Source organism: Callorhinus ursinus, unplaced genomic scaffold (genome assembly GCF_003265705.2).
Source record: "Callorhinus ursinus isolate GAN/ISIS: 27379988/994484 unplaced genomic scaffold, GSC_fseal_2.0 scaffold78, whole genome shotgun sequence".
Classification (NCBI taxonomy): Eukaryota; Metazoa; Chordata; class Mammalia; order Carnivora; family Otariidae; genus Callorhinus; species Callorhinus ursinus.
Window position 1 is genome coordinate 4,427,795 of NW_027397140.1, and position 122,416 is coordinate 4,550,210.

At 35.7% G+C, this 122,416-nt stretch overlaps 1 protein-coding gene across 5 annotated transcripts; it reads left to right on the plus strand.

The window, feature by feature from the left end:
- Positions 1 to 22,751: 22,751 nt before the first annotated feature.
- On the plus strand, positions 22,752 to 121,395 carry UBE3A (ubiquitin protein ligase E3A). 5 transcript variants are annotated; one of them, XM_073887400.1, is made up of 14 exons: positions 22,752 to 23,351; positions 47,893 to 47,956; positions 50,143 to 50,262; positions 51,742 to 51,941; positions 53,503 to 53,547; positions 81,115 to 81,422; positions 88,073 to 89,319; positions 98,370 to 98,514; positions 101,298 to 101,503; positions 102,161 to 102,325; positions 103,887 to 104,042; positions 104,137 to 104,210; positions 118,287 to 118,430; positions 119,429 to 121,395. In XM_073887400.1, coding segments are annotated over exons 5-14 (2,568 nt in total). In that variant the 5' UTR covers positions 22,752 to 23,351; positions 47,893 to 47,956; positions 50,143 to 50,262; positions 51,742 to 51,941; positions 53,503 to 53,545; the 3' UTR covers positions 119,550 to 121,395. The 5 variants fall into 5 exon arrangements, with proteins under 5 accessions (XP_073743501.1, XP_025707872.1, XP_025707873.1 ...); XM_025852087.2 differs by lacking the exon at positions 51,742 to 51,941; XM_025852088.2 differs by lacking the exons at positions 50,143 to 50,262; positions 51,742 to 51,941.
- The last annotated feature ends 1,021 nt before the right edge of the window (positions 121,396 to 122,416 follow it).

The window sequence follows — 122,416 nt, forward strand, 5'->3', positions numbered from 1 at the left end:
AACATTCAAATAAGAAATAATACCTATTCTCCTGAAGCTGTTTCAAAGAATAGAAACAGAATGAATTCTTCCAGACTTATTCTATGAGGCCATCATTACCTTAATCCCCAAACCAGGCAAAGACTCCAGTAAAAAGGAGAATGTCAGACAGATATCCCTCTTGAATATGGATTCCAAAATCCTCAACAAAATCTAGCTGATAGGATCCAACAATACATTAAAAAGATCCACCATAACCAAGTGGGATTTATCCCCAGGATGCAAGGGTGGTTCAACATTCACAAATCAGTGTGATAGAATACATTAATAAGAGGAGAAAGAACCATATGGTCTTCTCAATTGATGCAGAAAAAGCATTTGACAAAATACATCTCTTCTTAATTAAAACTCTTCAGAATATAGGGATAGAGGGAACATTCCTCAAGTTCATAAAATCCATCTATGAAAAACTCACAGCGGATATCATCCTCAATGGGAAAAAGCTGAGAGCCTTTCCCTTAAGATCAGGAACACGTCTAGGATGCCCACTTTCACCACTATTGTTCAACATAGTACTACAAGTCCTAGCAACAGCAATCAGACAACAACAAAAAATAAAATGTATTCAAACTGGCAATGAAGAGATCAAACTCTCTCTTTTTGCAGATGCCTTGATACTTTATGTGGAAAACTCAAAAGACTCTACCCCTAAATTACTAGAACTCATACAGCAAGTCAGTAATGTGGCAAGATACAAAATCAATGAACAGCAAACAGTTGTTTTCTTATACACTAACAATGCAACAGTAGAAAAGAGAAATTAGAAAAATAATTCCATTTACAATAGCACCAAAAACCATAAGATTCCTCAGAATAAAGTTAATCAAAGAGGTAATGGATCTATTCTCTAGGAACTACAGAACACTCATGAAGGAAACTGAAGAAGACACACAACAAAAAATGGAACAACATTCCGTGCTCATGGATCAGAAGAATAAACATTGTTAAAATACCTATGCTACCCAGAGCAATCTATACCTTCAATGCCATCTTGATCAAAACTCCAATGCCATTTTTCAACGTGTTGGAACAAACAATCCTAAAATTTGTATGGAATCAGAAAAGGCGCTGAATCTCCAAGGAAATGTTGAAAAAGAAAAACAGGAGGGAGGAGCAAGATGGAGGAGTAGGAAACCTAAATTTTGTCTGGTCCCAGGAATTCAACTAGATAGGGATAAAAGCATTCTGAACATCTACGAACTCAACAGGAGATCAAAGAAAAGAATAGCGGAACAGAAAAATGACCACTTTATGGATAATAGGACATGCACAGAAGTGAATCCAAGGGGTTATTCAGGATGACAGACGGCAGGGGACAGGGTCTCTATCAGCCGCTACTGGCAAGTGATAGAGCAGCAGACCACAAAATCAGAACTTTTAGAAGTCCACTCTGCTGAGGGACTTCCATCCAGTGGCTAAACAGGGGAGGTGGAACCCTCATGGGTCAGTGTGGTCTCAGGACCCTTGGGGTCACAGAAAGACCGAAGGTGCCTGAGTGCAACAGGACTCCCAGGTATTGGAGCGGGGAAGCCAGCTGCAGAGACAGAGCTGAGGAATGGGCTCTCAACTCAGGATTGCCATAAACGGTGATCCACGACACAGTCGGGCCACTGCTCCTCCAGCAGGGACCCAAGAAGCAGCCGGGGAGATTCCCCTTCCTCCCTCAGGAGGAGTGGCATGGGAGTTCACCCCAGGAATCTGCTGGGTTTGGAGGCTCCACATGGATCATGTGCCAGAGATAGAAATGCTCGAGAACAGGCTGGATGAGCACAGAGTGCAGCCGGAGACCAGGGAGACAGGAGTGATTGACTGCTTTTCTCTGGGGGCTCACTGAGGAGTGGGGCCCTGAGTTCTCGGATCCTCCAGGGCTGAAATTGGGAGGCCACCATTTTCACTCTCATCTTCCAAAGCTGTACGGAAAGCTTGCAGGGAACAAAAGCTCCCAAGAGCAAACCTGAGCAGATTACTTAGCCTGGACAAGCAAGGGTGGGGCAATTCCGCAAAGACATTTGGGAACCACGGCAACAGGCCCCTCCCCCAGAAGATCAGCAAGAACAGCCAGCCAAGACCAAGTTTACCGATCAATGAGAACAGCAGAATTCCAGTGCTAGGGGAATACTGCACATACAATTCATGGCTTTTTTTACCATGATTCTTTAGTCTTTCAAAGTTAATTTTTTTTTAATTTTTCTTTTTCCCTTTTTCAACCAACATCTTATCGATCCCTTTTTTAAAAAACATTTTTATTTTTCATTTTTAGAGTCATATTCTATCCCTTCATAGTGGTTACCCTTATTTTTGGCATATATATATAAGTTGTTCTCTCTTTAAAATTTTGAGATACAGTTTCTTCTAACAGATCAAAATATACCCTAAATCTCTAGTGTATGGCTTTGTTCTAGTCTCCTGCCTGATCACATTCTCTCCCTTTTTTTTTCTTTTTTAAATCCCTTTCTTTATTTTTTCAAACAACTTCTTATCTTATCAATTCCTTTTATAAAATTTTTTATAATTTTCATCTTTACAGTCATATTCCATCCCTTCATCATATTTACCCTTATATTTGGGGTAAACACATATATGTTTTTCTTTCCTTAAAATTTTGGGAGGGACTTTCTTCTAACAGACCAAAATACACTCAAAATCTAGTGTGTGGCACTGATCTATGTACCAGCCTGATCATATTTGATCCCATGATTCTTTAGTCTTTCAAAGTTAATTTTTTAAATTTTTCTTTCCTTTTTTTTGGATTTTTCTTTTCCCCCTTTTCAACCAACATCTTATCAATCCCTTTTTTATTTTTTTATTTTTTATTTATTTATTTGACAGAGAGGAACACAGCGAGAGAGGGAACACAAGCAGGAGGAGTGGGAGAGGGAAAACCAGGCTTCCCGCTGAGCAGGGAGCCCAATGCAGGGCTCGATCCTAGGACTCCGGGATCATGACCTGAGCCGAAGGCAGACACCCAATGACTGAGCCACCCAGGCGCCCTCAATCCCTTTTTTAAAAATTCTTTTTTATTTTTCATTTTTAGAGTCATATTTTATCCCTTCATAGTAGTTAACCTTATTTTTGGTATATATATAAGTTGTTCTCTCTTTAAAATTTTGGGATACAGATTCTCCTAACAGACCCAAATATACCCTAAATCTGTTGTGTACATCTTTGTTCTAGTCTCCTGCCTGATCACGTTCTCTCTCTTTTTCTTTTTAAATCCTCTTCTATCTTTTTTCAACCAACTTCTTATCTTACCAATTCCTCTTATGAAATATTTTACAATTTTATTCTAACAGACATATTCCATCCCTTCATCGTATTTACCCTTATTTTTGTACATATATAAGTTTTTCTTTCTTTAAAATTTTGGGTGGCACTTTCTTCTAACAGACACAATGCTCCCATACTCTAGTAAGTGGCAGTGATCTATGCACCAGCCTGAACATATTTGACCATATTCTGTTTTTATTTTTGTTTGCTTGTTTGTTTCTTTTTATCCTTTCTTTTTCTTTTTTTTTTTTCTTTATTCTTTCTTTCCCTTTCTTTCCCCCCGGTTTCAGATCTCTTCTGATTTGTTTAGTGTATTCTTTTGTGGGGTCATTTTTACCCTGTTAGCATTTTGTTCTCTCATTCAACTATTCTCCTCTGGACAAAATGACAAGATGAACAAAATCTCCTAAAAAAAAAGAACAAGGGGCAGTACCGACTGCCAGGGACCTAATCAATATGCACATTAGTAAGATGTCGGAACTAGAGTTCAGAATGATGATATTAAAGATACTAGCTGGGCTTGAAAAGACATTTGGGAAGATATTAGAGAAACCCTTTCTGGAGAAATAAAAGAACTAAAATCTATCCATGTCAAAATCAAAAACCCTATTAACAAGGTGCAATCAAAAATGGAGGCTCTAACTGCTAGGATAAATGAGGCAGAAGAGAGAATTAGTGATATAGAAGACCAAAAGATGGAAAATAAAGAACCTGAGAAGAAGAGAGAGAAAAACTACTGGATCATGAGGGCAGAATTCAAGAGATAACTGATACCCTAAGACAAAACAGTATTAGAATAATTGTGATCCCAGAAGAAAAAGAAAGAGAGAGAGGGGCAGAAGATATATTGGAGCAAAATATAGCAGGGAACTTCCCTAATTTGGGGAAGGAAACAAGCATCAAAGTGTTAGAAGATATTAGAGAAGATATTAGATATTAAAGAAACCCTTTCTGGAGAAATAAAAGAACTAAAGTCTATCCACGTCAAAATCAAAAAAGCTATTAACAAGGTGCAATCAAAAACGGAGGTTCTAACTGCTAAGATAAATGAGGCAGAAGAGAGAATTAGTGATATAGAAGACCAAATAATGGAAAATAAAGAAGCTGAGAAAAAGGGAGATAAACAACTACTGGATCATGAGGGCAGAATTCGAGAGATAAGTGATATTAAAAGACGAAACAATATTAGAATAATTGGGATCCCAGAAGAAAAAGAAAGAGAGAGAGGGGCAGAAGATATATTGGAGCAAAATATAGCAGGGAACTTCCCTAATTTGGGGAAGGAAACAAGCATCAAAGTGTTAGAAGATATTAGAGAAGATATTAGATATTAAAGAAACCCTTTCTGGAGAAATAAAAGAACTAAAGTCTATCCACGTCAAAATCAAAAAAGCTATTAACAAGGTGCAATCAAAAACGGAGGTTCTAACTGCTAAGATAAATGAGGCAGAAGAGAGAATTAGTGATATAGAAGACCAAATAATGGAAAATAAAGAAGCTGAGAAAAAGGGAGATAAACAACTACTGGATCATGAGGGCAGAATTCGAGAGATAAGTGATATTAAAAGACGAAACAATATTAGAATAATTGGGATCCCAGAAGAAAAAGAAAGAGAGAGAGGGGCAGAAGATATATTGGAGCAAAATATAGCAGGCAACTTCTCTAATTCGGGGAAGGTAATGGCCATCAAAATCCGGGAGGTACAGAAAAACCATCTCAAAATCAATAAAAATAGGTCAACAGCCGGACATCTAATAGTAAAATTTACGAGTCTCATAGACTCTGAAAGCAGCTCGGAATAAGAGATCTGACACCTACAATGGTAGAAATATTATATTGGCAACAGACCTATCCACAGAGACTGGCAGGCCAGAAAGGACTGGCATGATATCTTCAGAGTACTAAATGAGAAAAATATTCATCCAAAAATGCTGTATCCAGCAAGGGTGTCATTCAGAATAGAAAGAGAGATAAAGAAGTTCTAAGACAAACAAATACTAAAGGAATTTATAAACACTAAACCACACTGCAAGAAATATTCAAGGGGATCCTTTGAGCAGAGAGAGAGCCTAAAATAACATAGACCAGAAAGGAACACAGACAATATACAGTAACAGTCACCTTACAAGCAATACAATGGCACTAAATTCATATCTTTCAATAGTTACCTTGAATGTAAATGGGCTAAATGCCCCAATATAAAGACACACGCTATCAGATTGGATTAAAAAACAAGACCCATCGATATGCTGTCTGCAAGAGACTCATTTTAGACTCAAAGACACACCCACATTGAAAGTGAAGGGGTGGAAAACCATTTACCATGCTAATGGACACCAAAAGAAAGCTGGGGTGGCAATCCTCATATCAGATAAATTAGATTTCAAAACAAAGACTATAGTAAGAAATGAGGAAGGACACTATATCCTACTTAAAGGGTCTATCCAACAAGAAGATCTAACAATTGTAAATATCTATGCCCTTACATGGGAGCAGGCAATTATATAAGCCAATGAATAAAAAAAGCAAAGAAACACATTGACAACAATACAATAATAGTGGGGGACTTTAACATCCCCCTCACTGAAATGGACAGATCATTTAAGCAAAAGATCAACAGGGAAATAAAAACTTTAAATGACACACTGGACTAAATGGACTTCACAGATACATTCAGAACATTCCAACCCAAAGCAACAGAATGGACATTCTACTCTAGTGCCATGGAACATTCTCCAGAATGGATCACATGTTAGGTCATAAATCAGGTGTCAACTGGTACCAAAAGATTTGGATCATTCCCTGCATATTTTCAGACCACATGCTTTGAAACTAGAACTCAATCACAAGAAGAAAGTTGGAAAGAACACAAATGCATGGAGGCTAAAGAGTATCCTACTAAAGAATGAATGGGTCAACCATGAAATGAAAGAAGAATTAAAAAAAATTCATGGAAATTAATGAAAATGAAAACACAACTGTTCAAAACCTTTGGGATGCAGCAAAGGCAGTCCTAAGAGGAAAGTATATAGCAATACAAGCCTTTCTCAAGAAACAAGAAAGGTTTCAAATATACAACATAACCCTACACCTAAAGGAGCTGGAGAAAGAACAGTAAATAAAGCCTAAACCCAGTAGGAGAAGAGAAATAATAAAGATCAGAGCAGAAATCAATGAAATTGAAACCAAAAGAACAGTAGAACGGATCAACGAAACTAGGAGCTTGTTCTTTGAAAGAACTAAAAAGATTGATAAACCCCTGGCCAGACTTATCAAAAATAAAAGAGAAATGACCCAAATAAATAAAATCATGAATGAAAGATGAGAGATCACACCAACACCAAAGAAATATAAACAATTATAAGAACATATTATGAGCAACAATATGGCAACAAATTAGATAATCTGGAAGAAATTGATGCATTTGTAGAGATGTATAATCTATCAAACTGAACCAGGAAGAAATAGAAAACATGAACAGACCTATAACCACTAAGGAAATTGAAGCAGTCATCAAAAATCTCCCAACAAATAAAAGTCCAGGGCCAGATGGCTTCCCAGGGGAATTTTACCAAACATTTCAAGAAGAATTAATACCTATTCTTCTGAAACTGTTCCAAAAAATAGAAATGGAGAAAAACTTCCAAACTCTTTTTATAAGGCCACCATTACCTTGATCCCCAAACCAGACAAAGACCCCATCCAAAAGGAGAATTACAGACTAATATCCCTGATGAACATGGATGCAAAAATTCTCACCAAAATACTAGCCAATAGGATCCAACAGTATATTAAAAGTATTATTTACCTCGAACAAGTGGGATTTATCCCTGGGCTAAAAGGTTGGTTCAACTTTCCCAGTCAAACAATGTGATACGATACATTAATAAAAGAAAGAACAAGAACCATATGATCCTCTCAATAGATGCAGAAAAAGCATTTGACAAAGTACTGCATCGTTTCTTGATTAAAACTCTTCAGAGTATAGGGATAGAGGGTACATACCTCAAACATAAAAGCCATCTATGAAAAACCCACAGCGAATATCATTCTCAATGGGGGAAAATTTAGAGCTTTCCCCCTAAGGTCACGAATGCAGCAGGGATGTCCACTCTCACCACTGCTATTCAACATAGTATTAGAAGTCCTAGCCACAGCAATCAGACAAGAAAAAAAAATAAAAGGCATACGAATCGGCAAACAAGACGTCAAACTCTCTCTCTTAGCAGATGATATGATACTTTATGTGGATAACCCAAATGACTCCACCCCAAAACTGCTAGAACTCATACAGGAATTCAGTAAAGTGGCAGGATATATAATCAATACACAGAAATCAGTGGCATCCTTATACACCAACAATAAGAGAGAAGAAAGAGAAATTAAGGAGTCGATCCATTTACAATTGCACCCAAAACCATAAGATAACTAGGAATAAATCTAACCAAAGAGGCAAAGATTCTGTACTCAGAAAACTATAAAATACTCCTGAAAGAAATTGAGGAAGATAGAAAGAAATGGAAAAACGTTCCATGCTCATGGATTGGAAGAACAAATATTGTGAAGATGTCAATGCTACCTAGAGCAATCTACACATTTAATGCAATCACTATCAAAATAGCACAAACTTTTTTCAAAGAAATGGAACAAATAATCCTAAACTTTGTATGGAACCAGAAAAGACCCTGAACAGCCAGACGAATGTTGAAAAAGAAAAGCAAAGCTTGTGGCATCACAATTCTGAACCTCAAACTCTATTACAAAGCTGGCATCATCAAGACAGTCTGGAACTGGCACAAAAACAGACACATTGATCAATGGAACAGAATAGAGAGCCCAGAAATGGACCCTCAACTCTACAGTCAACTAATCTTCGACAAAGCAAGGAAGAACGTCCAATGGAAAAAAGACAGTCTCTTCAACAAATGGTGTTGGGAAAATTGGACAGCCACAAGCAGAAGAATGAAACTGGACTATTTCCTTGCATCACACACAAGAATAGACTCCTAATGGTTGAAAGACCTCAGTGTGAGACAGGAGTCCATCAAAATCCTAAAGGATAACACAGGCAGCAACCTCTTCATTCTCAGCAACTTCTTCCTAGAAACATCGCCAAAGGCAAGGGAAGCAAGGGCAAAAATGAACTATTGGGACTTCATCAAGATAAAAACTTTTGCACAACCAAAGAAATAGTCAACTAAACCAAAAGACAACTGACAGACTGGGAGAAGATATTTGCAAATGACATATCAGATAAAGGGCTAGTATCCAAAATCTATAAAGTACTCATCAAACTCAACACCCAAGGAACAAATGATCCAATCAAGAAATGGGCAGAAGACATGAATAGACGTTTTTCCAAGAAGACATCCAAATGGCCAACAGACACATGAAAAAGTGCTCAACATTGCCCCGCATCAGGGAAATCCAAATCAAAACTCCAATGAGATAGCACCTCACACCAGTCAGAATGGCTAAAATTAACAAGTCAGGTAATGACAGATGTTGGCGGGGATGCGGAGAAAGGGGAGCCCTCCTACCCTGTTGGTGGGAATGCAAGCTGGTGCAGCCACTCTGGAAAACAGTATGGAGGTTCCTCAAACAGTTGAAAGTAGAGCTACCCTATGACCCAGCAATTGCACCACTGGGTATTTACCTCAAAGATACAAATGTAGGAATCCAAAAGGGTATGTGCACCCCAATGTTTATAGCAGCAATGTCCACAATAGACAAACTATGGAAAGACCCAAGATATCCATCAAGAGATGAATGGATAAAGAATAAGTGGTATATATATATATATATATATATATATATATATATATATACAATGGAATATTATGCAGCCATCAAAAGGTATGAAATCTTTCCATTTGCAATGTCCTGGATGGAACCGGAGGGTGTTATGCTGAGCGAAATAAATCAATCAGAGAAAGACATGTATCATATGACCTCACTAATATGAGGAATTCTTAATCTCAGGAAACAAAGTGAGATTTGCTGGAGTGGTGAGGGTCGGGAGGGATGGGGCGGCTGGGTGATAGATATTGGGGAGTGTATGTGCTATGGTGAGCATTGTGAATTGTGTAAGACTGCTGAATCATAAACCTCTACCTCTGAAACAAATAATACATTACATGTTTAAAAAAAAAGAAGAAGAAGTAGATAGCAGGAAGGGAAAAATGAGGGGGAGGGTAATCGGAGGGGGAGATGAACCACGAAAGACTATGGACTCTGAGAAAGAAACTGAGGGTTCTAAAGGGGAGGGAGGTGAGGGGATGGGTTAGCCTGGTAATGGGTATTAAAGAGGGTATGTGCTGAATGTTATATACATACAATGAATCATGGAACACTACATCAGAAACTAATGATGTAATGTATGGTGATTAACATAGCAATAAAAAAAAGAGAAGCAAAGCTGGAGGCATCACATTGCCCGATGTCAAGTTATATTGTGAAGCTGTGATTACCAAGACAGTATGGTACAGGCACCAAAACAGACATATAGACCAATGGAACAGAATAGAGAGCCCAGATATGGACCCTCAACTCTGTGGTCAAATAATCTTTGACAAAGCAGATAAAAATATGGAATGGAAAAAAGACAGTCTCTTCAATAAATGGTCCTGGGTATTTGGACAGCCACATGCAGAAGAATGAAACTCGACCATTCTCTAACACCATACACAAAGATAACTTCAAAGTGGATGAAAGACCTCAATGTGAGATAGGAATCCATCAAAATCCTAGAGGAGAACATAGGTAGTAACCTCTTTGACATCAGCCACAGCAACTTCTTTCAAGATATATATCCAGAAGCTAGTGAAACAAAAGCAAAAATGAACTTTTGGGACTTCATCAGGATAAAAACTCTGCACAGCAAAGGAAATAGTCAACAAAACAAAGAGGCAACCCACAGAATTTGAGAAGATATTTGCAAATGACACTACAGGTAAAGGGCTGGTATCCAAGATCTATAAAGAGCTTCTCAAACTCAACACTCAAAAAACAAATAATCAAGTCAAAAAATGGGCAGTGGACATGAACAAACACTTCTTTGAAGAAGACACAAATCGCTAACAGACACATGAAAACATGTTCATCATCATTAGCCATCCAGTAAATTCAAATCAAAACCACATTGAGATACCACCTTACACCAATTAGAATAGCAAAAATTGACAAGGCAAGAAACAACAAATGTTGGAGAGGTTGTGGAGAAAGGGGAACCTTCTTACACTGTTGGTGGGAATGTAAGTTGGTACAGCCACTTTGGAAAACAGTGTGGAGGTGCCTCAAAAAATTAAAAATAGAGCTACCCTATGACCCAAATATTGCACTACTGGGTATTTACCCCCAAGATATAGATGTAGTGAAAGGAAGGGCCATTTGCACCCCAATGTTCATAGCATCAACGTCTGCAATAGCCAAACTGTGGAAAGAGCTGAGATGCCCTTCGACAGACGAATAGGTAAAGAAGATGTGGTGAATATACACAATGGAATATTACTCAGCCATCAGAAAGGATGAATACTCAACTTTTACATCCACATGGATGGGACTGGAGGAGATTATGGTAAGTGAATTAAGTCAAGCAGAGAAAGTCAATTATCATATGGTTTCACTTATTTGTGGAACATAAGGAATAGCATGGAGGACATTAGGAGAAGGAAGGGAAAAATGGGGGGGGGAATTGGAGGGAGAGATGAGCCATGAGAGGCTATGGACTCTGAGAAACAAACAGGGTTTTAGAGGGGAGGGGGGAGGGGGAACGGTTAGCCCGGTGATGGGTATTAAGGAGGGCATGTACTGCATGGAGCACTGGGTGTTATAGGAAAACAATAGATCGTGGATCACCACATCAAAAACTAATGATGTATTGTATGGTGACTAACATAACATAATACAAAAAAAAAAAAAGTCAGGAAAGGCATGACTGGGTGGCTCAGTCAGTTAATCAGCTGCCTTAAGCTCGGGTCATGAACCCAGTGTCCTGGGATTGCGTCCCGTATCAGGATCCTTGCTCAGATGGGAGCCTGCTTCTTCCTCTCTCTCTTCTTCCCCCTGCTTGTGCTCTCTCTCCCTCTAACAAATATATAAATAAAATCTTTTTAAAAACTTCAGGAAAGATAATCTAAAAAATGAAAATGGCTTCTTATAGGGATTGAGTTGGAATGGGGCTGAAAGGATGGGTATTATTTATTTATCTATTTATTTGTTGTTAAAGATTTTATTTATTTATTTATTTATTTATTTATTTATTTATTTGAGAGAGAGCATGAGTGGTGGGGGAGGGACTAGTGCCATGTTTACTAAACCAAACCTAAACAAAACAAGCAAACAAAACCCCACAAATTTTCTGAGAAATGGCTGAGTTTAGATCCGGAGTAGAATAAGCCTGAACATCTTATTGTGCTAAAAACCAAAGAAATATTCAGATTGACAAGGACAAGTCAAAAGAACACAAAATTGGCTTGTGGGACCCCAGTTGGCCAAATTTGGGACAACTTGAGCACTAAAAAGAATAATGATGTAATGTATTTTGTTATATTGAATAAAAAGGAAATCCATGAATCCATATTAATACTAAAGAAAAATAGTGGAAGGAGGAAAAGCTCTTCTTAACTAATAAATACAGCTAGTATATGTAAAAGGAATGGAGGGAGAATTATTGTACAACCACCAGTGTAAAGCTGATTCAGACAATAATCACACATAGATAGAAAAACTAGTAGGTAAAATGTGAAATATTTATTCAATTCTCAAAGTACCACTACTCAAATTACTTATCAATTACAACAAACATTTATAATGGAGAAATCTAGCAGACACCACATTAACTAAGTAACAAAACTTAGCATCACCAATAATATAACAAACCTACCACATCTGCCTGCTTTGGTGATGCAAAGAGTTTGTATCATCCACCTATATATCAGTTCCAAAATATATAATGTGAATCGAATCATGAGGAAACAATCAGATGAATCAGATTGCGACAATTCCTATAAAACTACTGCCCTGATATCTTTAAAGAATCAAGGTCATAAAAGAAAAAAATGTTATGACATGGTTTCTAGATAAATAAAGACTAAAGAAATATGAACTCTAAAGTTGTCTTATTTAATTGGGTCTTACTCAGAAAGACAAATGCCATATGGTTTCATTCATATGTGGAATTTAAGAAACAAAACAAATCAATAAAGGAAAAAAGAGGCAAACAAAAAAACAGACTTAACTATAGAGAACAAACTGATGTTACCAGATGGGTGGTGGGTGGGGGGATGGGTGAAATACGTGAAGGGGATTAGGAGTACACTTGTCATGATGAGCACTGAGTTAATTGTGGAATCAGTATGTTGTACACCTAAAACTAATATAACACTGTATGTTAACTATACTTGAAAAAAATAAAGAAAAACTATAAGCAATATTATTGGAACAATTGGAGAAACCTGAATATGGATTATGTATTAGGTAATATTATTGAGTCAGTGTTAAATATTATATGGTGTTGTGATAAAATATAAGAATGGTCGAGGCACCTGGGTTGCTCAGTGGGTTAAGCGTCTGCTTTCAGCTCTGGTCATGGTCCCAGGGTGTTGGGATCAAGCCCCACATCAGGCTCCCTGCTCAGTGGGGAGCCTGCTTCTCCCTTTCCCTCTGGCTTGTGCTCCCCCTGCTTGTGCTCTCTCACTCACTGTCAAATAAATAAATAAAATGCTAAAAAAAAAAAAGAACGCTCCTGTTTTTAGGAAAAATATGCTGAGATATGTAAAAGTAGTGTCATGAAGTCTGTAATTTGTGTCAAATGGTTCCAGAGAGATAATAAATAATTGAGCAAATATAGCAAAATATAAGCTATTGTAAAATCTAGGTAAAGAAAATATGAGTTGACTGCACTATTTTTTAAACGTTTCTTTAGTGTTAAATAATGACTAGGAAATCGGGAAGTAAGAACAAGTATGGTATGTTTAATATGAGAAACATTTGACGTGAAAGAGAAATAGGAAAGTTACTGGGAGCTAGTTAGTAGGTTTCATAATTTTTAGAGGTCTGAAGAAGTTCGGACTCTACATAGTAGAAAAAAACTTCTGGTTGAGAGGAGATTACAAACATTTAGGTAATAAAGTATAATATTGTTGGTACTCAGTGCTAACTGTGAGAAGTGCCACAAAAACATGAAAATGAAGGAATATGATTTCCCTTTGAGTGTTACACTTTTGGATTAGCCACATAATGGACCAGGGCAGAGGTTGGGATAAGTAACTTTTTAAAAAAGGGAATTGGCTCCCAGGCCTGCAAGACATAACTGAAATGTGACATTTCTAAAGAAGGGGGCCTGTCATTGGTAGAAACACTGAATAGAGTCAGACTAGGAAATGCTGGTTATAACCTTCTTCAGGGACATTGGCCAATGAACTCAAATATTCTCATTGTTCTGTCAAGATGATTCTTTTGTTGGGGGGCAAAGGAGCAGAGGGAGAGGGTGAGAGAAATCTGAAGCAGGCTCCATGCCCAGCACAGAGTCCTGTGCTCTCACGTGATCTCACGACCCTGGGATCATGACCTGACCTAAAATCAAGAGTTGGATGCTTAACCAACTGAGCCACCCAGGGACCCCATGTCAAGATGATTCTTAATGGAATTTGAATGTATCAGGTATTTTAGCTTACTGTCATCAAAATTCAGTTCCTCCAACTCCCTTTGTTTAGATCTCAAGCTTCATAATCAAGTTGCTGTTATTGAGAGCCCTGCATGTCTTCTTTTTTTTTTTTTTTTTAAACTTTTTATTTATTTATTCATCAGAGACAGACAGAGACAGAGAGAGAGGCAGAGGGAGAAGCAGGCTCCCAAGGAGCAGGGAGCCTGATGCGGGACTCGACCCCAGGACCCTGGGATCATGACCTGAGCTGAAGGCAGACGCTTAACCATCTGAGCCACCCAGGCACCCGCCCTGCATGTCTTCTTATAGGGAAAGAGTGCTCTATTCATAGGCACTGCCAGTATTCCAGTCCCTGTAATAGTTATTTCTCAATTTAAATCAATAAACTGGCATTCTGATTTTAGAATTCCATCTCTTCAGCTTAGTTAATGTTAATGTGGTTGGTGGACTGCTCTAATAGGCTTCTAAACCTGCAACCATGAGGGCCATCTGAATGTGGTAAATTCATCAAATTTGGCTTATTTGTCCCTTTGTTTATTTGTGCATTTATTCATGTAGCAGATGCTGTTGGCAACCTGGGTCTTATCAGTGTAGTACATGTCAGTTCTAGTTCCAATTGCCAGCATTTTTTTTCCCCCTGGGGCACTCTCTGACCAGCTGGAACTGCCATGCCCCTACCACAGCAAGTTGGCAGTGTGAGTAGTCCCTGGGATAGTCAGTGTACAATAACAGCTCCCTCTCTACTGGCAGGATAACTGAAGTGAATATTCTATACTTTCTCCCAAAGTTCCTCAGCAGAATTAAGCACTAGTTGCCCACAGTGGATATCTGATTGATAATGAACACTTTATTGGTTGGTCCTCCTTCCCTAACTCACTTCCTTGCTTCCCTACCAAAGTTTTTGGGATCACCTCCCAAAGAAAATTCTTGTACTCCAATTATAGTGTCAAATCTGCTTCTGGGGAATCCCAAATTAAGACAATTTCATCTACTCACCCATTCATGCATTAATATTTACTGAGTATTTATCATGTGCCAGGCACAGAGTCAAGTCCTTAGCAATACATGGTCTCTTTAAGCATTATTCATATCATCCTCATTACAAATGAAGAAATTGATGCTTAAAGAAGGTAAGCAGCTGGCCCAATATCACAAAATAGGACTGAGTGCTGGAAGGGAATGGTGGAAGATCAGGTTGCCTGAGGCTCTCAGAATCTGAGTTTTGAATTGAACAGTATGGAAAAGGAGGTTTTTGTTGTGGTAACAAGTTGAGGATATTTTTCTCTATACAGGTATCCCCCACTTTTGAAAGCTCATGTTACACCACTTTGCTTTTATGAAAGATACGTATTAGCACATACCTATTTTTACTGACTGAAATAAATCTGAAGATTTTTGCTTCTACAAAAAAAGGTGAAAAGTGAAAATAGTGTTCAGTATTTGTTTTGCCGCTAGCCATTATAGAAGCAGCACACGCCCAGAGCAGTGACAATGTCACCACCTAGCTTCTTCTTCAGGAACTACACTCAGCATCTCAGCATCACACTGCCATAGCTTTGAACTGTGCCTATGAGTACGTGTTCTATCGCCATTCATTGTGTGCGTCCATTAGCAAGCTGTGTCCTAAGGTATCAGAAAAGGTTCTTTTTTGGGGTCTGGGAATGCTAAAAATATTTTCCATGTAAATTAATGGTATTTGCCCTTTTGCTTTATGTCATTTCAGCTTATGAAAGATTTCACAGGAACATTCTACTTTTGAAAAGTAGGGGAAACCTGTAATACTGTTAGGGAAGACTGATTAAAAAAGCACTTCAACGAAACATATTTGAAATTCAAAAAAATTATCTTTATTTTCTGGGAAAGCAGCAACAATACATACACACAAACACACACACCTGGATTTAAATCCTACCTCTACTAGGTTTCAGCTGTAAGACATATACAAGTTACTTATTCTAAGCTTAATTTCCTAATCCATAAAATGCATAATACTCAAAGTTGTATGAATTAATGAGATTTATTCAGGTAGCTAGCAGTTAATGGGTGCACCAATGTAATCTGTGGAAATAATCTGTCATTTCAGAAAGTCTGTGTTAAGTACTAAAATCCAGATGCAATTGGTATCATGTTCAACCAAACTAAAAAAAAAAATAAGTCATGAATAATATCTACATTGTTATCTTTAAAAACCTTCCTCTTTCTATATTATAATGATGCTTTACTGTCACAAAGCAAAACTAAAAATAAACAAACAAAAAAAGCATGTGTTAGGTATAAAATTGTTTGAAGCGATCTCAAAGAATCCAAAAGTAAATTTTATTATTTTGATAATTTTGTATTATTTGTTACTGTCAAGCAAGAATAAAAAAATGAAATATTATCAGTTGAAAACTCTACTCATGATTCTTCCCTAGCCAGGTGTTTTCTTTTGTCTAGATATTCTGAAGAAAGAAGTGTAGTCTGCACCATTTTAAATTAATTAATTTTCTATTTTTTAAAGATTTTATTTATTTATGTCAGAGAGAGAGAGAGCACAATCAGTGGGAGCAGCAGGCAGAGCAGGCAGAGGGAGAAGCAGGCTCCCCGCTGAGCAGGGAGCCCAATGCGGGACTTGATCCCAGGACCCTGGGATCATGACCTGAGCCAAAGGCAGAAGCTTAACCGACTGAGCCACCCAGGCGCCCCTGAACTGTTTTTAATAATTGATTTTATTTAACCAATGCACTTCCTTAGATTTAAAAAAGTATTTTGTTAGAATTCCTGTGAGAATGGGTTAAGTATTATAAATAGTATTAGACACATGAATGCAACGTGAATGATTTCAAAGAACTAGAAGTTGCACCTGTCAGAAGGCAAAATTTCTAAGGATGGCTTCACTGATTTCAGTCCAACTGTTTTATCCAGAACAGCTCAGATTAGCAGCAGCAGCAGCAGGCAGTCAATGAAACTCTTTTCCCCCTACTCTCCCGCTGGGTTTAAGGCACAAAGAGACTGAAATGACCAAGGTCAAAACCTGATAGCACTTCCGGGTTTTTTGCTTGAATGATTTTTTTTTTTTTTAATTCCAGTATAGTTAACATACAGTGTTATATATGTTTCAGGTGTACAATATGGTGATTCAACAATTCCATACATCACCCTGTGCTCATTGCAAGTGCCCTCCTTAATACCCATCATTTATTTCACCCATCTGCCCACCAACCTACCCTCTGGTAACCATCAGTTTGTTCTCTATAGTTGAGTCTGTTTCTTGGTTTGTCCCCTTTGTCCCACTTGTTTTGTTTCTTAAATTCCACATATACGTGAAATAGTATGGTATTTGACTTTCTCTGACTTATTTTGCTTAGCATTATACTCTCTCGCTCCATCCATTTCATTGCAAGTGGCATGATTTCATTCTTTTTTTATGGCTGGCTAATATTCCTAATGATATATAGTCACCTCTTCTTTATCTATTCATTTATCCATGGACACTTGTGCTGCTTCCATAATTTGGGTATTGTAAATAATTCTGCAGTGAACATAGGGGTGCATGTATCCCTTTGAATTAGTGTAATTTTTTTTTTTTTTGGTAAAGAGTAAAGCAATTACTGGACCATAGGGTAATTCTATTTCTAACTTTCTGAGGAAACTCCATACTGTTTCCCACAGTAGCTGCACAGTTTGCATTCCCACCGGCAGCACAGGAGCATTTCTTTTTCTCCACATTCTTGCCAACACTTGTTTCTTATGTTAATTTTAGCCATTCTGACAGATGTGAGGTCATAGCTCAGTGTGGTTTTGATTTGCAGTTCCCTGATGAGTGAAGTTGAGCATCTTTTCAGTGTCTTTTGGCCATCTGTAAGTCTTCTTTGGAGAAATGTCTGTCATGTCTTCTGCCCATTTGTTTATTAGATTATTTGTTTTTTGGTGTTGAGTTGTATAACTTCTTTTTATATTTTGGATACCAACCCTTTATCAGATATGTCATTTGTAAATATCTTCTTCCATACATTAGGTTGTCTTTGGTTTTGGTGTTGAAGGAGATTAAGAGTGCATCTGTCTTGATGAGCACTGAGTAATTACATTGTAATTGTACTGTATTGTACACCTGAAACTGATATAACACTCTGTGTTAACTACACTGCAATTAGAATATTTTTTAAAAAATTGAAATTGCATGTGAAAGAGTTCCAAATGACTTTTTAGTGTTTAAAGTACTTCTCCAGCAATGGATTCATGTGGGGAGAGGAAGGAGTTGGGGCTGGAAGGGAAGTAGGGCCCACATCCAATGGGGCTTGGTCTTGGAGTCTGGACATTATCCAGAAAGCTGTAAAGAACCAGTGACAGATTTAAGCAAGGATACAATGAAATCATATTTGTTTCTTTTAAAAACATTCCACAGTGATATTCAGTAGCAAAGTACTGTAATATGGACCAGCATTGTGTTGGGTTTGGGGGATATAATAATAAATAAGGTAGTATGACCCTGCCTTTCTGGAGCTTACATTGAGTTCAAGTTCAACACTAAGGATCTAAATTAAGATAGCATCAGTGGGATCATATAGAAGGAAATGGATGTTATCATAATAGCTAATAATAATAGTATTACCATTTATTGAACATTTCCCATATGTCAGACATTAAACACTTCACATGTCCTGTCCATTCTCCACAATAGCCAGAATGATTCCCATTGGTTGAATTTGTCATAACTCTCTCAAACACGTCTAGGGACTTTCCACCTCATTCAGTGCAAATACCCATTTCTCAGGATGAGGTACCAAGCCCTGGCTGTGGCCCACTTTGACTTCCTGAGCTCATCTCAACTCCTTCTCTTATTGTGTTCCAGCCACCATGGGGGGTCCAGATTTCCTAGGGGGTCCTAGACTGCTGTAGGAATATTTCTGCTTCATGGTGACTTCTCTGTCTGGAATGCTCTCTCTCTTATATCCCACATTTCATTCTGTCACTTCTGTCAAGCCTCTGCTTAAATATCATCTTTTCAATGACACCTCTCTGGCCATCCTGCATGATTCTCTATCCTCTTCACTTTGTTTTATATTTCTCTGGAACATTTATCACATTCTGACACACCAGATTTGTTGTTTTTTTCTCTCCACTAGATCATAAATCCCATGAGGGCAGTCTTTGTTCACTGCTGTATTCTTGACACCTAGAACAGTGCTGGTACATCATATCTATCTAATAAATATGCATTGAATGGATGAATGAAGGCTTACAGTGGCCCTATGAAGTAGTGAATAGTACTGACTTATTTTTCCCGCTTTATTGATGAGGAAACAGAGACATTAATTGAAGGTTTATTTAATTGAAGGATCTTTATCTGGTGTCAGAACTGGGATTTGCATGGGATAAAAAAAGCTCACTTTATTATGTGCCCAGTAGTACTCTAAGAGCTTTACATTTACTTTACATTAACACTTAATCCTCACAATAACCTCATTTACAGATGAGAAAAACAAATCCAAGAGGGATTTATGATTTTGCCTGGCATTTTTGCACTTGCTAATTAATTTGGAGCCTGTGCTCTTAACCATTTTGCTATACTACCTAATTTTAAAACTGGTGCCTTAAGGAATATGTGACTTTGCCTCCTAATTGCCAGGAGAGTGAGACAGAGGAAGAAATCTGGGATTACTAACATTATTATGATTGAGGACTGCGACAGATAGAAGAATCATCAAGTCAGGGAATGTAGGATGAGCTGGTTTCATTCTCCCTGAACTCCAGACACCCACATCCACATGCCTCCTTGATTTCTTCACTTGGATATTAGGATACAAGGTCAGCTTCAGTAAAAGGTATCTAGAATAACCATGCAGATTATAATAGTTAGCTGTCTCACACCAAAGCTCAAGCTGGTACACAGGCTCCGACTCATGAAGACTTCAGGGACCCACCTTGTTGTACCTCCAAAATAGCTCACAACCCCTCTCACATTCTGATCATCAGAAAGGAACAATGGGAAAGAGGCATCCCATTTATTTTAGAGTATCATCTGGAAATTGCTTACATCATTTTTGCTCACATTCCACTGGCCAGAACCTTATTGACATGGCCATATTTAGAGTTTATTATAGGCAACCATGTGTCTGGCTAGATAACTCCATTATCATGGATGAAGAGGAGAATGCATATTAGGGGTCAACTAGCAGTCAATCTCTATGACCGATATCCACTACAGGGTTATAGGCATCTCTTATTTAATATTTGCAAAAACCAATTCCTGTTTGTTCTTCCAAAACTTGCTCTTCTCCAAAATTATTCCCATCTCAGTTAATGGTGGGAAATGGAACAAATGTGTTCAATTTTAAACATGCTGAGTTTTAAGGTGCTGTAGAACATCCAGTACAAATTTCCAATAAGGGGTTGAAGATATGTCTGGTTCTGAATGAGATCAGTGTTCAAGATTCAGGCTTGATCCCTGACTGAAAAAAGTGATAGAGGAAGAGTATATATATATGGTACTGTCAGAGACTGTATAACACAGTAGGCAGAAAGAACCAAGGATGGAGAGGAAGAACATTCTGCAAAGAAGACTTGAAGAAGACAGCCCAAGAACAGGGAGCAGTTTCCAGGAGGCAGTAGGTTAGCAGTGTGGAAACCTGCAAAAAGGTCAGATACCATGAAAACTGAGAGGCAACTTTTAGATTTGGCCATTGTGCTATTACAGACATTAATACAAGCAGTGTATACAGTAAAATGGGGGCAAATGCTAAATTTCAGTAGTTGAAGAGGGGCTTAGAAATGACAATCCAAGTACAGATAGCTCTTCTAAATAGAAGGGACAGAGTTAGTAGAAGGAGAATTTATGAACAAGAGAGGAAACAACCAAGGGACTTGAAAGTCCCACCCCCCACCTGCCAGCTCCCCTCCCCTCCACTAGGAAAAAAAAAAAAAAGCTGTAGAAAGAAGGATGCTCATACTTTAAGACAGGAGATGAGGGTGAGTGCAAATTTAGGTAGATCTGTAGGAATTAAGGGTGGAGGTGTGAAGGAGTGCATGGAGTGTGTAATGCTAAACAATGGTATTGATAATACTAATACTACTGTTACTAAGCCCTAACATTCACTGAACTCTTATCTTATGCCAGTCAATGTGCTAGTAATTTTTATCAGCAAACATCACAAAATTTGAAAATGGATAAGACAAAGAGCACAGTGGGGTCTTGAATCAGGTCTGACACTAATGTCACACAGAATACCTACTAATGAACTAAATAAAAAAGCCTATGTGTAATTTCTCCATATTCGAAGGAGGAACTGGGATCCTTCTTGATTTTAGTAAAGATCTGGACATTCTGACATTTAAGAGATTTATATCTCATCAGTCTTTAATTTTTTTTGTACTCAGGAATTTGCTCCATTTTGATGCACCAGGTTATATAAAATTACATTTCATTTATTCAGGCAATTTCTGAGGAGAGTAAGTTAAACTATCTTCACAGGCTAGATACTGAAGTAACATTTTGCTTTGATTATTAACAAAAATCTTTAAAGATTTTCATTCTCATTTGCCCATTTTGATAATATGCAAAGAAAATCCTAAAAAGATTACGATTTTAACTAGCCTCTTTTATAAAACTACAAATTGTTTCCAAATGAGGATCTGTAATAGGAGAAATGAAAAAAACAATGAGGAACTAAATTAAAATCAGACATGATTTAATACTGTCATTTATCATTAATTGTCCTGGGATAATTTAAATTCCACTAGCTTATTTTTTATAGTTTAAGTTTTTTACAGTTGGTTATAACTGGGAAGCAGTATACATAAACATATCCCTGACCTATAATGTTCTAAGAATGGCAGCTGAATACACTGCTATGTAAGATTGTTGATTTAAAAAAAAATTCTTTGAATACCAGATGAATGGGATCTCATACAGTATTTTAGGGCTTAGCAAAGTTGCAAGCCGTTAAGACTATGAATTGTTAGTAATTCCACTATATTTGCTAGTTCTGTCGCAGAGCCATAAAAAAAAAAAAAACCCTTTTAAATAAAACGATGACCTTGATAGTAAATATGAAGACGCACGGCTTTTAAATGGGTTGTCATATGGATCAAAATTAGCATCCATCCAGCTGATGTTAACCAAGAGGCCACAGTCTCTTTAACAACCTACCGAATGTCAAAACTGCGAGACAGGCTTTCATCTTCTAGTAAACTAATGACATCGTGTTGGAGAGGCCTAAGCAAATGACCTTGGTCCCCTGAAAGATGGCTCATACTCTCGGGGTACCTCTGCAGTATTTACAAAGGCAGCTCTGGACGGAAAGAGATTGGGGTCGGAGGCCCTGGTATCCGGAGGCTGCAGCCTCGCCGCGGGGCTGGAAGCTATCAAAGCCACCCCCCTTCCCTCGGCGGATTTTCAGAGCCGATTCGTCCCCCTAAAATCGGGAGCGTTTAAGTCCTAGCACGTTCCTCGACTTGGGTATACCAGGGGCCTCTCCAACACTCCTGGGGGCTCCAGAGGGTTTCCGGCGTGTACGCCCTTCTTTCGGTGGGGCCATAGACAGCGGTGACTCGATAAAACACTGACCCTCTGCCCGATCCCAAGATGGCGACCAACACTGGCAGGACTCCAAAGAGCCCCGAGCAACTTCCCCTTCCCAACAGCCCCTGCGGTGGCGACGACGGCAAGCAGGAAGGGGGAGGAGCCGGCAGGAGAGGGCGGGGCAAAACGCTGCGCCCTCCCGCGCGCACCCCGGCCCCGCCCCACGTCCCTGCGTCCCGGCCCGGAGCTCTGGCCCGACCGGGCGGCACGCGCTGCCTGCTGGGATACTCGGCCCGCCCAGCCAGTCCTCCCGGCTTGCGCTGCGGCCGCGAGATCCGCGTTTTTCCCAAGATGGTGGCGCTGGGTTCGGGGTGACTGCAGGAGACGACATAGCCTGACTCCCCTTCGCCAGAATCTCGACACACCGCCTTCCTCCCGCTCGCGCACCCCGCTGCCACTTAGCCATCCGCTGGCCTGGGCGCTCGCCTTCCGCTGCCGCCTCCGACTTGAGCTTCATCTCTGCGGACCCAACGATTACGGCCGCGGGCAGCGGCGCCTCCCTCGGCTCCTCCTTGGGGTCGCGCTCGGAGCAGCTCGCAGCCTAGCCCCGGCTCGGCGGGCCCCGCATTTCCCCAGTGGGGACAGGCAGCGGCGGAGCGGCGGCTGGCGACGAGCGCGGGGTTTTCTGCGGCCCCGGCGCCCCCTTTCCCGGCCTTAGTCTCCGGAGAAGGAAGCGCGGGTCCCGCATGAGCCCCGGCGGTGGAGGCAGCGAAAGGGAACGAGGCGGTGGCGGGCGGAGGCGGCGAGCGAGGGCGACTGCGACCAGTGAGGCAGCCGCTGCTGCGAGGGCCACAGCCCAGGCGCGGGGGCGACAACAGGTCAGTGTGGCCGAGGACCGGGCCTGGGCCGGGGAGGCTGGTCGGCATTTCTCTTCGTTCTTTCTGTCGCTGAGACCACCCTTCGGGGCTGGCTCTGGCGAAGGTAGGGACGCTCCCAAACCGCGCCACGGCGAGTGTTTGGGGGCGCGTGGTTTGGAGGGTCAGTGCCAGAAGTAGGGCTTTGGTACCAGCGGCTGCTGCTACCGTAACTGTCAGTCCTGGCTGAGGGCCGGAGGGAGGGTTTTGTCGCCTAAGGGGACGCGAGCGGGCCCGGGGCGGGGCGTGCAGGGCGTCGAGAGTTGGCCCTCCTTGGAGCGGAGCTCGCGGAGCAGGCCTGGGCCCCAGGCAGGGTAGGGCTGGCCTTTTCCTTTCAAGGGGAGCTCTTTTTTCGAGGTTTTGGCCCTGTTGGTGAAAAATGCTTAGACGTGTGGTTTGGTGGGTTGGGGTTTTGGGGGTGGACTGGTGGGGAGGGAGGGCGGATGAAGTGGGAATCAAGCCCAAGGATTGTGTTCACAGATTATCGGGATTTTCAAATTAAACGTGAGCTACCGGGTTTGCCAGAGATTCTGTTAAATGCAAACCTGCAAACAGTTGGCATTATTTTATTTTCCCTTTTCAGTTGAGAAAATGAAAAGGACTCTTTCTTCGTCATGGCGTGTAGGTTTTGTTGGTAAAGTCAGAATTGAATGTGGCAAATACTTTAGTCCATAAAATTGTTAGAAATAATTTTAATGTAGGCACTGTTTGAGCTTGGACTCCAAAGATAATTTAGTCTCTGAATTTTAAAAACGTCCAATTGGCATACTAAAATAGAAACATTACTAAATCTGTCTGGGATTATATTTATTAAATGGCTAGGGTACTTTTGAAAATGTAAACGAATAGCAGTATGGGATTTACAATCCAGAGTTACTCTCCATAAATCATGAGGGGATATAGCTATGACCCTTAATTTTGGAGAATTCCCCTGCCTGCAGTATTGAAAGAAGCAGGAAATTATTCCAGAATATTCTGGGGGGAGGGAAGGAGGCTTGAAATGGAAATGACCTAAAGTTTGGAAGAAAAACTGTTAAAAAGTTACCTGTCAGAGTCACAGTAGATAACCAATAAATCTTGAGTGAATTAGACAAGAGGGATGAGAAGTGTTTGCTTCATAAGCTCTGACTAATGAGTACTCTTACTGTTTAAACCAGGTAAAAAAGTTCAGAGTTTAGGAAGATAAAAATAAAATTTTTGTCCTGGCATGTATAGTGGAAATAATTTTAGAATTAGATCTTGCTTATAAATCTGAGTTATTTATCACATTTGTAATAAAATGAATACAGTATTAATGATGGTGCTGATAAGCTCAGGGAATGACCCAGAAGCCCTTTAAAGAAACTAATAATCACAACAAAAGCCGGAAATAGATTCAAGAAATAATGACCCTCTCTTTACAAAATTAGAATTGGAAACTAAGAAAGTCTTGCTGTATCAATATTTATTAACTATCAGTATGCTAAGTATTATGTACACTATTGTCTGGACATTGCCTAGTTCCTGAGGAGTTTAACTTTACACAGAGATACAAATTACAGTGTTTTGATTTCTTTTCAGAGATGTGGTAATCTGTTTTATTTCACCTCTCTTAAATTGTACATTTTTTTTCTTGGCTTAAAAAAGTACCTTCTTAAGTATACTTACTAGAAGTGTGAGGAAGACACATTCTCATCCCACTTGTTCAATTCATTTAATAAGATTTATTGGGTACTTACAGTATCTTGGACATTTAACCTTTAATCAGTTGTATTTCTTAAACTTTAGGTCATTTTTAAAATGATCCTTCTACTGTCCCCTCCAACCCCCCCCAAATCTGAAATAATTTACTATTTCAAATAAGCAGTCAGTGGGATAATCCAAAACTATGGATCATATCTAAATTTTTCAACCCAAGCACTTGAAAAATTTATGAATGTTTATTTTCTTAAATGATTACTGGTTATCTTCTTGTCATGTTGCACATTTTTGTTTAGACCCAAACTTGTATTGGTCAAAACATAGAGACATTACATTAAATGCACATGGAGCTGTTAAAAAGTTAGTTTTTTGATTTTTTTTAAAGTAAAATTTATTTATTTGAGAGACAGAGTATGGGAGGGAGGAGGGTCAGAGGGAGAAGCAGACTCCCCGCTGAGAAGGGAGCCTGTTGCTGGACTCTATCCCAGGACTTGAGCTTAACCAACTGAACCACCCAGGCACGCCTAGTTTTTTGACTTTTATGAGTGAAGACAAATTTTCTCTTATCCAGGATAATTCAGGATAACAGAGTTTTGGCTGATTTTGACTCTCCCCCCACTGCAAATGTAAAGATAAATTCAAAAACATTACAGTATGTGCAGTGAGAATAGCTTTGGAATTAGATCCCATTTTTAATTCTGGGCTCACCTTAGTTGTCTGATCTTGGCAAGTTACTTAGTCTTAGTGAGCTGCAGTTTTGTCATCTATAAAATGGGATGGTGAAACTAACTCAGAGTTGTTTTGAGGATTAGAATTTGTAAATGTCCAACACATAGAGTATTATCATTTGAAGTCTTCCTACCTTGTTTTTTTGTTGTTGTTGTTCTCAAAAGCACCTTCTGTACGGTGGACTCTAGCATGTTAACCCTTTACATTGTTTTCATTCTCGCTAGCTATGAACTCACTCTTTAAGGGGAGGGACTCCTAGTGTTTATCAGAAAGTGTGTTGCCAGCATATGGATGAATTATCAGTAGTCAACTAACATTCATTGGGTACCTACTGTGTCTGCTATGAGCTGGGTTAGATGTAGGAGCTACAAAGACAATCATGTCTGTCTTTTGGAAGCTTCTAGTCTAGTGACTTTCTCCACATAACACCATTTTTTTGTGAAATCCTTTCATATAATGGAGCCTCATTCTTCTGTGCTCTTCCAGTCTTAGGGCAGTTCTGTGGACTAAACGCTTCCACCTGCAGCTGCTATTCTAAAGAATACTGTTTTTACCCCTTTATACAACTATTTGGCATATGTGAGATACTTTATATCTTTACCTTGGTACAAAATCTGGTACATAGTGTGTGTGCGTCTGTGTGTGAATGGGTATGTATATAAAAAAAAGAAATTTACTTTGGCAGTTGCCTGTAAATATTTTGATATTTTTCTGGGGTGATAATCATTCTGTCTTCTGGTTCTAGCTTCATAGAAGTTTCAAACCTCAGTAGGACTATTCTTGAGGCCAGACACTCCATTCATTTTATACATGAAGAAATTGAAGTGCAGAGCTTTAAAATGATTTTCTTAAAGTCACCCAGGTGGCAGAGCTAGAAGCACAGTCTGAGTTTCTGGACTAGAGTTCAGGACTCTGTATATAGTGGCTTATGTTCTGTCCTACCTGTTGAGAGGAGTAGTTTGCCTCTATTTGAATGTTTTTACACTATTATTAGAAGGCAGACTTTACAAGATGCCATCACTGGGCCTTTTCTGAGCGTAAGAGGTAGTGCAGGAAATGGGGCTTTTTCTTCTAATAAAGGAAGTCAAGTAAAACTACAGTAACTAGAAATGGTGTTAATCTACAAACATATCCTATGTCCGGAACAGATGTTTAAAATACTTAAAGATGCTATATAATTTCTTAAATGAAATAACTTATTAATAAATAGATAATAAATTTCTTTGCCAACTTTACTTTGATCAAAGTTATCATTAAGTAAACACCATGATGGATAATGAGTCAAAATGAAGTTTTTAAGTTTAAGGCCAGTCTGAGGATGAAATAAAGCTAATACCTTTTTTGGAATATTGCTGTTTGCAAATGAGATTTAGCTGACAGTTGTTTCTGTTTGATTCTAAGCTTCGTGACTGTGAACTCCCTAAAATTATATATAAATTTTAAGTTTCAGAGTCTCAACAGGTTCAGTGAACAAAAGCGACCAAGAACCACTGATGTGGAGGAAGAAGCACTAACTTTGGTGTCAGAAGATCCTGGGTTCATCCTTCCAATCTAGCTTCCTAGCTGGTCATGAGCAGGTCATTTATCTTTCAGAGCCTTTGTTCTGTTAACTTCTGTTAAGTGAAGGTGATACTTGCTTTGTCTGTTTCAAAGGATTGTTTTTCAGATGTGATCATTCTCAAAAAAAATTAGAATAATACTGTATAAAGTGACCTTATACGTGACTTAGTGACTTGCCCAAGAAAACAAGTTGGTTAGTGGTAAACAAGTGATTGGAATATTTTCGTGCTTTTTCTCTATAAACATTTTTAACCTTTTCATACTTTCAGAAGTATTGTTTTGGGAAATATTTAGTGTGTGAGTTTAAATTAAATTTGTTAACTACATTTGAAATAAACAATAGATCTTAATAATTAGTGATGCACTATTCAGTATTATTAATCCTTAGTCAAACCCCTTCTTTAATTTGCTTTACTTTTTTTTTTTTTTTAAAGATTTTATTTACTTGAGAGAGAGTGCGAGAGAGAAAGCACTAGAGGGAGTAGGGCCAGAGGGAGAAGTAGACTCCCCGCTGAGCAGAGAGCCCAGTGCAGGAATGGATTCCAGGACTTCAGGATCATAACCTGAGCTGAAGGCAGAGGCTTAACCCACTGAGCCACCCAGGCACTCTAATTTGCTTTACTTTTGATCTCTCCTGTTAATTTGATAAATGGCAGGTAAATCATAAGGTTGACCTGAAAGGAAAAGAGATTTTGGAGACATAGATTCTTATTGGATAAGATTATTCCAGAACTTTGGGGCGCCTGGGTCGCTCAGTTGTTAAGCGTCTGCCTTCGGCTCAGGTCATGATCCCAGGGTCCTGGGATTGAGCCCCGCATTGAGCTCCCCACTCTACGGGAAGCCTGCTTCTCCTTCTCCCACTCCCCCGCTTGTGTTCCCTCTCTAGCTGTGTCTCTCTCTGTCAAGTAAATAAATAAAATCCTTAAAAGAAAGAAAAAAAGATTATTCCAGAAGCTCCATTCTAGGAAGTCTCCTGCAATCTATAAGATAGCACATGTGGATCATAGAAGAGAATCCTATATAATACTTTATTAAAGTCAGCATCTGTGCCACAAATAAAAAGCATGGAAGTTACATTTGAGCCCTGAACACTTACTAAAAAAAGTAGGATAAAATGTACCTTAAATGAAACTCTTGGCTGGCCAATATGGAGCTTAATATGATGGCTCTTAACAGTTAAATGTGTTATAGAAGTTGACCTTCTGTACCCTTTGGGGTTAGTTGAGGTTAGTCAAGCACAAATCCTTTTATATTACAGAAATAAAACATGAAAAAAATTTTTGACCTCTTTGTGGTGTGCAGGCTTGTAACTCTTTGTTCTTAATGTGATGACTTCTTTCTCCTTGTATCAAAAGGGATACCTTACTCATTTCAAGCTGCTAATATAATAGACTTCTATTACTGGATGTGAGAAGGTAGTCTTAGAATTGCTTTTGTGGCCTGTAACCACTATCCTAACCTCTTTACTTTTATATTTTTTGTGATACAGAATAAATTCTGAATTTTCTCTAAATTAAATATGCAGACAGTACAGAGAATAACATAACAATCATGTATCTACCATTCAGCATAGACAAATGTCACAATTTGTCACTTCCTTGTACTCTAGCTCCATCTTTAAAACTGGTGTTATTTTCTTCTGAGATGATAATTCTAGCATTGCAGCTACCACTATGGGAATTTCTTCATACTGCCAACAAGTACTTCCTTTCTCTTATCAGATGTAAAGCATAATCCTGTTCTTCAGAAGGGAAAAGATGAAATGCCCACCAATGTTTTCTATATAAAGCTCATGGGTCCTAGGGAGAAGTATGGGTATTTCCAGCTTATTACTTATTTTAGTATTTTTTCTTATGGATTCTATTTATTGTGCCTCTGTGTGTGTGTATGTGCCAATATTGATAACCTTATAGTGTGCCACAAATAAGAATGTTAAGTATTTACCTTTGTTAAATAAAGTTTTTGTTTGGGGGAAAAATACATGTCTTTTGAGCACCTATTGTAATGACATATATACTGATCGATAAATCCCATTTCACACAAAAATAATTGGGTAACATTTTTCTTTTCTAGTTTTCTGAAGTGGGCTGACAATGCATCATATTGCATGTTGGTGATAGAAACTGTGCTGTTTAAGATATTCTAAATTTAGAGCTTCTAAGAAATGAAAAGTTCCCCTAATTACTTAAGCTGCTTCATTCATATTCAATTTCTTACACATTTTGCTATGTCTGTGGCATATTGCTATAGACTGAATGATTATGTCCTCTCAAAATTCTTATGTTTGAATTGTAACACCCATTGTAATGGTTTTAGGAAGTGGGGCCTTCTTGAGGTGATTTGATCATGAGAGTAGAGTCCGCATGAATTGGATTAGTGCCTTATTAAAGATTTCAGAGTTCCCTTGACTCTTCTACCATATGAGGACCCAGCCAGAAGACACCTGTCTGTGAACCAGAAGGCTGGTTCTTGCCAGACACCGAATCTGCCAGCACTTTGATACTGGGCTTCTTAGGCTCCAGGAATTGGAAAAATAAGTTTCTGTTCATAAGCCACCCGGTCTGTGGTATTTTGTTTTAGCACCCCGAAATGGACTACAATACATTAAACATGTTTAAAGAACAGGGAAAATAGAAAATTAAAAGGATAAAGTTTGGTAGCTGAGGTAGGGATGCACTGTGCTTGACAGAATGGAAGTGCTTAAAAGTTGACTATAGTGTTGAAACAAGAACACTTAAGGAGAATGTATTAGAAAAACCGAGCTAACTTTTGTCTTTTAAACATATAAAACTAGATTTCTGCATTTCAGGTATTATTGTATATTTCTTTAATTATTGCCCAATGGACTGTATTTCAAATTACCTTCAAAATGAAAAAGTAAAGTGTTATGGTCTCATTGAACTCAATCAGTTCATCCCCTCTAATTCCTCTCCCATATTTTGGGCTAAATGAAAGGCAAGGAGGGGTGAACTTAAAAATAGTTGGATCTCAACTGGAAAATAGGTAAGTCACTTACCTCAACTGAAATTAAATTCTTTCTTTCCTCCTGGATTGAAGATTCTATGAGAACAATTGCTGCGTATCTCATTTTTTTTTTCTTTTCAGGTGCAGTTTTATGTATTTGTAAGTGCTTGATGAATGAACTGCTTTCCAGTTCAGGCCTACTTTTAGATACCTGCTGTGGCCTGATGAATAAGAATCATCAGGAACAAAATCCTCTAGGCTTCAGAACTTTAAACTAATTTTAAGTAGATACAGGACTAGGGGTCAGCCTGGATAGTGGGCCAAAGACATATCTGTGCTACAGCCCCACTTTAATGCCTCTGCCTGTGCGGAATTTGACTAGGCTTTCCTAGGAGGGGTGTGTTTGTGTTCTCCATATTTTTAGCTGATGTCAGATTTTGAAAAATTAAGGCTGATCACTGTGGCCTACAAGTTTCTCTTAAGTATCAAGATTTAATTCCCCTAAGTAGTGTATGTTTAAAACTGCCATGACTACAATAGTATTTTATATTCTTATTCTAATATCTTTTCTTTAATAAAGTAAGGAGGTTGGGTTAGATGATCTCCAAGGTAATTTTCAGTTTAGATATTATATATTCATTATTTCTTTTTGAATATATGTATCTTAATTATAAAATATTTAAAACATACAGTAAATAATATAGCAAATACATACCATCCAGAACTGTAAATTCTGCCACTTTTGGTTCTTTGGGAAGTAAATGCAGTCTCAGGTGTTCACTTATAGCAACGTACTCCCAATCTTTCCCAGTCCTGTTACCCTCTTTAATAACTCTCCTGAGGTTCTTGAGTATACATCATATTTTTGTTTATACTTTACTGTATCCCTGTACAAGTATCCATAAGTAATAAGTGTTTTGTGTTGTAAATTTTTACAAAATGGTACTGTATTGTACGTAATCTTTCATCAGATTTTTTTTTTTATTTTTTTTTTTAAAGATTTTATTTATTTATTTGAGAGAGAGAGAGAGAATGAGAGACAGCACGAGAGGGAAGAGGGTCAGAGGAAGAAGCAGACTCCCTGCTGAGCAGGGAGCCCGATGCGGGACTCGATCCCGGGACTCCAGGATCATGACCTGAGCCGAAGGCAGTCGCTTAACCAACTGAGCCACCCAGGCGCCCCTTTCATCAGATTTTTTAAAAATACTTAGCATTTTTGAGTTATATGATATATGTCTTGTTTATTCAATTTGCTGTATGGTACTCCATTGTATGGATATATAAAATGTATTTCATTATTGATGGATATTTTAAGTTACTTTTTTATCATAAATAATGCTGCAGTGATTGCTTTTACACATTTTTTGGTGTAGGTGTTTAAGAAGATTCATTAAAGTGAATTGCCTGGGAATAGGTTGTGAATAACTGACTTTACTAGATATTTCTAAATTCTTCTTTAAAATCATTATGCTAGTATATACTTTATATGTGTACTTTGTTTTCTAGCATCCTAGCCCTCACTTGGTTTGTCCTATTTTAAAATTTTTTCAAACTTAATGGATGTGAAATGATACCTTTTTTTTTATACACCTCATTTTTTTTTTTTTAAGATTTTATTTATTTATTTGGCAGAGAGACAGAAAGAGAGGGAATACAAGCAGGGGGAGTGGGAGAGGGAGAAGCGGGCTTCCCGCGGAGCAGGGAGCCCAATGCAGGGTTGGATCTCAGCACCCTGGGATCATGACTCGAGCCGAAGGCAGATGCCTAACGACTGAGCCACCCAGGCGCCTCTAGTATACCTCATTTTAATTTACATTAAATGGTGTAAATGGTGGGTAAATGCATACGAATTTTATTATTTTTGGTATTTTTTAAATGTTTTATAAATTAAAGAATGGTGTTAAAAAGAGTAAGCCATTAGCATACAGTGTTTATGTTGTAAAGGACCTTGACCATCATCTTATCCATCTTTCTTATTTTACAGTGCAGCCATGAAAGTTATCAGAATAAGAATAAAATACTTTGCTGGTTGCCTATTAATGGTATTCTCTTTCGGGATATAGAATCTCAAATTTCAGTGTTGAAATCAAGAGCCTTTTCCTTTATGATTTGTAATTTTTGGTCAAGAAATTTATATTGTCTGCTAATAGTTGAGAGGTTTATGTTACTTGTTTTTTTGTTTGTTTTTTGCATTTAGGTCCATGTGGGAGGGAGTTGAGAATCAGATTTTTTTTTCATGATAAGTGAGTTGTCCCAACATTACCCATTATTTCATTTTTTTTTAAATTGTCATTTGTATCATCTGCCTTGTGCTTGGGTTTGATTTTAGTTTGTTTGTTTCTTTTCTTTTTTGTCTTTCTTTTTAAACACCAGTACTACATTGTTTTATTTCAAATAGTTTATATTAAGCTTTGAAATCTGGGAGGACAGGCCTCCCCTTTATTAATTTTCAGAACTATCTTGGCTCTTAGGCTTTTATTTTTTCATAATAATTTAAAACCAGTTTATCAGATTCCTTTGGGGCTATTATTTGGAATTGCATTATATAAGTTGAGAATTGATATGGCTTCTCTTGCTATTTATTTGATTCTTTAATATTTTTGCTGTTTTCTTCATAAATGCCTTTTACACATACTTTATTAAATTTATTCTTAGATATTTCATTAATTTTTTTGCATTATAAATAGCATACTTTTTATTATATTTGATTATTGCTGGTATTTATTTTGTATCCATGAATTTGGGTGAACAACATCATTTCTAATAGTTTGTAATTCTTTTGGATTATTGTGAACAAATAACAATTCTGTCTTTTCAAATGATCTTTTAAAAGTAGAATTCTAACCTTGTAACTTTCTATTTAAAATTCTTTGGGGGGGCACCTGGCTGGCTCAGTCAGTTGGGCGTCTGTCTTCAGCTCAGGTCATGGTCCTGGAGTCTCGCAGTCGAGCCCCACATCGGGCTCCCTGCTTGGTGGGGAGTCTGCTTCTCTGTCTGTCCCTCACCCCACTTGTGCACGCTCTCTTACTCTATCAAATAAGTAAAATATTTTTCTAAAAATTCTTCTTTGGCTTTCCATTGCTTTTAGAGTGAAATTCAGAATCCTTTAGTAGTTTACAAAGTCCCACACAATCTAGATTCTGTACTTCCTCAGCCTTAGCTTTCTCCACACTCCTTACTGAACAGAACCATCTAACAGTACTAGCCTATTCAGTTTTTTAGCTGTCTAACCTCTTTCTGTGTCAGACCCTTTGCCAGTGCATTTCAGTTTGTTTGGAACACAGGCAACAAATTTCATCCATCCTTCAGATCTCAGGGAATACTGCTAAATATTCCCAAATATTACTTAGGGAAGCCCTTCCCTGAGAGTCTCCTTACACTCATTGGTTTTAGTGCTTCCTTGTATTATGCTGTTAATGAATCTTGCTTTTCCTGAGTAAGTACGTAATTTCAACTCAATTAAGTAATTTCTTTACTCCTGAGTTGAAGATTCTGAGAAAAGTAAATGGTTGTCTCCTTCTATTTTGTTTATTTATTTAAATTTTTTTTTAAAGTAATCTGTGCACCGAACGTTGGGGCTCACACAACCCCAAGATCAGGAGTCTCATGTTCCACCTTACTGAGCCTGCCAGGTACCCTCTCTTTTTTAATGTGCAATTTCAAGCATTTGTGAGTGCTGGGTGAATGAATGAATGTTCATGTACTGATTGATCTAGAAATACTATTCCAGCTGGTAACTGCTTAAAAGAATATAATTAGGCTACTTTGAGGTATTTTACTAGACATTCGTAGAAAATTAAATGCCCTCAATTTTTATGATTTAAGTACTTCAAGTATGGCTGGTATTTAGAACAACAGTTTTCTGTCTTTTAACAGAGGCAGTCTAGTTGACTTAAAAGTATATGTGGTAAGTTTTCTTCAAAGCATTTTAAAGTTAAAAGCCAGTCTTTTGTTATCCTTAAATCAGATTTTATGAGTTTAGATACTACATTTGATACACAGATGAAATAGAATAAACCTGAGAATATGTGTTCATGATTATTTCAAGGAAAACCCACTTACCTTTAGTTATTTTAGTATCTTCTACTATACATCTTTTTTGTGTGTGTAACACAGGCTGAAAGCTAGCATAATTCTGGGTTTAATTTTAGGTTAGGCACTATATAAGATTGAACTCAAATGAACTATAATGCAAAAAGAACCCAAGGGAAAATTTCACAATAGTAAGTCCTTGGGACTATGTGGCACATTTGCTTCTGTTTTCAGATCATAGAATTGTTGACCAGAATGAGTGGTTTATCATTAAAGCCAGGAAATTGAAATAATTCTGGTAGTTTTGAATTTCTAAAGGATCTCTGTAGATGACACTTGATCTACATTTAGATAAGATATTGTCAGTGCTACTAAGCCATGTAATAAAACACTTAAGATACCTTATTGGGGGAAAATAGCATTTTAATATTGGCTAATCATGAGTGTACTTTCTGTAGTTATTCAGGTAGATAAATAAGCGTAATTTATTTAATTTCTGAACTGTTCACAGAACCCAGAGGGAGGGTCGGGCCACTTGTCATTTTAGAGAGTTCAGTTCTTTTCCAATGCACAGTGATTGCGATCCCAGAATTCTTTTCCTGTATATAACTGATTGTACAACCTAGATTTGCAGCACAGTCTCAATTTTAAATATTATTCCCATAAATCATAAAACCAAGAATTCTAACATTTTCATATTTCCAGAGAGCTCCTTGTATTTCCTGGTTGGTCCCCCCCACCTTAAATAATGGTATGTAGAATTATTTTTGAGTGAGGAAATATACAGGTAGATAGCTGTATATTAAGTACAAAAATAAATGAAAGTTCCTCTTCCTTTCTTAGCTAATTCTAAAACATAACAATTGTTAAATGTAAGTGTAGAAAAAACATAAAATTGCCTGGCAAATAGCAAGTAAGTATATCTGTGTAACTACAGATACATGCAGCTTTTTTCCTTTTTTGAGAGTTTTTTTTTTTTTTTTAAAGTACAGCATATACTTTTTACAGTTTCTGACTTTATTGAGATATAATTCACATACCATAAAATTCACCCTTTTAAAGCATACAGTTCATTTTTAGTATATTTGTATTTAGTATATTTGGGTTTTCATATATTCACTGCCACTAATTTTAGAACATTTCCATCATCCCATAAAGAAACCCTGTACTTGTTAGTAGTCATTCCCTATTTTTCTGTCCTCCAAGCCTCTGACAACCACTAATCTGCTTGCTTTCTATATGGATTTGCCTATTCTAGACATTTCATATACATGGAATCATAAAATATGTGCCCTTTTGTGTATGGCTTCTTTTACATAGTATTCTGTTTTCAGGGTTCACTCGTAGCATGTAACAGCATTTTGTTTTTTTATGGCTGAATAATATTACACTATGCATATATGCACTGTTTATTCAGTCATCAGTTGATAACTATTTGGATTGTTTCCGTTTTTTTGGTTATGTATCACGTTGCTGTGAACATTCGTATACAAGCTTTTGTGTGAACATACATATTCAACTCTCGCGTGTATCTAGGAATGAAACTGCTGGGTCATAGGTACCTATGTTTAACATTTTGTGGAGCTGCCAGAATCCTCCAAAGTGCCTGCACCATTTTACAGTTGCATCAGCAATGTATGAAGGTTTTTTTTTTAATTTTTTTTATTATGTTAATCCCCATACATTACATCATTAGTTTTTGATGTAGTGTTCCATGATTCATTGTTTGCATATAACACCCAGTGCTCCATGCAGAACGTGCCCTCTTTAATACTCATCACCAGGCTAACCCATCCCCCCTCCCCTCTAGAACCCTCAGTTTGTTTTTCAGAGTCCATAGTCTCTCATGGTTTGTCTCCCCTTCTGATTTTCCCTCTGAAGGTTATTTCTTATAGCTCTACTTCTATGCCAGAGTTGATTGTCTATTTTAGTAATTTTTATGGGTGTGAAGGTATCTCTTTGTGGTTTTGATTTGCATTTGCTTAATGGTTAATGATGATTACAACATTTCACGTGTTGATTGGCCCTCTTTGGAGAAGATCTACTCAAATCCTTTGCTGTATTTTAATTGGGTCTTTTTTTTTTCCTCGTTGGGTTTTAAGCATTCTTTATATGTTCTGGTTATAAGTCCCTTATCAGATAGATGATTTCCACATATTTCTCCCCATTCTATAGGATTGTCTTTTCACTTTCATGATTGTTTCCTTGAAGCACCCAAGTTTTAATTTTTGGTGAAGTCCAACCTATGTATTTTTCTTTTGTTGCCTTTGGTGGTGGTATTTAAGAAACCATTGCCTAATCTAAAGTCATAAAGGTTTATGCTTATTCTAGGAATTTTGTAGTTTTAGCTCTATGTTTAGGTCTGTCATCTCTTTTTGAGTTAATTTTTGCATATGGTATGATTTAAGTATAGATCTGGATTGTATTTGGGATGTTTTTGGATATGGTATACAAATAGCTACCTTTTAGTTTTTTCCACTTGGGTAGCCAATTCTCTAGACCACTTGAGGGATCCTTTCCTCACCGATTTAAAATGTTACTTTTTATTTTATTCAAAGATTTATTTTAGAGAGAGAGGGAGTACATGTGTGGGTGAGCAAGGGGGAGGAGCAGAGAGAGAGGGAGAATCTCAAGCAGACTCTGCTGAGCGCCCAGCCCGACTTGGGGCTCAATCCCATGACCCTGAGATCATGACCTAAACTGAAACCAAGAGTTAGATGCTAAACCAACTGAGCCACCCAGGTGCCCCCAAATGCTACCTTTATATATTAAGTTTTCATAAAATAAAAAAATAAAGCTTTTTGAAGTATAATTTATATCCTATAAAGTATACCCTTTTTTAAGTGTGCAGTTTGATGTATTTTGATGCATGTATATATGTACTGTTAAAGCTACCACAATTAAGATCTAGAACATTTGAATTACTCCCTAAAAACGTTCCTTTGTAGTCATTCCTCCCTTTCCGCTCTAGGCAACCATTGATATGCTTATTAGTTTTGCCTCTTGTAGAATTGCATATAAATGATATCATAATTTATATACTCTTCTTCTTTTGGCTTTGTTTTTTTAGCATGTATTTGAGATACATTTTGTGTTTATCACTTTTTTTAAAGATAGAGTATGACTATGCCACAGTTTGCTTATTCATTTTTTTGGTGAGCATTTAGATTTTTTTCTGGCATTAGGCTGTTGTGAATAAAGGTACTCTTTGCATGTGTCTTTGTGTGAACATATTTTCATCTCTCCAGGGTAAACACCTTAAGTTGTAATTACTGGATCACATGACAAGTTTATGTTCATATTTACAAGGCATTATTTTCCAGATAGTTATACAATTTTGCATTCCCACCAGCAGTATATGAAAGTTCCAGTTCTTCCAAATCCTTGTCAGCATTTGATACTCTCAAATTGCAGACATTCCGATGGGTGTGTGGTGGTATCCCATTGCAGTTTCTTTAACTATAGTAAAATACACGTAACATAAAAATCTATCATTTTAACTTTTTTTAAGTGTACAGTTCAGTGGCATAAAGTATATTCATGTTGTGCAGCCATCACTCTTACTTATCTCGAACTTTTTCATCATCCCAAACTCAAATTCTGTACCTGTTAAACAGTAACAGTCCCCTGCCCCTGTTATCTTCCCCCTCCCTCCAGCCTCCAGTGACCACTGTTCCACTTTCTATCTCTAAGAATTTGAGTATTCTAGCTACTTACATAAGTGTAATCATACAATATTTGTCCTTTTGCTTCTGGCTTGTTTCACTTACCGTGATATCTTCAAGGTTCACTCATGTTACAGCATGTTATCAGAATTTCCTTCCTTCCTTCCTTCCTTCCATCCTTCCTTCCATTTATTTTTGAGATAAAGAGTGAGCATGCAAACCCACACATGAGCAGAGGGAAGGGCAGAGGAAGGAGAGAAGCCGACTCCTCGCTGAGCAGGGAGCCCAATGCTGGGCTTGATCTCACAACCCTGAAATCATGACCTGAGTGAAATCAGGAGTCTGAAGCTCAAGTGACTGAGCCATCCAGGTGCCCCTCCTTCCTTTGTAAGGCTGAATAGTATTTCTTTGTATGTAAAAATACCACATTTGAGGGGTGCCTGGGTGGCTCAGTTGGTTAAGCGACTGCCTTCGGCTCAGGTCATGATCCTGGAGTCCCGGGATCGAGTCCCACGTCAGGCTCTCTGCTCAGCGGGGAGTCAGCTTCTCCCTCTGACCCTCTTTCCTCTCGTGCTCTCTATCTCTCATTCTCTCTCTCTCAAATAAATAAATAAATAAAAATTTTAAAAAAAAAATAAAAATACCACATTAACCATTCATTCACTGGACACTTGGGTTGCTGCTTTTGGCTATTATGAATAGGCTACTGTAAACATGGGTGTACAAATAATCTCTTCAAGTTCTTGCTTTCGGTTCTTACATGTTTAGTTCTTGGGTATATACCTAGGAATGGTATTGCAGGGCCATATGGTAATTCTGTTAATTTTGGGGGGTGAATCAGTGTACCATTTTCCACAGTGGCTGTACCCATTTTACTTCCTACCAGCAATCACAAGGTTCCTGTTTCTCCACATCCTTGCTAACACTTGTTATTTTTAAAAAATAATTTTCGTAGTAAAGGGTGTGAAGTATCATGGTTTTTACATTTCCCTGATGAAGAATGATGTTGAGAAGTTTTCATGTGTTTATAGGCCATGTGTATATCTTTTTTGAGTATCCATATACTTTGCTCATTCTTTTCAGGATACAAACTCTTTATTAGACATATCTATTTCTTCTGTGTGATTACTGATATTTTTTGTTAATTATTTTATTAATTACCAAGAGAGGAGTATTGAGACCTTCAGCTGTAATTGTGAGCTTGCCATCTTTTCTTTCAGGTCTGTCCATTTTTGCCTCATGTATTTTGAAGCTCTAGCTCTTAGGTGCATTCACATTTAGGACTGTTAGATCTCTTTGTTGAATTGATTCTTTATTGTTATGAAATACCTCTATGTGGTTCTCTGGTAATGTTCTTGTCCTAAAGTCTACTTTGTCTGGTATTAGTATAACCAGTCCTCCTTTGTTATGATTCATGTTTGAATATTATATCTTTTCCAACTTACCTGTCATTATGTATAGTGTCTTTCTTTTAGACAGTATATAGTTGCATCTTGCTTTTTGATTGATTTTTATAATTTCTTGCTGTGTTCAGTCCATTTGCATTTATTATAATTGACTATATGGTTAGGTTTAAGACTACCAGGTTACTATTCGTTTTCTGTTTGTTCCATCTATCTTTCTCCCCTTTCCTGTTTTCTTTTGGATTGAGTGTTTTTAGAGAAGTTTGTTTGTTCTTTGCTGCTAGCTTATACCTTATTCTTCCTCTGCCCCCAGTGGTTGGGCTAGTACTTACAATATCCCTTAGTTTATATCAGTCTTTCTCTCTCTATATATGTATCAGTGTATTGTGAGAATTCTAATACAGTATAAATTTGTTTACACTCTGTCATCCTTTTGGGTATTGTAGTCTTATATTTTACTTCTATATAAGTTATAAACTCCACAGTCTTACTTGTAATGATTTCTTTTAAATGGCCAGTTGTTTTGTAAAGACATTTAAAAACCAAGAAATTATCAAACCAAGTTATTAAACCAAATTATCAACATTTTTTGGTATTCTCATACTTAACCATTTTCATTTTCCTTTGTGTAGATTTGTATAGATTTCTTTATGTAGACCCAGGTTTGAAGGACTTAGAAAATTTTTTTTTTAAAGATTTTATTTATTTGTTAGAGAGAATGAGAGAGAGAGAGAGCATGAGAGGGGGGAGGGTCAGAGGGAGAAGCAGACTCCCTGCTGAGCAGGGAGCCCGATGCGGGACTCGATCCTGGGACTCCAAGATCATGACCTGAGCCGAAGGCAGTTGCTTAACCAACTGAGACACCCAGGTGCCCAGGACTTAGAAATTTTTAAAGTGCAGATCTATTGGCCAAAAACTTCTAGGTTTTATTTGCATGAAAATGCGTCTATTTCACTTTTATTGTTTTATTAGGAAAAATACTCAAATTCACACAGGTGAAATAATTGTAGAATGTAATTCCACAATTAACAGTTTGTGTCATATCTATCCATCTATTAATTTGGTTTTTTTTTTTGATGCTTTTCAAAGTAAGTTGCAGTTATTAGTATTCCTCATCCTTAACTTCAGCATGTATATTGTAACTAAAACTTAGTAATTTGTAACTTTAGTATATTGAATTTAACTGATTTTGGTATATTGTTCCAGTTATTAACAAATCACCTTAAATACCAGCATTTAGTTTGCTTATGAATTTGTGCTTTGTGCAGAGACTGGAAAGCATAGTTTGTCTTGGCTTTAAGCTTGTCAGAGTAGCTTGATAACTGATGTAATTTGATAATTGAAGGCTGGAATCATCTGAAGGATGGCTCACAAATCTGGAGATTGATGCTGGCTGTCAGGACTTCAGCTAGAGTTCAGGACTATGTTGCCTTTATATGTATGTGGTTGCTTGGCTTCCTTGCCAAGTGGCTGACTTATTCAATATGGCATTGAATGGCATTTTTATGACCTAGCATTAAGTCACAGAGTACCATACTCTCTTGACTGAAAGAATCACAGAGGCCACTCAAAGGAGAAAGGACATAGACCCCACTACCTGATGGAGAATGCCAGTGTTGACCTTGTAAGAAGAGCATGTGTGATAGATTATATTGTGGTGGCAATCTTTAGAAAATAAAATCTACCACATACATCATTCCATGAGTTTTGACAAATGTGTACACCTTTGCAGCACTTAAGTCCTATCAAGTTATAGAACCTATACCCATTCCTAGTCAGTTCCTGTCCCCACATCACTTCTCCAAATCAAACATTGTTCTGATCACTTTTCATCCTAGATTAGTTTACCTTGCACTAGAATTTATATGAAGTTTCTTTTACTCAGATAATATTTTTGAAATTCATCCGTGTTACTGCATGTATCAGTTGTTTGTAACTTCATTCTTAAACTGTTTTCAGTTCCTAGCTGTTAGGAATAAAGCTAAAATGAACAATTATTTGAAAGTCTGTGTGGATATATATGATATCTTTTCTCTTTGGTAAGTGCCTAAGATTGTGATTTTTGGGTTATAGGGTACTTATAATACCAGATCTTTTCTCCAAATTGGTTTGTTTTGTTTTACACTCCTACCAATAGTATATGAGATTTCCAGGGAGGAACAGAGGAGGAGGAAGAAGGAGGGGGAATGAATCTCAAGCAGACTGTGCTGAGCACAGAACCCAGTGCAGGGTTTGATCCCATGACCCCAAGATCATGACCTGAGCTGAAACCAAGAGTCTGATGCTTAACCAACTGAGCTACCCAGGTGCCCCATTTTAGCTTTTTGTTTCTGATGAGAAGTCGGGTTATACCCATCTTCCTTCCCCTGTACTTAAGGTCTTTTCTCTCTGGCCCCCTTTTAAGATATTCTCTTTATCACTGGTTTATGATTATCCTGCTTAGGATTTGTTCAGTTTTTCTGTTTTTGTTTTTTATCTGTTTTTTTGATCTGTGCATTTATGGTTTCATCAAATTGAAATAAGTGTCAGCCATTATTTCTTCTATGTATTTTTTAAATCACTTCCCTTCCTCTTACATAGTCTCTTTTTCCTGGGACTCCAGTTACATATGTGTTAGACCATTTGATCTTGTCTTCAGGTCATTAACATTATTTTTAGTCTTTTTGTCTGTGCTTCAGTTTGCTTTGTTTTCTGTTTCATTGTTCCTTTTTTTCTTCCTATAGTGTCAAATACTTTCAGATATCTTAGTTTGTATTTCTAAAACTTCATTTGATTTGTGTTTTCCATTTTTACATAACCTTTGAATTTTTTAGCATATTTATAATAGTATTTGAAAGCCCTTATCTACTGGTTCCATCAGTTTCTTCATTTCAGGGTCCACTGATTGGTTTTTTCTCTTGGTTCTGGGTCATATTTCCTTGTTTGCCTATTTAGTAATTTCTTACTGGATGCTGCACATAGTAATAGTCTGTTGTTGAGTGACTAGATTTTGTTTTTTTGAGTATTAAACTTCGTTTTGGCAGCCAGCTAAGTAACTTGCTGGTCACTTTGATCCCTCAAGGTTATATTAGGGTGTGTCTGCAGAAATCTTTTTTTAAGGCTAGTAGTTACTGTAAAGGCATGGCCCTTTAGTTCTCTACAAAATATCCCTAGTGTCAGTATATTCTCTCCAGTCTGGTTCGGGGGAGTTTAGGGATTACCCAGTCCTGTATGAGCACTGGGAATATTCCAACTCACTGCTCCTCTTTCTCTAGTTTCAAGGAGTCTTTTACCTTACAGTTTAGGAACAGAATCAAAGGAGTGCCAAGTGGCAGATTTCTGGAGCCTTTTCTCTGCATAACTGCCCTCTTCTCATTCTGTTTTACAAATTCTGCCATTCAGCCTCTGAAACTCTTGAGTTGTTCACTTTAGTGATACTGTTGCCCTCTGATTAGATTTCCCCTTCACTGGCTACAGATTGGAAAATGCCTCCAGACAGAAACCTGAGCATTGGGGTGCTCACTTCATTTCTGTTGGTTCTCTCATGGATCACAGTCCTGCATTGTCTGTTACCCAGATCTGAAAACAGCTGTTTCATATGTTGTCTTTTTTTTTTGGACAAGAAGCCACTGTTAACATACTTTTGGGTCTTTCTCTGGGCTTACCTTGTGTTCCACTTACTGTTCACCTAATGGTCATACCTTACCTTGAAATAAACTTTTGATTGAAGTGTAATATACATACAGAAGAGTGCACATAAAATGTACACATAGCTTGTTGAACTTTCACACACTGAGCACGTTTAGCCAGCAGTCAGATTAAGAAGTAACAGCAGCAGCAACTCTGAAGCCCCTTATACTCCGTTACTACCTCTCTTCCCTCAAGAGTAACCACTATCCTGACTTCTAATAGCATAGATTAGATTTTCCTATTTTTATGCTTTATATAACTAGAATCCATCATATTTAGTTGTGTCTGGCTTCTCTCACTTAACATATTTATGATATTCATCCACATTGTTGGTTGTAGTCGTTGATAGTTTATGGTAGTTGCTGTATAGTATTCCACTTTAGGAATATTCCACAATTTATTCATTTTACTGTTGATGGACAGATAATTTAGTTCCCTTCGGTTTGGGACTACTTAGAATATTGCTGTTCTAAACATTCCACTAAATATATACTCATTTGTTTGATGTATATTTAGAAGTGGAAGTTTCAAGTCCTAGAGTATGCATGCATTTAGTTTTAGTAAATACTGTCAGGTTTTTGAGAGTTGTACTGATTTTAATTATACTATTTAATATTCTATGGTTTAATCCCTACTAGAACAAGTTTCTTGGGAAAAAGAGACATTATTCTTCCATTAGAAGGTGAAATTTTCTTGGTTATTTTGGTATGCTTGGTCTTCAAAACTTTTGTTAAATTGGCATTGGATTAAATTTTTGTTAATTGGGAAAAAATGATACCCTTGTTTGTTTATACATGAATTCCATTTGGAACTAGCCCAAAATCCTTTGTCAGGATCCTGATTTTTTTTTTTTTTTTTTTTGTAAAGGGGAGGTGTGGTGTCAAGAGAATATAGTCTCCTCCGTTACTATGAGAATAAAAAATATGGATAAAATGAGCCGTACCATGAACCAGTTTACAACTAGAAGCACTGATAAATGTATACAGATAGCTATAATATAAGGCAGAAAATAATACAGGGTAGAAATTAATAAGTATTAATAGCATATAATAAGACCCAAAAGACAGTGGTTGTTTACAGAATAGCTTAGAGAACCCTGTGAGATACAGCCTTTAGAATGAATAGAGTTTTTAATAAGGTATGGTAGATTGTTGTTGGATGGAGTTTAGTTAGCAAAGGATAGGGAAGTATTTCTGAGTAAAGTGACCTGAGAAACAAAACATTGAAGTCCGAAATACCGATGGCCAGTATGTAATAACCAGTGTTCCAGAGATGGGACTAGATCATCAAGTACCTGGTAGTAATGTTATTAGTGGTCAGTAAGGCTTGTATGAATGGGTAGAGATCAGTGACAAGGACCACATATGATATGTAGAGTTTGAAATTTGTCTTGTAGGCATTGGGGAAGCATAGACTATTTTGAGCTTGAAAGTGATATGACAAAATCGGGAAGATAATTCTAGTAGAGGAAGTAAAGGATACAGGCAAATGGGAAACCAGGTGAAGTAATGAGGGTATGTCCTATTTTGGTATGCATGGAAAAAAATAAGGAAGCAAGAGATATTTCAAAGGTAAAATTTATAGGATTTGATTATAAATCAGAAGTATGGTACAGTGGAATGAGGATGGCCTTTAGAATCAGACAACTTGTATTTGAATCATAACCTTTATTTACTAGTTAAATGACCTAAATAAAGCAAGTCACCTAAGAGAAAACTTTCCTCTCTGTGAGTATCTTTAAGCATTAGAAGTATAAAAATGAATGATCCAGATCTGGACTGGCAGGTTTGGGCCAAGTTGTGTATAGTTTGATCTGAAATGTTTGGAAGATTTACTTTTATTCTGAAAGCAACTAAAAGTCAACGAAGGAAGAATTGGGGGTCGTGTTGGAATATGGGAGATTTCTGAGATAGAATTGGTAGCACTGGGTGAACAATTTGCTGTACTGGGAAAGAGGGGGCCTTCTCTTTAGACTATGACTAGGCGAATGGACTGATAGAGCCATTATTATCTCACAAGGTTTTTCTTAATATGTGTGCTAAATCTTGCTCATGCCTCAGAGCTTAGTTTATATGTCACTTCATGAAGAATGCCTCTCCTTCCCAGATTGTAAGAACTCTATATACACTTACCATAGCCTGCATTTCTCTCATAACACTGAATTATACATTGCAAATGCATAATTTACTGTGTTTTTTTATTATTTGTACCCATTTTGCTTATTACAGGAGGGCAAGAGATTGTCTAATTTCTTTAACTGTTTTTATCCACTTCATAGGCACTCAAAATCTATACTTTTTCTTAAATTGAGATATAATTGATGTATAACATTGTATTAGTTTCAGCTAGTAGACTTTTTTTGAATGAATGAATAAGAATTTGAAGGTTAACAAGTATCAATGTGCATAGTGGTTAGGCTAAATAAAAATGAGAGGGAGAAAATAAAGAATGGCAACAATTTTCTCAGTCTGTAACTAGAAGAACAGCTAGATGGGGCACATTTAAGTTGGAGTGAGTTTTTTGGGAAATAATTGAGTTTGATTTTAGATGCTAATGATAACGTCAGGTGTATGTGTACCATTGGTAATTGAGAGTAGCAGACTTAAAACTCAAGTTAAAGACTTAAAGATGTAGAGTTAGGGATCCTAAGTATAGAGGTGCTATAGAAGTGGATGGAATTGCACAGATAATTTAGGTTAAGAAAAGGGACTAGTGCAAGAAACTTAAGTGACCGAGAATGAGAGCTAGGAAGATGAATTAACAGAAGACCTAGTTGCTGTCACAGGTAGAATGTAGGTATGTACAGCATTATGGAAGTGAGAGGAGGTGAGGAACGATTAGTAGAGTGAAATGCTACAGAAATAAAGTAGGATTAGGGACCCCAGGATTTAGAATACACCGGAAAGATGATGACTTCTGTAAGAAAAATGTCAGTAGGTGGAAGCTTTTGTATATCAGCAGCTGAGCTAATGGTTTTCAGGTCTTTCAGCATATGAAGGATAAGGAGCCAGTACTCACGGGTTAATGGAGTTGCGGGGATTATGTGGGGAATACTATATGAAAGCAGCATTTAAACATTTTAGCCTAACTACAGTCTTTGATCAGTTGTGAAATTTACAAATGTACAAAACTTGAAAGAGTTTCAACAAGAAGCTTTACCCATAAATTTAAGACATAACCATGGTGCACAGGAGAAGGGAAGTGCTGAGGGAACACAACAAAAAAGTGATAGAAAAGGTAGTCTGTGAAATTAAGGTTTGACCTAGGTTTAGAAGGAGGTGAAGGAAATAGGTTATTGGAGAGGAGATGAAGCACGTACCAGATGTAGTAATAATATTATAGAGATGTGTGTATGTGTTGTGTATATATAGAGTGAGATTTGGAAGAGATGAAGCACATACCAGATGTAGTAATAAAAATATAGAGATATATGTATGTATGTGTTGTGTATATAGAGAGTGAGATTTGGAACATGGACCATTTTAAGAATAATGAAAATGTTAGAGGGGCAGATGAATGTAGACCAATAAAGGCATTTCTTACTAGATTTCATTTCTTATTCTTAGATTATTATTAGACTGAGCCCTCTGTTGGAGAGGGACACAGATATAAATAAAATAAAGGCACTAGATCTGGTATTAGGGTGCTAATGGTAAATTTGCAAAGAGATTACCTGACATTTCTGGTTCTTACGGTTTGTCTTGCTTATCCTATATCATTCTAGATTTGGTATATTTGCCTGTGATTATGTGTTTCTAATCTTTTAAGGCAAGGTTTCTCAAATTGGGATCTGTGCATTGCCTAAAATATATGTTAAAAATACAGATTCATGTACCCCCACTTTATGCACTGAATCACAGTCTTTGAAAGTAGAGATCAAGTATCCATTTTTTACAGATTTTCCGAACTGATTCTATTATTGAATAGATTGAGACTTGGTCCTCTAAGGTCTTAAAACTTGGTTAATTAAAAATACATATATATGCTGAGCATTCATTTTTCTACCATCAACATGAAGGGCACTGGGTGGGTTTCTTAATCTTTGGGAGTTTGTTTCTTCATATATGATGAAAGGAAATGGATTAAAAGATTGCAGTTCTATTCCACTGAGAAATGCTCTGATCATATACAAATGAGTTAAGAATTTACAGTGATTATTTGGGTGCATCTTCAAGCTCAGAATTTGGTTTTTGGTGAGTTTAGTTTCGATAGAAATGTTAAATATTTTATTTAAGAAATAGTCATTGCTACCATGTATTGAGCTCCTGTTAATGTGCCAGGAAGCATTGTCCTACGTAGTGTGAAAACATTTTCTCTAAAACTCAAAAGGACCTGACGGCTGAGACTCAGAGACGAAAGACCTGCCTGAGGCTGCTAATCTAGGAGGTAGTGGACAGGTGCCTGTAAAATGTACCTAACATAGCAGATGCTTAGCACAGAGAATTTAATTAAAAGCTAAATTGTTACAGGTACCTGAAGGAATTAGAGGCATATAGTCAAACAGTTTTCATACATTTTCAGCCCTTTTGGAAGGAGGGAAGAGTAAAGAAATGGCAAGCTCTAAGCCCCGTGGATGAATATGGGAAACGTGGCTCTGCCAGCTAAAAGCACTGAGGCAACAGGGCCTGTCTGACCACCCTTGCATGCATCCTGGCAACAGCATTAGGGACACTTGTCTGTTCATACGTTTTTGGATATTCATAAATATTAACAAAATGAATTTCCTTTTAATGAATTTTGGGGGAATTGAGTTTATCCAGCTGTTTATGTGAAAAGAATTGAGTGAGGTGTTTTATATTTTAGGTTAAAAATCTGTAAGAACCTGATTTTAGAATTCACCAGCTCCTCAGAAGTTTGGCGAAATATGGTATGTTTCTGTTTTATTTTTTGGAATTCAAAATTGCATGTATATCTTAATGTCATAGTTAGAATATAACGACAAACAGTTTCAGCAAATTTGGGTGCTTGCCATTTTTAAAGCATTGTGCAAGGTACTAAATCACTGTGCTGCCAGGTAGACTATGAGGGACATAAGTAGGATTCTGAAAGAAATCAGAAGAGATTAGTGTGTTATGAGAAGTGAAATCTTATGCATGAGAAGATTGGACGGGGCAGGTTTGGCTGTTAGACTATATGAGTTAATAATAGCTTCCATTTGTTGAGCTCTTACTATGTGCCAGGCACTATTCTGAGCAATTTATATGTTGGTTTGTTCATCCTCAGGACAGCCCTCTGAAAAAGACACTATTATAGTCTTAATTCTCCCTATGACTGAAATGAGGCTCAGAATGGTTAAGGAACTTGCCCAAGAGTTGCCATCTAGTTAAGTGACCGAACAGGGACTTGAATCCAGATTGGCTCTGGAGCTTGTTTGTGCTCTGTTGAGCACTGGCCCTTATAAAAAAGGAGACAGTAGAGAGAACTTGACTCAGTAATTTTCAAAATACATGTAGCTCTTTAATGAATTAATTTACTTCAGTTGATTAGTTAAGAGGTATTTTAACTTGTGTTGACAGATTAGAAAGTTAGACTTCTTTGGATCTTCTAAATCTATATACACATTTAGTATTATGAGAGAGAACCCAAGAGGGAACATGGTTCATTTCGGGGATGCCATTGCCTCTTCCTCATGTGGCCTCAGGAATGTCCTAGGCTTTTATTAGGAGACATGTAGCTATGATAGGGAAATTGTATTATTTCTTCCAGGGATTATAAGTCCCATTTATTGAAGTCACCTCAAGTTATTTATATATACTAAGGCCAACCCTCACCTTTATTTGAATTTGAAGCCCAAGTTTATAGGCTGCTGCAGAGGTATGGGCCTAAGCACTGATATTTCAAGTCTTCTCTTCATATTCTCAGATACCTTACTATTTTATATGGAGTTTTGGGTCCATGCTGGTAACCACCTTCTGTAGTTGTCTCTTGTCACTTCAAAGTGACTATCAAAGGGTATTTTATTTTATTTTGTTTAGTTAACTATCAAGGGTATTTTTTTCTCCCTCTTAATTTTCTCATTTTTCCTTAGTTCACTTTTCAGATTTGGCCTGGATATACAGTTTGGTAGGGAAATAATTAAGGGGAAAAGTAGCTGCACAAAATGAGTTCTCGATACTGGGATATTTCAGATGTATATCTTTGCCAGAATTACATAGGATTAGGATGTCTGATAAATTTGAACCGTGACAATCAAGAAAGTTCAGCTAAGGCCACGTAAGGGAATCAAAAGATACTAGGTTGAGGGAGGAGGACATATTTTTACATTTTGCCAGTCTCTTCATGAAATTGAGTATTAATGGATTTATGGCTGAGAAAGAATAGAAAAGATTTTCATGAAGTACCCAAGATGTTTGGGCTAATGTTAGATTACCTTACTTAAATATAGAATAAGTAGGACTAGACTGTGTGTGTGTGTGTGTGTGTGTGTGTGTGTGTGTGTGTGTGTGTGTGTGTGTGTAATTATCTGTTAAGCATTTGGCTACCTGGAAAACCCTATGACTGTTAGTCTCATTTAAACAATTGCCATATTCTAAATCTTTGCTCCATTACATATATATAACTATGAAACTCTTCTATAGTAAAACTAACACCAAAAAACTCTAACCCTGGATAGGAAATCAGTAGATTTGAGTTTTAATCTTCGCTTCTGCACTAATTCTAAAATCTTGGGCAAGTCAATTAATCACTCTAAGTCTGCTTAATTTGTTTTTTGTTTGTTTGTTTTCTTAAATTCTTGCTGTAGTATTTGCCCTGATTAGGTAGAGCCAGAGTTGTCATGAGACTCAAACAAGATATTGTTAACCAAAGTGCATTGTAAACTGTAACACTCCATAAAAGTACAAGAGATTATCACCACATTTTCTCAAGAGAAGAGATCATTTAAGGGGAAAAAATAATGCTGGAAAATAGTCCTTAAAAGCATTTCTATAATAATTACTCTTCTGATGAATGTTGCATTGACACCTAATTTGAAGCTTTGAAGATTATTTTTTGAACGATGGATTGGATTTATATATTAAAGTGTTCTAACTAAAGATTTGTTTAATTTGTTAGAGTTATTAAACCTACGCTCAGATCAAGTTAGCAGCTAGACTGGTGTGACAACCTGTTTTTAATCAGTGACTCAAAGCTGTGATCACCCTGATGTCACCGAATGGCCACAGCTTGTAAAAGGTAATTTTGAATGTTATTTTACAGCCTTTAAAAGGCTGTTATTGTAAAGTAAAATACGTGCTGTAAAAAATGAAGAAAATGTGTAGTTGGCAGGAATAATGTGAATAGTTTATCTAAGTGTTAATGCGCTTCTCCATTAAATAACCTTCCTAAAATATTTTATGCTTTCCCCCCAGATCTGTGTGTATAAATAAACAGGAAAGTATTTCTCAAAAATTTCAAGTTTTTAAATAAACATTATGAACGAAACTATGAAAAAATTCTCAATGTGCATTTTATGTGGTGAGAGTTTTAACTAAAATGCTTCTCTAGAAATTTTTACAACTTTAATAAAACTGGTGTAATTTTCTTTCCTAAAGAGTTGCAGTGGAGGTAAAAGGAGTGACTTGCAGGCTGGACAAGCTGCACCCATTATTATTGGAAATGAGCCTCCATTTGAATGTTCTGGCTCATGCTGCAGTATTTAGATTAGGAGGCATTTTGTGATCACTTTTCTGTGATCCAAATCAAGACCCTAAAATAGAGACTTCCAATAGTTATTTTTTATTTTCTAATATTACTGTTCTACAATTTTTTTTCTGGTTTGTTATTCTGACAAATTTTAGGTTAACCTGAGTCAGTACTTTTTTTTTTTCCTCTTTGGTTATATCCTGAATTTGGTAAAGTTACAAACATGTACTAGATCCTTACTTCCCAAAACTCGACAGTAATGAATAAAGAGACTCTTTAGTGGCCAAAGTAAAGCTTTGAAACAATTGGTAGATGTTAGATAATTTCATAGTTTTGGAAATGAATGCTAACTTTAGGATATTTTTTGGTAAGTTATTTACAGTATTACAGAAATACAAGCAGAATGACTAGAAATTTATTCAGACATGTACTATTACTTATAACTGCCAGAAAAGTGTTTCTGTTAGTTTTTTGTATATTCACTTTTCTTTTAAGTAAAAATTTCCATTTTGAGTAGAAAACAGCTTGGGCTAATAACCATGTTTATGAGACCCAGGATAGACCTGTTTTAGGGTAATACTCTTTCATTCCTTTCTTATTCTTTTGTCCTTCTGTTAGACTGAATTGGTTTAATTACTTGGTTTGACAAATGTTTTTTGTAGCTCACTTGAATATATGTTAATATTAAATGGTAATCCACTATATTTATAATAATTTGGTGACAGTTTGATGCTAATGTTTACATATTCTCTTGTTTAGGGAACAGAAACTGGAAAACAGTGTAGTTACTTTTTGATGATGTATTTAACTTCTCTCCCATTTCTCAAAACTTTGTAGCAGTTATATATTGTGCTTCTAAGACTCAGATTTGTTTTCCTTCTGCTTGTGTCTTACCTTTTTGCAGTAGTATTTTAATTTTCCTGTCATTGTGTCCTCATTTTTTTTCCCTCTCTCTTTCTCTCCCTGTTAATTTTGAAAGTTTTGCCGCCTGCGTGTTTGAAAGCTTCTAATCTGCCTCTCTTCCCTTAGTGCCAGCAGGTTTATTTTTTGTTTTGCAAGCCTGCTCTGCCTCCTTACAGTATGACATCTGATGCTGGAGGGTCGCACTTTCAAAAATGAGTCAGCTGGTACATGGGGTTATCATCAGTTTTTAGCTCTTCTGTCTGAGACATACAAACAAGTTTGGAAGCAATCTTGGGGTACTTACCCACAAGGCTGGTGGAGACCAGGTGTGTCACAAAGGTGATTTGCTTGCTCCCTGGGGGAGAGGGTGGAGTGAAATTTTTGCATTTGTGTCAGTGCCAAGTCACTGCCACCTCCAGCATGCCCCAATTTTTAGTTCTAATATAACTTTGTGCAAAATTGAAAATGTAAATATACTGCAAAGAGGATCTAAAATATTTGAGCTGCTGGAGTCTCTCTCTCTCTTTTTTTTTTTTTTTTTTTTTGCATTCTTGTCCTTGGACTCTAAATGAACTGCAGTGAGGGGTAATTTTGAAAGTCTAATAAAGAAGTAAGATTTTTAAAAGCTAAGAAATGTGGAGAACAGTGTTTCTTTTTTTTTTTTTTTTGCTGGTGGCTCTAATTTTAAGATTCTTTTGTTAAAGTTCACAATTAGAAGTCTCAAGTCAGTGATAAATTTACAGATCAGGTTATTGTAATGTCATTTGGAAAATGTAGTTTTTGATCTCTAAAAAAATTTTTGAGAATTTGAGTGTTAGCAATCAATATTATGTTGATTTAACTTAGTATATATTGACCAATGCTGTTTATAAAACTGAATAGGGTAAGAGGAATTTATTGTTTTAACAGTATGGTAGGAATATGCAAAATTCATTCATATCCCAAAATGAAAGTAAGACTTTTTAATGTCTTAGAATTTTGAATATTTCTATGCAAGATAGTAACAGTATATTAAAAAATAATAGAAAACAACTGGCAACTATTTATAACTGAAATCAGTTCACAATTATCCATAGTAACATTTTAATACCCCAGCTTGGTACACTTTTGATAGGTAATGCATTTTGCCAGTATATTTTCAGGGAAGGTTAATTTCGTTGTTGAACCAAGATAATCGTGATTAGAATGGTAAATCTGACTTAAAAGTGTCTCAAAATTCACTAAGGCTATAAGATTAAAATATAAATTATCTAGAGCAGAAGTTAGCAAACTTTTTCTCAACGGGCCAGATAATAAATACTTTAGGCTTTGTGGGGCATATATCTCTGTCAGTTTCTCAGCTCTGCTCTTGTAGTGTCAAAGCAGCCATGGACAATACATGTAAATGAATGAATTGTGGCTGTATTCTAATACTACAAAAATAGGTGCCTGACCCAGGCCTTAGTTTGTTGTCCCAGGAAATAGTTTGCTGACCCCTGATCTAAATAAAGTTTGGGACTGTGAATACCAGTGAATACTTTTGATATTTTGGATAACCAATAGTTGGCTGTAGAAAGTTTCATAGTTGTATGTTTTTATTACAAATATTTGACTTTGTGAATAATTATGATTTATTATACATTTTACTCCTTTGTATGTTGGTATCTAAATAGTGTTTATAGTATCCTTTCCTTAAAAAAATGCACTGACTTTTTTATTAGTCCAGCTTTTATAATAAACGTGTTGAATGGCAATCTGATCACTTTTTTCTTCTGTTAAAATCTTTAGTTAATTTTAAAACTGTTAACGATTAAATCTTGTTTTCAAATTTGTCTACTAATATAACATGTCTGCCCATTTTTGGAATATGGAATGTTTTGCTTAACTTTCCTCAATTGCATTTTACAGATCACCAGGAGAACCTCAGTCTGACGACATCGAAGCTAGCCGAATGTAAGTGTAACTTGGTTGCGGCTGTGGTGTCTTTTAAGTTACCCTAGATTGCTTTAAAGGTATTAAATTATTTGAAAATTATTTCTAGTTATAAGAGAGTAATACATTAAAAAATGGGAGAGAGGAGTGTGCCGACTATTTTTCCTACCAAATAAATACTTCTGAGCTTTGGTACCATGTCACTAGATACTTCTGGTAGATAGTTGTATACTCCTGCATTATAATGTGTTTTTGGTTACCTGGCAGTTGTGTGGAAATAGAGAGGGGAAAGAGTTCAGGTTAACAGTCATTTATTAAATACTCACTAATCAGCTGGTGATGTGTTGTGGATACAAAGATGCGTAATAATTAGTTCCTAACCCACAGAAATTTATAGTCTGCTCGGTGTGAAAGAGAAATCTTTAGTCATTGTGCTAGAAGGATACCCAGGATGCAACAGGAGCATAAAGGAGTACTGGGTTACCTGGGTATACAGTAGGAACCTAATCCATGTGGCAGGGAAGTAGGGGTGGCCAGGGTAGGCCAAATTAAATCTTGAAGTGTAACTGGGAGTTAGGTAGTGGAAAGCATCAGCAGAGTTGTTCTAGGCAGAAGTATGGGTGAAGTTATAAAGCGGCATAGTGAGCATAGGGAACGGGCAGTTGAGGATTTTTAGATCATAAACTGGCTGAAAGGCAGGAAAATGAAGGAGGTAAGACTTGAGAGAATAGGCTAGAGCCTTGCATGGTATGTGAAAGACCTAGGCCTATCTCTTCGGTATTTGGGAGTCAATAAAGAATTTGCTGAGGAAGGAGTAGTAACCTTGTTAGACATAAAATTTTAATAGTTTTGGCAGGAGAGAAACAGAATTGAAGAGAAGTGTGTGGTGGTAGGGTGACCAGGGCTTCAGCAGTTCAGTCAATAAAAGCTTTTTTGTGTATTTATTTTAAAGATTTATTTATTTGTCAGAGAGAGAGAGAGACAACACAAGCAGGGGGAGAGGCAGGCAGAGGGAGAAGCAGGCTCCCCGCTGAGCAAGGAGCCCGATGTGGGACTCAATCCCAGGACCCTGGGATCATGAGCTGAGCCAAAGGCAGCCACTTCACCGACTGAGCCACCCAGGCGTCCCTCAGTCAGTAAAAGCCTTAAAAAGGACAGTGACAGAATAGGAATTCAAGATAACACTCTCTGGATGTGTAAGAAAAATATTGGGAAAGTGAAATAGGTAAGACTTTAGTATTGATTGTAAGAAATTAAGAAGTTTAAGGTAATGGGAAGGTGGTAATTATTAAAGGAAGGTTTTTGAGGTAGTAAGGGTTGGAATGAAGAATATAGGTATAGGGATTGCTCTGGAGTAAGAGCAAAGAGCCCATCTTGTGAAACTAGAAGGAGGTAAAGATGGGTATGTGATGTTAACTGTGTTTGTAGGTGAGAATGGGGATGTCAAGGTCATTTTTACCTGAAGTATTTTCTCAGTAAATTCGTTTAGGTCTGCTACACCACTGTTTCTGTCTCCTTTGAGATGATACTAGATACTTCTTGAAAAGGAGGTTCAATTGTTAAGTTTGGAAACTGCAGAGTTAAACAGGTTTCTTTACTGAAAACGGTGGAAATACACTTTAAAGTACTGATAAACATTGTGAATCTCCAAGAAGGGACTGTAAGATGTATTTTTCAAATTTATGTGTCTTATGTAACTTTTTTTTTCTAAAAACTTTTTTGTGGTAAAATAACACGTAACAAAGTTGACCATCTTTATTATTTTTAACTGTGTAATTCAGTTATGTTAATATTGTAGTGCAGCCATTGCCACCATCATCTCTACAACTCTTCATCTTGCAGTACTGGAACTATTTCCCCTTCAGCCTATCCTCTGGCAACCATCATTTTACTTTCTAGGTCTGTGATTTTGACTGCTCTGTCCCATATAAATGGAATCATTTATATTTGTCTTTTTGTGATGGGTTATTTCACTTAGCATAATGTCCTCAAGGTTCATCCACATTGTCGCATATGTCAGAATTTTCTTCCTTTTTATGCCTAAATATTCTAGTGTGTGTGTGTATGGCATTTGGTTTATCCTTTCACCCATCGATGGACACTTGGGTTTCTTTCATGTTTTTGCTATAATGAATAATGCTGCCATGAACATGGGTGTACAAGTATCTCTTTGAGACCCTGCTTTCATTTCTTTGGGTATATACCCAGAAGTAGGATTGCTGGATCATATGGTAATTGTTTAATTTTTTGAGGAACCTCCATACTGTTTTCCACAGTGACTGTACCATTGTACATTCCAGCCAAGGGTTATAATTCTTCCACATTCTCGTCAGTACTTGTAATTATCTGTTTTTGATAGTTGCCATCGTGATGAAGTGATTTTTTAATTGTAGCTTTGTGACCATGTAACTTTTTAAGAAATATCTTTTAATAGTATTTTGTGGAACACAGAGTTTGATTATGGAACTTGAGGATAATATGGAAAACTTGGAAAGTGTCTGGGGGGAATGGGTGAAGAAGTAGACCAAATATTATTGAGTCTCATGCTACTGAGTGGCCAGTTGAAGTTAGGAGACTTACCATAGTTGGAGTTTAAAGACTTTTATCTAATAGCCAGAAAAGAGGCATGGTATTTCAAGGCTGGGTGTTAAGCAGAGCAGATAGGACAGAACTACTAATGGCATGGGCATAGGCTGTTAACCCTGAAGTGGTTGAGTTTATATGTCATTGGTGATGGCCATAATTGGGTAGGTTGTGGGGCCAGGTAGAAGTGTTGGGTTGGTTATAAAAGCCTGATAGGTCAAAGAGATAGTTCAGTGTAAATGAAATTTTTAGAAGGACATAGATGATGATGATCAAGGGTTGGGTGTTTAATATGCTTACGGTGGTGATTGACTGATGTAGAGAGGAGGTGAAGCTTTTTGAAGAAAAGTAAGTATTTTGGGTGAGAGGGGGCTAAAGTGTTGGCATAGATCATGAATACAGACATCGAAGTTGGCTTGCTGGTGATATAACTGGGGGCAAAATGGAGCCTTTAGTATAATGGGTATAATTTACCATAAGAGAGGGGAAACGTATTGAGGTAGATAACATGACTTTCAAAGTGTAAGTTGTATTTGTGTTATGTTTTATTTTGTTTAGATGGACGTTGTTTTAAATACAAGGAATTAGAAGAGTAATAGTGGACTTAAGGGTTTTAGTTGTCTGTGAAAAAGTTCACAGAAAAGGGATACAAGATAAGTAGTGTCTTTTGGGGTAATCCAGGCTTTAGTGAAAGCTAAGAGGTTGGGGAACCATTATATAAAGAATTTGAATATTAGGGACAACCTGTATTTTAAAAGTTTTTGTAGAGATCTTAGAGTTAGATTAGTGGAACAATTCAATAGTAAAGAATAGAAAAGGGTAGGTGAAGCTTGGTACTTTGTAGTAAAAATCAAGGATGGCAGTAATGTGAGGCATGATAGGATATTTGTCACAAGATTCCAGATGAAGCTCTGGTATTAAGTTCTGGTTGAGTTCAGCAAACTTACGCTGTTTAACTTGACCATGTTAAGGTAGAATAGCAGGAAATTAGACCTACCACAATGTCTCGATAATGGTGTGTAAGGTTCCAGACATAATCACTGTAATGTAGCTCTAAGTCTTCATGTCTGCCCCCATTTCTCAAATTCCTATACCTTTGGAAACCATACCAGGCAGTAGTTAGTAAGGTGAATAGGTCAACGTTTGTTCTACCATAATTTCGTGAGTCTTGATTTACAGAATAGATAATGAAGGATTCTTGGTTTTATCTAAGAATTAGCTAGGGTCTTTGATTAATGGCTGCATCTTACATTTATTGACGTATGATTTTTTTGGGCACTTGCAGGCACATTTGCATTTGGCATCTTTTAACTAGGGAACATCTTGGGTCCATTTTAAATGGTAATTATATAAAATTAAAGAATATACCCGTTTGTTTTTAGGAATTCTTAGTGTTGTCTGTTCTCTAGGGTGCAGAAAAACATAGGAAACATTTTTAACATTTGCATGCCATTCTATGGTTTAGCCTAGAAATAGAACTAACACAATAACCCAGATCTTTTTATCCAATTGTATGTATATTCTCTCTCTGTTTTGTTTAAACTTATATATTAGTCGCATCTTTTTGCACATATTAATTTAGACTTTAATTTTTTTAATGATTTCAAAGCAGTTTCTTTGATTTTCTTCAGATTTCTCATCTTTTTGTATTTACTCTCCACTCCCATCTTTAATGCTTCGGTTGTTTTCAGGTGTATAACCAAGACAGTAAATGGAACAAGAGTAAACGTATCAAGTGATTTATGGTTCCATATATATCAAGACTATTTAAATAAATACTTAGTTTTCTGTAAATGTTGGTATGACCTAAGACCCAGGTCTCAGGCCCATCATTATCTGTTTTCTCTAGGTAAAAGCTTTATCAACTCTTATATTTCTATCTCCAACTCCAACTTACCCTCTGAATTGTAGACTCATCTATCCAATAATTGAATGTCTGATTCTCAAACTTAACAAGTCCAAAATAGCTCTTGATTTCATTCTCTCAAATCTACTTGTTATCTTTTTGCCATCTCAGTTGGTAGCAACTCTTTTTTTTCTTCCAGTTTATCCAAAACTTTGGAAGCATCTTTGATTTCTGTTTGTCTCACTCAAATTATCAGCAAATCATGTTGGCTCCACCTTTAAAATATCATAATTCAACCACTTGTCTTTTTACACCGTTTCCACCTCTATCACTCTTGATTAAAGCCATCAGCTTTTCCCAAAAGAATGAAATTGTTTCCCAGTAGTCTTGCTGCTTCCATACTTGCCCCTTTCAGTGTATTTTCTATGTAGCAGCCAGAGTGATTTTTTTAAAGATTTATTGATTTATTTTAGAGAAAGAGAGCACGAGTGGGAGAAGCAGAGGGAGAGAGAATCTGAAGCTGACTCCATGCTGAGCGTGGGAGCCTGACACAGGGCTCGATCCCCCAACCCTGAGATCATGACCTGAGCTGAAACCAAGAGTTGGATGCTTAACTGACTCCATCACCTAGGCCTCCCCAGAGTGATCTTCTTAAAATCAAAGTTAAACCATGTTATTTATGCTTAAAAAATTTCAAAGGCTTCCCACCTTAGAGTAAAATCTGAGGATCTGCAAGGCCCTGTATGAGCTCTCGCACTTGTGTGGCCTTTCCATTTCTCTTGCTCATCTTTGCACTGGCTTTATGGTCTTGCCCTTATGTTTTTGTTTTGTTTTGTTTTGTTTTTAAAGATTTTATTTATTTGAGAGAGAGAGAATGGGCGAGAGAGCACATGAGAGGGGGGAGGGTCAGAGGGAGAAGCAGACTCCCTGCCAAGCAGGGAGCCCGATGCGGGACTCAATGCAGGGACTCCAGGATCATGACCTGAGCCGAAGGCAGTCGCTTAACCAACTGAGCCACCCAGGCGCCCTGCCCTTATGTTTTGATGTTCTTGAGACTGGTACCTATTGTTTGTGACCCTTCTCTGATATCCACATGGCTCCTTCTAGTTGCCTCAGAGCTCTCTGCTCAAATGATGCCTTATCAGAGAGGCCTTCATTGACCAACTTCATCAAAGAATGGTCATGTTCTGTGTTCTCTGTTACCCTTACCCTGTTAGACTTATCATCATGGGATTTAATGTCACTTGACTTGTTGCATATTGATTTCTTTGTTGCATATTGATTTCTTTGTTGTCTGGTTCATTTAATTCTAGAGTGGAAGCCTAATGAGAGTGCCTGGTCTAAAGAGGTTGTAAATACTTAATATGTGAAAGAGTGAAATTACTAAATTAATGCAAAATGTTTATTTCTGCCTTTTTAATTCCCTTACAGAAATGTAGGAAGAATTTTCTGGCGTCAGTTTATGTGTTAGTAAATGATAAATACGTACACAGCCCATAGAACTTGTGTAGTAGCGCCTAACGTCTTGAACACTTACCATATGACAAGCCACTATGCTCAGTACTCTATGTGCATTCTATCATTTGATAGGAAGGGTGAGCCTTTTTAAAAAACAAACAATAACCGAAATATTATTTTATTTATTTATTTAGGTATATAAAGTTTAATTTCTTAAATTTGTGTTTTATTTTTTATTGACATATAGTTGACACATAGTGTTACATTAGATTCAGGTACAGAGCATAGTCATTCAACAGCTTTCTGCATTATACCATGCTCACCACAAGTGTAGCTACCCATCTGTTACCATACAGTGCTATTACAGTACCACTGACTATATTCCCTGTGCTGTACCTTTCATCCCTGTGACGACTTCATTCCATAACTGAAATCCTGTACCTCCCATTCCCCATTTTGGTACTCCCACTACCCTGCCCATCCCCTCTCCCCCAGCAGCCACCACTTTCTTCACTGTATTTAGGGGTCTGTTTCTGCTTTTTGTTTGTGTCCGGTTTTTTGTTTTGTTTCGTTTTGTTTTTTGTTAGATTATACATGTTAAGTGAAATCATACTGTCTTTGTCTTTCTGTGTCTTGCTTATTTCACTTAGCATACTGCCCTCTAGGTCTGTCAGTGTTGTCTTAAGTGGCAAGGTAGTACTGCTTTTAGCTAAGCCTTTTAATCAGATTAGACTATGGAGATAGAGCTTGTATCTTCTGAGATGATAGGGAACTGGTACAGTTTTTTCCTTAAATTTTTGGTAAAATTCACCACTGAACCAATCTGGTTCCGGCACTTTCTGTTTTGGAAAGTCATTTATTCAGTTTTCATATCAGATATAGGCCTTTCAGGTTGTCTGTTTCTTCTCGTGAGTTTTGGCAGATTGTGTCTTTCAAGGAATTGGTTCATTACATCTAGGTTATCAAATTTGTGGGCATAGAGTTATTCATAGTATATCTTTTATCCTCTTAATGTTCATGGGATCTGTTGTGATGTCCCTATTTCATTTGTAATACTAGTAATTTGTGTCCTCTTTTTTTTCTTAGTTGGCCTGGCTAGAGGAGTATTGATTTTTTACTAATCTTTTCAAAGAACCAGCTTTTGATGTTGATTTTTCTCTGTTGGTTTCCATTTTTCAATTTCATGGACTTGTGTTATTATTTCTTTTGCTTATTTTGGATTTAATTTGCTCTTTTTCTGGTTAAGGTGGGTGTGTAGATGATTAATTTTTTGTCTTTGTTTCTAATACATGCATTCAAAGTATAAATTTCCCTCTAAGCACTGTTTTCACTGCATCCCAAAATTTTGATAAATTGTGTTTTCATTTTTATGTAGTTCAAAAGAGTTTTTAGTGTCTCTGGCGATTTCTTTGTTGACTTGTTTAATCTCCATGTATTTTGAGATTTTCCAGTTATCTTTCTGTTACTGATTCTGGTTTAATTCTATTGTAGTCTGAGAGTAGACATTGTATAATTTCTAGTCTTTTACGTTTGTTAAGGTATATTTTATGGCCCTGAATATGATATATCTTGATGCATGTTCCATGTGAGCTTGAGCAGAACAGTGTAATCTGCTGTTGTTGGATGAAGTAGTCCAGAGATGTCGATTATGCCTAGTTGGTTGATGGTGCTGTGGAGTTCAACTATGTCTTTACTGATTTTCTGCCTGCTGGATCTGTCCATCTCTAATAGAGGGATGTTGAAGTCTGCAACTACTATAGTGGGTTTGTCTGTTTTTTCTTGTAGTTCAGTTTTTATGTAGTTTGATGTTCTGTTGTTAGGTACCTACACAATAAGGATTGTTATGTCTTCTTAGAGAATTGACCTATTTATCGTTATGTTGTGCCACTCAACTCTGATGATTTACCTTGCTCTGAAGTTTTTCTGTCTGAAATTAGTACAGCTACTCTAGCTTTCTTTTGATTATTGTTAGCATGATACATTTTTCTCTTTATTTTTAATCTGTATCTTTATGTTTAAAGTGTCTGGGTGGCTCAGTTGGTTAAGCGACTGCCTTCGGCTCAGGTCATGATCCTGGAGTCCTGGGATCGAGTCCCGCGTCGGGCTCCCTGCTCAGCAGGGAGTCTGCTTCTCCCTCTGACCTTCTTCCCTCTCGTGCTCTCTCTCTACCATTCTCTCTCTCTCTCAGTAAATAAATAAAAATCTTAAAAAAAAAGTGTAAACAGTATATAGTTGGATCTTATTTTTTGATCCACTCTGGCAATGTCTTTCAATTGATGCATTTAGACCACTCATGTTTAAAGTGATTATTGGGGTGCCTGGGTGGTTCAGTTGGTTAAGTGTCCAACTCTTGATTTCAGCTTGGGTCATGATTTTAGGGTCCTAGGATTAAGCTCCACATCAGGCTCTGCCCTCAGTGTGAAGTCTGCTTGTCCTTCTTCCTCTTCTTCTCCCCCACTCTTTCTCTGTCTCTGTCTCTTCCAAATAAATAAATAAATAAAATCTTCTAAAAAAATAAAGTGATTATTGATACAGTTGGATTAATACCTAACATTTTTGTTACTGTTTTCTATTTGTTGCCCTTGTTCTTTTTTTGTTTTTGTCTTCTCTCTTTCTTCCTTCTCTGGTTTTACATGAGCATATTGTTCCATTTTCTCTCCTTTGTAAGTAGAGTTACCCTTCATTTTTACTTTTCTTTTTGGGGTCGTCCTAGAGTTTCTGTATCTTTTTTTTTTTTTTGGATTTATTTATTTATTTGAGAGAGAGAATGAATGAGCACACAGGTAGGGAGGGGCTGAGGGAGAGGGAGAGAATCTTAAGCAGACTCCCTGATGAGTGCAGAGCCTGACAGGGGCTTGAGATCATGACCTGAGCCAAAATCAAGAGTTGGCTGCTTAACTGATGGAGCTACCCAGGTGCCCTTAGAGTTTTTATATCTTAACCTAGTCTACTTTTAAATAACACTATATCATATAATAGGGAGTTGTGAGTACCTTATAATAACAAAATAATCTTAATTTTTTCTTTGATTATCTGTAGTTTGAAAGTGATATGCCTAGGCATAGTTTTTGGTTTGGATGTAATTTTTTTGTGGGTTTTGGTGTGGGTTTTTTTGTTTTTGTTTGTTTTTTGGGGGGGGGGTTTGTTTCATTTTGTTTCATTTTTGTTTGTTTTTTTACATTTATCCTTGGTGTTTTCTGAGTTTCCTGGATCTGTGGTTTGGTGTCTGATATTAATTAAAAGGGGGCATTCTCAGTCTTTATTGTTTCAGATATTTCTTCTGATTCTGTCTCACTTTCTTCTTCTGATATTCCCATTATGTGTATGTTCTACTTGTGTAGTTTTCTCACAGTCCTTGCATATTGTTTTTGTCAGTCATTTTTCTCTTTGCTGTTCAGTTGTTGAAGTTTCTTTTGATACATCTTCAAGTTCAGAGTTTCTTTCTTCAGTTTCCAGTTCATTATTAAGCTCATCAAAGATTTCTGTTACAGTATTTTTGAACTCTGGCTTTCTTTGTTTGGGTCTTTGATTTTTCTCTGTTTACATTGCTCAACTGTTCTTTCATGCCATCTACTTTATCCATTAGAGCCCTTACATATTAATCATAATCGTTGTAAAGTTTTGGTGTGATAATTCCAGCATCCCTGCTGTATTTAGTTCTTATGCTTGCTATCTTTTCAGTGTTTTTTTGCCTTTAGTATGCCTCATAATTTTTATTGATAGCTGGGTATGATTTCCCAAGTAAAAGGAATTGCTATAAATAGGCCTTTAGTAAGATGGTGGTGAGGTGTAAGGGGAAAAGGAAGCATTCTATAGTCCTGTGTTTTGGTCTCAGTCTTCTAGTGAGCCTCCCTGTGCCTCTGGATTGTGAACTTCATAAATATTTCTCATTTTTTTCCTCCCCTCTTAAGTGGAACAGGATGACTAGAGTGGGCTGGAGTTGGATGTTTCTCTTACACAGGTCAGTTAGGCTCTGAGAATACCTGGCAGATTAGGCTTGGGTTAACTAGTTTCTTCTGAGGCCAAGCCTTGTTAAGAATAAAGTGCTCTGGTGTATCTCTTAATGGTTCCTTTTTCGCTCCCCTGCTAGAAGCATGAGGGGATTTTTCTACATTTGCTCTGAGAACGTGGTTAAGCTTCTTGATATAAATATCACAAAATTGTGGGGGCTCTGTTGGGACTAAGTCCCCCTAGAGTTTTTAACAATTAGATTTTTCTGTACTGAACCTCCAGGAATTTGTGCATGGAATTTAGGTTTTCCTATCGCATCACAGGTCCCTCTGGCAATTTCCTGCTCTCTGCTTCAGTAAGCCGTGGCTCCCTGTATTTGCCTTTCTCTCCAGTCTTTGGAGCAGCATTTTGTTCTATTCCTCTCTCAGTAGAAGAAGAGTTACTAATTTTTTAGTCTGTTCAGCTTTTTACTTGTTATTAGATTGGAGTAGCAGCTTCCTAGCTCTTCCATATGGAACTGAGAAGTCAGAAATTGAGATATAGCTTGGATGCTTTTATTTTGTATATGGAATGGGAGAAAATATTTCTGTATGACTTCCAATTGAGGTATACTTAATGTGTATAATAGCATTTATGGATTAAACAACATCTTGAAGTACATTCTGAAGTAAAAGATACAAATCTCTTTAATCAGGTAAAGATCTTTTTTCAAGATCCTCTCCCATAGATTCTGATGTCATGTTCTTTCCTTTGCATATTCTTTTTATACTTCTGATATACCTATGAAACTGGGAGGTTTTTTAAAAAAAAAATACTTATTTTTATTTATTTTTTTTGTTCCATTTTGTTTTAAATTCCAGTATAATTAACATACAGTGTTAGGTCAGTTTCAGATGCTGTATAGTGATTTCAACAGTTCTTTGCATTACTCATTGCTCATCACAGTAAGTATATACTCATAATCTCCTTTACCTATTTCATCTCTCTCCACACTCTTGGTTACCATCCCCTCTGGTAACCATCAGTTTGGTCTCTGTAAAGAGTCTGTTTTTTGGTTTGTCTCTTTTTTTATTTGTTTTGTTTTGTTTCTTAAATTCTGCATATGAGTGATAGTATTTGTTTTTCTCTGACTGACTTATTGCACTTAGCATTATACCCTTTAGATGCATCCATGTTGTTGCAAATGCAAGATTTCATTCCTTTTTGTGGCTGAGTAATACTCCATTTGTATGTGTGTGTGTGCACATGCGTGCGTGCGCACATAGATATTAGATGTATAGATACACCACATCTTTGTCCATTTATCCATGGATGGACACTTGGATTGCTTCCATATCTTGGCTATTGTAAATAATGCTGTAGTGAACATAGGGTGTGAATATCTTCTTGAATTAATGTTTTCATAGGGTAAATACCCAGTAGTGGAATTACTGGATCATATGGTAATTCTGTTAAAAATTTTCTGAGGGAAATCCATACTGTTTTCGACAAGTGGTTGCACAGTTTGCATTCCAACCAACAGTGCACTGAGGGTTTCTTTTTCTGAAACTGGGAGGTGTTACGGTTAAGTACTAGAAAAAGGTAGGATTGTTTGACACTGTTAAGAGAAGAGAAATTGAAGGATCTTATTGAAGTTTCATAATTTGCTAGATTCTGAGAATATAATTGTAAAGAAGTTATTTGGTCATGTGTCTGAGGGAGGTTGCCATTTAAATAATAGGCACTTATAATGAGGTGTATTGAGAGTAGGTACAGGTTGCTGTGGGAGCAGAGAAGGGATATGTAATCATCTTGGAAATGATATCTAAGCTGAGTCTTTGAGGATGACTTGGTATAAGTAGGGATTATAGGATTCTAGGTAAGAAGAAAACTTCTGAGACCTGGAGCCAATGAAGACAGCAGGAACAAGTCCTTTGAACTGTAGGAAGTTCTGTATTGCTGGAATGTAGATCTAGGAGATGGGGGGAGTTGTGCTAAAAAATGTAGCTGGAAGTAGAAAGCCTTGATGAGATAGTGAAAGGCCTTGACACTGCTGAAAAGTCCTGGGTTTTCTCCTGATAGACTTAGGAGATAATGAAGTGTTAGGCATAGAAGTGGCCTGAGTCATAGTCTGTTTACTTTTCTACCAAATGAAACGTCATGTAAGCTTATATACATTCTCTTTTACTTTTTTTTTTTTTTTGAGGGTGAGAGGCAGAGGGAGAGAGAATCTTTGTTTTTTTAAAGATTTTATTTATTTATTTGACAGAGGCAGAGACAGCGAGAGCAGGAACACAAGCAGGGGGCGTGGGAGAGGGAGAAGCAGGCTTCCTGCTGAGCAGGGAGCCTGATGTGGGACTCGATCCCAGGCCTCTGGGATCATGACCTGAGCCGGAGGCAGCCGCTTAACGACTAAGCCACCCAGGTGCCCGGGAGAGAGGATCTTAAGCAGGCTCCACACCCAGTGCGGAGCCTGCAGGCTGGATCTCACAACCCTGAGATCATGACTTGAGCCGAGATCAAGAGTCAGACACTTAACTGAGTGAGCCACCCAGGCACCCCTATACATTCTCTTTTAAATAGAAGATATCACACTTCTTGTTCATGGTAGAGATGGATGAGCAGATGAACTGCCTCTGGCTGAGTCTTCTCAGAAAGTAGAATAAGCAGAACCTGGCTATTTTTGTTGAGGTACTCTAATAAAAGGGTTTTTAGAATCCATGTGAATTATGCATTTTATTCATTATATCTTAACGTGTCCTTAAAAAGGTTTTAAGAAACATTAATGGGAATGGTGTACTTTTATTACATAGAAATTGTTAGCTATAAATGGGATTCAAGGCTAAAAGAGATCAGTGAAAGGGAAAGGATGCTATTCCCCTTAAATTACTTAAAAGCAGGACTTTCTGATTTACTAGGTCCTTTATTGGCTTCTCCAGTCTCCTTCCTAGGATAATTGTTAAGTATTAAAGGACACACCATAACAAAAAACATTCACTGTAGTTTTTAATGAATGTTATTGTTTTTGTTATTTCAGTTTGTAGCACTACCTTCTACCCAGTTGCCCATGACAGAAACCTAGGCATTTAGCTCTTTCCACTTGTTTACTCCCTACAAACTACATCTTTTAAATATTTCTTGCATTAGTTTCCTTCTATTCATTCCTGTTACTACTACTTTCTTTCCCTGGTCTCTTACAGTAGTCATCACCTAAGTGGATTACCTGCTCCACTTTTGCCAGCTTTGATCCCAGTTTACAAAATGTAGTTAGTCATAAAGGCAGATTTGACTTAGTCATTGACTTGCTTAAACCGTTTTTGACTTGTATTGCAGGTGTTCTTATTTAGTGGTTTATGAATGGTATATGAATCTTCTGAAATTTTTTGCAAGGTGGAGTACATGTGCATTTTTATGGGGAGAAAGTCGCCTTTATTAGATTACTCCTCTGTTGACTAAAATCAGAATTCTTTATTAAGTCTCATAATCTGGCTCCTCCCTGCCACTTCATATTTTTTAGTTCTTTTTTGAACATTATACTGTTGAACTTAAGTTGTCACAAGATGTTCTCAGTCCTTTGTGCCTTTACTCCCTCATTTCCTTATTACCAGAAACATTCTTTCAGTTTTTTTCATCAGCTGCTAGTCATCCTTTGTGACTTATATTGGCTAAGTTGTCTTTCTTTAAATGGCCATGCCTCTGTATTTCCTATGATACTAAAATCATCTGGCTTTCACCTCCTTAAAACAGTAAGTTTCTTGAAGAAAGAGCCCATATGAAGATACAGGACCTGGAATAGTACTAGATTCTCAAGCAGAGTTTGAACTATACTGGAGACATTTGGAAGTCATCAGGTATTATTACCTTGAAAGAAGATGAAACGGCCCAAAGAAAATTTAAAAGAGAACGTGTCTAATAGCTAGTCCCGGGGGAGTATAAACATTTCCAGATTAGGAAGGGAAGTCTCTGAAGAACAACCAGAGAGAAAGGAGGAAATCAGGAAATGGTGTCCTGAAAGCCCACCGTAAATTTCCAGAAGGTCTACATTTCTCAGCAAGGTTAAACAAAATAAGGAGTGAAAAATGATGACTCGGCAAGAACAGTTTTTACATCATTAGATACAGAAGCTAGGTTATAGGTGCAGTAAGCCGTGACCTGTTTGTTTCCCACACACTGTTATTCTTGTTCTCCAATGATGCTTCTGGACTATTGTTATTCTCTCAGCATGAAAATTCCTGCTCCTTTTGAAGCTATGCATTCTGGGTATGTCATCCTCTGTCTTCATTGTTTAGTGATCGCCCAGTCACTTCTCCGTCTTTGATGAACTCATACTCTTTCACTCTACCCCAGATCCCTGAAGTCTTTGTTTATATGCTTAACTTCCAACTCCCTAGTATCAGAATTCCCCAACCATTTTATCTTTAATAATCTTCACTTCTGCTTTGCTGTGCCTTTCCATTCCCTTGGGCATGCTAATGTTTATTGTTTAATGTTAATTAAAACACCCACCTCAGGTTGTAGTCGTTGTATGCTTGCTTATTTGCTTTCTCTCATCCCATCTATTTTTCCTTGTCTTTGAGAGGTGTCCTGTGGCCCCTCTACTGTCTTCCAGTTTCAACTCTCTGGTTCTTCTACTTCCTGACATGGAGTGTTCAGACCCAGGACATTGAATAGGTCATATTCTGTATGTTCTCTTTTCACTCAGTTGGTTGTTTCCTTTACTGTACAGAAGTTAAGTTCACTGTAGTCCTATTTGTCTATTTTTGGTTTTGGTATTATATTGAAGAATGGTGATTTTGTGTGCTTTTGGTGTTATATTGAAGAATATATATATTCAAGAATGTATTGCCAAATCCAATGTCATGAAGCTATTTGTGTTTATTTTGGGAGTTTTATAATGTCAGGTTTTATGTTTAGGCCTTTAGTCCATTATGAGTTAACTTTTTTTTTTTAATGTATAAGATGTAAAGGTCCAACTTCATTCTCTTCCATATGGATATCCAGTTTTCACAGTATCACTTATGGGAGAGACTTTCCTTTCCCCATTGTGTAGCCTTGGCACCTGTGACAAAGCTCATTTGACCATATATGTAAGGGTTTATTTCTTGGTTGTCTGATGTGTTCCATTGGTCTTTGTGTCTTATCTTTATGCCAGTACCATACTGTTCTGATTTCTGTAGCTTTGTAAGATGTTTTGAAATCAGGAAGTATGAGACTGGCTTTGTTTTTCTTTCTCAAGATTGTTTTTGCTGTTTGAGTTCCATTGAAATTCCATATCCAGGAATTTTAGATTTTTTTTTATTAAAAATGCCATTGAGATTTCAATAGGAGTTGAATTGAGTGTGGAGATTGCTTTGGGTAGTATGGACATTTTGACAATATCAAGTTTTACAGCCCATGAACACAGGCTCTTTACATTTGTGTCTTTAGTTTATTTCAGCAGTATTTTGTAGTTTTCATTGTACAATAGTCTCCCCTTATCTGTGGTTTTGCTTTTAGTGGTTTCAGTTACCCATGGTCAACTGTGGTCTGGAAGCAGGTGATTCTTCTTAATATTGTCAGAGTAGTAGCCTAACACTACATTACAATGCTTATGTCATTCACCTCACTTCATTTCATCATATAGGCATTTTATCATTTCATACCATCACAGGAAGAAGGGTGAGTATAATACAGTAAGATATTTTGAGAGAGGCCACATTCATGTAACTTTTATTATATTGTTGAAATTGTTTTATTTCATTATTATTACCGTTAGTCTCTTAACCATGGCTAATTTATAAATTAAATTTTATCTTAAGTATGTATGTATAGGAAAAAAACATTATACAAAAGGTTTGGCACTATTGTGGTTTCAGGCATTCATGAGGGGCCTTGGAATGTATCCCCCATGGATAAGGGGGGACTGTTATACAAGTCTTCCACCTCCTGGGTTAAGTTTATTAGTAAAGTATTTTATTCTCTTTGATGCTGTTGTAAATGAGAATATTTTTTAAAATTTCCTTTTGTTCATTGTTGATAGAAACACAACTGGTTTTTGCATTGGCTGACTTTTGTATCCTATAACTTTACTAAATTTGGTTTTTAGTTCTAATAGTTTTTTGGGGGGTCTTTGGGGTTTTCTCCGTATAAGATCATGTCATCTGCAAACATAATTTTTTTATCTTTTTTTTTTTTAAGATTTTATTTATTTAATTGACAGAGAGAGAGACAGCGAGAAAGGGAACACAAGCAGGGGGAGTAGGAGAGGGAGAAGCAGGCTTCCCGCTGAGCAGGGAGCCCGATGTGGGGCTTGATCCCAGGACCCTGGGATCATGACCTGAGCCGAAGGCAGTCACTTAACCAACTGAGCCACCCAGGTGCCCCAAACAGAGATAATTTTGTTTCTTCCTTTCCAGTTTGGTTGCCTTTACTTATTTTTCTTGCGTGATTGCTCTGGCTAGGATTTCCAGTACTGTTTTAAAAAGAAGTGGTAAGAGCGGGCATCCTTGCATAGTTCCTATTTTAGAAGGAAAGCTTTCAGTTTTACACCATTAGGTATAATCTTTACATATATGGCCTTTATTATGTTGAGGTAATTTCCTTCTTTTTCTAGTTTTTTGAGTGTTTTTATTATGAAAGGATGTTGATTTTTGTCAGATGCTTTTTGTCAGTTGAGGTGATGTTGTTTTTGTCCTTCATTTTGGTAATTGAGTGTGTTGATTGATTTTTGTATGGTGAGGCATTCTTACATTCCAGGAATAAATCCCACTTGGTGATGATATAACTCCTTGGATGTATTGTTGACTTCTATTTGACTAGTATTTTATTGAGGATTTTTGCATCAATAATCAGGGATATTGGCCTGTATTTTTCTCCTCTTTGTCTCATTTTAGTATCAGGGTAATGCTGGCCTCATGGAATAAGTTTGGAAGTGTTTTCTTCAGTTTTTTGGAGGAATTGGAGAGGGATTCTTATTAATTATTAATTCTTTTTTAAACCATTGATAGAATTCTCCATTAAAACTCTCTGGTTCTGCGTTTTTCCTTGTTGGGAGGCTTTGGATTACTGATTCAGTCTTTTTAATAGTTATAGGTTGCTTCAGATTTTTTATTTCCTCATGATTCTGTTCTGTTAGATTATATGTTTCTAGGAATATATTCATTTCTTCTAGGTTATCCAGTTTGTTGGCATATATCGTTGACAGCAGTCTCTTATGATCCTTTTTATTCTTGTGGCATCTGTAGATATTCCCCATTATTGAAAGTGGGTATGGAAATGTCCTATTATTGTGTCACTATTTCTTTCTTTCTTTAGTTCTTTGTCATTGTTTGTTTAACATATCTGGGTGCTCTTCTGTTAAGTGCACATATATTTATAATTGTAATATATTTCTGGTGAATTAAACCTTTTATATGATGTGTTGTTTCTTACTACAATTTTTGACTTGAAAGTTTTTTTTTCTGATCGTGTGTGCATGTATGTATCTCATACATGTATTTGCTATATATGTATGAAACCATTCCTTCTCTTTTTGGTTATTATTTGCATAGGATCTCTTTTTCAGTCCTTTCATTTTCAGTCTATATATCCTTATATCTAATGTAGGGTAGCATATAGCTGTTTCTTTTCTTTTTTTAAATCCATTCAGACTCTATGTCTTTTGATTGGGGAGTTTAATCCACTTACATTTAAAGTAATTACTGATGGGGAAGACTAATTATTGCCATTTTTTTGTTTTTTGTATGTCTTGTAGTTGCTTTTTTTCTTCTTGCCTGTGAGGTCTTCCTTTGTGTTTCATTGATATTTTTTGTGGTGACATGCTTTGATTCCTGTCTCACTTTCTTTTGTGTATCTTCTATAAGCATTTTGTTCCTGTTTACCATGAGGATTACATAAGACATCTTACAGTTGTAATCTATTTAAAACTGATAGCAATTTCAGTTAAATACAAAAACTCTACTTTACATCTCTCTCCCCTTTTGTTATTGATGACACAAGTTACATCTTTTTATATTTTGTATCATTCAACATATATTTACAGTTCTAAAAAATGTTTTCATCTTTCAGATTTATTTGAATTGATGTACTCACCACAATTACAGTGTTATAGGATTCTGTATTTGTCTATATATTTACCTTTACCAAACATCTTCATACTTTCGCAAGATTTTGTATTGTTTACAGTCTTTTTTTTTTTTTAAGTTGAAGGACCTGCTTTTGCATTTTTTTGTAAGGCAGGTCTAGTAGTGATGAACTGTCAGCTTTTTGTTTATACTTGGAGGTCTTTATTTTTTCTTCATTTTTGAAGGTCAGTTTTGCCAGATACAGTATTTTTGGTTGGTAGTTATTTTTTTCAGCACCCTGCATATATTGTCCTGCTTCTTTCTGGTCTTTCTACAAGGTTTCTGCTGAGAAATCTGCTGATAGTGTAATGAGAACTGCCTTGTACCTGACTAGTTATTTTTCTTCTGCTGCTTTCAAGATCCCCTCTGTCTTTGACTTTTGCTAGAAATTATAGTGTGTTTTAGCATCTACCTTTTTGGGTTCATTATAGTTGGAGTCCTTCGAACCTCTTAAAATTAGATGTCCATTTCCTTCCTCACGTTTGGTAAGTGTTTGACCATTACTTTTTCAAATAAGCTGTCTGCCACATTCTCTCTTCTCCTAGGATTCCCCAAATGCATATATTGATCAACTTGGTGGTATCCTGTAAGTGTCTTAGGCTTTCTTCTCTTTTCTTCATTTTTTTAAATTTCCTCTGACTCAGTAATTTCAAGTGGCCTGCCTTTGAGTTCATTTTCTTCTGCTTGACTAAGTCTGCTGTTGATCCTCTCTCATGAATTTTCAATTCAGTTATTTTATTCTTTACCTCTAGAATTTTTGTTTGGTTCTTTTTTATGTTTTCTTTTTGTTGATAGTCTTATTTTGTTCATGCATGGTGATTTCATCTAGTTGTCTCCTGAGTTCTCTTGTAGCAAATTGGGTTTCCTTAAGGCAATTATGTTGCATTTTTGTCAGGTAATTCATAGATCTCTGCCTTTTTTTTTTTTTTTTTTTCTTGAGAGAGCGAGCGAGCACGAGTGGGGTGAGGGACAGAGGGAGAAGCAGACTTCCGTTGAGCAGAAAGCCCAACAGGAGCTGATCCCAGTACCCTGACCTGAGCTGAAGGCATATGCTTAACCAGTTGAGCCACCCAGGTGCCCCATATCTCTGCTTCTTTAAGGTCATTTCTAGAGCTTTATTTTGTTCCTTTGATTGGAATTGAACTGTGATTCCCTCTTTTTTTGTGGGCTTTTTTTTTTTTAATATATGCCTTTTAATTTTGTTGTTGTGTGGATTTTGCTTTTGAAAAAACAGCCACCTCTTCCAGTCTCTATGAACTGGCTTCAGAGAGGGGCAGATCTTCATTAGAGATCTTGGTATCTCTAAAACCTCTTATTAGAGTGTATCTTCTTTGGACTTAGGCTTGTAGTTTCGTAATTGAAGGGGTTTGTTGATTTATTTCTCAAGAGCTTATACTCTTTTACCCTCTTAATATCTTTCTGCAATACCTCAGGTTCTCTGGTGCTGCAACAAGCCAGTGAACTCTCTTTTGTTTTCTGTAGCCTCTAGGCATTCAGTGTATGCTGGTTCCATCAGTGCTCCAAGTCAGGCCAGACAGAAACTAGTTCCTTCAGCAGCTCTTCACCCCCCAAAAATGGGAATGTTGGACATAATTCCAGTGGGTGAAGCTGTAGGTTGGGCTTTTCATCATGATTATGAACTGTAACTCCAAGGTTTACTCAGCTCCGTAAACCCCTAAAAAAGAGTTTAAGGCTGAGCCAAATATTTATAATGCAAAATAGTTAACCAGACCTTTATCACAGAATTCATAACATATTGCTTGGTCATTGGTAGATCCTCAAGTATATAATTAACCAAGGAATTAATTTTCTGTTTTGATTATATTTGAATCAAAAAAAGTCAAAGACTGTATTTCATGATTATCACAGAGAATTGATAAATGTAGTACACTAATGCCAACAAGTATTTTGTGTTTCTCTCCTTTTAGGATCTTATTGGAGGGAAGTAGATGGATATAGTTTGGTTTTCATTATAACTTCACCGTAAAATGTGACACTTTCTAAAAAACCAAAACAGGTTAAAGTTGAATAATTTTATATAAATATTCGGTTCTACAATTTTATTTCATGTTTAATGTATAACAGGCACTCTGGGTATTGAGATTATACCTCAAAGTAATGCTTAGGTATTATTATGTTAAACGTTTTTATTATAGTAAAAATACTGATTTATAATTATAATTTTTTCCCTGAAAATTATATCTTATTCTATAGTTAATGGCTTATTGGTTGGATATGGTAGTAATGACTTACAATCATAGATTCAGTCTTGAAATAATCTAATATTTCATGCAATTCCATTGTAACAGACTCAGCTTTAAACCTACCATAACTGTGTCACAGATGTCTTAATGCCACCCATTTCTAAGAGGTGTAATATATCTAGGATATCATTGTTCACTTCCAAAATTTTTGTGTTAAATGCAACTTTGAGGGAGGGGGTGGAGTGTTTACAGAAGCAACATCCCAGAAGGAACAAAGAGATGTACTTACTTTGAGAAACCACTGAGTAAGTGGTTATTAGCTTTGTAGACATTATATAAGCCTTTTATCTCTGGCTTCTTAACTCCTCATATCTTTATTTAACTTCATATTAAATTAAAGTCACTCTCCTGACATTGACTTTTTTTGATCTTTGCCTTTTTATCTCCTTTAATTATTCTGTACTTCATCTACCATTAGTTTTTATGTTGTATGTCACAGTTACTATTCCTTTTATGTTCTATCATTGTTAATTCTAATTTGTCTTGTTTGCTCGTTGTTCACTAACACATCTTCACTTTCAGACAGCAATTTTTGTGGCTTCATCTTCTTCGTTCCTGTATTCATTACTTATTTTCCAACTACCTACTAAGTTTAAGATCTTTTTTCAACTTTCATCTTCTGCATTGTTGGCAGCCATTTCAGTGGTTCTAACCCCAGTGGCTTGCCATTGGCATAGGAGTATTAAACATACTTTCCTAGTATTTGTCTCTATGATAGGTAAATTAAGTTGCTATGCATAGTTACGGTCAGCTTATAACTTTTATTTTTATCATTATTGTAGGCTACTTTTGTTTTTGTTTTGTTGAATACTGGATTGATTCAAAAACTAGATTTAAGGGGCGCCTGGGTGGCTCAGTTGGTTAAGCGACTGCCTTCGGCTCAGGTCATGATCCTGGAGTCCCGGGATCGAGTCCCACATCGGGCTCCCTGCTCAGCAGGGAGTCTGCTTCTCCCTCTGTCCCTCTTCCCTCTCGTGCTATCTCTCATTCTCTCTCTCTCTCTCAAATAAATAAATAAAATCTTTAAAAAAAAAAAAAAACTAGATTTAAAGTCAGAAAACACAGTAATAGTGCCATTGATGACATGTTGGTTTTCCTTTTTCAGCTACTGATGGCTGAAACCATTTCTTCTGCCAGGTGACCGCTCTAAAAAGTTATAGTACGGTGACAGTATTTTCTCCCAGTGTTTTATTTTGAAAACTTAAACATGTAGCAAAGTTGAAGGATTTTTGCAATTGACTCAATATGCCTATCATCTAGATTTTACTAATAATATTTACCTTATTTTATCACATATCCTTTTGTCCATCATTCCATCTTTTCTTTTTTTTTTTCCATGCATTTCAAATTGTTGACCACAGTGCCCTACCCCCTCAGGTGAAACTATTTTTTTAAGATTTATGTCAGCTTTTCTAGAGTAAGTTTGGCCTCCCACATATAATTTATTTGTAGAACTGTCTGACAAAATGAGCCTTAGAAATAAAATAAGTAAATAGAAAGTATTGTCTGTTTTAAATGCATATTTTCAGTTGTCTACTTCAACTTTGAGAGCTTTCTCACTAGAAGATCTCACTTGCCCTCCATCATTGACTCAAGAAAAGTCGTGAAACGTGAGGAAATGATAGAAAGTAAGCCATATTTTTAACTTTTTGAGGAACCTCCATATTGTTTTCCACAGTGGCTGCGCCAGTTTGCATTCCCACCAATGGTGCAAGAGGGTTCGCCTTTCTCCATATCCTCTCCAACAGCTGTTCTTTGTGTTGTTGATTTTAGCCATTCTGACACGTGTGAGGTGCTACCTTATTGTAGTTTTGATTTGTACTGCCCTGATGATGAGTGATGTTGAGCATCTTTTCATGTGTCTGTTGGCCATCTGGATGTCTTCTTTGGAAAAATATCTATTCATGTCTTCTGCCCATTTTCAAATTGTATTATTGTTTTTTTTGGTGTTTTATAAGTTCTTTATATATTTTGCATACTAACCCTTTATCAGATGTCATTTGCAAATATCTTCTACCATTCTGTGGGTTGCCGTTTAGTTTTGTTGATGTTTCTTTGCTGTGCAGAAGTTTTTTCTATCTTGATGAAGTCCCAGTAGTTCATTTTTGCTTTTGTTTCCGTTTCCTCAGGAGACATATTTAGAAGGAAGTTGCTGTGGCTGATATCAAAGAGGTTACTGTGTGTGTTTTCCTCTAGGATTTTTGTTGTTTCAGTTGCATTGCTAGGTATTTACCCAAAGAATACAAAAATACTAATTCAGAGGGATACATGCACCTCAGTGTTTATAGCAGCATTACCTACAATAGCCAGATTATGAAAACAGCCCAAATGTCCATCAACTGATGAATGGATATAGAAGATGTGGTATATATATACAATGGAATATTACTTAGCCATAAAAACAGAATAAGGTTTTGCCGTTTGCAACACCATGAATGGAGCTAGAGAGTATTATGCTAAGTGAAATAAGTCAGAGAAATACAAATACCATATGTTTTCACTCGTGAGGAATTTAAGAAAAAAACAACGAACATGAGGGGGGAAAGGCAAAAAAACAAGAAACAGACTCTTAACTGTAGAGAACAAACTGATGGTTACCAGAGAGGAGGTGGGTGGGGGGATGGGTTAAATAGGTGATGGGCATTAAGGAATGCACTTGTGATAAGCACTGAGTGTTGTGTGGAAGTGTTGAATCACTACATTGTACACCTGAAGCTAATATACACTTTATTTAACTAACTGGAATTTAAATAACTTTTTAACTTTCTTTTTAAAAAAAGTAAGCCATAGCTCCACTTCTTGTAGTTTTGATTGTGAGTGGCAGAAAAGGTGTCCCTAAAGGGATCTGCTTAGGGAAGGAGTCTCTCTTCATTTCTTTCCTTTTTTCTATATCATTTTGTTCTTTTCTTTTTTTCTCTTATTCTCCTTATTCTTTTTCTCTCCTTTAATCATAGTTGGGGAAAAGTACACATTTTGCTGCATTGATTTGCTGAGGAGAAAGAGTGAGGAGGCCATGTGCTTAGATGGAAATGTCACGGAGAGCAAAGAACACAGACTCTAAATTAAGAGTTGGGAAATTTTTTCTGTAAAGGGCCAGGTGGTATTTATTTTAGGATTTGCAAGCCGTACAGTCTCTTAAAACCGCTCAACTCTGCTGTTGTAGTGCAAAAACAGCCATAGACAATAATTAAATTAATGACCTTGGTTATGTTGTAATAAGACTTTCAGTCCCTGAAATTTGATTTTCATATAATTTCTGCATGTCACAAAGTTTTTTTTTTCTGACTTTGTCAACCATTTAAAATTGTGAAAACCATTTTTATCTTGGGGGCTACAAAAACCAGGTGGCAGGCTAGATTTGGCCCACAAGCTAAGATTTGGTGATTCCCATTATATAGGGATTAACCTTGCACAACTTATTTATAAAAATGTCATTATTCGTGTACACATTCCCAACATAGAGTCCTTTTATATACTCTAAATTAGATGGGGATGCAGAATTGTAGAGATAATTCAGGGTATCATTGGTGTGAGTAAAGAAGAAAAATGTTTAATATGGTTGGTTCCATTGATAACATGGAGGTTCTGGCATGGCCTCCTTTCAGTCCTGTCTCATCTGTGTAGCTGCTATTTCTAGGTCTTGGGCAGAGAAGCAGACTGAATAGAGAGGGGCCTACTTTCCTCTGTCTGGTATTAAATCTCCCCTTAGTGGTATGAAAAACCCCAGTTTTGAGTCAAGCCTGGGCTCAAATCTCTTATTAGATGTGTGACTTGTTATGTAACTGCTCTGAACATCAGCAGAATGATGGTTTCTATAGCTAATTCATAGACTAGACTTATGAGGATCTTAGTAATAATCATAACAGTAATAGCAGCTAACACATGGTGTTTACTAGATGCCAGGCAGTGTTCTAACTACTTTATGTATAACTCATTTAATTCTTTCACAGCCATGATAGTCGTTATGTATACCATCACTTTAATGATGAATCTGAGACACAGAAATGTTAAGTAACTCATTCAAGGTCACATAGTTAAGTGGCAGAGCCAACATGTGAACTTGGAAGTCTGGCTTCAAAGTGCAAGCTCTTAGTAGGGTTTACAGTCTTCTAAAGTGGGAATATCTATAGCACATAGGTTCTCAGGAAATTACAGATACATTAACTTTACAGAATATTGTGGTATCTTCCTCAAAAAGCTTGGTGTACTTGTGAGATTGCAGATATGCATAAATATGAGATTCAAATTTTGATTTTTCAGTTTTTGCTTTTTTTTCAGTTACATATTATTTATGGGCTTTGTTTTTCCTTTAGGAGTTTTTAGTACTGTTATTGTTAAGAATTATTTTGAAATGAATCACTTTCTGTGAGACAATATGGTAGAAATGACTTAGACTCCAGAGCCAAAAGACCCCTGACTCCTGTTCTTGTCCTGATTCTGCATTTTCCTTCCTGTGATCTTGAGTACATGATTTTACTCTTTCAGTTCTGTCTCTTTTAGCTGTGAACTGAAGATAATCCTCCTCATGGGGATTCAAATGAGATAACCTATGCCAGAGTGCCTAGCAATAAGTCTAGTATGTTACCAGACACTCAAACACTAGTACTGTGTTTGCCTATCTATTACATAGAATAACCTAAACTTTAGAACTGAAAGATGGGAAAACTGAGGCTCAGAGAATTACTTGTTTAGGATCATACAGGTTATTAGAGGCAGAAGGAGCTGTCACCTAATGCAGGCCTGCTAATTTCTCAGTCCTGTCTTATTTTTACTGTTTACACTCCTTTATGCATTACATACAGAAGCATTATGTAATATGGGTTTTGGGGGGATTTTTCTTAGGACAAAACCTGACATTCTTACGAAGAAAATAACTAGTGTTTGGTATTTTGAATTTTGATAATTTATCATTAAAAAGTCATATGGACAATTTAGTAAGCTTTGAGGTTATTCAAATCATGTATTTGTATATATGCCAAACTAGTGTTTGGTATTTTGAATTTTGATAATCATTCAAAAGTCATATGGACAATTTGGTAAGCCTTGAGGCTATTCAAATCAAAATGTTAATACATTTTCTCCATATTTATTTTTAATATACAAGTACCATGTTTATTATAGAAAAAATAGAAGCAGAAACATTGAGGAATTTTTAAAAAACCCATTCAGTCACATCGGTTAGAGAAAATGTTAACACTTTGAAGTAAACGTGGCCTCATCTTACATATACAACTTTGTAACTGATTTTTTATCAGTTAGTGATAAATGAGGAAGACTATTCCCTGCCAAATTCAGATGTTGGTAATTTTTATTTAGTCCATTCTGTGAATGGTTATCAGTTCATTTAAGTAATCCCCTGTTGTTGGCATGACATTTTTTCCAGATTTCATAGAAACGGTGTATTTTTGCAAAATTGTCCAATTATTTTCACTTGATCTCTGATTTATATGATTCATTCTCTATTAATTTTTAAGACTTTGATATATGTTCATAATTTTTCTACAGAGTAGATATACAGTCCATTGACATTTTCTTTCTGGAAAGCCACTGTTTTTCGGGATAGGATGGTTTTATTCATCTCCTATTCTTTAGTAAAGGATAGTAACATATGGTGTAAATCTTCCAGATTCTTCTCTTTCTTTACATGTTGTCACTTTAATATTTTGCATAGTGATATATCTGGAATAATAATCTTTAATTTTCAAAAGTTGGATTGTTCATAACTACATGTAATAAAATAGCTATTAAGTGATGCCCGTGCAATTTTTAAGTGTGTTTTGTAGGGTTGTTTTTTTTCTCTCTGCATGCATGGATTTGCATGGAACATTTGAAAAATAGAAGCATCAGAATGAATTGAATGTTTCTGAATTACAGTTGACCCTTGAACAACATAAGTTTGAATTGTGTGGGTTTTTTTAAATAGATATATAAACTACGTATTGATAAATCCAGTACGGTACTGTAAATATATTTTCTTTCTTAAGATATATTTTCTTTTCTCTAGCTCACTTTAATGTAAGAATATAGTATATAATACATATAACATATGAAAGTGTTAATCACCTCTTTATGTTATTGGGAAGGCTCTGGTCAATGGTAGGCTATTTGTAGTTAAGGGGGAATCTAATATGCAGATTTTCAACTATACAAGGGGTGGCACCCTAATGCCACCATTGTTCAAGGGTTAATTGTGCTAGTCTATGTCACTTACCTTGATAGATTAGAGACAAAGTTCTACTTTTGAGACAAAATTGGACTTAATTAGTATGTCCCTTATCTACTACTCATTTGCCTTCTTGTTCAGTTTCTCATGATTAACAAGATATATCTCACAAATAACAAGATGTGAATTCCTTTGGCACCTGCCATTTAGTCTTACATGTTAGTAAGATAATTGTAGGAACATTTTGAGAATCAACTTTGTAGTTTTTATTCCTGTGCATGTGAATTTGAGACCAAAAGGAATAGCTATGAATTAATGTTTCTTTGGATCCAGTAGACTACTTTCTTTAAGTTATGGTAATCTCAAATCATCAGACAGTAGAAGCATAGATTTTAGAGTTGAATAAACCATAGAGATAGATATTGTAGCCCAGCTTTTTGCTTGATGAAATAATCTCTTCTTCAGTATCTTTAGAAGCTATGCTGGAACAGCCAATTAAGAACGTGAATCTACATATTTTAGGTTCACAACATAGTGAAACATAAGATTTTACCCTAAGGGAACTTAAAATATTCTGTGTTCCTATGACATGGGATGAATGAGCAAGTTTAGTGACATGTTTTGGGTTCAAGATTATATGCTCAGAATCATTTTCTTGCAGTATAACACATTTTGGAGATTACATTTATAAGTTTATTTTTAAATCTCCCGTATGATAGGTAATTGGAGAAAAAACTTTCTTTCCAGATAGAAGTTCTGTGTTAACTATAAATCAAGTATTTACAAACTATTAAAATAGTAATTATATAAAGGGAAGTTGGATTGATACCTTAACTTGACTCTCATTTTCTTAATGTTAGTTTTTTTAAATGATAAAATACTAAACTCTTGGCCATAAACCTTGTGATTTTCATCTGTTGTACTAAATAATTTAAGCACATATACCATCAAGTTTTTTTCTCCCTTTTTTTAAACCAAAGAAAAGCATATTTTATTTCAGCAATGATTTTGATAAGCATTGCTGTTCTTTATCATAGTATCTTAGGCAGTATTTTATCAAACATTTCACTAGTTAAAAGTTTATATAAACAGTGGATCTTCATTTTCTACACTCATCTTAATATGCAAATTTGTTACTTTAGTGCTTGACTGACTTGCCTTGCCTTAAGATCTGTTGAGCTTTTTACATGAGAGCTATACTAATCTTAATCACTGTGCTTATTGTTTGAATGTTTGCTACAGGAAGCGAGCAGCTGCAAAGCATCTAATAGAACGCTACTACCACCAGTTAACTGAGGGCTGTGGAAATGAGGCCTGCACGAATGAGTTTTGTGCTTCCTGTCCAACTTTTCTTCGTATGGATAACAATGCAGCAGCTATTAAAGCCCTCGAGCTCTATAAGATTAATGCAAAACTCTGTGATCCTCATCCCTCCAAGAAAGGAGCAAGCTCAGCTTACCTTGAAAACTCGAAAGGTGCCCCTAACAACTCCTGCTCTGACATAAAAATGAACAAGAAGGAAGGACAAGGAGCAAGAGATGATTTTAGAGGTAAGATGTTCTATTTTTAATTGAGAATTTTTGACTGAAAACCAGATTGGAGATTTAAATAAAATGCGTGAGGTTTTTGTTTGTTTTGTCTAATTGTGTGACATTAGTATATGGTAGTATAGTGGTATTTATTTACCACTCTATTTATTTGTTTATTGTGGTAAAGGACAGCACTAATAATTGAAGTTATGATTTAACAACATTTTAGTGTTCTAATAGTCCCTAGTGAGAAGCAGATTATATTCCAAAAGTTCCTTTGTTAATGGATTGATTGGAAGTTTTGAACGTTTTCCACTAGGAAAAACGTATTAAGTGGTAATCTAAACTAGACCACAAAATCTAATTAAATTATCAAATAGCTGGACTGAATATGTGGAATGAATTGTGGAACCCTAGCACTATGAGGTGAAAGAAGCAGAAAGGAGTGTTGGCAGTCTTTTCCATTTCTGAGGGCAAAGCAAAATTTTGTAGCCGTTACTTGAGAAATAATTCAGTTTTTCTTTCTAATATTCTTCCCATATTCTGCTCAGTTTCTTCTAGGCATTTGGCACACTCATGCTGCCAAGAACATCATCACCTACCAATGGCAGTCTTCACCTAAGCCCTTGTTTTCTAAATGATCCTGTATTCCAAATTGTTTAAAATATATATATATATATATAATACATATATATATATATATATTTTAATCTTCAAATCCAAGCTTTCTTTTCCTCAGTGAAGATAATCAGTGTTAGTAACAAGGTAATTGAATTTCTGAATAACTGACAGGGCTCAGCCCTACCAGAGGAATTGTATTTTAAAAGAGGAAGCTTTTTGTTTAAGACATGTATAAGTTAGAGAACACCTCTGAAGTTTTCAGTAGCATGATTTAAATGCAGATTTAATTTAATTGGTGACATGGAATTATGTTACATCTTTTACTCTAACCTCACAGTAAAGGTGTTTTCATAAACTTGATAACTTTACACAGCTTCAAAATGTGTGGTTCTGTTACATGATTTAGCTCACATACTGTGGATAAGTAGGTGAATGTTGTCAGTATCTGTAATGGGAAGTTGCATTGACTCCCTTAAACACGTTTCTCCAGCAAGTGTGCACCACAGAGTAATAGTTACTAAATGTAGAATGTGCTGGTGCAGTTGAATGCAGCCAGCTATAGGGGATTATAGTAGAGGGTAGATGGACACATCTTTTTGTCTATGTGCTTCATCATAGGTGCTTATTGAGTGGTTATTCCCAGTCTTTGTTTCCTATTTTTGGTCAAGTCTGTGTAATTTAGCAGTTCCTTATACTTTCTTCAATGTGCTACTCTGTTCTACTCCCTTTTTTCTGTAATTTTCTATTTACTGTGGTATTTTTTCTACTGGGAATTACAAATGCCTTAACTACACTAGTACTTTTATTGTTAATTATATTTTTTGGTTCTCATTACAAAAGTGTATATGTGTTGATTAGTCTGCTGCAAACTGTTTTTTGCGTAAAAATTTTGTTAAGTGTAAAATTTTGTAGACTAAGTATATTTTCGGGAACATACATACATTACAGAATATACAGATATACCATAGAGGACTGTTCCTTCATTTAACATTTTCTCAGTAGAACATCTCTTTTTATTGATAAACATTGTGAATGTTTGTGTCTCTAATTTTAATGTTCTTTAATTTATGTCTGAAAAACTCAGTTCAACATTTTAAACAAAACACTAGGGAAAGTATTTGTGCATTTTATATGGAATTAGTAGAATGTCAGAATCACTTGAAGGCATTCTGAACAGACGTCAACAAAGGGTATCTGGGTCTAGAGTGTTGCTGTCCCTTAAGATAGGTCATGTTACTCATGAAAAACAACTTTTTGTTATTAAGTTTATGACTTAATGATTTAGGAAGCAGAGTGTTTTGTGTCTTAACAAGATAGTTACTTATAATTATTTACTCTATTTTGGTTACATTCTAGGAAATAAGGGGTTTTTTATTGTCTTGTAAGAAGGTGTTATAATTTTTTCCAGTTAAAATATTGGGAAATAAGCTCCCAGTTAGCATTTTCACACTTTTCAGGAAGAGATTACTGATGTTTAGCAGAAGATGTCTATACAGTTTCCCCCACTGTCGGAAAGTAGAGCATTTCTATGAAACTTTCATGAGCCAAAATGGCATACACAGTGAAGAAGCAATTACCATTACTTTATATGGAAAACATTTTGAGGTTCCTTATCCAAAAAAAAAAAAAAAAGCCTCTCTCAGGCTTTTCTGATACCTTAGGACACATCTTGCTAATGGATGTACAAAATGAATTGAGATAAACACAGACGCCCACAGACAAAGTTCAAAACTATGGTGACTTGAGGCTGAGATGCTGAGTGTAATTGCTGGGGAAGGAGATTGTCAGTGCCTCTCTTACTCCTCAGAGTATATGTTGCCTCTGTAATGGCTTGCAGTAAAACAAACACTAAATGCTTTTTTGTTTCTTAACTTTCTTACTATAAGTGAGGTAGCCTAGTGGGAACTTTCGAAAAGCAAGGGATACCTACATATTGTAATAGAACAAATCTAAAGATTAACTCTTAAAGAGTTAAAGCCTATAAAAGGAACTATAGGTGTTGACAGTCTGGTAGCAGCGGCCAAAGATCAGATTCATGGTGTGGTAAAATTTGGTATTTTTGTGGTTGAACTTATTACAGCTGTTCATTTAATGATCATTTGCATGTTATCTTTTACTGTGAAACAAACATTAAAAGAGGTAGAAATCATATTAAGAAATTTTATATGTTGTACAGTACATGTATATAAGTCTGTTTGTCACAGTGAAGATTGAATGACCTATGTGTCTCTAAAAGTATCCTCTGCTTAATTTAAGTATTTGTTGACAGGCCTGCCACTTCCTTAATAGATTAAGACTTTTGTCAGTATTATAGTGTATTATATTTGACCAATATAATCTCCATAAAATTAATAGACAAAATATATCATTTGTTCTCTTTCCTGTAAAATAATGTATCTGAATAATTTATTCAAAATGCAAAGACTATTTGGGGTGCTCCATTTTTATTTCTTCCACAATTTGTTGGTGTTTTTATTGGCCTATATAGCGCTGTCTTAAGGAAAATGGTCTTGAAATATTAGTAAGCATTGTTTTTTATTTTTTAATTTGAAGGACAGTTTTTATCATTTGTAGAGACATGTATAGCTTTTGCCTCGATATTTGAAGACGGTATTAGCTTATTTTATATACTAATAAAAGCTAGGAGATTCTTTTGTTATACTCAAAATATGAGTTAATCATGTTTGACCCCATTTATCAGGAAAATAAACCCTCAGAAGTTCATCAGTGGACTTCCACTTAGGTAATCGGCAGACCTGTGCCACATGTCATCCCTCAGGTGCAAATGAGGATTAGAATACGAGTGTTTACTTTTTAGTTTCTGTTGTGATGGCATGTCAGAGAAGAGGGGGTGAATAAATTTGGAGTTAGCCAGCCTACAGTGTCTGTCCAGATATATTAGAGAGTTGGAGGAAGACCAGAGTTTCATAAGATCACCTTTTAGATACTAAATGATTAATAATTAATTCTAGTTTGGAGTTAGAAGTAATCTCAGTAGAAAATTTAAGTTGGCATATTCATGTGAACTAAACTAGTATTAACTGAGGACACAAAACTCTTGGGGTACTATCCAGCATTGTTTGTAGACATTTTTTTTATCCATTGAAAATTATATCCTTTAGTCAGTCATTAATGGTTTCATATCCTTTTAGTAATTGGTTAGTCTTACCTGTCTACCAACATTTGAATACTTTCAGCAATAGCAGACACGTGTGATAGTCCTTAGGGATCAAAAAAACCACACATGTACATATAAGTAACATGGAACTTTCAAGTTTTTGAATTATCTTTGCCCAGAGCATTCATTCTGCCTTTAGCTATTAGAACAGGTAATATCGTTGATTTGTAAAGTGAAATTCAATTATCTAATGTTTAAAGGATGTTTTCACTTCTTTTATTAGTGAGGTTGTTTGACTATAGGGTCAGAATATCTTTATTTCTGTATTTTTATTTGAAATACAATCATTTATGTTCTTGTTTGAATATTAAAACAGTTTATTCTCAGTTACCTGATATTCATGCAAGTTATAAGAGAAAAATAGTGTCGAGGTATATTTCTCAGCTTTGGTAAGGTGAAATTTTGTTTTTTAGCTTATCTCAGATTGTTAGTGAGAAAATGAAGGGTGGGTTGTTTTTGTTTTTCTTTTCTTGAGAATAGATCATGAGAGTTGAGTACAGGAGAGCTAAGCTAATTTTAATTATAAAATTTTTTTTTCTTCTTTTTTTAAATTGAAATTCATGCTAAGTACCAGGGAGTTTATTATTTGAGGTGTTGAATCTATGAGTTGTCAATTGTTATGATTCTCCAAGCATTGAGATTTACTACTCCTTGAGTTGGAATGTTTTACATGGTTTTCCTCTTTAATCACTGTATTCAGTGCTATGAAAAAGTTAAATGTTATGAAAGCTCAGATTAAACTGCATGAAATAAATTAACATTTGAGTAGAAGGTGACAACTTGGAGTTTTAGAAAACAGCATGTTAAAATTCTTTTTGTGTGTGTGTGAGTAAGCAAAGCATAAGAGAGGGAACACACATGGAGTTTTTCTTTATTCTAATGTGTTTTATCCAGTGGCATTCCCTTTTGGGAGTGGAATGCTTACGCATTCCATAACCTCCAAATTTACTCTTCATTCCTCTCAAGGGGATATACGTATAGATTTAAATTTTGTTGGTGAAGAGAATTAGAGCCATATGTTTATCTGGTTTTTGTCTGAAAGGGAATAATGGCAAATATAAAAAGAGCAAATATAAAAGTGTTTAAAAAGGTGATAATGGAGGTCTAAGCTACTATTTAGAGACAGATGTGAGAGGGAAGTAAAATGCATGCCAGCAAACTGCTATACTCTTTCACCCCTGAAGTAGTAATTGGCTCCAGAGATTTTTACCTCAAAAATCCTTGAAATGTTCTTTCCTTTTTTGTTTCTTCTGTGATTTCATTAGAATTTCAACTTGTTAACATTACTATAACTCTGAAAATGTGTAATAAATTGATATTTGGTTTGGCCTTTCATTGCCTCCTGTCATTTTTGCCTCTTACAGGGCTATTTCTTTATGGGGGAGAATGCATGTAATAGAAAAACATAATAAAACTCCCTTGGATTTAAATAATACAGACTGCAAAAATAATAGTAATAAGTTGCAAAAACAGTCAGCTTATCTTATAAAATTTTTATTACCAGGAAAGTACCAAGAAGGATTAGGCATAATTTAGACAGTCTACTGGTATTTTAAAGACTTTGAAGGCAAGATGGGGAAAGGTGAGAAGCTTCTTTCTGTATTAGTAAGGATCAACTATACTGCAATATTAAGTACATACCAGAAAGCACTAGCTTATTAAACAAGTAGGAATTTATTTCTAGCTCATCTAAAAGCCATGATATTCTGGGTTGGCTTCTAAGTTCTGCTTCACATAATCATTCAGAAATGGTGCTGTAGGGTGCCTGGGAGGCTCAGTTGTTAAGCGTCTGCCTTCAGCTCAGGTCATGGTCCCAGGGTCCTGGGATGGAGCCCCACATCAGGCTCCCTGCTCGGCAGGAAGCCTGCTTCTCTCTCTCTCCTACTCCCCCTGCTTGTGTTCCCTCTCTCACTGTGTCTCTCTCTGTCAAATAAATAAAATCTTAAAAAAAAAAAAAAAGAAAGAAAGGGTGCTGTAGTGACATTGTTATCTTCAACACATGGCTTCCAGAGCATCCTGGGAGCATCATCCCATTAGCAAGAAGGAAAAGCCTTGGCCTGAAAGTAGCACTTAACCTTAAAAACGGGAAAGCTGGGAGATGTGGTTCAAATCTGCCCAGAACTGGAGAGGAAAAAGATTTTGGTGACTACATAGTAATCTGTTTCACTTGTCTGCTATAAGTTGCCTTCTACTATATTTTGTATTACTCTCTCTCTATTTCCTGTTTATTCCAACCTGATTCCTGGCTACAGATGGCAGTGTTTGTCAACTTCAGATCTCATGAGAAATGGTATAGTAAAGTTTTCTCAGTCACCCACAGAATGATCACCCTGGAAAAAACTAAAAAGGAAGACTCAAAAGGAACCAGTTTGATTTTAAGATACATAAAAGGAAGACAAGGGCTTTTTCCCAGAGGATGCTGAAGGAACCTTTCTTGCCTTCCTCAGTCTTTTGAGAAGAGTAGTGAAATAAGAAAGAAACATCTCAGAAGAATAGTAGTGTTTCTGCTCTAAAGTGAGGTTGTAAGAGGTGTATTGTGATGAATCAAATCAGCACATGATTGTCTTGGTTCATATTTATAAATTAAAGCTACATGTTAATTTCCACTGTGATTGTGAAGAGTTTAAACTCATTAAAAGCTACATATTATTGAAAGAATGTAAAAGAATGGGTGAGGTTGTTGCAATTAATAGTTCATTGACAAAAATAAGTATATATATTTTGTTGACTCTAAGTATTAGGTATGTTTTAAAAAGAGTTGTAAGTCATAAATGGTATTAAGTACAAAATGGCTGTTTTACTTTACACTAGAACTTAAGACAAACTAAACATACTTACAAATGATCTCCTTTTTTCTTCTCTAATTTTCTAGATGTGACTTACCTAACAGAAGAGACGGTATATGAAATTCTTGAATTATGTAGAGAGAGAGAGGATTATTCCCCTTTAATCCGTGTTATTGGAAGAGTTTTTTCTAGTGCTGAGGCATTGGTACAGAGCTTTCGGAAAGTCAAACAACACACCAAGGAAGAACTGAAATCTCTTCAAGGAAAGGATGAAGACAAAGATGAAGATGAAAAGGAAAAAGCTGCATGTTCTGCTGCTGCTATGGAAGAAGATTCAGAAGCATCTTCTTCAAGGATAAGTGATAGTTCACAAGGAGATAACAACTTACAAAAATTAGGCCCTGATGATGTGTCTGTGGATATTGAGGCCATTAGAAGGGTCTATACCAGATTACTCTCTAATGAAAAAATAGAAACTGCTTTTCTCAATGCACTTGTGTATTTGTCACCTAATGTGGAATGTGACTTGACGTATCACAATGTATACTCTCGAGATCCTAATTATCTGAATTTATTCATTATTGTAATGGAGAATAGAAATCTCCACAGTCCTGAATATCTGGAAATGGCTTTGCCATTATTTTGCAAAGCAATGAGTAAGCTACCCCTTGCAGCCCAAGGAAAATTGGTTAGACTGTGGTCTAAATACAGTGCAGACCAGATTCGTAGAATGATGGAAACATTTCAGCAACTTATTACTTACAAAGTCATAAGCAATGAATTTAACAGTCGGAATCTAGTGAATGACGATGATGCTATTGTTGCTGCTTCAAAGTGCTTGAAAATGGTTTACTATGCAAATGTAGTGGGTGGGGAAGTGGACACAAATCATAATGAAGAGGATGATGAAGAGCCCATCCCTGAGTCCAGTGAATTGACACTTCAGGAGCTTTTGGGAGAGGAAAGAAGAAATAAGAAAGGTCCTCGAGTGGACCCACTGGAAACTGAACTTGGTGTTAAAACTCTGGATTGCCGAAAACCACTTATCCCTTTTGAAGAGTTTATTAATGAACCACTGAATGATGTTCTAGAAATGGATAAAGATTATACTTTTTTCAAAGTAGAAACAGAGAACAAATTCTCTTTCATGACATGTCCCTTTATATTGAATGCTGTCACAAAGAATTTGGGATTATATTATGACAATAGAATTCGCATGTACAGTGAACGAAGAATCACTGTTCTCTACAGCTTAGTTCAAGGACAGCAGTTGAATCCGTATTTGAGACTCAAAGTCAGACGTGACCATATCATAGATGATGCACTTGTCCGGGTAAGTTGGGCTTATGCTTAAAAACTGGTACTAGAATAAATACCTAATATTGGGGAGATTGTAATACAGTTCAGTGAATTCATTTTATAAGTAACTGTTTGAAAAAAAATATGGCATTATATGGTATAGGAATATATGGATGTTTTTGTATTATAAGTTGTAAATATTATACTTTTGTTGTTCCTGTCCAAATTTATAAATGTGTTCCACAAAGTATTGGTTGTCTTGAATAATGATCACTCTCTCTTTGAAAAATAATAGATTTTCTAAATATTGACAACTAACCCCAAAAGTTTCAAGTGGATGTTGGGAAAAGACCGGAGCACAGGAGCAAGGGCATGTGGAGGTACCCAGTAATAAGTATGAATATCAAATCTTAACTGGGAGGAGTGGTACAATAAAATCATACTATAAAATAACAAGTGGTGTCCAAAAATTGCATGATATAAAATTTAGAGTTGCATTATCATGAAGGTGAAGTGATCTGGGTAGTTTGGTGAGTGCTGCTAGTAAGAGTTCCTGCTGGATCACTCAAAATGCCCCTGTAGAACATTGCCTGATTGTGATATTTTCTTACCACTTAAATATATTGAAGTTGGTTGCAACTACTAGGAAAACAGCAGCCATTCCAGGAATCTTGAAGTTAATGGTGCTTTGTATCATCACCCCAATCCAGGGAGATTGAGCTGGGAGAATATTGGGAACACAAGGGGGGTACCCACCTTCTAACTTACTGTTTCTCCAGATTGGCTGCCTTTTGTTAATTCCTTGCCTCCACAGAAAATAAGAATTTTAGTGCCCCCATTTAAGAATGCAGGCCTGGCCAGAAAGACATAAACCAATTGCCAGTCATGTACCAAAATTTGCATTTGTCCTACGATGCTTTATCACAGGTTGTTTGTGTGTGTGTTTTTAAGGTTTTATTTTTAAGTAATCTCTACACCCAATGTAGGTTTTGAACTCAAAACACCAAGATGAAGAGTCCCATGCTGTACCAGCCAGGCGCAGCCCCTTTATCACAGTGTTTTATTGTATTCATGATACTACATAAACCCATCATTACTAGTTCTTTTTTGTTTTAACAACTTCAAGTAAAATTTGATGTCAAGTAAAATTAAGATACAGTCAACGTTCCATACTAATAAAAGATAAGAACCCACGACACAACTAGGAAATAGTGATACTTACTTTAAAGTATATTTTAGTTTTAGGATAGATTTGTCTATTCATAAAACTGTAAACCAGTGGAAAAAGTTGTTTGACATTTCAGAAATTTAAAAGTTGCAAAAATTGTGTGCCTCTTCTGTTTGTTACTGGTTTTTAAAAACACCAAATATATTTCTAGTGTTGAGGAAAGAGTACATTATTTAAGCAACTCAAACAGTTTTTCAACAGAGGCAGAATGAGGCATTAATTATTTGGAGTAATTATCATTTCTTGGTTTCTGGTGCTCTTTTTATTTTACTCTCTTAGTTTTGAGCTACATAAATAATTAATAATAACTGTTTATCAGGCAGCCAGCAACTTACTTTACATAGGTTAGCAGAATGATAGGGTATCATATAAGGATGTGAGTGATGTTTTGTGAAAAGTACATTGAGGTCTATCTATGAATTTCGATTGTTAGAGCAGAACTGCAAATCCTGAGACCATACATTTTATGTTTGGCTTCTTGGGTTGGGATCCTTTCATCTGTTTCCAGTAAAAGCTATGCCTACCTTTAAAAAAGCAATGAAATTACTCTCTATAAGATTAATCCAGAGTTAGAAATAAAAAAAATTATCCACCTTCATTATCTGCCTTCAGCTAAGAAATCTACCCAACCTTATTTTCCTTCTCCTGCCTTATTTCCCACCTTGCTTAGTAAAGCAAGGCTAAGAAGCAACGAAAGTTTAAGTACTTGTTGTGTACTTATTTTATCATCTAGAATTTTGAGGAAACGGTCATTTCGGTTTATAAGGCCTTTTTTTAAAGCAGGTTTTAGAGTAAAACTGTGAACTTCTTAATTATACTGACAGTTTTTTTTAGTGGGTTCTGCTTAATTCTGTCAAACCTGAATATTATAATTTGACCAGTTTTAAATCAGGATTCACTAGATAGTATCTGTACTTGAATATTACCAGTCCACAAAAGCAGTTTGCTTCAGAAATCTTGTGTGAGGCACTTTGTTAAGCAGTAGAGATGTAAAGGTGAATTATGACCACTGAAAAGCTTAGGGGTGCTAAATGTTCATACTAAACAAATTTTACTCTTTCCTTTTTTCTTTTTTTTTTTAAATAACAATGTGAAAAGGTTAGAAAAATTAAAACATCAAAATAGCCCTGTGAGTCAGTCAAATTGATACTCTTTTTAAAAAAAAATATTCATAGTGGTGTGATTATGATAAAGTCATACTATTTTAGTAACAAAGTAGAAGGTTTACTTACAACAAGAAGTAGTTTAAGGTCATCCTCTCAGCCAAACTCTCAAAAGTACTGATGGATTTTTAACATCTTATTCCTCAAGGATCTGCTTTGTTTTAAAGCCTTTTTATTCTATAACAGTTTGGCAAACAAAATAAACCTATTGACTGCTTTTTATGACCTGCTAATTTGAACTACAGAGTAGGGTTGGGAAGAGAAGAGGAAATGAGAATTGTGGTGAGCTCAATATTAATAATTAAATAATTAAAGTTATAGAATTGTAGACTTTAAGAGCTAAAAGGAGCCTTGGAGTTCATCTACTCATTAGTTTACAAATGAGGCCCAGAAAATAGTGACTACATATATGACACTCTTGAGTATGTTTTCTGTTAGGTCCTATTGTAAGGCTGACTGGCATGGTGGAGAAGGGAGGAGTAGTACCTTCCATTAATTACAGTTTTTTTTTTTTTTAAGAAAACTCTGTTCCTCATTTTCATGTTCCATGTAATTAGAATCAGACTAGCAAATTATTTCCTAACTGGAATTTTTAGAGGAACTGGGTTTTGTTTGTTTTAAAGATTTATTTATGAGAGAGAGAGAGAGAGAAAGAGCATGAGTGGGAGGGGCAGAGGGGAAGGGAAAGAATCTCAAGTGGATTCCACACAGAGCCCAATGCGGGGCTTGAGATCACGACTTGAGCCCAGACTAAGAGTTGGACCTTTAACCAGCTGTGCCACCCAGACGCCCCTAGAAGAACTGTCTTTGATGCCAGCTGAAGAATTAGTGTTTACAATATTTTATTGAAACTTAGATATGTTGATTGTAGGACACACTTATTTTCTTACTACTTTTAGTAATAGGAAAAAATGCTGGCCAGTTATGTTGTGAAATGCTACCAGTTTTATGATATATCCTGATTTCAGAGATGTTAAAATGTGAAAACAGAGAAATGAATTGTAGAATCAGTGAAATATGGTAAACTATAAGTTGCCTTTTCACAATTAGGTGTCTCAGAATCATTTAAGAACTACCCCACACTTGTAAATTATTGCAGTATTTCTCCCTAGGACTTATTTTCACTATTTGTTGTTGTTTCTTAGAAAATAGTACTGTGATACTCATGGGCTCACTTGAATTAAAACAATCAAACCATGATAAGGCTTTTACAGTGTTATACTAATAACATTTGTCTATTTGTGTATTCTTTTAAAAGTAGATAATTTGTCATTTTTCTTAGACATAGCATTTCCAAAGGAAAAGGGTATGAAAAATTTTTTTCATTATTTTTATTTTAGGAGATTATGTTAGGAGAGGACGAGTATTATTGAAGACAATATTGCCATCTGTGACATACCCCAAACTGCCTTCACATCTGAACGGGAAATATGTTTTTAAAAAAATTCCAAGGTTCTACCTTCTAGAGATTCAGTGTAGGAGTTCTGGTGTAGAGCCTAGGAATTATATTTGTGGTAGTGCCCCCAGATACTCTGATAAAGCCAGACTGCAAACCAGTTTCGGGAAGATGGCTATTGGTACAGTTTATATATCCACATTTATTGAGGCCATTTTTATATACAAGTCCCTGTTTAGGAAACTGGCAGTCTTTGAGAGGATGATGAAAACAGCAGGTTTAGAATAAGGATTGTTGGTGGTGGGCGACTTGGTTCAGATTAGTCAGGGAATCCTAGAATTCTAAATAGGGATCTAAAGACTGAAAGGAAAGCCTGAAATGGACAACTGTATAGGAGAGTCCAAAAATATGAGCTAGTATAGGATAAAGTCCAAAAATATGAACTGGAACAGATCAAGGTGATAGACAACAAATGAATACCCTGCTACCAATTGGTTCTGCTCAATCCCCTTTAAAAAATTAAAATCATTTTTTTCTGGGCTCTAACAGTGCTCTATATCCCAGTCCCCACCATTTTCCTTGGCAAACACCCTTAGTTATTATTGAAATAAAACTTGATTCTTTTATTTAACAATTGACCTACAGTGCTTTAAGAATAAGATTATCCTGTGCTGCCCTGAGTATGATTTAATTGTATCTTGTACATTCACTGTATTGTGCTTAATGCAATGACCATTATTGTTTTTTTAGTTTATTTAAAATGAAGAACTTCGTGCCTAATTTATGTCCTCAGAGGAGATTAAGAGAATGAGGTAGATCTACTTAGATTCTCATTATCATATAATTAAAACAATGAAATTGTCAAACTCCTTAGCTCTATATGTGAGAAAAAAGAAACTCAGAGATTCTGGCCTATAGAAATTAATGGCAGAATTGGAAGTAGAATTCAGGGTTCCTGGTCTCACAAGCAGATGTGATTATATGATATGGCTGTTACCCAAGCATCTAAACTTTATTTGTAAGATATAAAAAACTGCTTCATCTGTTTTTAGAGAAATGAAAAAAAATAAATATATCTGGATAATCTAAAGATCTTATTCTAGCCAGTAGCTTAAAGGTATAAACGAAGTGTTTATAACCGTAGATTGTAGTAAGTTGACTGAAGTTGCTTAAGCCAGCCATTCTTAGAGAGCCTAGGTATTCTTAAGTATTAGCAAGGTCTATTTTGTATGACTACTACTTCTACTTAAATATCTGTACCATTAATGAATTTTTTTTCAATTATGGATAAAGATGACTTTATCATGAGTAATAGTAGCCCAGAATACTGTAAGATTTTAAAGGATGGGTTTTCCTTTTGACTTTTGTAAATCTGGCAAGTATATTTTTATATTAAGATGTCATCCTACCTAGGTATTCTGGGAATGCTTTGATACTAGATCACTTTTTTAAAAAATGATCTCTCTAGGATTTCATCATCATGGCCAATTAAAAGTTCAGAAATTGAAAATCGTTTTGTCCAACAATTGATGAAATCAAGAGTCTTAGTAAGAAGAGGAAGTCATATAAGGAAGAGGTAGATGTCATTACATCCAGTCTATTTTTGTTTATTTTTCCCCAACAGTCTGTCTTTTGCAAGTCTCCATATTAAATTAATATACCCTCCTTTAAGAAAATCTGTATATAAAAATACAGGTCTATATACTAAATTATTTCAGTTCAAGGATGCATATAAATTCTCCTTTTCCGAATGAATGTTCACTGACATAGTCTTTTTAAGTTTCCAAATATCCTGCTGCATTCAAGACAGCTTTGATTTTCAAAATTCTGTTTTAAATGGTATATATGTATTACAGAAAGTGATAACACCTTTACCGTTCAATTCTTAAATCATTCTCTAATTGAACAATGGGTCAGAAGTAATTGTTTTAAGAAAAATAAATGCAGTCCATTACTTAATAATGGCCTTTGTCAAAATGATAACTGGTAAATTTTATGTTACAATTAAAAGTAAAAATTGTTTTTTAAAGGTAGGCTACCTATGTATACATAAATGATAAAAGTATTAACAGAACCACTTAATATATACCTGAGAATGATAATCTAAAATAGATAATAATGGAAAATTTTTACCTGCAGAGTTCAGTTGCTACCTATTTTTCAAATCATTCTTTTTACATATTTGCATTTGACCTGATTAAAATACATATTTATTGTAAAAAAAAATAATTAAAAATACAGAAAAGCATAAGTAAGAAAATAATACTCAAATAACTACAAAATATATTTAATAACATTTAATTATGTGTACATTTATTATGTACACAATTATGTGTACATAATAAAATAATATATAAAAATATAAAGAATAAATCTCAAAAAAGATTATTGCTAGTCATTGAGAGCAGGAAGGCATAGTAGTTAAGAGCTTGCTGCCTGGATTAGAACTCTGTTCTACCATTTACTAATACTGAAAGCAAGTTATTGAATCTCTCATTACTTTGGGGTCTTCATCTGTAAAATGGGGTTATTATTACCAGCCACATAAGGTTGTTGTGAAAATGAAGTGAATTGATGTATGTAAAGGGCTTAGAATAGTCCCCTGCACATAAGTGCTATATTATTATTGTTGTGTTATTGTTACTGAAATATTTTTTTCTGTAATGTCTGGGTTTGGTTTTCAGGCAAGCCTGAAAAAATTTTTAGTACAAGTTAAAGTAACAATAACAACAAAAGCTAGTACTTAGAAGGCATTATTGTACAGGGAATTCATCTAAGTGCTTCACGTGTATTTATTTCTTCTTAATACATCATTCTCATTTTATAGATGAAACTAACAAAGAAAGCTGTATGTTTACAATTGTAATTATAGAACATCGCATTGAATTATTTTGGCCCTCGGGGTGGGGAGCAGAGTGAAGATTGGTGGAGATGGACAGACAGTAATATTTAATACTAAGAATGAAGATAAATTTGTTTCAGTGTCATATAAAGTGTCTCTGGTGGAGCTAAGACTGCAACACATGGTCTCTGAATCCTGTAGAAACAACACCAAATCCTTTAAAAGATACAATCACATTGATAATGGAGTCTGCTCTCATTTATGAATGTTAAAGAGGAAGAACTATAGGAAGCATATTTAAATATCAGATAATCATTTTTTTCACCTTGGAATGCATTATACTTTTGATATAAGCAGGTTTGTCTTTGTGTTATAAGGACATATATAAACATTGACTCATATTCCTTTAACACCTAGGCAGGTGGGAACTGGAAGAAGGAAACTAGGAATGCGTTCCATGGCAATATAGGATGTTGGCGTGATGGGTAAACCACATTGGAGCTGATAATTCTAATTTAGTTCTCAGCATTCTTTATTTTCTGTGGCTTGAAACAGGTTTCCAACTGGGACTATTTTTCCCCAAGGTTATTTTCAAAACTTGGGACAAGGCTATAAAACCAAATTGTGAATCTTTTGTTCAAAGATAAAGTTGTTTTAAAAGGTTCTAACATGATGTGTTATCTTAATATTGCCCATTCTAGAACACTTTGCTATATATTTTTATTAAACCTTCACATCTTTTCAGTATGGAGAGTACTATTCCTTTTTTTTCTTTGCAGATGAGGAAACTGAGGCTTACCTGAGTCGCTTGCTAAAATTTAAAGTTTAAAAGTGAAGTGATAGTTGGAACTAGTATACAGAGTATTCTCAGTCTCCACAACACTCTGTCACAAAAATGAGTTATCCTAATACAACTTGGCGTAAAAATGATTTTGTAAATATTAGAGACCATTGTTGTACAGGACATTTTTTAAAGCTAAAGATTCTAAAGTCACAATTACAGAATCCAAAAGTTGAAGATATCTAAGAGATCATTTCAGCCTTTGTTCTTAAAACCTTTTTGACTGTAGTCCCAAGTTAAGATACTTTGCATAGCATTAGGTACACACATGCATATCTGTCTGTACATATAATTGAAATAGAAGTTTCATAAAACAGTAGATGCCATTACTATGTGGAATACATTCTTTTTCCTCCCATTGTTGGTTTTAAACCACTAAATGAATTGGGCTACCCACTAAGGAGGTTCAGTTGGCAGTTTGAAAAACATTGATCTAGGGCAACTGACTTGATTTATGAATTCATGAGATTTTATTTTATTTTTTATAGATCTGCTAGGATGTCCAAACCAGTGCTATTACCTAAAGTCATTACTTTAGGACTGTAGTACAGTTACTTTGTTGATGTTTGGATTGCTCAAAATCATTTTTAAAATTCTAGTTGGACTAGTTGGAGTAACGAACACCCTTAAATATTGTTTTGGCAGATTTAGAAAATTTTTAACAGCCAAATGGCATTTAAAGTCGATGTAACAAGGTGGGTGATCAATAGGCATGCTGTTAGTAAATATCAGATACAATTAAAAAAATGCAGTGTAATTATTTCACATTAGAATCTGGTGTGGATTTTCTGATTAATCTCTTAATGACTGAAATCAGTTACTATTTATATTATTCTATAGATAGACAAAAAAGTATCTGGTAAAGATTTATAGTTAAAAAATGCTAGATACTAGATTTTGATAACTGTTAGTAAGAAATTAAGAGTAAGGATATGAGCAAGCGTATATCTCATCTGCTTTCAAAAAAAAGTGTATATGAGATGTGTTGTGATCCATTAAGAAGTGGCAATTTATAATAAGCATTATAAGAGACCATAAATTGTTTCCCTATTTATTCAGTGTGTTTTTTCTCTTAATTGAAATTATTTTATTTATGGCTGAATGGATTAATAAGACCTAATTCCTTAGTTTCTATTCTATTAAACATAAAGAACTACTAGCGAACAAATTTGAAGTCAAACTTTTATATTCCATTGTCTTTGTTGAAATGATTTAGTTTGAGTTCACTTATGTATTTGGCTGTCTTGACTCCTTTCCATGTCCTAACCTTACAGCCCAGGTGTTATACAGAAGTAACAAAAAAATCTCATTTTAATTTCCTACTATATGTTAATTTCATCACAAATCAGTAGTTAGAAAGTAACCTTTTATAAATCTATGCTGGTTTCTTTACTGTCCTATTTTTCCATTATCTGTGAGACTGAATCTTTGCCTTTACTGGCTTTTTACCAGTTTGCTTCCTGTTTCCATTTAAAACAGACCAAAAGTCAGTATTTTTTATTTGCTCCATAGCCCTATTCCTTGTTTTTATTTTTTTGCTTCTCATTTTTATTTTGCTTTCATCCTTAAACTGGCAGTCATCTTCTTTTCACTTTATCTTTTCACTCATTGTAGCTAGAGATGATCGCTATGGAAAATCCTGCAGACTTGAAGAAACAGTTGTATGTGGAATTTGAAGGAGAACAAGGAGTTGATGAGGGAGGTGTTTCCAAAGAATTTTTTCAGCTGGTTGTGGAGGAAATCTTCAATCCAGATATTGGTAAATATTTTAGTGATATGATCATGATGTCATATCTTTTTGAATTAAGGATTTGTTTACCAGTGTTTACAAATACTCAGTTATGAAGAACAGTTAATAGGGTTTGGTATCACTTTCCTAGAATCACAGATACTGACTGAATTTGTGGGTTTGGGCGACTGATATGCATCACTTATTTATTCAAGTTCTTATTTAGATTACTTAGCCAAATATTTTACTACAGGAAATTACCTCTTAGGTAAATAAATTGAAAACACTTTAGAATGGTACATTAGAACAATTGAAAGATTTCTTTGCTCTTTTTACTCTAAACATTCATCAGACTCACAGCATTTCTGAAGTAAGAGTTTCATACAACAGTGTCTAAAGAATATTGAGAATGTCTCACAAGTGTATCATGCTCAAAGTTTGGAAACCCTCACTGGTATCAAATTAATTAGGTTTTTATTTGATACAGAATTTCATGGGGCTTAATATTACAGTACTTTCCCAAACTTTTTGAACTCCAGAACCCTTTTTCCACCCCACATCTAATAACATTTGCCTCCCAGAAATGTTTTTTAGTGAACAGTTTCGGAAAAACTGATCTACATATGTCAGTCTGAAAGTGAAGAATTTGAGTTTTACTGATAGACAAAGTAGATAAAGTAGAACTGGTAAAAGACTGCAGCTTCTTGGATTGTATTCTTAACTGGGTAGTTCTGAACTGATTTGAGTTTCTATAATATAACCACTGACTTGGTTACTTAGGTTTGCTTATTTTTAAAACTGAATGCATGACAGTTACAGGAAAAGGATTCCACTAAAGGTAACTGTCAGAATTGTGAAGAAGGTGACATAGAATAATGCATATATCCTTTCCATTAAGCTTTGAGAATTGAGCTTGTTGATTCTCAGTATATACATGAATTGACTTTTCTATTATTCTTAGTTGGTCATATATATACATTTATGTAAATGAAAGTAGACATTTTGAGTTCATGACACAAATGTAGTTAAGACTATTTTAGCTAGTGTTTATTAATCAGAAGCCTATGTGATTTGCATATAATTTGTTCAAAGTAAATCAAGACACCTAAAACCATACCTTTTTTGTGATTGAAAGTTAATTTGTGAGCTTCTTAGGTTTGGTAAACCTTAGCTCTGGGTTCCCTTGTGTCTCGACACGTTAAACATTAGCTGTAAAGCATACTTACATTATATGCAGAAATACTTTTAAGAGAAAAACATACATTTAATAATTCCACTTGATAGTAAGGTAATTGAAATGATAGCAGTTAAAACTATCAAAAATGAGTATTTTAGAAGAGCCACTCTATGGTGCATTTCTTCCAGTGACTGGCAAAACTGTGCCCAAAATGGAATCACTTTGGCCTTAAAATTATTATCGTTCATACACAGAGATCAGAGTAATGACCTTTGTAATTTATATTCTGATTAATTTGTAGTTTATTGCTCTTGAGACCAAAGACATAAATTTGTGAGATTTTATCAAATTTATTAATTGTAATTATCTTTGACTATTCTTAACTCTGTTAATAACATATTTACAACTGAATGAAGTTTTTACCACTTCAATAAATCTTGTAACTTGGGCCTGTAAAAAAAGTTCAGATCTGAACTGAGATTCAGGTAAGAATTGGATAATTTTCAAACTTTTATTTCATGAACATTAACTTTCATTAAAAAAAGGTCCTACCTTACTTTATACTCTTATGATCCAAGGAACATTTTACAGTTCCTTTTGTATTTAACTTAAACTAAATGTGAAAATAAACATTTTTAAAGCTTTCAAAAATCATATAAATTGATGTATTTATGTGTCATTGATTTCTAAAGTTTGTTCTGTTGGACATTGCCCCTTTTTTTCAAAACTAATTCTTAAAATATTTTCATTGAGTTGCACAGTTGCAACTGAAAAACATTTTAGCAAAGTAAGAAAAGTCATAAATTCGTAAAATACCATGTAACCTTTTCCTTAGATATTTAAAAGATATGTAACCTTTTCCTTAGATATTTGTCTAAAGGGAAGAAGATAATTCTGCCTTAGTAATGGTATTCAGATAGGTAAAGTCAAACATTCCTAGTTTTTAAAATGAATGATACAAGAAGGATCTCTAAGCTTGGGTTTTGAATAGTGAAGACTATGTGAAATTGAAATAAGACTACAAATGCAAACTACTTTTGTTTTATTTATTGGCTCATGATGTGTGTATTAAGTAGCTTTGGGTTTTGGCTGTAATCTGTCTTCATCAAATTTATATAAGCTTATGTACTTGGCTTCATCTGACTGTTCGAAAGGTGCTAGAAAAACTTCATGGGATCATTGTGCAGTTTTGAAAAAACAAAAACTTTTCTTTGAAATTCAAAATTGTTTTTTGAAATCAGCACAGGTAGATTAAATATGTTTTAATAAGTTTTTATAAAGCTTTTTTTTTCTTTGGTTTTGCATTTATTTTCATCCATTCAGCAAAGTATCAATACAAATTATCATTTGTATTAGTAGAAGATTAGAGAAATTTAATGAATGTTTTCCCTAACTTCTTAGAAAATGCAACCAAATTGCTTATTGCTTTGTTTCCGTGGCTTCTTAACATGACATACTACCATTTTCACGATTTATAACAATCATGTATATTTGAACTTTGGTCTCTCAAGTGTTAATGTAATAGAGAAAAAAAATTTGTACACCTATTACCTATAAATTTGTGTAGTTATATTTGTATTCATCAGTCTTTAATAAAATATAAAAGTAATATATTTTTTAAAATCATTTTTTATAGGTATGTTCACATATGATGAATCTACAAAATTGTTTTGGTTTAATCCATCCTCTTTTGAAACTGAGGGTCAGTTCACTCTGATTGGCATAGTCCTGGGTCTGGCTATTTACAATAACTGTATACTGGATGTGCATTTTCCCATGGTTGTCTACAGGAAACTAATGGGGAAAAAAGGAACTTTTCGTGACCTGGGAGATTCTCACCCTGTAAGTCTGTAATTTTTTATTTGATGTTTAGATTTTATTTAAAAGCAGAACTAAAGTTTAATTTATGTAAAAAAATTAAAGTTTTCATTTGGAATCATTTTCGTTTGTTAATATTTATACCTACTAAGATAAAGCTGTTTTAATCTGTTAAAGTACCATGAACACTTAAAAACTCAAAGGGGGTATTTAGTATAACTGTCAGCAAGCAGGTTTTGTAGGATTGATTCTGTAGAAAAGGGTTTTTAATTTAAACACGTCATTTTGGTTTTTGGGGTTTTGTTTTTTTTTTATTTTTAATGAAACTACATGAGATTGCCAGGTGAAATCAAAGCTGCTCTGGATAAGGGGTTTGGTAGCTACAGTTAATGTGTCTGTTTCTGTCTCCAACGCCTCGCCTCGGTCACTGTGAGACACCTGAGGTTCTCTCATAGAGCACAGTAATACCATTGCTACATTGACACTGTGGTTTTCTCAGCAGAGAACTGGACAGACCAGTAACTGTCAGTCTTTCTGTATTGTAAACTATTTGGGGGACAGAGAGGATACTTTCTTTGCTTTAGTTCTTACTGTCAATTTTTTTTTTCCCCAAGAAGAGGGATACAAACTGTTGTATTTTATAGTTCTATGGTAACCTAATTTTTTATTTCTGGTTGTTAGGTCCTATATCAGAGTTTAAAAGATTTATTGGAATATGAAGGGAATGTGGAAGATGACATGATGATCACTTTCCAGATATCTCAGACAGACCTCTTTGGTAATCCCATGATGTATGATTTAAAGGAAAATGGTGATAAAATTCCAATTACAAATGAAAACAGGAAGGTAATAAGTGTTTTTAATATCATCACTGTCTTTGTCTCTTTATTAACAGAGTTTTAAAGCGTATATGCTTGTAATTCTTAAAGAAGTATCTAAAATACTTCATACAAAAACTCAAGAAATCAAGTAATCAAATTCTTATAAATGAAATAGCCACAGTTTTCAGAATCTTGGATATGAGCTGGTAGGAGAGCCTATAGTTGGGCACTAAAACCCTTTTCAAGAAAGAAGACAGGAGTAGTAGATAGTGAATGACACAGTGTGACTGTAATAAAAAGCAAGAAACAGTGTATTTCTGATACTAGACTGTACAGGGGAGGGAAACGGGGACCTCATGATTAAGATCCTTCTCACCCAACAAATGACCATTGCCTTTAATGTATGCACATATATATGTGACTTAAAAACACTAGGGCAAAGTGTTCTTTAAGTCAGATACATGTTTTCTGTATGCATCTGGAAATGGGAATAACCCATAATATGGCAGGAAAATTAAGATTAATATATAGTAAGCCTTTAAAAAAACAGTCTATAATAATATAATTTTTGATAAAATATTCTCTAAGTTAGGATACAAAATGCATTTACCTTTTATGATTTGGTACAGTAGCTTATGTATCAAGTAAAACACCAAAATTTTTGATAAACTGGATACAGTAGGCAGCTTCTCAAATATTCTAGCATAGACAACATGAGGCTTCCTGGTTTGCTCAAATCCGGTACATTGCATATGCTAGCTTTTATAAATAGATGTATACATGGTTTAAATGTCTCTGTGTTTGCACACCTGGTTGAGAGACTCTCAGAATTGTATTGAGGCCCAGTTTTATATTCAGTCTTGTTTAAGATAATATCAAAATTGAAACTTACATGTATATTTAGTTTATGTACATGGCCTTTTTATAGTTCTGTTGCAGATATCTGTGAAATTGTTAAAGGTACAGACATACCTTGTTTTATTGTACTTTATTGCACTTTGCAGATGTTGCATATTTTTATAAATTAAAGGTTTATGGCAACCCTGTCTTGAGCAAGTCTGTCAGCACCATTTTCCAACAGCATTTGCTTACTCTGTGTCTCTATGTCACACTTGGGTAATTCAAACTTCAAACTTTTTCATCATTATTATATTTGTTATGGTGATCTGTGCTCAGTGATAATGACTCATTGAAAGCTCAAATGATGGTTAGCATTTTTTAGCAATAAAATATTTTTAAAATTAAGGTATGTACATTGTTTTTTTTTAAGACATACTGTATAACAAACTTAAACTACAGTATAATGTAATCATAACTTTTATATACACTGGGAAACCAAAAAATTCATTTGACTTGCTTTATTGTGATACTCACTTTATTGCAGTGTACTGAAACCAGATCCGCGGTATCTCTGAGGTATGTCTGTATTTTCCTTTGTATGTGTAAAGTTTGAATCTTTAAAAAATATTCTTGAATATTCTTCTTTCTTTGGGAAAATAAAAACAAAAAGGATACGCAGCCCTGTATCTTGTGATTTATTTGTATAGCATATTATAAGAAGTTCTTGTGGTTAATGTTTTCTGCAGGAATTTGTCAATCTCTATTCTGACTACATTCTCAATAAATCAGTAGAAAAACAGTTCAAAGCCTTTCGGAGAGGTTTTCATATGGTGACCAATGAATCTCCCTTAAAGTATTTATTCAGACCAGAGGAAATTGAATTGCTTATATGTGGAAGCCGGGTAAGAAAGCAAAATGTCTGCAAAAATATCCTATTAATTTATTGTTTGTAATGGTGTGGTATATATGTTAAGACATATTTTCTTAAATTTGCAGAATCTAGATTTCCAAGCACTAGAAGAAACTACGGAATATGACGGTGGCTATACCAGGGACTCTGTTCTGATTAGGTGAGGTGCTTAATTCTTAAAAGGAAGATTTAATTCAGGAAAGGGGTGTGTAGTTTATGCTTTAGACCTTCATCTCTAGGTATTACTTACCAAATAAGGAAACTCACAGATTCTCAATCTATTATATTAGAAGTGTATTTGTAATATAATCACCAGTTTTTACTGTTAATGATTTATTTCTTCAATGAAGTGTTTTATGTAAGTCACATGTTTAATTCTGCATTTGGGATATAAATTATCTAATATTCCTAGTGATTCTGATCAGCATGTGCCTACTGCTGGTTAGAAAATGATGAAAACAGAGCTACCATCTCTGAATATTCCTCCTTTCTTTTGAACTCTGTGTTTGTGAACTGTTATTCTCTACCCTATATGAAGCACCTTTTGTGTGAAATGTTATTTTATCTTGATGATCACATGCCAAGATACATATTAGTATTTGTTTTACCTCTGAAGAAACTGAGCCCCAGATTTTCACAGAAAAAGGCAGTGATTCCCAGTCTTTGCTGCTTCCAAACAAATGCTGTTCCTACCATACTGTCTCCTTTTCTGTACTACACTATTCAATCTTAAAAGACATAGGCTTCTTCCTCCCTCGTGGAGATTGGTAAAAGGGGACAAAGAGGCTTTTTAGGTGCCCACTGGTGGGATAAGGTGAAAGGAATGCAAACATAACTCCTGGAGTTGTCTCTGAAGGTTATTGCTCTAAGACATGAACACCAGAATGAGTATCAACTGTAACTAGAGATGAGTAATACTTTTATGTTGTTTTATATTATGTTACATTATTTTCTTCTGTTATCTATTTTGTTCTTCATCCTGGTGTGTAGGAGGTTACTGGCATTTCCTCTTTTTAAAAAGTACACCCTAACTCATTTCTAGTAGCAATCTTGAACTTACTTATTCTAAGCAACCATTATTATGCTACTTACCTGAAGTTCCAAAATTGACACATGAAAGTGTTGAGAACATGATAAAACCCCACTTGTGAGTCACAAGGAATTCACAGATTGGATTTTGTAGCCTCTTAAGTTTCCCTGAGAATAGTTGGAAGTATTTTGTGTGTTCTTTATGGAGACATTTTTTTTTTAATTAAAGTTTTAATTTTATTTCTAGCTTATAATTCTTACTTGATATATATCTTAAGATCATATGTTAATGTGTAATTTGAAAGGCAAGTGAAAAGGCAGAGTTATAGTAGCTTCCAAATCATTCTCATTGTTAGTGGTATTCTAAAAATCTTTTTAAACAAAATTCAAACTATAGAATCTACAACTTGTAGAAAGTTGGAGACTTGGAGTAGTTATTGTAATACCAGGGAAAAATTGGCAATATTGGTATCTTGTTTGGTATTTATTTCATTTAAAGTATTCAGAATTCATTGAAGTGAAATGAATTAAAAACTTTGAAACTGTATGATACATTTCAACTAAAAATTAATAACATAACATTTGGTGTAATATAAAATACCAATAGAAATATTTGTTTTAAATATTAAAAAAATTCTAATACAACTTTTACTACTAATAAAGTTAATGAAAATAAATTACTCAGAAAATAACTATATGTAAAACGTGAACATTTAAAGTCTAGCATTAATAAAAATAAAGTGAGAAAACATTGACTGTCAAGCAAGTTTTTGTGTATGTTTTCCAGTTGCCGATAAAGCTGTCCCTGATTTCCTTTGACTACTAAGAGACTTAGAAGTTTCTTTTTATTTTTTTATTGTATTTTTTTTCTAAAGAATTTATTTATTTGAGAGAGAGAGAGAGCACAAGCAGGGGGAGGGGCAGAGGAAGAGAGAGAAGCATGCTACCTGCTGAGTAGGGAGCCTGATGTGGGACTCGATAACAGGACCCCAGGATCATGACCTGAGCCGAAGGCAGACACCTAACTGACTGAGCCACCCAGGCACCTCAGAAGTATCTTTTTTTTTTTTTAAGATTTTATTTATTTGACAGAGAGAGACAGTGAGAGAGGGAACACGAGCAGGGCGGGTGGGAGAGGGAGAAGCAAGCTTCCCACGGAGCAGGGAACCCTGGGATCATGACCTGAGCCGAAGGCAGACGCTTAACAGACTGAGCCACCCAGGCGTGCCCGCGCCCCCACCCCGAAGTATCTTTTTAAATGGTCCTCAGTAGTGTTTTTGGGTGAGAGGCAGGGACTGCAGTTTCTTTTTAGTTGCTAGTGAATTTCTGTTTAAAGACTTGGTCAAATTCAGATTTGATTATCCTCTCCTCACAGTTAATGTGATTCATTTCATTTAATTTTTCAATACTATGTCAGCCTTTTATTTCTAGATAAGCCTCACTTTGCTGTGGCCTGTTAGTTTATAAATACGTTGCTCTGTTAACATTTTGTTAAGATTTTTTTTTTGATCTCTATTCATGAGGAATATTGACCTGTAATTTCCTTTTTTTATACACATCAGGTTTTTGCTGTCCTTATATAGTGAGTTGAAAAGAGTATTTTTCCTCATTTTCCAAAAATACTTGAGTAAGATTGGTAATTTTTTCTCTTAAATATTTGCTCAAATTCACCAATGAGATTATCTGGGCCTGGACATTTCTTTGTTGGAGGGTATTTTGTTTCGGGGTTTTTTTTAAATTTTATTTTGAAATAACTATAGATTTATTGGAATTTTCTTTTACAATACAGGTTGGAGGGGCGCCTGGGTGGCTGTCAGTTGAGCATCTGCCTTCGGCTCGGGTCATGATCTCAGGTTCCTAGGATCGAGTTCCACGTTGGGCTCTCTGCTCAGCGGGGAACTTCTTCTCCCTCTCCGCCTGCCTGCCCCCCCCCCAATAACTAAAATCTTAAAAAAATATATACTAGGGGTTGGTCCAGTGTACCCTCCATCCATGTTCCCACAGTGGTAACATTTTTCATTACTGTAGCACAGTATCAAATTCAGGAAACTGATATTGATTCAATCTATAGACTGTATTCAGATTTCATCAGTTTTTCATGCACTTATTTCTGTGTATGTGTAGTTCTGTGTATTTTCATCACATTATATAGATTTGCATAACCAGTATTATAATCATTGTATACAGCTTTTTCATCACCAGAAGGGTCCCTGTTGCTATCCCTTTGTAGGCATACTCATACTCCTCCAGCATGATTCTCTGGAGATCCATCAAAGTTGTTATATGTATCAATAGCTCACTCCTTTTTATTGCTGCCTTTCATGATATAGATGTACTATATTTGGTTTAACCATTCAGCTGTTAAAGGACACTTGGGATGTTGTCAGTATTTGGCTATTAGAAATAAAGCTACTAAACATTTAAGCAAAGATTTTTGCAAGAACATATATTTTCATTTCTCTGGTATAAATGCTCAGTAGTGCAATCCTGGGTCATATGACAAGTGCATGTTTAGTTTTTTAAGAAACTGCCAAACTGTTTTCCAGAGTTGCTGTACCATTTTATATTTCCCTGGGGAATAGATGAGTGATCCAATTTCTCCATATCATTGCCAGCATTTGGTGGTGTCAAAATTGTTAGCTTTATCTGTTCTGCTAGGTATGTTGTAATATCTCATTGTGCTGTAATTTGAATTACCCTTGATGGCAGTGATGTGGAATATCTTTTCATGTACTTATTTGTCATCTGTATATTGTTTTTGGTGAAATGTCTCTTTTTGTTGTTGAATTTTGAGTTCTTCATATCTTCTAGTCTTTTTTGTGGTGGATGGTTTGCAAATACGTTCTCCTACTCTTGTGGCTAATGTTTTCATCTTAACAGAATATTTTGCATGGCAGAAGTTTTCAATTTTGATGAGCTTTGATTTTTCCTTTTATGGATCATGTTTTTGGTAAAGTAAGATACAAAAGATATATACACCTAAGGCCAGCCTTAGGTCCTGAAGATTCATATTCTTTCTCACTCTCTCTCTCCCCCTCTTTGTCTCTCTTTTCCTAAAATTTTTGTAGTTTTATATTGAAGTCTTGTTCCATTTTGAGTTGATTTTTATATAATAATGAGATTTAAGTCAAGATTCACTTTTTTGCCTATGGATGTCCATTTGTTCCCATATAATTTATTGAAAAGGCTATCCTTTACTGAATTGCTTTTGCATTGCATCTTTCTCAAAAATCAGTTCATAATGTTTGTGTGAATCTTTCCTGAATTCCCTATGGTCTTCCCTTGATCTGTGCCTCTCCAACTCTCTGCAAATACTGCACTGTCTTTATTAGTGCAGTTAATTGGTAAGCATTAACATCAGATAGAGTGCTTACTCCCTTTTTAAATGGAAGATTTCTTGCCTTTTCCATATTTTAGCTACTCTTTGCTTTAACATACAAATTTTGTATTCACTTTGTCTGTGCCTACAAAAAACCTTGATGAAATTTTGATAGGAATTACACTAAGATCAAATTGGGGAGAATTGGCCTTTTTATTATGTTAACTCTTCCAACCTATGAATACAGTATAGCTCCCCATTTATTTAGGTCTCTTTTTTTTTTTTTTATTCCTTTCATCAGCATTGTAATTCTCAGCATATAATGATTCTATATGTGTTTTGTTTGATTTATACATAAGTATGTGATTTCCTTTGCCGTGATTGTAAATGGTATTGTGTTTTTATTTTTTTAATGGCGTATTTTTATTTTGGTTTCCACGTTTTGTTAGTATATAGAAATGTGATTGATTTTTTTTTTTTATATGTTGACTTATATCTTGTGACCTGGCTGAACTCACTTATTTTAGAAAGGTTTTTGTTTGTTTTTTTGTTGTTTTTTGTTGTTTTTTGAGACATCTTGGGGTTTTATGTATAGACAATCATGTATTTTGTAAATAGGGATAGTTATGCTTTTTAAATTTGTATGCCTTCTTTTCTTTCTGCCATATTATGCTGGCTAGAACTTTTAGCACTGTGCTGAATAAGAGTAGTAAAAGCAAAAGCCTTGACTTGTTTCCGTATAGTGTTCTCTCTACAAATTCAAGGAGGTTCTGCTCTATACCTTGTTTGTTGAGTTTTATTGTGAATAGGCTTTTGGTTTTTGTCAGATGCTTTTCCCACATCTATTGATATAAGCATGATTTTTCTTTATCCTCTATTTGATATGGCACATTGCATTAATGGATTTTCCATTATTGAACCAGCATTGCATATCTGAGTCATTTCTATTTAGTTCATTGTCAAATTTGACTTGGTAATTTGTTGATGATTTTTGTGTCTCAGTTCATGAAAGATACTGGTCTATAGTTTTTGTCTTTTTTTTATGTTGTCTTGGTCTGGTTTTATCAAGGTTAATTCTGGCCATAAAGAGTTGGGAAGTGTTCCGATTTCTAGGAGAGATTGTGTTAAAGTGGTACTGATTATTTCTTAAATGTTTGGTGAAGTTCTCCAAAGAAACCATCTGGGCCTAGAAATTTCCTTTTTGGGGAGGATTTTAATTTCAAACTCAACTTCTTCAGTGTTTATAAGATTATTAAAATTATCTTTCATAGTCCATGAGTAATGGTAATTTGTGTTATTCAAGGAGTTGATCCACTTTATTAAAGTAGTCAGATTTATGTGTGCAGAGTTCATAATACTTCATTTTTATCCATTTGATGTCTGCAGATCTGAACTGATCATACCCTTTTTTATTCCGCATAGTGGTAATTTGTTTTTTTTTTTTTTTCTTTTTAAAACTTGTTTTGCTTGAGAGGTTGAAATTATTGATTATATTGAAAAGGCAGCTTTTTATTTCTCAGTTCTTTTCCTGTTTTTAATTTCATTGATTTCTGCTCTTTATTAGTTCCTTCCTTCTTTTGGTTTATTTTGCTCTTCTCATTCTAGGTTACTGAGGATAGAAACCTTGATTTGAGACCTTTCCTCTTTCCTGATGTAAGCATTTAGTGCTTTAGCTATATCTCATATTTTTTGATAACATTGTATTATCATTTTTTTATATGTATGTATTTTTTAAGATTTATTTTGAGACATCCTCTTTGTAATTTAAACAAAATTATGTTGTTTATGGGGCGCCTGGGTGGCTCAGCTGTTAAGTGTCTGCCTTCGGCTCAGGTCATGATCCTCAGGGTCCTGGGATCTAGCCCGGCATCAGGCTCCCTGCTTTGCAGGGAGCCTGCTTCTCCCTCTCCCACTCCCTCTGCTTGTATTCTATCAAATAAATAAAATCTTTAAAAAAACACACACACACACACAACAAAATTATGTTGTTTAATTTCCAGGGTTTTGGGATATTTTCCTCTTCTCTGTTATTGATTTCTAGTTTGATTCTTTTATAGTCAGAGAACTTACTCTTCATGACTCCTAATAATACTTTTGAATTTGTGTATTCTGTGTTGGTGGGTGGAATGTTCTATAAATGTTGATGTAGATTCTGTTCGTTGATGATTTTGCAGATTTTCTTATTTGTAGTTCTGTCAGTTGCTCAGAGAGAGGGATGTTGAATGCTCCATAATGGTGGATGTGTCCATTGCTCCTTTCAGCTCTATCAGTTTTTACTATATGTATTTTGAAGATTACTTTTGATTGGTACATACACTTTAAGCCTCAGTATGTCTTTTTGGTGGATTGATCCTTTATAATTATCTGATGTTGCCTCTCTGTCTCTGCTGATTTTCTTTCCTCCAAAATCTACTCATCTGATCTGTTAATTTTTTTTAATTAAACTTTTTATTGTGAAATAATTATAGATGGCATACGGTTGTAAGAAATCACACAGAGAGACCCTGTGTACACTTTACCATTTTCCCCTCAGTGGCAAATTTTTATAAAACATTACTACAATATCACAGGATATTGTAGGTTGCAGTCAAGATACAGAAAAATTCTATCGCTACAAGGATTCCTCCTGTTGCTCTTTTATAGTCAGTCACACCTATATACCCATACCTTTACCCTATCCCTATCCCCACTCTAGTCCCTAACCCTGACAACCACCCATCTGGTCTCAATTTCTTTAATTTTGTCATTTCAAGAATGTTATATTAAGTGAATCACATATAATATGTCAGATTGGCTTTTTTGACTCAGCCTTGAGAGTTACCCACATTTTTTCCACATATCAATAGTTTGTTTCTTTTTATTGCTGAGTAGTATTTATTCCTTGACGTGGATTCACCAGTCTTTTTAACCATTTACCTGTTGAAAGACTTCATGGTTGTTCCTAATTTGGAGCTGTTCTGAATAAAATTGCTATGAATAATCAGGCAGTTTTTTAGGTAAACACAAATTTTCATTTCTCTGGTAAATGCCAAGAGTGCACTTGATTGTTTTTTATTGTTGAGTTTGAGAGTTCTTTGCATAGTCTAGATATAGTACTTTATCTTTTCTCCAGTGAATTATTTTTTCACATATGTCAAAAATCAGCTGAGCATATTTCTGTAGGTCTCTTCTGATACTTATCTCCTTCACCTTTTATCTCTGTTGGGTTTTGCTTCATGTATTTTGAGGCTCCAACATTTGGTACATACCTTTTTTTGTACATACCCATTTGGAGTCATTATGTCTTTTTATCATTACATAAGGTCCCTCTTTATGATTTGTAATTTTCTTTGCTGTAAATCTAATATGAATATAACCTTCTTGGTTTTTTTTTAAATGTTTGCATGATACCTTTCTCTGTTGTTTTACTTTAAACCTATCTTGCTGAATTTGAAATGAATTTCTTAGAAACAGCTTATGGTTGAGTTTTTTTTTTTCGTCCTCTCTCAGTCTGCCTTATAATTGGTATATTTAGGCAGTTCATATTTAAAGGAATTATTGATATGTTAGGGTTTATGGCTACCATTATATATTTCCTGTTTCTCTCTTTTTTATGATTGCTTATTTCTATCTTTTTGCCTTCCATGGATTATTTAGTTATTCAAACATTTTTTTAAGGATACCCTCGATTTATTTTTAGTGTTTTTGGGGTTGTATTGTTCAGTATAGTGTTCTTCCTGGTTGCTGTGAACATATGTGAAAGTGGATAAACACCTCATCCATTGAAGTGTGGAAACCTTGCTTCCATTTAGGTTTCATTCCCCACTTTTAAATATTGTCTTGAATAATAATGCTATTATAATTTTGTATCAGTCATCACATAGGATTTACAAAATTCATGAGGGATGGTAGTCTGTTGTATATACCTATATTTCTACTATTTCTGTTCTTTCCATTTGCTTTAAGAGTCCCATCTTTTATTACTCCTTTTAGTCATTCTTCAAAGACAGGTTTGCTAAAGGACAAATTCTTTTAGTTTTCCTTTGTCTGGTGATATCTTTATTTCCCCTTTATTGCAGAAGAGTAGTTTTGTTTTTGCCATTTGGGGTTTGTTCAGCTTCTTGAATTTGTGGTTTTGTTTTTTGCCCAACATGGAAAGTTTTCGGCCATTGTTTCTTTTCTTTTTTTTTTTTTTTTTTTAAGGATTTTATTTATTTCAGAGAGAGAGAGAATGAGAGATAGAAAGCACGAGTGGGAAGAGGGTCAGAGGGAGAAGCAGACTCCCTGCTGAGCAGGAAGCCCGATGTGGGACTCGATCCCGGGACTCCAGGATCCCATGACCTGAGCCAAAGGAAGTCGCTTAACCAGCTGAGCCACCCAGGCGCCCTCGGCCATTGTTTCTTTAAATACTTTTTCAGCCCCACTCTCTCTACTTTCTTTCTGGGCCTCTTCAGTCATTTGTCATTGTTCCACAAGTATCTGAGACTCTGGGGTTTTTTTGTTTTTGTTTTGTTTTCCAGCTTTCTCTCTTGTTCAGTTTTTTATCCTCTGTCATCTTCACTGTTGAGCCCATCCAGTATATTTCTCTTACTGTGTTTTTCAGTTCTATAATTTATATTTGGCTCTTTTTTTAATTTGTAACTTCTGTTTCTTTCCTGAGATTTTCTATTGTTTCATTTGTGAAAGAATAGAACTTACAATTGTAGAATCATTTTTATGATGACTGCATTAAAATCCTTGTCAGATGATTCCAACATCTTTTTTTTAAGATTTTATTTATTTGAGAGAGAGAGAGAGAGCACAGAGGGAGAGGGAGAAGCAGACTCCCCTCTGAGAAGAGAGCCCAATGTGGGGCTCAATCCCAGGACCCTGAGATCATGACCTGAGCTGAAGGCAGGTGCTTAACTGACTGAGCCACCCAGGCGCCCCAGTTCCAACATCTATTCATCCCAGTGTTGACACCACTTGATTTTCTTTCCATCGTGTGTTGTAGTTTTGGATTATGTCCTGGGTGTTGTGTCCATTAGGACATTCTGGGTCCTATTTACACTTTTTTACTTTAGCAGGCAGTCATCCTATTCAAGTGTAGCATGCAGGTCCTTGCATACTTTTTGTGGGTTGTAGTTCCATTAACAGAGTTAGCTTTCAGAGCCTTTGGCACTATTCTGCTCTTCTTTATCTCATTCCATGGGGGCTCCCTGTGGTCCATGATGGTGTTGCTTGAGGGAGGTGAAATGAACAGTTTCTCCAGGCGGAGTTGCATGGTGTTCAAGCCCATGGGGCTGGAGAGCTCTTCCTGGGCTCTGTGCCTATTGTGGCAGGATCCCCTTGCTGGTGCTGATGACCAATCAGTGTCTCTGGGCTAGGAGGGACTCTTAGGCTCCACAAGAAGGGTAGCACTTATCAGGCCAGCACCAGTTGTGGCAGAAATGCCCTGCCAACTGTGTCTCTGGGTTGAGAAGGAGACTCTCAGGCATGGCTTCTTTTCTTCTTGATTCAATTTAAGTTTTTTATCTTCTGTTTCTGTGATATTATCATTGTTCTTAATTTGTCCTATGGTTCCTCTAGATTAGTTTTGGCTCCCTCAATTTGACGTGATTTATTTTCTTTTTATTTCCAGTTATTCCTTAGTTCTGTCATATCTTCCAAAATCTTTCCTTTTAATTACCCTTGTCCTGAAATTTTGTTTTTGACTTAGTTGTCCTTTCATAGCTTCTACTATTATTTAAAAATTTGTAGCTTCATTTGAAATTTGTTACAATTTTCATGTTTTGTTGGCAGATCTCTCGGTGTAATTTTGTTCTCTATAGAGACATCATTCTTAATGTGCACACACACATATTATTCCTCTCTAGTAACTCTTTTAGTGTTTGTGATCTTTTTCTGTTGTGTCCTTTTTTTTTTTTTAAGTGAGATGAGTTTTCTCACGTTTGGAAGAGGGAGAGATAGGCCAGGGCAGCTTTTTCATGCTTCAGGAAAGCTCTGTGCATTTTGGTTTTGCAAACTGATTTTAAAAAAAAATGTACATGTATATAGCCTTGTGTTTTCTGAAACTGCCTATTCTACTGTCCTTTCCCACATTTATTTGAGTTTTTCTTGGCCTTTTTATTCTTGATTCAGTGGATTTGGACCTTATTTTCCAGCAGTTTCTCCTCAGTTTTAAAAGGGAATTTTGGTGTTCAAGAGCTTTACGGACCCAGAGCCTTTACTATATCATGATCCCTTTGCATTTGCCTACAAATTGAATAACTCTCTTTTAGCTGTCTTTTCAAATTGGCCTGTGCTTTCCAGTGGGTTGGTGTTTTTGAGGTTCCCTTGTTCCCAGGACTGTAAGAAACCCAGTTGCCTGCCTTTTGCATCCTCACCCACTGACACAGGTACCAACCAGGTATTCTAGCTGTCAGTGGTGTGTTCCTCTTCATTTACATGGAAGGATTTGTGGGAGGATATCTTGTCACCTAGTTTTGAAGTTGTTATCTATAGGTCTTCCATTTTCCCATCCAGTTAGCTCTGGTTTTATGGGAGAGATTAGGGAGATTGAAAAGAAAAGCAAAAACAAAATAACTGTATCACTGCCACCATCATCTTCCCCAAACCTCTTACTCTGTGTTTCTTCTGATTTTTTGTATCTATTAATATCCTTACCTGAATCCATTGTTTCCCTGGGGATTGCAAAATGGTGATTTGGAAAAAAAATTTCTTCTGTTCATTCTACATATATACCTGCTGTTCTTTTTCCTCATCAGTGGTTGCTATTTGATTACTGTGTAAACAGTTTTACTGAAAAGGCACAATAAAATGTAATTAAATATTTTAGAATAAGGAGTTAATGTAATAATTTCAATAGTGACAGTTGAATTTGGATTTTAGTTTTTTGTTTTTTGGGTTTTTTTTTTTCCCTCTTTCTGAATATTTTGAACTCATGGATTTTTATATATTGAGTGTGATTCACAGTCATTATTCTCAGTAATACTCAAACTGATTAGTCTTGGTATGCTTTTAACATCATTTCATTTTACATTTTGAAATTTTTAGCTCACCTTGAGCATTTTTAACTCTAGGCTTGAAATAAGCCTTTTTTATAAGAAATTATTGGGGAAATGGCATCTTTAAAAGTCAGTTTGGGGTACAAGGTATGACCTTTGTTATTAAATGTTAGTGCATGCAGACTTTTTCCGGGGGACAGAGCGAGGAAATATTTTTCATTATATCCTGGAAATCATATCAGTGTAGAGATATCTTCCATGTTCTTTGTATGGCTGAATACTGTCATTGTGTGGAAGCAGTGTAGATTATTAATATTCATGGACATAGTGTTTATTTCCAGTCTTTTGCTGTGAGAAGTAATGTCAGTGAATAATCTCATACATGGATTATTCCATATGTATGTTCCAAATATATATATATTTTTCTTGTTCTTTTGTTTCTGATCTCTATGTCCCTACTAGAAATTTTGGTCATACTGCTTTTCCTTTGGTCACCTTGTAAGTTAACCTTCTTGTTTCCAAATTTATTTTGCATATTTCTTGAGTATATATGAGTATTCTCATTTATGTTTCAGATTTTTTCATTTCTGAGTTTTGTATTTCTGATTATTGGTGTTCTTTTCTATCTGCTGTTGCATTTTCTCTTCATGCTGGAATATGGGAATTACAGGTTTTCCATTCTTCATGACTCAATTTTTCAAGTATACTTTTTTCTGCTAGACAGTTTAGCGTCTTATTTATTTGCCAGACTTGTTTCATAATATCTTTATTTGGATTTTGGAATTCTGTTTCTCCCATTTATATTTCTTTAGTTGAGTTTTTCTGGACCTGCTATTAGTAGATCTCATGGTAGGGTGGGGAGAAGTTTGGGTGGAGTTAGTGGTCTCTTGATTGAATGGTCCTCTCTTTTGTTGTTATGGTAACAGCAGTTTCTTTAATATGTGGTTATGTGGCCTAGCACCTTCTGATTCTTCAATTCCATCTTGTTTAATTAGGGCCTCTTTCATTAGCTACTTCCATTCCTTTATAGCCGGAAGCTACTTTCAAGGGACACTTCTGTCTCCCAAGGTGCTCCCCCCATCACTTCCAGGCATCATGCCTACCTGTCATTTCTACCCTGGTACTTTTCCAAGGCCCACCCTTTTAGCCACCCTGTTGCCAGTGCTCTTACCTTTCCTTAGTAGTTCACTCTTAGGGTGGGCTCTGCCCTTCAGGGGTGAACTCTAACCCATATTATTCTGCACACCCTTGTCTTCCATATTGCTCTTGTAGGACTCTGCTAGTTTGGGCTCAGGTGTTCATACTTCCAACTTACATGTCAGTTGGGAGTTTGCCGCTCTTTTCCTAGTTTTAATCTAAGCTTAGGTTATGGGTGTTTTTTTATCGGATTTTCTCTCCTTTTTGATCTGAATAGGTTTTAGGAGATGTAAATGGGATATGATCCATGAAGCTACCACTTAGTAGAAATGCAGAAGCTGTTTTTCAGTTTTCTAAATAGTTGCATTCAGAATTTTAATATAGAACAAAACACCTAAAGGAAGAGATGAATTTTGTTCAGTGTTTTCATTATGTAAACTGATAGTAACCCCAATATTTTAAATTCTAATTTTAAATTCTAGAAAGAACCAAATAAATAAATAATGTAGACAGACTGGTCAGGGTACCGTGTGGCTGGTTCTCTTAGGCTTCAGAGCACTCCCCCAGTGTGAGAAGACTTGATTACCACCCCATTTGCTGGGAAGCTATTCTGCCCTGACAGAGAGCTCTGAGCCACAGGAGACTTAACTTTTTCTTGTCAGCCACCCAATAAGAATGACCTAGACTGTGGAATGATTTTAGTTCTTCCTGAAAGATGAATCTACAAGTTCCATGTCTAATTTCCTGTTGTTATGATGTAGTTCTTTATTGTTTTCTCTAGGTGAATGGGAGGTTTGCAGGAACTGAGGAGGATGTTAGAATGTCAGGGAAAAGAAGTGGGAAGACATTGAAGGGGAGCCAAGAAGTCTAATAAAGCTGCTAACCCTGTCAGAAGTATTGGTATTGCACCAACAAAAATGCCCACATTTTAATAATAGAAATTATTTACACATATAGGAAGTGTGATGATCTCTGCCAAGATTCTGGAAAGAGCTTTTCAAATAAATACTAAAATGTATTCTTTGACCAATTAACATTTTTAAATTTTAAAATCTTGAATTTTTTTTAGCTGAGAATTAGTGCATATGTTAAATTTATGGATACCTCATTATTCAGACACGCATGCCAAGATTGCTCTTAATGAACTGCATTTTGTTTTTAGAGTGAGTAATACAAGCATCATTATAACAACATGACTTTTATCACATAGGTTTTAGGAATGCCAGGGACTAAATCATTACATATAGCAGAAATATCAGAATTATCCCCTATCCCCACTTCCATAGCAAACAAAATCAAAAGTGTTCTGGTTTATATATAAAATGTATGCTTTTGTATTACTACTCTTAGGCATGTATGTGTGTTTTTTGTTTTTGGGGGGTTTGTTTTGTCCTTGGTCTGTATCACCTTTTCCCCCCAAAATTTCATATTTTCACTTTACAGGATTTGGGTTTTGGATTTTGGATTTTGTTTGTTACTGATAATATAGTATGACTATACCATAGTTTATATAATTATTTCTTATTATTTGGACACTTCAGTTTACCAGTTTTTACTGTTCTAGATAATGTTGCCATGAACTAACTATGCTTTTAAAAAGTGTTTTGGTAAGAAATTTGCTTTAGTAATTTGTAGATCCTTGATGAGCAGGAATGGATGTCTAGGGTTTCTGATACTAACTTCCAAGTTATCTCCGTAATATGGTTTTAATAAATCATAAATTCATACTAGTACTAGTTATAAATGAATGCCAAACTAAAATCAGTATTCTATCTTTTCTCATTAGGGAGTTCTGGGAAATCGTTCATTCATTTACAGATGAGCAGAAAAGACTTTTCTTGCAGTTTACAACAGGCACAGACAGAGCACCTGTGGGCGGACTAGGAAAATTAAAGATGATTATAGCCAAAAATGGCCCAGACACAGAAAGGTAATTATTAAGTTGTGACTATATACCAAAAACCTTACATTCCATATCACACACGTGGGAGCTGTCCAGGAGCTTCTGAGTACTTATACAGTATTATGTGGAACTCTCCAAATCACATGAACTAGTAGTTCAGAGAATATTTTGCTGCTATTGTTTGAAATTTTTAAAACACTGACCTACTTCAAAACTGTTACAGGGCTCACTTTATTTGGAATTTTGCAAATTGATATTCAGTTTTTAGTTCAGAATTTTTTTTAATTGAGAGCCATATTGTGTAATCTATTTAAGAATGGTTAAATTGAGGCTCAGAAAATTGTTCAGCACTAGATTTCTTAACATTTGAATCCAATTTCATAATCTTGATATTTAATTTTCTCTCTTCATTGTATAAGTTAACGTTTTTGTTGAGTAAGGATCATACATGAATAGCATATTTAAAGGTTTAAATGTATAGAAATATTTCTATTAGTATTCCACATTATTTGATGTATAATGGCTTTAATGTAAATTTCTTTATATTTGTTATTAAGTCATTTATATAATCATATTGCCAAGAATATGTGTAACTGGCATTAAAAAACAGACTTTGAAATCTTGAAAACCAGGTTTGAGTACTGTCTCCATCCTAGAGTAAATTAACTTCTCAGTGATGTCAACTCTGTAGTGTGGGGATAATGATAGGTTTATTGTGAGAAGATTTAGTTGGATGAGATCTAACAGTTGAGTACCTAAAAAGGTATCTGGTATGTCATAATAACTCAGTGGATACAATATGTTATCAGTCATCACCTTTATCATCATTAGTATTGAATAATAGATAAAAACAAACTGATATTTGGTAGTTGCATGGGAAAAACAAAAAGTTTATGAGTTGCATTAATTGTACTCTGCATTGCAAACTATCTCAACTATACATACCATCTAAAAGTAGGATTTTTTAACACTAAGCATATTGTCCACGGTTTATTTTCCTATTTTCCCCCCTTCTCTCTATTTAGGTTACCTACATCTCATACTTGCTTTAATGTCCTTTTACTGCCGGAATATTCAAGCAAAGAAAAACTTAAAGAAAGATTGTTGAAGGCCATCACTTACGCCAAAGGATTTGGCATGCTGTAAAAAAAAAAAAAAGAAAGAAAAATGAAGAAAAGAAAAAAAAGAAAAAGAAATTTAAAATTTTAATAAATATAACAAGAGGGATAAAATTGGTGGTGATAGTGTCCCAGTACAAAAAGGCTGTAAGATAGTGAACCACAGTAGTCACCTATGTCTGTGCCTCCCTTCTTCATTGGGGATATGTGGGCTGGAACAGCAGATTTCAGCTACTTATATGAACAAATCCTTTATTATTATTGTTTTTTTTTTTTTTTTTGCGTGAAAGTGTTACTTATTCTTTCACTTGTATGTACAGAGAGGTTTTTCTGAATATTTATTTTAAGGGTTAAATCACTTTTGCTTGTGTTTATTACTGCTTGAGGTTGAGCCTTTTTGAGTATTTAAAAAATATATACCAACAAAACTACTCTCCCAAGGAAAATATTGCCACCATTTGTAGACTGTGTAACCTTCAAGTATGTGCTATTTTTGTCCCTGTATCTAACTCAAATCAGGAACTGTGTTTTTTTTTTTTTTTAAACAATTTGCTTTGAAACTTGAAGTCTTGAAAACAGTGTGATGCAATTGCTGCTGTTCTAGTCCCCAAAGAGTTTTCTGTGCAAAATCTTGAAATCAATAAAGATGGAAGGGAGAACTTGGAATGTTTTAACTGCAGCCCTCAGAACTTTACTTTAGTAACAGCACAACAAATTAAAAACAACACATGCCACAGTATGTCGTCTTCATGTGTCTTGGAATGAACTGTTTCAGTAGCCAATCCTCTTTCTTAGTATATGAAAGGACAGGGATTATTTTGTTGTTGTTGTTGTTGTTGTTGTTGTTTTAAGTTTACTGGGGAAAAGTGCATTTGGCCAAAAGAAATGGTAGTCAAGCCTGTTGCAAGAAAGCTAGGAAGTTTGTTTATTATAAACTCAAAGCATGTGAAAGTGCACTTAAAATAAATTTTTTATTAATTACTTATTATCTGCATTTTAAATAGACAATCCAAAGTCTTCCCTTCATGTTGCCATCATCTTGTCTAATCAGCCATTTTATCAAGGCACATGATCAGTGTTGCAACATAATGGAAAGGATGGCTATTGTGCCTTGTTTTACTTAATCATACATTAAGCAGACCTGGAAATGAGTGGAACTATTACTCTTAAGTCCTATTTACATTGTATATCCCCAAAGATTAAGTTTTACTTCAAAAAGTAAGTGTTAAATATTACTTTCATGTACTGTGCGAAAAGTACAAATAGGTTTAAATTACTGGACGTTCAGAAGTAAGTAGTTTCCCCTTTCTAGTCTTCTGTGATGTTAATTTCTTTTATTGCAATATAAAATAAAAGGATTATGTATTTTTAACTAAGGAGAGACATATGGATTTATCCTTTTACTACAAGCTACATACAGCTAATGTGCTGAGCTTGTGCTTTGATGATTGTTTTAACAGACTACGGTAGATCAACCTGATGATTTGCTTGAAATTGGCAGGAAAAATACAGCTTTTCAAATCACTGGAGGGGAAAAAGGATATCTTTCAGGATTATTTTAATTATTTTAGTAAATTGAGACAGATCTGTTATGTACCATAATGCTAAATAAAACAGTGACATTTTTCATCATAATTTAGAGGAAAAAGAAAACAGTGCTTTCCATCTTGTGATAAGGTAACTTTTTTGTTGTTGTTGTTTTCTGGGCCAGCCTTTAGAACACTGTTAAGGTATGTACACTACCTTGATGCAAGGGACTCTCATGATACTACAGTCATCTTAAAGAGCGTTTCATCCATGTGCTTGTGTATAATGAAAGAAGGAGAGAAATCAAATACTCTGGGGGCATTTTATATAATAAATTCGTGAAGAAATGTGTGCTCTTCAGTTCTCAAGTTCTATTATCACAGTATTGAAGTTCTATAAATGTATTAACATATCTGTATGAAGTTTGTGAATGGTAATTGAGTATAGGTTATCAGATAAAGAATTCACATCAAATAGACTTTTAACAAACAGTTCAAAATAAACCTACCCTTAAAAATATTTTAAGAGAAAAAGTCATTGGTTGTCCATACTAGCTGTTCTCACTCGCTTAGTAATTACCCTGGGCATGTTACCACTTCTCTTAACCATTGCCTCCTGTTCACTACTGTTTACTAGAATGCCATTGAACAGTATCTCAAGGAAGAGGAAAACAGAAATTTTGACTATAACGACTACTTCTTCTACCCTAAATGTCTTATTAAAGTACTTTTTTGTCTGGACACTCTTACATATTTTGGTTATCTGTGAATCAGCCCACAGTCTGCAGGAAGCTCTGGGGGAACAAAAATGAACCATAAACTAAAATAATTAGCTTTCCAAATGAAATAGAAACTTTCTTTTACATTTTATTATTTTAGAAAATTTAAAACATGCAACATAAAAATACAACCTGCTACCAAACTCTTCTGGAGCCTGGCAGCTTCAGCAAATGAGTTGGATTTCCTCACCCTATGTACTGCTCTCCTAGGTTTGTTAATTGTGATAAAATACAACTACAGCTTCCCTAGCTTTATTTTGGGACGCATACCTGTGTAGGGAGGTAAATATCCAAAAAACAAAAAACCTTGAAAATGAGGCTTCAAACTGAACTTGCTGATAGTCATTCATTGGTTGTGACATAGCAACATCACTCCCTGTTCCCATAAGAACACAACTGCTGGGATTTCAGTCCCCATTTTTGGGTTTTTCTCAAGAATTTCTAAGTTTCTTAGAAGGATTGTTTTCCTAAGGCTACTTTATTTGTAGTCTTGATCCCCTTACCTGCTCGCTCACTCACACACACACACTCTCTCCCTCCCCCCAGTCATATATATATATATATATATATATATATATATATATATATAT

Excerpts from the sequence above, each read along its gene's own strand:
- UBE3A (XM_025852087.2), top strand. The coding sequence starts at position 50,243 with ATGGCCACAGCTTGTAAAAG. Across the intron at positions 50,263-53,502 it reads ATGGCCACAGCTTGTAAAAG|ATCACCAGGAGAACCTCAGT; the intron begins GTAATTTTGAAT and ends TGCATTTTACAG. Across the intron at positions 104,043-104,136 it reads TGCTTATATGTGGAAGCCGG|AATCTAGATTTCCAAGCACT; the intron begins GTAAGAAAGCAA and ends TTAAATTTGCAG.